The sequence below is a fragment of the Geotrypetes seraphini genome, chromosome 4 (assembly GCF_902459505.1).
Source record: "Geotrypetes seraphini chromosome 4, aGeoSer1.1, whole genome shotgun sequence".
NCBI lineage: Eukaryota > Metazoa > Chordata > Amphibia > Gymnophiona > Dermophiidae > Geotrypetes > Geotrypetes seraphini.
Genome location: NC_047087.1, coordinates 205,436,510 through 205,580,688, shown reverse-complemented (window position 1 = coordinate 205,580,688; position 144,179 = coordinate 205,436,510).

Genomic DNA, 144,179 nt, shown 5'->3' with positions numbered 1-144,179 from the left:
TTTAACAAAAAAACAGCCATCACTGCGTTCATTAGATGTATAAATATTCACTTAGCTTTTAAGTTTGGTTTGAGGGGTCCCAACGTGGCCCCGTTTCGATCTCTGCTTCAGGAGACCCGATTTCAGATGTTCTGAAAGCTTAGCGCTATGAGTTGTAGAAATTTTTTACACTTCGTGATGTTCAGTCACATCGCTGCTGGATCTTAATGTGTATTCTAAAAAGTTCCAACCGCCAGGCCATATTTACACTCTGATAATTGGCATTTTAACAAACATTGGTGTTAATTAGAATCAATTAAGGGTTATGCGCCTAAATTTAGGTGTGGGTTCTGCACTTAAATTTTACATGAGTCAAAAATGGGGTGACGGATATGAGTGAGTCATTGGTAGATTGGGGATGTTCCTTTAAATTCCAAGCATAATTACAGAATTAGGGTCCTCATGCCTAAATTTAGGACAGGCATTTGCATCAAGTTTTTGTTGGTGCAAATGGTCGTGGCTAAATTTAGTCATGGTTGCTGGGCATAAGCGCTGTTCTAAAAACCACACCTAACTTTAAGCCTGGTTTATAGAATTGCACTTTTTCCAGTGGCATTATTTTGGGCACCAAGCATAGAATTTACCCCTAAAGTGACTTACACCCTGATTTTCCTGGTTCTCAGACTACTCTAACCACTAGACTACTTCTCTACTTTGCTGTAAAACTGAACTAGTACACAGACGTTTGTTAAGTGTTTATTAGTTGGTCCATCCTGTTCTGTTGTTCTGTACAAAATAAAGACCATTCTCTAGATGAATAAGGTATAGAACTGTCAAATTATTCTACTTTTCATTCATGTTGCCTTTAGTGGAAAATGTATGATGATGATGTACATTTGGGGCCAAATTATACAAATGGTGCCGTTATTGGGCGGTGATCTGAAATGGCATCAGTCGCATGTCGAGCATGTAATAGCACTGTTTGTAGAATTGTGGCCATATCAAACATAAGCGCTAGAAATGTAGACCAGGGTTCTGAATATCTAGCACTGAAGTTTGACGTGAATTGTGTCTATGGAGGCACCTAAAGGTGCCTAAGGTCATTTCCAGTGTTGACCATGCCTACTTGACCATAGGCGCCTCTATAAATGCGATCAAGGTGACATTTTCGGACATGCTGCAAGCCACCTACTTTTTCATTGGCAGGGCATCTACCGCTGCCTAACTTAAGGCACGGTATTGAGAATCAGACCCTTGGGGACTTTTTTCTTTTTTTAAAGTCAATCATCTTTATTGGAGTAACAGAACAAAAATCAAACAGAACAAACCAACATAAATAGCACAGGCAGCATCATCAACAATAAAGGCAGAGACATCCATACGCATACTGTGACAATATGGTAGTGCACCAAAACTTCAGTAAGTACAGGCGTATAGGCAGAAGTAAATGAAAAGAAAGAGAAACACTATACAGTTAGTTAACCATTACAGTAAGTTATTAACGGAGACCAAATACAATGAAAAGCTGAATAGGACCCCCTGCGTTCAATCAGCCGAAGCTCATATTGATAGGCAGTGAGAACCATGTTCCACCAACGTGATGAAGAAACTGACGAGTGATGTTTCCAGTGGAGTAACACGGTCTTAATGGCCAGTCCAAGTAGAATGTCAAATAGAGCAGAATGTGAACGAGAAAGTGGTGGCTCCAGAATGGCGGAGCGCAGTATCACCATACAGTAAGTCAGAATAACAGGGGAGGGGAGAAAGTGACTCGCAATATCCCCCACTTCTGACCAAAAACCAGAGATGAAGGAGCAGTCAAAAAGCAGTGTTGGAAAGTGCCAGTAGACACCATACATCTCCAGCAGTTGGTAGAGGAAGTCGGTGAGACTCATTGCTGTTTGACAGGAGTCCCTATGGATTTATGAAATACAAAAAATAAAGATTATCTAATGGAGGCCGAATGCAGGAGTTGATTACAATAGCACCACACCTGGGACCATTGATGCGCAGTGATGTTACATTCAAGATCTCGCATCCAGAGCCGCTGGATAGGAGGAAAACGTTGCTGACCTGAAGTCATAAGGGTACCATAAATCATGAACATTACATGAGGTCTGGAGTTCCAATAAACCAACAGTGGAGCATAGTAGGCAGAACCCCTATGGAGACTCTCCAAAATGGGTCCAAAAGTAGCATGTATGCAATGACAAAGTAGGAGATATCAATATATCTGGTGAGGAGGCACCCCATAAACTGATTGCAACTGTGCAAAGGTCATTAGACTATGGTCTACCAATATATCCTGGAGATGCCAAATTCCATAGGCAATCCATGTAGGCCAATACACCGTATCAGACCCAACAGTGATGTGTGGGTTACCCCATATAGGGGAATGTATACTAGTATACATAGGATAAGGTAGGGTCCGCCCAAGGTCAACGAATGCCTTCTGAGTAGCAGAAAGTACCGCCTATTTCTGGAAGCAAGGAACATTGGTGGAAAAACAGGCTTTATCTAAAGGATAAGGATCTACCAGGCCCTTCTCTATCATCCCCCAATAGAGCAAAGCACTGCTGGTCTGGGGCAGAAACCACTTACTAGTGCCCCGTATCAAGGCTGCAGTGGCATACAAGGAGTACTGAGGGAAATTAACCCCCCCTTGATTCCAAGACTTCTTAAGGGTAGATAGGGCTATACGGGAAGGTTTCCCATTCCAAAGATATTTGGCCAATATCCTATCCACTTGTTTGAACAGGGTGGGAGGAAGGGGCAATGGCAACATTTGCAAAACATACAGGATTTGAGGGGTCAGCATCATATGGATGGTCTCCAATCTGCCCCACCAGATTAAACGCAAGGGGGAACATTGAGAACAGAGTGTCTGGATCTTAGTAAGCAACAACTTGGCATTCAAGGCCACCGTATCCTGCCAGGTGTTGCAAAAGCGTATGCCTAGATATTTAATGTCAGTGAAGCACCAGGTGAGACCATATGGAGCTATCATAGCTTGAGTGCAGGAAGGGTTCAAAGGCGGAACCTCAGTCTTATCCCAGTTAATGATATAGCCTGAAAGCCGTCCAAAATCAGAGATAAGAGTGAGGATAGTCGGGAGACTAGCCTCTGGTCTGGAAATGTAGAGGAGCACATCATCTGGAAAGGCAGAGACACGGACCTCATTGGGACCCACCAGTATACCTTGAAAGTCAGGAGAGGAGTCCAATCGACGCAACAGAGGTTCCAGGGCCATATTGAACAGGAGAGGTGACAAGGGGCAATCCTGTCTCGTACCATGAGTCAGGGAGAAGTAAGGAGACAAATAACCATCCACATTCAATCTGGCCCTAGGATTAGCATATAAAAAGACTAACCATATCAATAAAGGCATCACCTAGTTGGAACCACCACAGAGTATAAAATAAATATTTCCATTCCACATAGTCAAAAGCTTTCTCTGCGTCTAAGGACATCACACAAGGGGGAATGGAAATATTTTGGGCTGCTTGCAACACATGACAGAATACCCTGGAGTTGTCAGCAGTCAATCGCCCCTTCACAAAACCACATTGGGTAGGGTGAATGAGCTTTAGCCAATCTGTCAGCAAGAAGTTTCGCAAAAATTTTACAATCGTAATTGAGTAAGGAGATGGGTCTGTAATTTTTGGGCAGAAGGGGATCTTGACCAGGTTTAGGAGGGGACTTTTTTCTAAAACATACTACAACATGGACTTAGCTCATTTTAATGCTAGACTTTCCCATGAACTAAGTCCATATTTAAGTCACCAATATTTTAAGGATTTCCTTTCTTTTCTTTTTTTTTTTTTGCAGGCCTTGCACTAATTCTCCCATTAGCGCACAGGACCTGCAAATAATAAAGGAGGTTTTTAAATATTTAAAAGCTACTAAATATTTAAAAGATATTAATATGCAAACTAATCATTTTTCAGAGCAGGGGAAGCATCATGAGTTGTAGTCGCAGGGTGTGAGACTTAAGAGCAATGACAGGCAATACTTTTTCACAGAAAGTGTAGTAGTTGTTTGGAATTTCCTCCCATAGGAGATTGTTAAAATAAAAACAGTGATAGAATTCAATTTATTTATTTAGGTACTGAAGAATTTTTTCCTGTCTGTCCTGGTGGGCTCACAATCTATCTAATGTACCTGTGGCAATGGGGGGATTAAGTGACTTGCCCAGGGTCACAAGGAACAGCGCAGGTTTGAACCCACAACCCCAGAGTGCTGAGGCTGTAGCTTTTAACCACCACACCACTGTGTACACTATGTAGATAAACGCATGGAATCCAATTCAAACAAAGCTTAAATGACCTCATAACTGGAGTGAGCTTTGAGAGCAGCTTCAGAGGTTGGGAAGTATGACCTTTGCCAAGTAGACTTTTATGGCCTGGGCAAAACAGATCAGGATCAAGGCTGAAGTAAGCTTCAAAGGCAACTCCAGTAGCTGGAAAAATAAGACCCCATAATTGGCAGAGACAGAGATTAAGTAAACCAGTATTAGATCAAGAAGAAGTGGAACCTGTGCAGTGTGCCACATTCAATTCCGGCTATCTTGTTGGGCAGACTGGATGGACTGTGCAGGGATGCAGGTCAGAAGCTGAAAATTACTGACCGGTGATTCTCACATCAATAGTGTGTAAACTTATGGAGACGTTGATTAAAAACAGATTGGATATGATTCTGGATGACAAAAGGCTGAGGGATCCCCACCAGCATGGTTTTACGAAGGGAAGGTCTTGTCAATCCAATCTGATAAGCTTCTTCGACTGGGTAACGAAACAACTGGATAGGGGAGAGTCCCTGGATATAGTGTATTTGGACTTCAGTAAAGCCTTTAATAGTGTCCCACACCGTAGGTTATTGAACAAAATGAATACAATGGGACTAGGAGAAACATTGACTGCATGGGTTAAAGACTGGCTCAATGGTAGACTTCAGAGGGTGGCAGTAAATGGTACTCCCTCAGAAACGTCGGAAGTGACCAGTGGAGTGCCGCAGGGCTCGGTTTTGGATCCGATACTATTTAATATCTTTGTACGAGACCTGCCCCAGGGACTTTGAGGTAAAATTACATTATTTGCCGATGACGCTAAGCTATGCAACATAGTGGACATCACAACCGTGCCCGACAATATGAGGCAGGACCTACTTTTACTGGAAAATGGTCTAATACTTGGCAATTGAGTTTTAATGCCAAAAAGTGTAAAGTTATGCACATTGGTAGCGATAACCCCTGCAGAACATACACCCTGAATGATGAAACCTTAACAAGAACTGTCGCAGAACGGGACCTGGGTCTAATCATTAGTGAAGATATGAAGACTACCAATCAAGTGGAGAAAGCTTCAACCAAAGCTAGACAAATGCTGGGTTGCATCCAGAGAAGTTTCGTCAGCCGAAGCCTGAAGTTATAATGCCATTGTACAGGTACATGGTGAGACCTCATCTGGAGTACTGTGTTCAGTTCAGTTTTGGAGGCCACATTATCAGAAGGATGTGAAGAGGATGGGATCAGTGTGTGGCGCAGTGGTTGAAGCTACAGCCTCAGCACCCTGGGGTTGTGGGTTCAAACCCTGCGCTGCTCCTTGTGATCCTGGGCAAGTCACTTAATCCTCCATAGCCCCAGGTACATTAGATAGATTGTGAGCCCATCGGGACAGATAGGGAAAATACTTGAGTACCTGATTGTAAAACCGCTTAGATAACCTTGATAGGCGGTATATAAAATCCTAATAAAACGAAATTTGATCAGTTCAGCGAATGGCCACTAAGATGGTCTCAGGACTGAAGAACCTCCCATATGAAGAATGTCTAAGCAGGCTGCAGTTATATTCTCTCGAAGAACGCAGAGAGAGGGGAGACATGATAGAGACGTTCAAATATCTTACAGGCCATACTGAGGTGGAGGAAGATATCTTTTTCTTTACAGGTCCCATGGCAACAAGAGGGCATCCGCTCAAACTCAAGGGTGGGAGACTTCATGGTAACATCAGGAAATTCTTCTTCACTGAAAGGGTGGTTGATCGTTGGAATAGTCTTCCACGTCAGGTTGTCGAGGCCAGCAACGTGCTTGACTTCAAGAGATGATGGGATAAACATGTGGGTACACTCCGGGAAAATGCTTAGGGGGAGGGTTCTTTGAGTGGGCAGACTTGTTGGGCTGACAGCCCTTTTCTGTCGTCATACTCTATATTTCTATGTTTCTGTGTCTTATCTGCTGACATTTACTATGTTACTATGAGGTATAAAGTTTTCTTGCATTAAGACTAATTTATCCAGCTAGACTATGCTAATGGGAATGTACTAGTTGGATAATGCTTTCAAACTCATTCCCTACTCATTATAAACCCGTTCCTGAAAAAAAATTTACCAAAAATAACCATATGATTTGATGTATTTTGCAGTTAGCCTTTTTCTCACATTAAGCACACATTAATGCTTAAGGCAGTTTTGTAAAAGAGCCCCTTACTTTCTTAAGGAAGTGATAATCAACAAGATTTTATTTATTTTTTACAAAATGTATCACCCATTTAAAACCTAAGTGAGTTACATAAAATCCATATCATATGAAAGTAAAAACATAAAAATAGCTTTACTGGGTCGGACCAATGGTCCATCAAGCCCAGTAGCCCATTCTCATGGTATCCTTTCTAGGTCACTAGTACCTGGCAAAAACCTAAAGGAACAGCAACATTCCATGCTACCGATCCAGGGCAAGAAGTGGCTTCCCCCATGTCTCTCTCAAAAATAGACTGGACTTTTCCTGAAAAAAAATTTGTCCAAACCCTTCTTAAAACCAGATATGCTATATACTCTTACCACAACCTCTGGCAATGCATTCCAGAGCTTAACTATTCTCTGAGTGAAAAAAAATATTTCCTCCTATTGGTTTTAAAAGCATTTCCCTGTAACTTCATTGAGTATCTCCTAGTCTTTTTAATTTATGATAGAGTGAAAAATTGATCCATTTGTACCCATTCTACTCCACAGAGGATTTTGTAGACTTCAACCATATCATCCTTCAGCCGTCTCTTTTCCTAGCTTAAGAGCCCTAACTTTTTTAGACTTTCCTTAATGGCACCATTTGTATAATTTGGCCCCCAAATGTGCATCACTTAAAGCAACATGAATGAACATCTTTAACATCTTGGTCACTCTTCTTTGAACCTTTTCTAGTTCAAGTTTAATTTATTTAATATACCGCAAATATAAAACCAAGGGTAAATCTAAGCAGTTTACAATAAAAGTTTAAAATAAGTAAATATGAAAATTAAAAAGAGTAGGGAACATAAAATACAATTAAACAATCAAACCAACTAGGAAATAAGAGGAAAGAATGGAGTCGGTAGGTTGCAATAAACAAAAAAGGTTGGGGAAAGGGAAAGAATGAACAATATGGTAAGGGAAAAAACTAAAGTTTGTTCTGCCAGCATTAGTTGAGATAAAGCCAAAGACGGAACTTTAGAGAAAGGTTACCAAGAAGATTAAGAACAGAATGCCAAGGAGAAGTAATATGCCTTTAGCTGTGTCTTGAAATTCACAAATGATTTTTCTGAACAGACCAAAATTGAATGCAATACTACAGGTGAGTTTGCACCATGGAGTGATATAGAGGCATTATAACATTCTTACCCCCTGTTTTACAAAGGTGCGCTATGCTTTTTCGCATGCACTAAAAATACGAACTAAACGCTAACGCATGCATGTTATCCTATGGACACATTAGTGGATAGCACACGCTTTATCGCATGCTAAATCTGCGCTAAATCTCTTAGCGCGCCTTTGTAAAAGAGGGCCTTAGTCTTGTTAACCATCCCTTTTTTAATAATTCCTAGCATCTTGTTTGCTTTATTGGCTGTCGCTGCACATTGGATGGGAGGTTTCATCATAACCTTCTGCCCAATGTGCGGCAGTGGCCATAAAAGCAAAAAAGATGGTAGGAATTTCTTACAAAGGGATGGTTAACAAGACTAAGGGCTCCTTTTATCAAGCCGCAATGTTTATCAAGCCGCAATGTTTATCAAGGCACAATGTTTCATCATGTGTTAACCCCCGCGCTGGCCTAAAAACTAACGCCTGCTCAAGGGAGGCATTAGCGGCTAGCGCGGCTGGCGGTTTAGCGCGCTAAACTGCTAGCGCATCTTTATAAAAGGAACCCTAAGAATCACAGACATCACATTCTAAACAAGAAACAAAATACAACTATTACATCTCATTTCTTCACTTGTTTACTCATATTCATGTATTCCTGCTCTGTATAAAACAAACTAACACATAAATGCCTGCATAAACAAATATGTTTTAAATGTCTTATGAAACTGGTTATAGTTCTTAAGCAGGCAGGGAAGGATCAAATTTCCTAGCTACCCTCTAAGGTATAAGATTGCAGCTTGTATCTTCTGTTCTCCTATCCTGCTAGTCTATTCAAGCTTTCAAGCTTCTTTTTTATCTCCTCAAACTACTTTACTTCATCAAGGTAATTATTCATCTTTCTAAAACCTCTGTGGGGATTGGGGGAGGGGAATCTTTCAATCAACGTTGTCATTATCCTCAACTTTTTGACATCATGGGCCCGATATCCAATGCTATTTAGATGACTAGAAATGGCTCCTGGCCATCTAAACAGCACATTGCGGGCTATCTGCCACTATTCAGCGAAGGATAGCTGCCTATCTCATGCTGCGTATCCAGCTTTGCAGATTGGTCAATGACCAGCTCTGTAACGTAACAGAGCTGATCATCACCAAATTTCAGGTGCTGTGGGCTAAATTTGGCTGCCAAATACTACCGCCTAAAAGGATGGTATATCTTTGGCCACTGAAACTTAGCTGGCTAGCCTCTGAATATTGTCATAACTGGCTATGTCTCAGTCAGCCAAAAATAGACCAGAAATTCAATGCTGGTGGATTTCAATGTTGAATTTCTGGTATTGCTGTAGACCACGAGACATTTCCAGTGATTCTTATGGTCTGAATTTGTGGCCTTGTGGTCAATGGAGATCACTCTGAGGAGAGGGATGTTACTAGTGGTTTGGCTCAAGGTTCAGTTCTTGGGCCTGTTCTATTTAACATTTTCCTAAGTGATATTGCTGAACAGTTGTTGGTTAGATTTGCCTCTTTGTGGGTGATACTAAAATCTACAATAGAGTATACACCTCTGAAGGTGTGAATAACATGAGGAAGGAACTAATAAAGTTTCAAGAATAGTCTGAAATTTGGCAGCTAAGATGTAATGCTAAGAAAAGAAGAGCGGGACCAGGGAGTGATAGTATGTGATGATCTTAAGGTGGCCAAACAGGCCTAAAAGGTGACAGTGAAAGCTAGAAGGTTGATAATAATTTGTATATTTCCTTGTTATCTTTTTTTAATTCATTCTGTACAACACAAAACAAGCACTGTCACTTTAAATTTCCTAAGTAATTTTACCGCACCCCACTGCCACTGAATCAGCAGCCCAAATTCAGCCCAACCTTTCTCTTCATAACAATGACATAAGTGCAGTCCTCACTCTTCATACAGTGTCTCTAATCAAAAAAGCCACCACCAACCAATATCCCATTCACAAGCACAGTCACATACTATTCTAACCACTGCTATAATTCAACCTTCAGCACCGAAACACAAGTGCCACCACCAATGGAAATACCACCAAAGCTACCAGCTTTCTTCATGTTTTGGCACAGTCCACTACTCTTTACCCAAACTCTTCATTTTGGCAAGAAGCCCTCCCCTTACTTTCCCAGTCTTATCTCCTCAACTTGTACACCTACCCTCTCACACCTAAATGAGTAGGCTTGGGCTCATCCATGTTATGCCCCCCCCCCCCCCCTCACCTAGTCTACTTGTCTCTCTGCCCAGGGGCCACTTTATTGGATGTTTACTGAACAACCAGTTTGGTTACAAAGCTCGAACTAACATCAGCTGAGAAATGAGTTGAAATTTTTTTTAGATTTGTTTTCCTGGTATATAAAATATGTATCACTTGTATTTTCTTACTTTGCATTCCATGCTCCCATTATCTCCTTTCTGGCAGTGAAATTCACGACTAATAAACGGATGAGAGTCAATCTACAGTATTTCAGAAGGCTAAAATTAATCTTTTTTTTTTTTTTGCCTTAGACCTATTCCTTTCAACCAAAGGCCATAAGCCACCTTCTCTTCTGTTGCTTAATTTATCCTGTATTTATTTCAATTCATCCTTACCCAAACAAGCAAGAGAGCATTTTGCATGAACAAGTCTATATTACTTACACACTGCTATTTTGAGCCACTGTACAGACTTGAATAATTTCTGCAAATATGTATTTAAAATTCCAAATGCGCTCTGCTCAACTAAAGGTTTTACATTTCCCCTCCTCCCCTCCCCCCTTTCCCACACACACACACGCACACACACACACACTTTGTCCCCAAGCAGCTAACCTTGCAGTTCTAGGCTTGTATTTATGCCTCAAGTAGCTCTAGTGGGATTCTATGCAAAACACACAGCTGTGTGAAAACAGCTCACTGCAGATTAATATTTTACTTCACATCAGGAGAAGTAGAAAGAGGTAGAATCCAGTTAGGGCCATTAATGTTTCATGAAACCTCTCAGATCTTCCCAGAACTGACAAGATAAAAAAGATACAATCATTAAAATTCAGAGAACACTATTCTAGCTTGACGATCTCTGTGTTAGGATATAGAACAAAGTTAATACCACCTGTGAATTACTAGGGAGGCATTCTACTTTATTTTGTTCATAGCTGTACTTCCGGAAAAGAATAAGACTAATATTAGTTATTAAATACTGAAAAATTTAGCAAATCATGAGACCAGAAAACAGGCCTTTGTAAAAGACTGCAGGAATGCGTAATTAATGGTGTTATAAATGATTATTGTTATAAATAAATACACACATAGCAGCCCACATAAAAAAAATACACTTTTAAGAATACATGTAACTTAAATGAGTGGGTATTTTAAGAAGCCAGCGACCTTGCTGAAGGAGTGAGTCTTTATGTCCTTCTCATTCCCTTTCTCCATGCTTAGGCACTGCATCGTTAACTTTCTACGAGTTATCTGCTTCCGTGGGCACTTTCACTATTGCTGCTGGTATTCCTAGTGCAAGTGAGTAGAGAAAGAAGGGCCATATTTAATGCATATTTTTCTGCTATGTAAAAGACAATTTTAAAAACTGTCAATAAATGCTAGGAATGTGCATTTATTAGCATGGATTTAGGGCTTCTTTTACAAAGGTGCGTTAGGGCTTACCTTGAATCACACTAGCTCCCGATACAAGCAAGAATAATATTCAAATTCTACTGTCTACTATTTAAAACCATTAATAGAGACAGCCCAGCCTACTTGAACAACCGCCTAATCCAAACTACCTCAACCAGACATAGGAGAACCCACATACCATTCACGCACCCTCCAATCAGAGATATCAAACAAAAAAAAACCTGTACGATGACCTTCTAGCCACACAAGCAGCAAAACTAGACTACCAACTCTACACTTTACTGATCATGACCCCAGACTACAAAACTTTCAGAAAAGAAATAAAAACCATGCTATTCCAGAAATCCTTAAAGACAAACTAACACTGCAAGAATCATCTCAATTCCCTGTAGCAACCCGCTCCATTCTACAATGCCTCTGGAAATGTCCAGATAACTTCTTATGTAATCCGCCTTGAACCGCATGGTAATGGCAGAATAGAAATCACTATATAATATAAATCATTATATAATGGCAGAATAGAAATCATTATATAATATAATGTAATGCAACATCCAATTAAATGCAATGCACGTCAATTACGGGGTGCTAATTGTCAGTGATCAGTGCCAATTAATTCTATTAAACAATTAAGTTAGATGCTCTCATCAGCTAGGTGTACTATTGTAGGCATCTAACTTTAGGTGGACTATATATACAAGTTGCCAGAATGTGTTGAAACACAAACTTTTAGCACACAGGAAGCCCAGGTTCAACCCCACTTTTATTAAGCTGAGCTGCTACACAGCGCAAGCTACCAAGCCGCCCATTCTATTCCTACGGGAAACTCAGCATTTAGCTTGCACTACTCGGCAGAACAGCTTGATAAAACCAGGGGTTAATGTGGCATTTTTTGGGGAAGTTCCTCCTTTTTTTTTTTTTGTTTTGCAGGTTGTGCATTAATGTATAATGCACAATGAGTCTTCAAGGTAAGGATGCATATTATAACATTTTATTAAAGGACCCAACATGGGCTGTGTTTCTGTGGAACCTAAACCTAAACATTGAAATTAGTAACATTTACAACATGTCATAAAATGAAATTAAGAGACTACACATATTAGATACACATAAGAAATTATGCTGGGTTTTACTATGCTCCTTTTACTAAGCTGCGATAGCGGTTTTAGCGCATGCTTAGCGTGCGCTGAATTGCCGTGCGTGCTAGACGCTAACGCCAGCATTGAGCTGGCGTTAGTCCTAGCCACGAAGCGTGGGTTTAGCGAGTGCGGCAATTCAGCGCGCGCTAAAAACACTATCGCAGCGTAGTAAAAGGAGCCCTAAATTGTGCTAGAGGCTTTTAGCACAGGCCAGCGAGGTAAATACTCCAATGCTTATAGGAATCCTATGAGTGTCGAAGCATTTACCTCACTGGCCCATGCTAAAAATTTCTTCACCGTTTAGTAAAAGGAGCCCTTACCCCCTTTTTACAAAGCCATGCTAGTGGCTGCTGCTGCAGTAACTGCCCTGAAGCCCATAGAGATTTAAAGGGCTTTGGGGCTTTTGCCGCGTGGCAGACACTGGTGCAGCTTTGTAAAAGGATGTGTGTGGGGGCGGAGGGGGGTAATTTGATAAACTGAGATTATAAAACACAATTAAATTTAAAAATATATAACGTTAGAATTAATCATAGAAAATCATAATAACTGGTACAGTCAATTACCATGCCAATTAATAAAAATTAAAGTTGTGCATGGATTCTGATGTTAGGTGTCACTAGGTCCCTCTTTTACAAAGGCACGCTAAGCGTTTTAGCGTGGATTTAGCGTGCGCTAAATCAACATGTGCGCTAACTGCTAATGCGTCTATAGAATAATATGCACGTGTTAGCGTTTAGCGTGTTTTTAGTGCGCGCTAAAAAGCTTAGTCCACCTTTGTAAAAGAGGGGGTAGGTATTCTTGATTAGGGTGCCTAGCGGCACCAAATGTACTGTAGGTGTCCTATATGTAATCTGGCCCAAAATGGCTAAATTAAAATAATAATCATAATAATAATTTAAAAAAAAACAATTCTGGAAACAACACAGGAAACAAATTGTTTCTGGCCACCCGTTTCTACCAGTTAATTTGCATTAATGTCTATTAATTTAAGTGAACAGTTAATAAATAGGCCCCATTGGGAATAATGAGGCTTACATTATTTAAGATTTGTTAATGTACCTTAATGTGTGTTAATCTGTTAACACATATTGGTAAATAGAGTATTTAATCCTTGTTTCCATATTTAATCTTGTTAAATATTGTATCTAGAGAAATTATTTGCAACAAGACAGAAATGCAACCTCTGTTCATATGTCTCTCTGCAGATCAGTATGTGTGGTAATTCTATAACTGCATCTACTGTGTATATAGGTGACAAGAGGGCATCTAATTGATGCATATTCTAGAATACTAGCTTAAGAGCAGTGGGTGCACATATGCACTTAGGCATGATCATTTATACCAGCTATACAACTAAAGTACACACACATAACTTATTCAATTCTGTATGTTATACACATAAATTACACCCCATCCAATTTATGCCCAGAGGCTACACATGTACATCAAGCTGCAAACTTATGTGCTATTGAGGACATGAATGCACTTCAGAATAGTGCTTAGGCACACTTTTGGCACATGCATGTATGAGGGGGTGCTGAAAAGTTCTCAGCCCATCCAAAAAGAGAATGACATGGATATGGTTCAATCAATGATCTGAAACAATGTCAAAAAACATAGAATTTTGTTTCTGCAAATTGGCACTTAACGAAATAAGATAACTCTAAGAATTAAGATAACGCTATGAATTTAGGAAGTTGGCTGAGGACTTTTCAGCACCCCCTCATATATGCATGCACATTCACACATATTCTAAATATGACTTTCCACCCTTCATTTATTTCTAAATCACTCAGAGGTTGATTACCTTCTCAGGTATAGCCTTCAAGATATTATAGCTTAATAGCTAATTCTCAAAGTATTTCACCAGATGGCGGTAAGCGCTCCGACATAGCACTATGTTTCACCTGCAAGGACTGTATCAAGGAATTCCCCCTAAAGTCAATAGTCTCATGTTCACCGTGGGCAAAACATAGTTCTATATTGGAGCATTTACCCCCATCCGCATAGACTAAGATGAGTATCTTTTTACACTGCAATTACTTTTCTATCTGAAACTATTTAAAGTATTTTTAAAATAACTTAAAATATTTAAAGTATTTATGAGACCGATGACAATTCTGGTGCTTGTGTATATACAGTTCGATTCATATAAGCTGCACTTCTGAGGTCTGTGAGGTATAGATATTAAGACTTTTTGTTTTGGTTAGATATTTTTGGTCTTAAGTATAATAACATCGCTGAAAGTATAAAGCCTGTCTTGACTTGTATTGACAGGGAAATAAAGCAGCTGGGGTAGCTGCCTCAATTTGGAATGATTTTTTTTGCACTCAGGCACATTGGAAGCTTGTCAGTTGCTATCTTTCTCTATCTCCTCAGATCAGGTGGAGGGAGGGGGAAATTCTGCTCCTCCCAGCATGTCTAGAGGTAGGCATCACAACAAACTTTAAGCACTGAAAACAGCACAGATGTCTGTACAGGTTAATCACTGAGGAACACAGAAATAACAGGGTCTCAGTTCATTCATATATCAAAACATAAAACAACATTAAACATATATGTATGCAGCAAAGGCTGTCCCAGTGTAATGGGACCAGCACATATTTTATTTATGTTAAACTAAGATTGGCATATTAAATATCCCTCCACTTGCAGGGCTGCATACCAATTCTTCGGTTTAAGGAAAAGTAGAGTTGGGTTCTTAGGGCCTAGTAATTTGTGTCCATTTGTCCTCGTTCAGGGAATTGGTGTCATGTGGGATTTGTTGTAATGAGGTGACATAACATTGCAATTTACAGAATTGGTGTATGGGTCAGTTCCGATGAGGAAACTGATGATGAGGTAAGGACATGGTACCATGATGTATCATGGGGAGGAGGACAAGTGCAGGGTCTTTGTCATTATTTTAACAGTAGTTTGTATATTTATTGTTAGTTTGCTACTGAATAACCATTAAAAAAAGATTAAGTTGCTATATTAATAATTTACGCTGGTTTTACAAAGCTGCATTGGAGGTTTCTACTGCGGGCCAGCAAAATAAATGATCCGATGCTCATAGAATTCCTATGAGTGTTGCAGCATTTAACTCGCCAGCCCATGGTAGAAACCTCTACTATGGCTTTGTAAAAGGAGCCTTAGTAAATTAGAAGGTTGAGATGTTGGAATGAGTTGACTTGTTATTCTTTCTTAATAAAGCTGTGACTGGTTTTGCCACGTACACTTTTGGCTGCTTCATTATTTCATAGATATGAAAATTAATACTACAACAATTTAACTAACTCTTTTAGTGCCAACTCTTGCTATCTCTTTGCCACACTCAATTCTCTACTCAAAGTACTCCCACCTCCTATCCCTTCCACACTTTTACCCCAGAAGGTGGCAGAGTTCTTCCACAACAAGATTCACAAGATCCACCTTGAATTCTCAACCTCCCCTACCACCCCTTCCAGCTATCCACTTTGCCAACCTCCCTTTAACAACCCCTGCCACCTTTTCCTCCTTTTCCAAAGTCATGGAAGAATAAACTGCTCATCTTCTCTCCTCCTCCAAACCCACCACCTGTTCCTGTAATCTGATTTCCACCCGCCTACTCCCACTGTCATCCATTTCATCTGCCACATCCTCAACCTATCAGTCTCTCCTGCAACAGCCCCTGATGTGTTCAAACATGCCATAGATACACCTCTCCTCAAAAACTCTCACTTGACAACACATCTCCCTCCAAATATCACCACATATCCCCCTCCCCTCCCCTTCCTATCCAAACTACTTGAACTTGCTGTTCGCCATTGCCTAGATTTCCTTTCTTCTCATGATATTCTTGACCCGCTTCAATCGGGCTTTTGCCCTCTCCATTCTACAGAAACTGCCCTTGCTAAAGTTTCTAATTACCTGTTCTTGGCCAAATCCAATGGTCTCTACTCCTGCCATTCTCTATTTCTGTAGCTAATGCTCTCCTTATCCCTGTCTCATTGGCTCGCACCCTCGGGGTGACCTTTCTCTCCTTTTCTGCTCATATTCAGCAAACTGCTAAAACCTGTTGCTTCTTCCTCTATAATATTACCAAGGCGGATGACCTCTCCAAGCATACTACCAAAACTCTTATCCACGCCCTCATCACCTCTTGCTTAGACTACTGCAACATACTTCTCTCAGATCTCCGCTCATCCATCTCTCACCCCTTCAATCTGTTCAAAATGTTGCTGCACGACTCATAATCCATGAGAACCATCATGCTCACATTACCATTCTCCTCGAGTCACTTAATTGGCTCCTCATCCATTTAAGAATACAGTTCAAACTCCTATTACTGACTTACAAGTGCATTCACTCTGTAGTCCCTCAATATCTCTCCTCACCTATCTCCCCCTATGCTCCCCCTGGTTAACTCCATTCATCGGTAAGTCCTTCTTATCTTCACCATTCTCCTCTACCACCAACTCCAGACTCCATCCCTTCTTTCTTGTCGCACTGTATGCCTGTAACATGTTTCCAGAGTCAATATGCCATGCTCCATCTCTAGAAGTATTCAATTCCAAGCTAAAAGCCCACTTTTTTGAAGCTGCTCACAACTCTTAACTTCAACTAACTATCAGATACCCATTGTAGCATTCCTTCTACCAGAAACTCCCCAACCTTGAGATGTCCTGTCTGTCTGCCAAATTAGATTATAAACTCTTCTGAGCAGGGACTGTCTATTAAATGTTAAATGTATAGCACTGTGTACATCTTTCAGCGCTATAGAAATGATAAATAGTAGTAGTAGGTGAGTGTGTTGCATTATATTGATGTTTCCCATGTTGTGGCAAATAGCCTATCTTTATGCATGACTGAATAGATCCCTAAGGTAGGGAGGATGTCTATTAGAGATATGAATTCCTTTATGGTGTATTTGAGCATTATAAATATTTTAGCATGTACAATATTGATTTAATATTAATTAATTTACAAATAATGCATGTACTAATGACTTGCATGCATTAAAGAGTTCAAGTGCATGCAAATATATATATATTAAATATGTAAAACAAGCAAAAAAATTTTAAAAAGCTGAAAATCAGGAAAAAGCTTCATTTAAATTCTCAAGATACCAATTTGAAAAAGTTTGCACCGATGTTCAAAGGCAACCATGCATGCACATGAAAATTGCAAAACTGCCAGATATGTTTGTGGGTTAAGTTTGGAAAGGTACATGGATAGACTATAAAGTTGTATGGTTAGTTGCAATATTCAACCACCATCTGAAAAAGTTACAGATATAGTTTAGACCTCCTGAATAGCAGGACTAAGGGGGCAATTCATCAAAGAGTGCAATCACATTAGTCAGATTAGTGCCTGACTAATCTAATCTGTTAGTGCATGCTAACCACTAAAGATGCCCATTATATTGGATGTCTTTAATGGTTAGTGTGCACTAATGTGTTTGCACATGCTAATGCACTTAGCACTAGAGAATGACACGGGGAAAAAAAATTTATCACCGTTCCTGCCCCATCCCCGTGAGCTCGTCCCTGTCCCTGCTCTGTCCCTGTAAGCTCAGTCCCCGTCCCCGCCCTGCAAACTGTCAGATCCCATTCGCATAAGCCTCAAATAGTTATGATTTTATACTGAACTTATTTTATTAAAGTATAAAAAGAGACAATATTCCGTACAATTGTCATTTTATAAATACAAATAATACAGAGCAAGGATCAACAAGACCCCTGTCTCCCCTCCCTTTCACAAATATCCCCTCCACTATTGTGAAAACTGAACAAGCCAAATTAGTACAGAATGCTACATAGAAACATCAAGCTAAAAGAATACCACAGTCACACATGGCAGGAATAGTGTTAGTGGAGAGCAACTAGGGCAACTACCTCCTGGTCAGAGAGAGAGCCCTAAGCCAGCTGGAAGCTAAAGAAGCACAGCCTGGACTTTGCGGTCCCTAGTTATGTATAATACCAACTCTAGCAGGATATATATTTCAAATCTGAACTATTCTAATCACAAAATATAAAATATATATATTTTTTTCCTTTTTATTGTCTGGTAATTTTATTCTTCAAATCACATTGGTCTCAGGTTTTAGGTTCCTTCTGTCTTCATCATGGCATGGCTGGCTCCTGAAGGTAAAATAGACGCAAGAGGAGCTGGGGAGAAGATACCGAGTTTGACACAGGTGAAATTTTTTTTTAACACAGGAGTAAGACTTTTCTCCGCTCCCACGGGGTGGTAAAAGGTCTTGACCCAATTCCTGCAGGGCGGTGAAAGGTCTTGTCCTCATTCCTGCAGTAAACCAGTTGCACATGTCTCCATTCCTGTAGATTTACTGCGGTGACCCATGATTTACCGCGGTAAACGATCCCCGTGTCATTCTCTACTTAGCGCCCTTTGATGAATTTCCCCCCCCCCCCTAAATGGATAGTGCTGACATGGTCTCTGCACTACATGTATGTTCAGCATTGCTATCTATATGGATCACAGAATTGAATGTTCAAATTATGCTAAACCCCAATGCCTATGTTTAACTTAAGCCAGTGAATGTACCAGCTGAAAATTGACCCCACAGCATTCTGTTGGGAGTCAAACAGATTCATTGTACACTGCTCCTTAACTGAAAAAATAACCTGTAATGCTTTTGTGAGAACTCAACCTAAAGTAACTGTTCAGCATTAGAACAATTATTTTTACCTTCTTGCTCAAAATAGCTATTAATTACAAGTTATACAGCCTATCACATCACTAGTCTACCAATCTGAAGTACTATTCAAAACACTCCAGCTATTACAATAGTCTAATTCTGTTTTAGTGGTCTATAGTATGTCTTCATAAACAAATTGGCTGTCTTTCATCTCTCTGTTACACAGCAGGATTTTTGTAAATCTAATGTCTCCTTTAATGGCTTCTGTGCAGAAACCGCAGCAGTAAGGTATTGTTTGCATGAAGATTACAGACCTTTCCGTCATGAAGACCCCTACCTGTCTAAACATCTGAGTTTGCTGGACCCCAACATGAATTCAGGGAGCTTATCACAGCGCCATACAAGGTATATGATCTTGTCTGAATCCGAAGCTCTGCGTGCATTTACTTCAGAGACAAGTAATCAACTCTCTCTGCATCAGCTCAGCGGCCTGAACATGATTAGCTTTGTTTCTCGAGCCCTAATCTGCAGTCTCTGAGGTCTGTGCTTCCCTATGTGCACTAGGACATTTCATTTTCATCAGACGCACGCCTTCTCAGAAAGGTGTCCAGAGGCCAGGCCAAGAAGAAACAAAACAGCGTTGAAGTCACAAACATATTAAATTGGGTCATGTAAATGGAAGCAGAACTCTTGAAAATAGTACAGCCAAAGCTCTTTTTGTGTCACAATCCAGATAAAGAGACCAGGCTAACACAACAGGGGCAATTTGCCAGAATGCCAAGTGAAGATTGTGCATCACTGGTACTTTCTGTTCTGCTGAACGCTTATAGCATTTATTCTTCTTTCATTATCTCTATAAAGGGGGCAATAAAGCCAAATGTGTTCCCCTAATATTCTACGAGTTAGAGATAAACAGGTACAACTGAGCAAACAGACAATAGCTGTCAACTCAGCTCTGCATCACATAAAAAGACTTTATTCAATAATAAATTTCCATAGGCAGAGAAGGAAGAAAAGTCCTTGCTGGAAAAAAGCCAACATTATTCGTACTCTCCTCTTTAAAGTTGTGTTTTATAATGGTAAACTATTTTATTTTGTCTAAAGCCACGTTCAGATTTATTTCTAATGAATGATATTGGATTTTTAGTAACTTGAACAGTTATTTGTATATAGAGCTAGTATAAAATGGGCACAGGGCCTGATTTACAAACAATTTATCTGATTTTTTTTGCCTGTGAGCAGTGGCAGCTGGTGAAATATTTAACTGAGCAGGCAAATGAATTATTTGTAAGTGATTCTTTGAGGGGATGCAGAAGAAATAGTGAGGGGGGCATGGAAAACTTCACTGAGAGAATTTGCTGGAAACAAAAATACTGCAGGGCTATGGTTCAGGTCACGTGCTATAAGAAGTTAGATTTTCTATTCTTCTGAACCTGGTCTCTTCGAGATTAGTCAGGCACAAGCTCTAGTTTAGATTCTGCAATGTTGATTATTGTTTTATTGAGCCAGTGCTGTGTGTTTGTTTTCAGAGAGAAAGGCGCTGGTACTCAGATACAGACAGGGGATAAAAGAAAGCAAAAAGTGGCACCATTGGGCTTTACATTTTTTTAAGGACTCTTACAAGCTGCAGATTCACATATCTGATATGATATATCTGGTGTTAACAGTGGAGTTATTTTTAATATTTACTTCTTTTTATGTGACCCCCTAACGCAAGTGTTTCATGCCAAAACATGGCCCGTGTCAAGTCCAACAATAAAAGTCTGATTGATTGCCCTACATTTGGATGGCCTTTTGTGCTTTTTTTGTCACATGTCTATTTGATGTGCTTTGACCATTTTCTACACGCAGACGCAGGCACACATTTTCCCCGTAACACTGGAATTCGCACCACGCTCAGATTGTTCACAATAAAATACACCAACTCAGATATAGTGGCAAAAATGGGCCACAGCTTTATTGTCATTAAGAACAAACCTTCATAAAATCAACTTATCCACATTTTAAAAAAAACAGTGTAGCTTATTCTCAAAATTCTGGAGCTACTCGGTGTCGAACTAGCTCCTCTTCCAAAATTCTCCCCCATTCCCCAATTCCCTTACAGCAAGACTCGCGGTGCCGCAGAGTCCAGCCGCCACCCATGGCGGTATCGCACATGAGCAGTTACAAAATTTAGTCACCAAATCTGTTGCATTGCCACACTGATCCAAAATTGTTTCCCCAACATATAATTTTTTTCCGCAACAAAACTGCGACCAACCCCACCCCCCACTCTACCCCCTAAACAAAAATCTTCCAAAGAGAGACCCACAAAATAGGGAAGGGAAGGGCGGGATAATTTTCTCACCAACCCTAACCTTCCCTCACTCCCTCCAAACCCCTAATTCTCCCCTGCCCGCCAATTCTCCTCAGAAAAATTCTCCAATCCCAGAGCCCCATTCCCTAGCCAATCCTCACTCACTCTCCTCCCTATCCTTACCCTCTTATTTCCACCCCTCCCCTTACCTAACTTGCCTAACAACCCATTACCCATTCTCCTACCTACCTACTAATATCTAATTAACCCTTCCCCCCCAACCCAATCTTCGTGGCTCATCCAGTGTTATAATCCCGCTGATTAATCTGCAAGCCACTCTATAGCTCCATCCTCTGCAACCTATTACAGAACTCAGTGCAATCCCTCCTTCTGCCAGCAGGATGTAGCCAAGAGCAGCACCTTTACCTGCTAGAGCAGGGGTGTCAAAGTCCTACCTTGAGGGCCGCAATCCAGTTGGGCTTTCAGGATTTCCCCAATGAATATGCATGAGATCTATTTGCATGCACTGCAATCTGTTGGGATTTCAAAATTGAGGGCAAGTATTACTTTGATCGCGTTTTCAGCATTTGGGGACGGGGCACAGCGCTTACTATTTGTACTGTTTCCTGTAGGGTAGCCCAACTGGGAGTTCTCTAGGTATTTGATTGTGTTACAGAAGCTTTAGGGATACCATTAGCAAAAAGACTCCTGTTATTAACTGGGTTGTTGTTTTTATTCTGGTTATTGAGCTAAATTTACTCTGTATGAATGGAGTCAAGGCTCTTGTTGGGAAAGGTTAAGTTGGCGAATGATATAATAGCAGAACAGGGATGAACAAAGCTATCATTGCCTTAGTAGAGGAGGGTTTTGATGGGTTTTAATGGACTCAATTCCCACCATAAATGTAGTGGTTAGAGTGGCTTATGGGCATGGGTCCTCCTCTTTATGGTTCACTAGTCCAGTCACCGGGTTACCTAAGACACCTTTCACATACTAAATGCCAGCATGTGCTAACACGTCCATTATATCCTATGGATGTGTTAGCATGCATTAGCATTTAGCGTGCACTAAATCGGCTACCGCACCTTAGCAAAAGGACACCTTAGTGCTGTTGTTCTAGAGACAGGTATGTACTGTTTCATTCAGATTTTATTTAGGGTGGGAAGGGTTTAGTGAGCATCAAGGGAGTGTGCAGGGTGTCATACCTTAATGTATCCAGTGGTCATATGGTCAGTTTGGGGGCCTTTGTGGAACTTAGATGCGTCTTTAAAAAACAGGTCTAGCTCTGAACATCTAGGTTCCATCCAGGACATCTTAGAAAAGGTTCAATTATTGCCACAAGGTGTCCAAGTTAAGCATGCCCAAAGCCTGCCTGAAACACGCCTATAACACACTATTGATAGAGATAAGTGCTTCCTTTTCTGCTTTTCAGTGCTCTGAGTGGAATCTACGTCTCTCTTTTCCATTTTCCAGCCCTCCAACCTTTTCAGCTTCTCACCACTACCCTCGAATCTGCAGCTCTCCACTTTCCAGCCCTCCGACATGAATTGCGCAGAGATCAGGTCTGCATTGGTCTCAGTATGTGTCGCATCAGGGAAATTAATTACTTCCAGTGTGCATCAAATTTCATTTTTGGAGCTGTTCGGTTTTCAGAATTTCAGATAAAGAATCTTGTACTTAGGTGCCATCAACTCGTGTTTGAATCCTAGTGATGAATTACAGATACAAAAAGGAATCAATTTTTGTGCTAGACTGGTAAGGTCCTCCAGCATCATTCCCACGGTTGTTTATGTTCAGTTCTAATCCCACGCTGTGACTTTGAGCTTTGACTTTTCTCAGTAGATACTATCCCCCTTTTTTACAAAGGTGCATTAGCCATTTTAGTGTGCACTAAATATATGCATGTGCTAAACGCTAAGGCGTCCATAGACTAACATACACGCGTTAGCGTTTAGCGTGCTCTAAAAGGAGCCCTATGTCTTCTTTGCTGCTTGTGATGAGTTTTGTATCATTTGCACAGTGTGGGTTGTTTATATTTTGGCTACCAATTTTGAAACAAACACTCTCTTCTTCCAAATCTGCTTTTCTGAAGATGGCTTTGTGGTAAAAGTTGAACAAGTAAAACAGCCTGCGGACCACATGCAGCCCAAAACGGCTCTCGCTGCGGCCCAGCCCGATACGGCTCACTCCATGCTCCTGCTCTCCCCTCCCCTCCCCCCCCAGTCTCACATTTAAAAGTGCCGTCGCCGCTTATTGAGGACCAACAAACTAATTATGGCAGCCTGCAGAGCGAACCTAGAAGGCTGCCATCAGTCTCCGCATACGTTCCCTGTGCCACGCTCCCGCCCCTCATCTGACGTCAGGGGAGAGAAGGGGGCAAATATTGGACTTGGGGGTGAATAGAGAGAAGAGAGAGAAAGAGACTGCAGAGAGTTAGAAAGATTCTGGACCAAGGAGGAAGGCAGGAGAGAGCGAGAAGCAGAAAAAGGCCTGGAAGAAAAGAGAACAAATGCTGGGGGGGGGGGGGGGGAGGTTGTAAGCAGAAGTAAGACAGAGAGAGAGAGAGAGAGGCCTGGACCAAAGGGAAAAGACAGGAATCAGATGCTGGACTATGGGAGGTGCAGACATAAGAGACAGAGGGTGAGAAACCCTGAGGTAGAACAGAGAGATGTAAGATCATAACAGAGGAGAGAGAGAGAGGGGGGTCGTGGAACAAAGGTAGTAGGTACAAAGGAGAACTGACACTGGATCTGGGGAGGGTAAGCAGAGGGAAAAGAGATAGAGACTTGGACCCAAAGTGGATGGGGATGAATTGTGAAGGAAATGTTGGATGCACAGTCAGAAGGAAGTCCAACCAGACACTAATTAAATCAACAGACAACAAAGGTAGGAAAAATTATTTTATTTTCAATTTAGTGATCGAAATGTGTCAGTTTTGAGAATTTATATCTGCTGTGTGTATTGTGTGTATATGAAAAATGAAAGGAAAAAATTGCATTACAGTTAGTAAAGGGGGCAGAGCTTGGGTGGGTTTAAGGCAGAGCTTGGGAGGTCTGTGGTTGGGGGTACTTAGCTTGAAGTAGTTGAGAAACACTGCTGTAGGCAGTCAGCCGCTGCCATTGCCTCTTCTCTCCTGCCCTCCTCCCTGCTGGAACCCTGTACTGGCGTCTCAGGGCCTGTCTGGAAGGCCTCTGCGCATGCGTGGATGTCAACATGATGATGTTACTCATGCGTGTGATGTCATCGTGACAACGCCCATGCACTTCCAGGTGCCTCGAGCTGTGGCCACTACCTGCGGCCGTCTCTACATTTTCCAACTTCGTTTTGGCCCCAGATCATTTTTGAGTTGTGCAGGCCTGAGGTAAGGTGACAAGATGCATTCTTGCCTGCCATATATTTACCCATATGTATAGTGTGACAGGGAAGCCTCTGTCACTGGCTTAAAACCTGCTTTAAACCCTGCCACTAAAGCAAATGTGCCTATTCCTAAGCCAAGGAAGCTGCCCATTAACTCTATTCCCATTGCTAAGATCAGACAGGCAGGGCAGAACAGAGAAGAACAGAATACCTGTTTCAAGTCACTATAATCCCTTTTATAAACCATCTGTTAATTCTCTAGTTAAACCTCTGGTCAGGTAATCTGACACAGCAAGGGTTAAGGAAAGGGGTGGAGCTGACAGGCAGAACTGACTAGAGCACCAGTTACACAGCAGAATAAATCAAAGCCAGCTGAGAACAGAGGGAGGCAATCAGGAACCTGGAGGGAAGAAGGGTCCTCACAGAACAGGGAACTGAAGGCTAGGAGCTCTGTCTTATGGCCTTCTGCTGTTCCACAGCACTTCCATACTGACAAAACTCTGCTTCTTAAACAGAGGCTAATTGGAAGAGAAAAGCTCCATGAGCAGGGCTGGCCTAATGCTGCTCCAGAGGATAGCTTGTACCCAGCATCAGAGAGTGAGGAGTCCCTTATGGAAGTAGAGGGAGATATCTGAGGGGGATGAAATGAACTGCAGCCCTGAAGCTTTAGACTATATGTCTGAATGCAGCATGAGTCAGTAAGGTACTGTGTGGAGGAAGGGAATGAAAGTTTGTTCTTTAAAGAAACATTTCTGTCCTCATGAGGGACTGTATAATGAATGAGAGTTTGATGTGTGAATGTGAGGATTGGTTAGCAACAGAAATTAAACCAGAATCCCTGTATGCAAGCAAAGCATAGTGAGTGGGGGATGGGTAATGCTAACTAACATTAAAAGGAGAAATAAAGCCTGGAGTGGATCCAGTGACCTGACATTGCACATCCTCGATAGTGGGAACTTTTGGGAGGGGAATCTTAGACCATTAAAACAAGGGTGGATGGTTCCCAGCCCCCTGCCCAGAAATAAGAAGGGTAGTGGGGGTATTTATAATTCAGGTAGTCGGGTGGGGAGAACTTCCTGAAGAAACAGTGGGCTTAATACACTAATTGTACCAAGCCTAAAAAGAGTGGAGCTAAAGCCCAGGGCCAGCTGGTCCACAGGGGCTCTTGTATATAAGTTCTTGAAACCAGGATGCTACCCAGAACTGTGCAAAACATGGCAGCTGAATTGTGAGGAAGAAACCCTGGGTTAAAGGAAAAATGTTTTGGATTTTTTTTTTCTTTCCTGATTGAAACAAGGACTTGCTGTAGAAGGAGAACTTTGATTGTGATAAACCTTTTCCAAGCATTATCAGCCGGGGTGGCTCTATTAGAACCAGTGCAAACTGAACTGGATAATAAAACATGGAACTGGAAATTATTGGTGGAAGTTTTTTTTTTTTTTTTCTTTTTCTCTGCTGTGCTTATTTCAGAGTGGTCCTCCAAAGAGCGCTAATACTTGCGCCTGGGGCGGGAGCCGAGTTGCCAGCGCTAGGCCCCGTCACAATGGATAAATGTAGATTGATAAAATAACCTTGTTGTAATAATTACATGAAATAAATACAAAGGGTTCATACGGAGGAAGCCATTTTTAAATCATACTCCTTATAACTTTATGCTCAAATACAAATATTTCTTTAAAAAAATTTATATACCGTATAAGGCCAAGAAAAATAAAAATATTTTTTAGTGTGTGGTGTGTGCACACACATTGCCTGTTTTACGGTGGGGCACTCTGATGCACTTTACGCAGTATGGGCTCCTTTTACTAAGGTGCGCTCACGCGTTTTAGCATGCGCTAAATATTATCGCACGCTAACCACACACTAAACACTAACATGTGCATGTTAGTCTAAGATGCGTTAGCAGTTAGCGCACGTGTATATTTAGCGCATGCTAAACGTGCGTTAAAATGCATAGCGTACCTTAGTAAAACAGGGGGTAAGTCTTTTTAATGTGCTTTAAGTGTACACCTGTGCTTAGTTTAGTAAATGGACACTCTACAGTGTATCACAAACTTTGCGAGCCACGGCACACTAAACTGGCAGCTGTGGCTTCAGGGCACCCAGAAGTGCATGGATGTCGATGCGATGACATCACGTGCATGTGCGATGTTATCCCATTGATATCTGCACAAGTGCGGAGGGCCCTCCAGATGGGGCCCTGAGCCGCCATTGGGAGGTGCAGAAAAAGAAGAGGCGTGTAGAGGAGGAGAGATGCCAGGGAGGAGAGGCGTTGGTGGTGGCTGACTGCCTGCAGGATGCATGCGCCTCTCATCGTGAGAGGCAAGTCCTGTAGGCTGGCGCTGGTACCTCTCCTCCTCCCCGGCGTCACGCAGCACACCTGAAATCTCGCGAGACACACTAGTGTGCCGTGGCACACAGTTTGCAATACACTGCTCTAGAATCTTATACAATTTTTCAGAGAGCTCTTTGAAACTCATTTGTTTAGGAGAAGTTATAATGCTTTTGTATGATTTATAACTATGGTAATTGTAATTGATTATGGTCCCTTTTTTACTGCGAGCAGGCAATATAAATGCTCCAACGCTCCTAGGAATTGAATGAGCGGCAGAGCATTTACCTCACTGGCCCACGATAGAAACCCCTACTGCAGTTTTGTAAAAGCCAGCATTTATCATATGCAGGATTGGTGTCCTGCCAGTATTTTCTATACTGTGTAGAATTCAGCTTAGATACCATATTGGCTAAGAAGAAACCTTTTACACAGACACTTTACTAACAGAGTATGTTTTTAAAGCAGGTCTGATTCTTTGGTACTTTTTTATTTACTCGTGTAGTATTTATTGTCATTATTATGCATAAATATGCATATTTGGATTAATCTCAGTTTTGTTTTAATCATCTTTTTTACTTGCACTTTTTTCAGACATTTATTTCTACATGTAGTTATCATCACCTTGTATCTACATAGTAGTAATAAATAAATAAATGTTTACCACTGAATCTAAATAGTGATCCAATTGCTATTATCGGGCAATGAATTACAAGTAAACCTTTTTTCTATGCACTCTACTAACTATATTAATGTATTAAAATAATACATTGGTCTTCAATACAAGGCCTGTGAGCCAATGGCAGCTTGTGGAGATGCCCCTCCTTCCAGCATCTCTTTATTAACCTCCCCATGTGATTCCACCCCCTCATGGGATCCAGTGCTTGCTCACCGTTCTCACTCCCAGCAGTACTGCTCTTACTCTTTGGGCCACCGGCAGTGTGAGTGACGTAAACACATTACCTTCAGCAGCCTGGTAGCTTTCTCTCTGCTACTGCATCCTACCTAAGAAGGGACAGGATGCAATAACAGAAATAATGTTTCCAGGCCATCAAAAGCAGAATGTTTACTTCACCCACACTGCCTTTTTGAGCCATTCAGGGCCTTAGGCCTTTCCCACTGCATCCCAAGATGCACTGGGAGGGGGAAGGCCCAACATTTGCAGCACACAACCCTGTAGGCAGGAAGAAATGGGCTTACCTTCTGCAGATCTGTCATTGGCTGGTACGGGACTCCGGGGATGTAGAAGGGGGTCCAACAATGTTGGTGGATGTGGGAGGAAATGTCAGGGAGGGTCTGGGGATATCAGGGAATCCAGCAATATTGGGGTGTGTAGGGAGATGCGTGGAGAATGCCCCACTTCTCTCCTGGCATGTCTGTGTGGCCAGTCCATTAAAAATGCTGGACCCTCCTGCATGCAAATGGTTTAATTTAGACTTTTTTTTGATAATGGCAAAAAACAAAACTCAAAACAACTATGAAAAACTCTACTTCAATTAGGTGATGTTCATATTAATACAAAATAACTTTAATCCAAAAATAATATTTTGAAAAAAAAAAAAAGATAGATGTCTTGCAGGTTCAGAAATGGATATTTTCTCCAAAGTCACACTCAGATGTCCTATTGAAAATACCCTTCCACATTGTAAATAGATAGATAGATATAGAGCTCTTTCTGATAGATAGATAAATCAAATACCCATAGTAGTACTGAGTAAGATGGCAGTCTTGATCACAACCCCATTCACTATTTATCATAACACTTTGGCCCTCTTTTACTAAGGTGCACTAACCGATTAGCGTGCGTTAATCGATTTAGCACACGCTAAACGCTAAAGCGTGCGTGTTAGTCTATGGACACATTAGCGTTTAGCTAGCGCTAATTGGTTAGCGCACCTTAATAAACGAGGGGGTTTGTATACTCCTTGCTAGAAAAAAAATAACTGCTGAAGGACCAACTTCATGTAAGATAGACCACTCATTCTCCTTAAAAGAACAGCATTATGAAGCGTAACAAATGTTGAATGTTTTCTATGATAAATGTGTTTTCAAAAGTTTGTTCATGGGAAGATATTTTTTAAACTAAAAGTCACAGAATATTTTCCTTGAGCTAAGTTAATGTTCATCTTTCCCTTGGAGAAGCATTAATAACACCTCAGGGAACTATATGCCAAAAAAAAAAGAAAGTTATGCAAAATTATGCAAAAGGAACTGTTATAATTTTTTATACGGTATCTTTAAAAACGCCAGTATTTCAACAATCTTATTAATATATACAAACCTTAATACAGTATATTGTATATTCAAAATCTCAGTTCTTGCCATCTAATAAAGCATGCCAATAACAAATTCAATTTGAAAAGTTATCATCTGTTGTGTTAGTCCACTTGAATATGAAAATAAAGGTCAATAACCAAGTTGTAGGTGATACTTTTTGTTGACCTAACATACGCTGGCTTTTACAAAGCCGCAGTAGAAGTTGCTATCACGGGCCATTGAGGTAAATGCTCTGACACTCATAGAATTCCTATGATCATTGGAACATTACCCTTGCTGGCCCATGGTAGAAATCTCTAATGTGGCTTTGTAAAAGGAGCCCATAACACACCTAAAAGCTTTCTCTATAGTTTGGGACTCAAAAGGAAGCACATGGTAGCTCTCTGTTTGCTGAAAAGAAAGTTGCTGTTTTATGTTCAGGGATTTATAGTGTAGGCTAGTGGTTCCCAAACCTGATCCACAATGAATATTCATGAGAGAGATTCACATACACTGCCTCTGCTGCATTCAAACCTCCTTCATTAATATTTGTTGTGGATATCTTGAAAACATGACTGGCTGGGGTGCTTCCAGGACCAGATTTGGGAACCACTGGTGTGGTCCCTAACTGGACATGATGGTCTTGTATTACATAGACTTGCTGATTTATGATATCAGAAAAATGAGGCAAAGATATATATTGAGCATTATTATCACATGTTTTAATGTCCCATTAGGCTGACCTGCCAGACAATGCATATTCTCTATTTTTGGACAATATTATGTTTTCTCTAAAACAAAATATTATCTTGAAGTTGGTGGTGAATTTTGTGTGTACTCTACATGTGTTAAAATATAAACAGCAAGATGCTTTGTTTCATGCAAGGACATTGTCTAAAAAAACTTCATAATGATTTAGACCTTTCACATTGTTTTGCCCCCAGCAGCTTCATACTAGTTTATAACATCATTCTAAGATGTATTTAATGTTATTCTTATTCCTTAGAGCTTTAATACTGCAGTAATTTTCTGCTATGGTGCATAAGCAAGGTCTTATGTGCAAAGTATTCTCATGCATGCTGCAGCCACTCTTATTTACCCATATAAGCTTCATTGTCAGTGGGCTTTTCTCCTGCAACCTTCTCCTTTTTCCCTCAGCTAAGTTTGAGTCTTTTGTCTCACTGTTGTAAAGTTTCAAGTTTATCTTTAATTTGATATACCGCATATCTATATGTCTAAATGGTTTACAAAGTTAGAATAATTATAAAAAAGAAGGGAGAGCTGTACAAAGGCAAGTATGAACAACAAAGAACTTAAACTTGATACAGGGAAGGAGGGTCATTAACTACATTGTGTTTGTTAAAATAAAAAAAAGGAAAACAGAAGGGAAGGGAAAAGAGACAGATACTGGAAAGATGATGGATGAAGTTATTTTATATTTCAAAGGCGTCTTTAAACATGAATGTTTTAAGATTAGATTTAAATTTGGATATTTTGTCTTCTTGTTTAAGGTGATTAGGTAGAGCGTTCCAGAGAGTTGGCACGGTGACTGAGAAGATTGTTTTCTGTGTGGTATCAAATGATATGGTGGATTGAAGGGATCAAGAAGATTTTGTTGAATTGAGCAAAGTGATCTAGAGGTGGTATAGTGGTATCAAACGATATGGCGGATTGAAGTGATCAACAGAATGATTTTGTTGAGTTGAGTAAAGTGATCTAGAGGTGACATAGGGTAGTAACAATCTGTTGATAAATGCCAAGGAATGTACTAATCTTGCTTTGAAAGTGAGAAGTAAGGTTTTGAATGGTATCCGATGAGATATAGGAAACTAGTGAGCATCTCTTAGTAGAGGGGTGACATGATCTCATTTCTTTGCTTTATATATAATTTTGATGGTGGTGTTTTATATAATTTGAAGTCTTCTAATTTATTTGTTTACAATCCCCCTGATAGAAAGAGTTCCAATATTCTAGATGTGAAATTACTAGTGAATGTATAAGAATGTTAAGTAATAGAGATTCTAGAAGAGCGGCAATAGAATGAATCATTTTCAGTTTGTAGAAACATTTTTGTACAACTGAGCTAATTTGATGATGGAAGGTGAGTTTGTCATCGAGTATTACACTGAGCAGTTTTATGGTAGTGCCCAATTTATTTGGTATTGATCTGATGCAAATAGGATTCTGGTCACCTTTACAACCTTTGCTCTGCTAGGTCTACAACAGTATGACCTCTTTATGCTACCTGTTGCTAAGCTATGTCCCTATTGGTCTCTTATCTTCTGTCCCCTAGCCTTCTGGGTACTCCCTGAGAATCCTATAGAGTTCCTATGAGTGTCGGGGGCAGCGCGGCTCTCTGCGCTAAAAACTGCTAGTGCAGTATAACAGAAGAGGGGGGCTGGTCGCTAGTAGTTTGTAAAGTTTGAAAAAAGTAAAAAATCTACCTCTAAAATTGACATGCCCAAAATTATCAAGAACTGATACCCTCATCTAAGAAAAGCAATTGGCAACTAGCATGGGCTTTACCCATTGTTCTTCTTCATTGCTTTGAGCATACCTTAAGGGCTACACTGTCATACAATGCTTGTGCACTGGATATCATCATGTTGCCATGCTATATCCTCGTTTTCTGAAACATTAGAAGACAATTGCATCAATAAAAGCTTCATGGTGCTTTTTATGTAAATATTTTTTGGAATGATCTCTTTAATAAAATTTATTTATGTGGAGGGGCATTTTCGATGTCTAAAACCAACTATTCTATAGACACCTGAAAACTTGGCTATTTTCAAAAATCTAAATTTCTGCTTCCCCTTACCATCAACTCTCAATGTACTTCCCTTTTAACTTTTGTAAACCGTGTCGAGCTCAATATTTATAGAGAAAATGCGGTATATAAGCTTAAAGGATGACTTACATGGTTGCCTAAATACCATCCATAGAACTCACATCTATCAGACTAACTTCTTTCTGAAGCCCAAACCACATATATCTAAAACCCAAACAATGCTCAAACAACTATTCCTTCTAGGACAGTGGTCTCAAACTCAAACCCTTTGCAGGGCCACATTTTGGATTTGTAGGTACTTGGAGGGCCAAAAAAAAAAAAAAAAGTTAATTTCTTATTAAAGAAATTACAATTTTGCATGAGGTAAAACTCTTTATAATTTATAAATCTTTCCTTTTGGCTAAGTCTTAATAATAATAATATTGTAATTTATAGCTAAAAAGACATATGATCAAGAAACTGTTTTATTTTACTTTTGTGATTATGATAAACATACTGAGGGGGCCTCAAAATAGTACCTGGTGGGCCGCATGTGGCCCCCGGGCCGCCAGTTTGAGACCACTGTTCTAGGAGCTAATTTTACAATTGCTATGCAGCTTCCTGTGTAGCACATAGGTTAAACTTCCACCCTTCTATACTGATGCTCCCAATTCAACTCCCAGTCAGTGCATCTCAATAAAACTAAAGATGGCATAGTATATTAGGGTTTTTTAAATTTTTATTATGTTAAAGCTTACAGTCGTGAAATAATGAAGAAAAAATCAGAGAAAAACACATTTTTACATATACGGTAACTAAATACATTGCAGGGACGTCTATCTGGCGTCTAGAACAGAAAAAATTATTATTGGGGATCCCCATATGACTCCTATATGTCGCCTAAATATAAAAGACGCCTAAAGCATGCCTAAAGATAGGTGCACTTTGCAGAATCGAGGTCTACACGTCCTATGCTATTGTGAAACAGTTACAAATACACTTTAATTAGACTGCAGCGCTGACTTCAAAGAAAAGAAACCATTGTGTCTATATAATTTCCATATGTTTTGACTCTGAAAAAACAAACAGCAAGCAGTCTCATATCTTTCCAATGCAAATCAACATATGCTGTTCATCTACCTTAACAAACATCTAGGCCCTCTTTTACAAAGGCACGCTATGGAGCTCATAATCGAAAGAGAAACGTCCAAAAACTGGCCTAAGTTGGCACTTGGATGAACATTTCTTAAAAACGTCCAAGTGCCGATAATAAAAACGGATTTTGGACGTATTTCTAAACGACCTAGGCCATCATAGTGCCGCTGAATGACCAAAGCTATAAGGGGCATTTCGGGAGGCGTGTCGAGGGCGGGAGTTGGGCGGGATGTGGGCCAGCTTAGACTTAGTCGTACAGCATGTATAACCTAAAGTTATACAGCCAATGATCGACGGAACTTGGACGTTGTGACTTAGACCAAGTAAAACATGGTCTAAGTCACAAAAACCCACCTATAGTCACCAGATAAGCACTGCAAACACATAAAACAGACCCCCACACATTACCCTAGTGATCACAGACCCCCCCCCACCACCCCCATAAATATTTTAATCACAACTTTAACATTTAGCCTCCAGACCATCATCACCTGGCTGCCTGGCATAGGAAAGCCTAGTCGTGCTGCACAGAGGCGTCTTAAACCGTCTTGGGGTGGATTAGGGACCCATGGAGAGGAGGACCCATGCCCATAAGCCCCTGTAATCACTGCATTGATATTGAAACATGTGCACTCCCCTATACACCCCCAAAACCCTTTTGTACTGGCATATAAGTGGCTCCTGCAGCCATAAGGGCTATTGGGGTGATAGATAAGTGGGTCTAGGGGATTCTGGATGTGGTTTGTGGGGCTCACCGTAACCTATAAGAGAGCTGTAGTGAGGAGAAGCCATGGCACCCTTTTTGTGAAGTTCACAGCACTGCCCTGTAAGGTACCCCACTGTTTAGGTGGCATGTCTGGGTGTGCAGTCCATCACTTTGCAGACCCCTCCCATGTCCAACAGGGCTTGTTCTAGGCGTTTTGGACTTGGACAGAAAGTAGGACGAAAATGTGGTATAAAGATTTAGTGGCTTGGACGATCAGATTGGCAGGACGTATAATTAGACGATTTTCAAAACGAAAAAAAAGTTGGACGTATCTTTTGAAAATGTGTCTTAAGCTCTTTTTAACTTTGGACAACTTGCGAGATGGACGTAAACGGACTTAGACGTCCCTTTCGATTATGTACTTCTAAGCGTTTTAGCGTGGATTTAGCACGCGTTAAATCAATACAAGCACTAACTGCTAATGTGTCCATAGGATAACATGTACTTGTTAGTGTTTAGCGCGTGATTAGTGCGCGCTAAAAAGCTTAGCGCACCTTTGTAAAAGAGGGGGCTAGTTTTATCTTCTTTTTTAATGCAGTCACTTTATTTTCACTCAAATGTTGTTTCATAAGATTGAATTGTCTGAAACCAACAAACAAAAGCAAAGGTAAATAAACTTAAGTTACTTTAATGTAATGCTTTAAAAAAAAAAGTCAGGTTAGTAAGTTTTACATAACAAAGGTACACATATAAGCCCTTTTAAACTAAGCCACGGTAGAGGTTTTTACCGTGGGCCGGGGTGCTAAATGCTCCGACACTGCTCCATTGCTCATAGGAATTCTATGACTGCCAGAGCAGCATCAGAGCATTTAGCATCCCGGGCGACGGTAGAAAACTCTTAGTTCTTATACCCCCACCCCCTCTTTAACTAATGTATGAGTTTAAATACAGCTATAGTAATTCAACCCTAATTAATCCAAAATGAGCAAACAGTTCAGTAAAGACCTTTCTCAAACCATAGCATGCTTAGGTTATTGCTAGACAAGCTTAACCACACAGACAACACGATCCACAGAAAATCCAAGATTGGTTTCTATGTATTCTACACAGCCTTCACTTTATCTTTACATTTTGCTGCTAGCGTTTCCATGCCTGCAACTTTCCTGACTTCCAGAATCCATTCATAGATAAGGAAGGCCCCTAAACCTCTTTAACTGCCAAGCAGAACTATCTGACCTGCCAGTAGCAATTTTTTTCACTACCTTTGATGACCCTGAGAGACAAATTGGCGGCAAAAGGCTGGACGTATAAGCAGATGATTTTCAGGAGAAAAAAATATTTTGGACGTATTTTTCGAGAATGGATTTTAGGCGCTGCCGACTTTGGGAAACTAGTACCCTAGGCCCAAAATGGATTTAGACATTTTTTAAAATTATTATTATGCCCCTCTTTACACTTAGTCGAGGGCTATATACTTAGTCATGTGCTCAGCTTAGAGGGAACATAGGTGCCTATGTGCCCTTATAGACTAACCTGTTACTAGGTGCCCTGTTATAGAATTGCCCTGTATAAGTCTATTATATTTATTCACATTTATATAAAAAACAAACAAAAATGCTTTTCATGCTGCAAATTTCAGGTTATTATAGTAGCTGATAAAGTATTCAGTTCAGCTCAAATGTTAATGAGCTCTTTTTGAATCTGCTTGGTAGATGTAGGTTTATGCAGTCATTCTAAATGCTTCAGGGCAGCTCATAGTGTATTAAATTTATTTTAAGTTTTTTTGTTTTCATCTTAGATGCTAATGAAATCATTGGTCCCCTGAGTATTACTTTTGCTGTGTCCCATAAAATAAATGGTGAAATAGATGTTGTGTTGTTAAAAATTTAAAACTCAGCCCATATTTCTTTTCAACTATTCTACGAGCTTAGTTCAACAGAACTCTGTTTATATGCCTAACAAAAAGGAGCTTTTCATCTTTCAGAAGAGTAAACTCTAAGCTCATTGATGCATGAAAAGAAATCAAAATAGGGTCCATAGTATCTCATTCTTGTGATACACACCAGAAGTCTATCTTGAAGTAGAAATTATGAACCTTAGAAGACATAAACTCATTTGTTTGGATGTAAATTTTGCCAGGCATCAATTGATCTTAGATCCCAGAGGGAAGTTTGCAATATTTTAGATTCTTGCTTATTACTGATAAATCTTTGAGATCTGTCTGTGGAAATAGGGTATGATTGATGTCTCCTGGTAAATGTATGGGGGTAGATATTCAGCCAGCGGTGGTCAATGTTTGTTGGCCGCATATCCAGGCACTAGCATTAAATATCCAGACATACACAGCTGGCTAACACATATGTGGTTAAAGTCCTTGCCCTGCAGATAATCGCAGTAAACCATTCCATGCCATTCTATAGTGTCTATCTCAATCTCAGTCCTTCTATACCAGTATTCTTCAATACAAGGCTTGAGGGTAAGTGGTTGTGCCAATTCGTAATCCGATTCTTATGCAAGCCAAGTATAGGACAGTCAAGCCATTGTACATAACTGATTAGGTTGGCTCTTAGGCATTGGTGGAATGAGGCACTATGACATCACAATCTCATCTCTGGATACCAGACTGTCATTCTTTAGTGTCTATCTCAACCTCAGTGCTTCTACACCAACATTCTTCAATGCAAGGCTTGAGGGTCAGTGGCTATGCCTATTCAACTCTGATTCTTCCCTCTCTCCTTAAAGAATGAAACTGGAATGGTTTCCATAGTTGACCACAGGAATGGGGACAAATTCTGTCCCTGTGTCATTTTCTTAAGCCCTGAAGGTGGACCACATAAAGATAGGAATGTGTTTTATGCAGTCATATTATGCAGTTACCTTATGTGGTTAAGCACTAAATATCGATACTTAATCAAATGCGAGGGGCCCCGGAAAAGTTCTCAGCCCAATTAAGAAGAGAATGATGCATAGCCATGAAACTTATGCATTATTCCACACTTTTATTGACACTTTTTGGAAAAAAAAAACAAACAAAAAAAACCTGTCCAGAAAAGTATGGAATATCTTGCAAGTTTCATGGATCCGTATCATTCTCATCTTGGTTGGGCTGAGAACTTTTCAGTGGCCCCCTATACATGCCAACTCCACAACCGGACTACTAATAAAACACTTGGTTTCGGCTGAGGTACTAATTAGATATATTCAGCAGTTCCTATTGCTTTTGTTTTAAGAATATTAAAAAATAGCTCAAAGGAATTACATGGGATATATACATTATACTTGTTAAGATTGTTCAATTTAATATTAAGAATTGACCTTTATGATCCTGAACGTGTGTAAATACAGAAAAAGTACAATGTTTTGAAATCAGAAACACTACTTCTCTTTTATGTGCTTTAAAAAATGGACTCGTAAAACCTGGGGAAAATATCAATCTGTCAATTTTGAGTGTTCCTGTGAAGTCAGATGTGATTCTTGTAAACAGGCCACGTCTGCTCTTAATTTCAAATGTACTAAAGCTCCTGTTGAACATAGCTATTAAATCCTCAGACACTCTAGGTTACTAATTTAACCCTAATTTGTTTATTTATTCTAAGTTCTGGATAGTTTAAGATTTTGATTGTACTGGGAACAATCAGTTTTTTTCTGGGACCCAACTGGAATTATTTTTTAAAGATAACCTTACACCTCCTTCAGTATCTTAGTTGAATATCTAGCTTATGAACATAAGATCAGCCCTACTGGGTCAGATCAATGATCCATATAGTCCAGTTTCTTGCTTCCAATAGTGGCCAATCCAGGTCACAATATCTGGCAGAAACCCAAATAGTAGCAAAATTCCATGCTACCAATCCAGAGCAAGCAGTTGCTTTCCCTATATCTCTCTCAATAGCACACTATGGACTTATCCTCTAGGAACCTTCCAAACCTTTCTTAAGCCCATGCTAACTAATAAATCCAAATGGGGACACAAGACTCAATACTTTCAAAAGAATTGAGTGATTAAAGAAAATATATCAAGTCCAATGAAAAAATCACTCTTAGGGCTCCTTTTACTAAGGTGCGCTAGTGTTTTTAGCGCATGCAGGATTCTAGTGCACGCTAAACCTGCGCTACACTTCTAGAACTAACACCAGCTCAATGCTGGCATTAAGGTCTAGCGTACTCGGCAATTCAGCGTGCACTATTCCGCGCGTTAAAGCCCTAACGCACCTTTGTAAAAGGAGCCCTTAGTCAGCTAAAAAAATTGGATGCTTCAAAGGCGTGTCAACTAGTAATGAAACTAATGCTCAGAGGCAATAAACAGGGGAAAAAACCCAACACTACTGCCTCACCACCCAATCATCACATGTTCAAATGATTTAGTTGATATCAAAAAATGTTATATTCTTTTATAACACTATGGGCTCCTTTTACAAAGCCGCATTAGCGGCTTTAGCGCACGCACCGGATTAGTGCACGCTATAGCATGCGCTCGCTGAAAATCTACCGCCTGCTCAAAAGGAGGTGGTAGCGGCTAGTGCGTGCGGCAATTTAGCACACGCTATTCCGCGCGTTAAGGCCCTAGCGCGGCTTTGTAAAAGGAGCCCTATGTGCCTCACAGTTAATTCAATTCACTGTATTCACATATAATTGAGGACTTAGATAGCAAACTTATCTTTAGCTTGCAGGTTCCGACATGACACGTTTCGTTCCTGCTTCAGGGAACCGATAGTGCAATGCATAAAGGTTTATAACTTAGGCGGTGTAGTCTCTGAAATGAAAAATTCAAAAGAGTAATACTTTATTTATATTGAATTAAATTTAAAAAGATTTTATTCCTAAATACTTTAAACTAATCATGGCTGTTAAAGAGGGAACTCACCAAAAAGTTACCGAACTTCGCAAATAGTGACAAGCAAATTTGCTTCCTCCTTTCATTTCAACAGCTACAAGAACGCAGTGAAATTTATTTTAGAAGAATTGACATTACCACGTAAAGAATCACGTGGATGTGTCATGTGCGTGGATGCAATCTCATTGAATTAAAGGAGACCCTTGAAAATGTTGACCACTAATCCAGAGCAACAAAAATGTAAAATGAGAGCATCACCAAAAATGTAGAATGAGAGCATTACTAGTACACAAAACTGAGCAGCAGGTTTACAAAAATGCCCACCACTCAATGTCACTATTCAGACCATTCGGATGTAATGTACCCAACTTAAAAATCCACCTTTGTTCCTAACATGCAGACTACCCTTATTAGGGATAATACTAATATGAGAAGGAAAATAAAAAATTTGGAAAATAATTCCCGTTCTGCTAATTTGAGATTTTTAAATTTTCCAAAACCTCAACTATCTGCGAAAGAAATGCTGAAAAAATATCTCATGGAAATATTGAATATCTTGGAAGATATACTTCCTCCCTTTGTATAAATATTCTATTTACCAATGAAAGAACAAGAGGATATTCCTCAAAAACAGGATTTACAAATGGATGTTACAGCAATCCAGGAAACATCATTGAAGGATATAGTAAAACCTGCTACGCTTATACTAACAGTGGCTCTATTGCCTGATAGAGATTGGTTACTGAAGATGTTTTTCAAAAATAGACATAAAGAATTTATAGGACTAAAGATACAAATGTTCCCAGACGTGACTAAAGATACCCAAAAACGTAGACAACAATTTCTTCTTAAACCAGGGGTAACAATGATGGGTGGTGTTTTCTTATTACGATATCCCTGTAAATGTATTGTTAAATATAAAACTAAATTCTTCGAACCTTCTCAGTTAACAGGCTTCCTATCTATGAAACGCCTTTTAAGGGGTAAAAGGAATAACACCAGTAATTTAAGTTAATAAAAAGATTCCTACTACCGCAGATAGATATTCGCTTTTCTTGCTAAATTGATGTGATTTATTTAAATACACTCATTAGAAGTCTTGGATCCAATATATGGGATTGAAAGTATTGATTAAGAATTGTATTTTCTATCTGGTATTCATATCTTGTTTAAAATATTATTTCTGTTTCTCTTTCAATATTCTGTACAGGAAGTTTTCTTGGAAAAATTTTAAAAGCAATAAATAAATAAATAAAAATAAATAAGTTAAATAGCACAGGTCCAAGTACAGATCCCTGCGACACTCCACCATTTGCCATCCTCCATTGAGGAAAAAAATGGCCATTTAAACCTACTCTCTGTTTTCTGTCCAATAACCAGTTCATAATCCACAACTGAACATTGCTTCCTATCCCATGACTCTTTAATTTTCTCAGGAGCCTCTCATGAGGAACTTTGTCAAAAGCTTTCTAAAAATATAGATATACTACATCAATCGGCTCACCTTTATCCACATGTTTATTCACACCTTCAAAGATATCAAGCAAATCGGTGAAGCAAGACGTCCCTTGGCTGAACCCATGCTGACTCTCTCCCATAAAACCATGTTTGTCTATGTGTTTCATAATTTTATTTTTTTTATATAATAGTTTCCACTCTTTTGCTTGGCACTGAAGTCAGGCTTACTAGTATGAAATTTCCTGGATTGCTCCTAGAACCCTTTTTAAAAATCGGTGTAACATTGGCCACCCTCCAATTTTCAGGTACTTGAGGTTAGTTAGAGTTCATGAAAATAGTATGTGTAACTGTAACTAGTTTATTAATAATTAAAATTATTTAGTATCATTATTATCACTCACCCTTTGCTAATTCTGCTTTCTCTTGGCATTAACTTAATACTTGTCATTTTCCTTAATTCAGTACTTTCTTTTTTTTCTTTTGAATGGCATTCTCTTAGTGTACTTATTGTATACATTTTTGAAAAATCAATTTGAAAAAAAAGATCTTGATTGTACTGCATTAAAGATATTGATAGCTGCAGTGGCTAGTAAGGGGGTGGGGTGGTCCACCCTGGGTGCCATCTTGGTGGGGGCAGCAACATCCATCCTCCTCTCCACCCCCTCACTCCTTCCCCACCCCACCCACTACTGCACACACGCATGCCTTCGTTTCCCTCATACCTCTTTAACATTTGCGGCATGAATAGCAACCCCAACCTGCAGCTCATGCCAGCGTCAGCTCTTCCTCTGACATCACTTCCTGGACCCATGCCTAGGAAGTGACATCAGAGGAAGAGCCGATGCTGTAGCGAGCAGCAGGTTGGGGTTGCTGCTCACATTGCAAATGTTCCACAGATAAGCTGCTTTTATCTGTATCCTTTTCATCCACTGCTAATACATCTGGGAAAACCCAGACATGTCCTGGGTGCCCAGATGGACTTTCCAAAATCCAGCAGTTGTCTGGGTTTTGAAAAGCTCTGGTTGTTTCTGGAGGGCCTCTGAGCACATGCAGATGATATCACACACATCTGCGCATGCTCAGAGGCCCCTGTACACAGCCAAAAGGCTTAGGGCTTAGGGCAGAATGGGATGGGGCTGGAGGTGGAACAGTGTGGGGCTGGGGTCAGGGCCTGGGCTGGAGCCATACGTCTGGGACTTTATCAAACAAAATATGGTAACACTGCCAAGTCCAGACTTTGTTTTATCTCACTGCCCCGTATGCCTGGAATAAAGTAACTGAATTATGCTCTTTCTCTTTCCTTGTTCAAAATTGGGATAAAACCCTACCTTTTTTATTTATTTATTTATTCAATTTTCTACACCGTTCTCTCAAGGGTGCTCAGAATGGTTTACATGAATTTATTCAGGTATTCAAGCATTTCCTTTAACTCATAACCCTACTCCCCACTTCCCTCTGCTCACCATCCTAGCCAGCAGTGTAACCCCTACCCTGGCATCCTGTATGTCTGTCTTGATTATATAGATTGTATACTCATTCGAGCAGGGACCATCTCCTTCATGACTCTGTTAGCACTCTAGAAATAATTAATAGTGGTAGCAGCTGTAGTAGTAGTGGTGTTAGTTTGAGGGCCATTCCTCATAGGACGGTCACATTGGGGGTTGCTATCTGGAACTATTCTACTGGAAATGAGAGGAAGGGTGAGGTTCATTTTAGATATTGTCATGAATCATAAGAATAGCCTTACTGGGTCAGACCAATGGTCCATGTTCTCAGGGTGGCCAATCCAGGTCACTAGTACCTGGCCAAATCCCAAGGAATAGCAATATTCCATGCTACCAATCCAGGGTAAGCAGTGGCTTCCCCCGTGTCTTTCTCAATAATAGACTATGGACTTTTCCTCCAGGAACTTGTCCAAACCTTTCTTAAAACCAGCTATGCTATCCGCTCTTACCACATCCTCTAGCAATGCGTTCCAGAGTTTAACTATTCTCTGAATGAAAAAAATTTCCTCCAATTGGTTTTAAAAGTATTTCCCTTTAACTTCATCGAGTGTCCCTAGTCTTTGTACTTTTTGACGGAGTGAAAAATCGATCCACTTGTACCTGTTCTACTCTACTCAGGATTTTGTAGATTTCAATCATATCTCCCCTCAGCCATCTCTTTTCCAAGCTGAAGAGCCCTAACCGTTTTAGTCTTTCCTCATACGAGAGGAGTTCCATCCCCTTTACCATCCTGGTCGCTCTTCTTTGATCCTGGGGAACCGGCAAGTTTGGCATTATCGCATGCATGCCTTTCCTTGGGAGGGATGAGGAAATTATATCAGATGATGGTTAAGAGTCATGGTTAGTTCAATACCAACTAACCAATGGTTTGTGCTTTGTTATTGGATAATAAACATTAAGTTGAGAATTTTGAAATGGTCGGATAAGAATTATTAAGATATTTGGAGTTGAGATAATTACTAAACCTGTGACCGGTTATTGCCATATGCAATTTTTCTGGGCGTTTCATTTATGTCAATGTGAAGTGAGGGAATGTGAATGCCAAAGTTATAAAAGATCATAGATTTAAATTAGATTATTCTGTAATGAAAAAAAAACCTGTTTCTATAGATTAAATGAAATATTAGAGCTGGTGTTTTATATTATATTACATTTTAATATTGAAAATTTGTCAGCAAAAGTTAACAAGCTAGGCTATATTGATTTATACTCTAGTCTCATACCTACAAAGACCTCTTACAGAAAGACTCACAGTGTGATTGGAGATCTCTACAGGATACACGCAATTCTGGCTTCAGAGTGAATTTTTAATCCTATTTTCTAGGATATGAACAGGAAAGGATCAAACACTGAATATGTAGTTTTAAAAAATTCTATATTGTTTGACTTTGAAGTGAAAGAAAGAGAATATTTTTGAATATATCTGTCACACATTGGTTTGGGTTTCAAAGTGGAGCCATTTGCATTTCTCAATCTGATAAACCCCAAAGGTATGAGCATAAAAGGATGTCCATTCAGCAAAGGATTAGAGATTCATATATTGTATACTTTATTTCTAAAACTCCAGGCTCAAGCCATGCAAAGAAGCCCTTTACAGCTGTCCAGATCATAGAACCACTTGTGGTGCAGTATCAGTATGTCTGTTCCTGCTTGCTCCGTTAATGACTGTCAGAAGAAATAGAAATTTGTAAGAGCTACGAACTAGATGAGAACAATCACAGTGGCTCAACACTTCTGGGGCTTTTTTGCTGTAAAAACATAAAAAAACAAGAACAAAAGCCTACTCAGAGGCCATTTTGTGTGCTGTCATAAAGGTGGTTTGATCCCCCTGTCATTTCTACTCCTCAGAAGGGGCATTTATGGAGCTATGGTAAAATAACACCTCAGTAGTATGCACACTGAATAATGCAACTTGCGTTGAACTTCACAAACTATAGACCATTGCAAGCAGAATGGACAAATCTTTGAACAACTCAGATTTGTTACTACAGTCACCGAACCACTAACAAGAGGAGGTGATCTTAACACAGTTTTATTAAGGGACCCTTTTCCTAAGCTGTGCTAAAATGAGCTTAGCACATACTAATAATACTAATAAAATGATCTTAGCACATACTAATAATCTCATGAAATTTGTCAGCTTTTAATCTATTTATCTGCTTGAGCATGTCCTCGAGGCTTACCTCCATGGATCTTAACTTTTCTGCCTGATCACCTTTAAAGATCCTTTCAGGTTCTGGCACACTATATGTGTCCTCTTTTGTAAAAACTGATGAAAAGAACATGTTTAATCTATCCGCCATTTCTCTTTCCTCCTTCACTACTCCTTTCCTATTTCCGTCATCCAGCGGTCCCACCTCCTCTCTTGCCGGCTGCTTCCCTTTTACATATCTGAAGAACGGTTTGAAATTTCGTGTCTCCTTGGCTAGCCTCTCTTCATATTCTCTTTTTGTTCTTCTAACCTCGCGGTGGCATTCTTTTTGATGCTTCCTGTGCTCTTTCCATTAGTATTAGAGCATAATATTTCTTTTAAATTTCTCTCCCTAGAGAAAGCAATTCTCAGATCTGTTGTGTCAAAGATCTCATTGGTTTTAATTATCTTCCAATTGTCCTTTAGAATAGTAGTGATCTCATTCCCTTGATTAGAATATTTTAACACACAGGTCATCATAGTGTCTTGCTTGGTGGTTGAGGGTTTTTTTCCTTGCATCAGCCATTCTCTGTGGTAATACTTGGCTCTTCTATAGGAGTGTTTTAATATAGCTTTGGGATAACCTCTCTGTTTCAATTTAGAGATCAATAATTTTGATTGTCTATTATAGTCCTTGGTATTAGAACAGTTGCGCTTTAGACGTAACATTTGGGAAAAAGGCAAGTTCTTTTTCAGGTTGTAAGGGTGACAGCTGTTGAAATTTAAAAAAGTATTCCTGTCCGTCAGTTTTATATGGACATCAAACACAAAGTGGCTGTCAACTTGTATTATTTTCAAGTCTAGATATTCTATGTGACTTCTAGAATAACGCATAGTAAATTGTATGTTAGAGTCACAACTATTTAGCCATTTGAAAAAACTAGTCAACTCCTTGTCGGTGCCTGACCACAGTAACAGGACGTCGTCAATGTATCTATACCACCTTTTAATATGAGGACAAAATGGAGAATGTTCTACCTAGATAGCTTCAAATTGAGCCATATAGAGATTGGCAACCGATGGGCAAAAGTTGCCCCCATAGCGACCCCCACTTTCTGTTTGTAAAAATGTTGTTTGTACAGAAAGAAATTTTCTTTCATTGCGTGAATTCTGGCCAATCGAGCCCTCTGTTAAAAGTGCATGCGCCGGCGTTGTGCCGGCTGTCAGCGCCATTTTTTGTCTCCTTAACAGAGTCGAGCTGCACCGTAAGTTCTCTTTACAGAGTTTATTCTACTTATATCATAGGTTTTCCTCCTTTTAATAATAGGAGAAATGTTTCACTAAGATTTTAGTAGTTTGTATTTTATGGTATTGTTTTCTGTTGTAGATTTTAACCCCTGAGGAAGCCACGTATGGTGAAACGGGTCCCCGTAGGGTTTTACACTCTGGCATTCGCAAACAAAAATGAAAAGATAAGTGCGATGCTTTTTAAGGTTATATATTTACTTCAAGTTTGATTTATACACACTTTTTGTCACTTTGATTATTTATAAAGAGCTCAATGAATGATACCTTCTTCTGCACATCTGGATAGAAATCTTTGATGATTCACCAGAGCAGTCATCTGAGAGTTCATTTCTATATGTGAAACACTTATTTTACAAGTTTGTTTACCTGTGGTCTGTACAGACAAGAACTTGTTTCCATTCATTTTGATCAGCTTTCTTATAGGCCACAAAACCAGAACATTTTCTAGCTCTATTATATATAAGGAGATTCCATGGACAAATTTTCCTTATTGCACAAATCTTCTTTATGTATTTTTTAAGGCTGAACATGTTTTTCACTCATTGAAGCAATTTTTGCAATATCATAAATACACAAATGGGAAGGGGAATTTCATTTCATGCTCCTCTCCAGATTGTATACCTACTGCAGAAGAAGGTCACTGTTCTTTGAAGACTATACACAGTGCTATGAATAGCAGTATATAAAGAAAAGCAATACGAATACTAATGTGATCAAAAGTTTAAAAGTTTCAAGTTTCAAGTTTCAAGTTTATTCAAAATTTGTTGAATCGCTTATTTAAATTTACTAAGCGATTTACAGAAACAAGAAAAATAATACAAATACAAGGTTAGTTCAACTTTAATACAATGTTAAAAAAAGAAAAAAAAAATAGAAATAAAAATAAAAATTGGGTTAAAATTAAGTTAAAATTATACAGACTAACAGACACATAAGGAAAGAAGGGTAAAATTACATATCTAAAATAAAATAAAAGGTGAGAGGTAAAAGAACATGAGGTAGGGAAAAGAAGTAAGGAAAAAGATGGAATTAAAAAAGATTAGGGAAATTGTTTTCATACATTATATGCATCCTTAAAAAGAAAACTTTTTAAGCTATTTTTAAACTGCTTTAGATCCTTTTCAGTTCTAAGATACAGGGGCAAATTATTCCATAGTTGCGGGGCTATGACAGAAAATATATCAGTACGACGAGTTCCAATTATTTTTAGTGAAGGAACTGTTAAAAGATTTTGATTGGTTGATCTTAAAGTGCGAGGGGTACAGTAAGGAATAAGTAGTCTGTTAATAAATTGAGGTTCGTTTGTGGTCAAAGTTTTAAAAACTAAAAGTAGTACTTTAAAAGTAAAACGATGAGAGATAGGGAGCCAATGAGATTTAATAAAAAGTGGTGTAACGTGGTCAAATTTTTTACAGTTATGTATTAATTTAATTGCTGAGTTTTGGACTATTTGGAGACGTCTTTTCTCTTTTTGAGAGATGTTAAATAATAATGCATTATTATGCAGCTGCAGACGTTGCTGGAATCGGAAGGTTAGTCGGGACCGTGGGAAGGGAAGGGTCTAAGGGAGCCGGCCAGAATGAGGGAAGGGAAAGGGGGGGGAGGGTAAGGAAACGCTGCTGCTGCACAGGGAAGTGGTGTGGGGGGAGGGAAATGGAGGGGGAGGGAATCCTGCTGTGGCTGCTGCACAGGGAAGTGGTGGAAGAGAAATGCTGCTGCATAGGAGGCAGGGAGAGAGACAGATAGAAAGAAAAGAAGAAAGATACAGGGGCAGGGAGAGACACAGAAAGGGAGGGAGACAGCGGGAGGGAGAGAGAAACAGAAATAAAGACACAAAGACATATAGTCTAGCACCAGTTAATGTAACGGGCTAAAATACTAGTTTTTCTATAATCCTTACTAACTGGCTCCTTTAAAAAAAACTAGATGTTTCTAAGGGCTCTTTTTACAAAGCTGCGCTAATGGTTTTAGTGCATGCTTAGCACGTGCTAAATTGCCGCGCGTGTTAGATGCTAACACCTGCATTGAGCTAGCATTAGTTCTAGCCGTGTAGCGCGGGTTTTGCGTGTGCTAAAATTCTGCACTAAAAATGCTATTGCAGCTTTGTAAAAGGAACCCTAAATCTTTAGCTTTCAAACTAATGTTAAGTGAAGTCAGGTAATTTAATTAATTTCCACTTGTGAAACACAGTCTGTTCCTCTTACAGGTGTGAATTATATGCTTTTGGAAAGTGTAACAGTTCTAAATATATAGATGGCATGTGAGAATCAGTTAGACTGTAATACGCCTTGAATGTTACCTCTGTTTAACATCAAGTATGTTATTCCCTAGTTTGCCTTTTGTAAGTTTTAACTATATTTGTGTTGATGTTTCAAAAAATAAACAAAACAGAAAAAAAAAGAATTTATTTAAATAGAAGACCATTAGACTTACAAGCTGTTTTACCTGGAAAATCATTTTCCCTGTAAATACATTTATTGGTGAATAGAGAAATATTTTATTATTTTTCACTTTAAAGCATATTTTAACTTTTTTTTTGCTATAAAGTTGAAAGTTAGGCATCTAACTTAGGGCTCCTTTTACAAAGCTGCGTTAGCGGTTTATCGCGCGTAATAGTGCATATTAAACCACCAGACGTGCTAGCTGCTACCGCCTTCTCTTGAGCAGACGGTAGTTTTTTGGCTAGCATGGGGGTAGTACGTGATTAAAAGTCGCGCGTGTGCGTTAAATCCGCTAACGCGGCTTCAAAAAAGGAGCCCTTAATTGGTTTAATCAGGTTTAAATGGCATGGTAATTGGTCTTGCCATTAAAACCCAATTAAAGCCTCATTACAAACAAACTAAATAGCTGCCTCTACATGGCCTCCAGGACTCGCGCCTAGGCTCCTGGCACATAGTGATGCTAAAGCCCAAAAATAGGCATGTTTAGGGGTGGTGCCAGACTTCAGTGTCACTATACACCACTGACTGTAATTCTGGAAAGACCCTGGGTGCCGGAAATGTAGGCCTGTAAAACCTCAGCCTACATTTCCAATGCCTAGGGTCCTTGGGAGCTGCATCTATAGGTGACTGACACATGGTAGGCGCTCATTTTATAAGCACCTGCCAAGGCAGGCGTCACATACAAAATCAGGACCTGAGTGTATTCTGTAACAGTGCGCATCAATTTTAAGAATGTCTACAATCTGCCCATACTCTTCCCCTGGCCGTGTCCCCTTTTACATTACATTAGTGATTTATATTCCGCCAATACCTTGCGGTTCAAGGCGGATTACATAAAAGTTTTCAGAGATTACATAAAAGTTTACAGGAATAGCATAAGAGATGTCCTAAGAGTTACATAAGAATTACTTAAGAGTTGTCGAGATCTTAAGGTGATAAATGTTGGGTTTGAGCAAGGGTCATTGACGCCATTTGTGAAAGCTTCAGGTTTGAAAATAATTATACATGCAAAATGACACCAGCGCAAGGTTTTAAAAATTATAACCAAGATTTATTGAATTATTGTTTCTATTTTTCCATTATTAGATCAAAAGAACAGCATCATTGCTTACCGATTGCGCTAATGGGAGATCGTTAATAGTGGCCAAAATGCTGGCCTTCTCCTAACGGTCTCGTTTTTCTATCTCATTACATTCTATTATATAACTTTTAGCTCAGTGATATCATCAGTATACTAACGAATGACAATTCACCAAAGAGGTGGTCTTAAAAGTTTTGACAAAGGAAAATAAATCCCTCCATGTTTCCATGTTTAAAAGTTTAGAACAGTACATTTGATTTTTGAATTAATATTATAACATATTCAAAAGAATTCTACAATTATTAACAGGGTGCTGAGAAATGCTCAGCCCTAAAGGAAAACTCTCTTCCTAAATTGACAGTAACTTTAGTCTGGAAGAGGAAAGCTGACAGCTTCATGTTACACACAGTGATAAGCATGGGCTTCCAATGCCCCCCCCTTCCTATGCTGGAGACTGACTCTAATTACTCCCAGATGTTGCCTCAGGATTTTCCTTAGTGTTTCTTCAGGTTTAAAATATATAAAATATTAGAATTTAAGTACACACCATTCTTTCATATATCTCTCATATCAATCATTCCTTCGTTCATTCGGGGCCCCTTGCACACATTTATACTTAATGCATTTTATCTCTTAGTTTAGGACACGTGATCTTCCTAGCCAGTCTACAGTACATGTGGTATTACTTAACACCATGCTGCTGGGAGCGGGAAAACTCAGAGAGGACAAAGAAGGCAGAAAACTAATCACTGGCACAAGATGGTGTCCAAACAGAGAACCCAAACTGGATTCCATATAATCATGTAATCATGATTTCCACCATGATTTGGCTCAACAGCAAAGTACACAAGAAAACACCATTCTTTCCCTTATATTAATCTTTAGTGTGTTTTTTCTTCTGGCCTTAGCTACATTATATTTAAATGTTTTATTCACCTGTTTTTCGTACGCTTCTATTTGGGCGCGGTCCTTAACTAACACAGATGTTTGTCTAACTAGAATTACCCAGAATCATACGAAAAACTGGCCTTTTGTAGAAAACATCACAAAAATACTGCACTATCATGCCCTAACATCCATTCCCATTTCCGTCCCATAACCAGCCTGCTGGCCACAAGCCACTACTCAGGTAATAAGAATTACCAAAGAGTTGTTGAGATCTTAAGGTGGTAAGTCTTGGGTAAATAGAGGCATTTTAGCATTAGTTGGGTAGTTAGAAGCATATTAGAATATATTAAGGGTGTAGAGTGGGTAGGTGGGGTTTAGGTAGGAACTGGTCGTATTAGTTAGGTTTTATGTATTTTTTGAAGAGTAGGGTTTTAGTATCTTTTTTGAAGATTCATACATTAAAACTAAGGTGCAGCTCTTCATAGAATGCACCTGCCAAGTTGTGTGTGTAACTTCTAATTAGTGCCAATTATCATCAATTATGAGGTGTTAATTGCCAATTATAGGCATTGAATAGGCTTGTTAAAAAATTAACCCCCTCTTTTACTAAGGTGTGTAAAACGCTAACGCGTCCATAGACTAACATACTCGCGTTAGCGCTTCACACGCGCCAAATTGGTTAGTGCGCGCTAATCGATTATTGCACCTTAGTTAAAGAGAACCTAAGTTGTGTGTACAAATTGGCTATGCGCACTGATTTGCACGCACAATGTAAGATGCCATATACAGGATTGGGGGGTATGTACCCATAAGCTGGATATATTAGGACAGGGGTCTCAAAGTTCCTCCTTGAGGGCCACAATCCAGTCGGGTTTTAAGGATTTCTCCAATGAATATGCATTGAAAGCAATGCATGCACATAGATCTCATGCATATTTATTGGGAAAATCCTGAAAACCTGACTGGATTGTGGCCCTCAAGGAGGGACTTTGAGATCCCTGTATTAGGAGGAGCTGTTGCTACCCATTCTCTTGCTCCTTCTTTAAACACTGCTTGTTATTAGGAATGCACATTCACTTGAAATGACATCTCCCATGTTTCATGTCATGCTATTGCACAGAATACCTTAATAGTGTGCATAATGTGACAAGAGTGCACATTGTTGGAGAAAAGTACAAATAACGAACACTCTTTCTGAAGAGTAGTAGTAGTTAATGAAATCATCCAAGAGACAACAACAAAAAAAGCAAAATAGTTCCTAAAAATGAGACTTTAAAAAAAAGAAAAATATTTTGGTTGCACGCCCTTATTGTTGATCACCGCCAAACGGCACAAGAAGTCTGTCATCTGCTCCTATCCAGGACAGACAAATGACGGCCCTTTAAATGCTGATCATTTCCCAGACTAACTCTGACATCAGACACAGTATGAACACTTTGGTATTATATGCTCATGCATAATGCTGAAAAAGGAGTGATAGCTAGAAATTCAGCCATCTCCAAATACCACCTGCCAGCCTAACTTCAGTTGCTTCTCCAGGAAAGATACAGAATAAGATAAATTATCCCTGTCTTATCCTCCTGACAAATTAGGTAAATCTAGGATATCATCTCATCTCTCTGCCTCTATGAGCAGGGTATGTTCTGCAAACCTAACTGATGAATCCAATATGAGCTGCTTGAGGTTTTATTTTATTTTTTTCCTCTAGACCAGTGGTTCTATATAGAGAATGACATGGTGGCTGTTACCCGTGACTAGAAGAGGGTAACCCGGCGAAACGGTGAGATGAAAAAGTGGTCACTGCAGCTACGGGGAGAAGACCATTCACTGCTCCATGGAGTGGTGAATGGCTTTGTCTCAGCAGTTAATTGAGGGAACACCTCATGGTCCAGCAGCCACCTCCCTCCTTCCTTTTGATCGCCGCCATCCCGGCATCTTCCTCCCTCCCTTCCCCTCACCTTCGTGGCAATTTTTATTTTTTTTGTCTCCCAGCTGCCCGAGCTGGCTTTCAACAAGTCACGCACAGGTACTTGAAACTTCTCCTCTGATGCAACTGGAAACAGGAAGTTGCATCAGAGGAGAATTTCAGGCAGCCGTAAGCGACTTGATGAATGCCGGCTTGGGCAGCTGGGAGTAAAATAAAATGAAAATCACCACGAAGGTGAGGGGAAGGGAAGAAGGAGATGCCTGGACTGCAGCGATTCGGAGGGACGGGGCTGCTGGACCACACGAAGGGTACTGAAGGGAAGTTAAGAGAGAGGGGGAGGGGATAGAGGAACATACTGCAAGGAAATGGGTAGGGGAGAAAGAGGGGAACATGCTGGAAGTGGAGAGAGAGGGGGAGGGGAGGGAGGAACAGTTGCTGCATGTTAGTGGGTAGGAGAGAGAGGGGAGAAGACTCTGAAGGAAAGGGACAAGAGGTAGAAAACAAATTGTGAAGGAAGAGCAGAAAAGAATAGGAAGGGAGAGGGAGAGGAGGGAAAGATACCAAAGCAATAGGGGTGGGGGAGGAGACAGATACCAGATCTGAAGGGAGGAAAGGAGAAGAGAAGCATAAAACAACCTGAGGGAATGAGATATGGAAGGGAAGAAGACAGAGATGCCAGACCATGGGGGAGCGGAGGGAAGAAGATGGGTGCCAGACCACTGGGGGTGGGGGTGGAGAGGTGGAAAGGAGAGACAGAGGCAGAGAGAAGGCAGACAGTGGATGGAAGGATGAGAATGATGAGAAGATGAGGAAGGCAAAAACCATACAACAAAGGTAGAAAAAAAAAATTCTATTTCTATTTCTTTTCTTTTCTTTTTTTTTTTTTTTCCTTTAGGATAAAGTAATATTGTAGCTGTGTTCAGTATAAAATTATTCAAAGCTTGTGTGGATGGGATCAGATGGTTTGCAGGGACAGGGCAGGGATGGGGATCAAGCTCGCGGGACAGGACGAGGACAGGGACCGAGCTCGTGTAGATGGGGTGGAGACGGGGACCAAGCTCACAGGGATGGGATGGGGACCATGTTTGCAGGGATGGGGACAAATTTTTTCCACTAGAAATAAATACTCAAGGATTAGGGCCCGAATATATCCCTTATTCACTCAAAAACAAGCTCCACACGGACAAACGATACACACACCCAGCAACACTACAAGGCCTTACTTACAACCCACAACATTCACACTCCCCAAAGAGAAAGGGAAGAAGGAAAAAGAAAAGAAGTGGAGAAAAAGGCCTCAGTTCAGCTTCATCTGGCCAAAAAAACTCCACTCCTACAAAAGCTGTTTATGTGTAAATACTGAAAAATAGTCCAAGAAAACAAGGCAACTAAAGTAGCCTGCCAGGTGGTATCAAACAGCACGCCTAATACAGATGAAAGTCAGTGGGTGAATGTAACAAAAAGCAGTAGAGTCCAGCTCATAACATCCATAGCAAAAGCATGAAAAAATAACGTAGCTGCTAATGGCCTCCAAATCCAGGCCAGGCAGTCCTTACACCCAACAGGGAACCCTCCGTTTCGCATCAAATCGCTGCGTCAGGGGTGTTCATATCATTGCTTCACATCCAGATATTCCAGACCCACCATACTCCTCAAACATCCTCACCACTTCATCGATCAAAACTGGATGCACATTTATATTATGTAGGTATTTAAATGTCTCCATCATATCTCCCCTCTCCCACCTTTCCTCCAAAGTATACAGATTGAGAACTTTAAGTCTGTCCCCATACGCCTTATCACGAAGACCACACACCATTTTTGTAGCCTTCCTCTGGACTGACTCCATCCTTTTTATATCTTTATGAAGGTGCGGCCTCCAGAATTGTACACAATATTCCAAATGAAGTCTCACCAGAATCTCATACAGAGGCATCAATACCTCCTTTTTCCTACTGGCCAAACCTCTCCCTATGAAACCTAGCATCCTTCTAGCTTTCGCCATCACCTTTTCAACCTGTTTGGCTACCTTAAGATAATGTACCATGGATGCCATGTGACCAAGAAGGCATAACATATGATGTATGGAAGAGCACTGAAGGAAGGAGACTGGCACAGATGAATGAGATTGTCCATTCTGTGCTTCGGTAAGAAAGCTCAACCCTGAGTAGTGTTCAAAATAGCCCCATGAAGAGTATGGGAAACAGAGTTCTAGACCTAGAGACTGTGAAGAAAGAAGCTGGTTGGATTTAGTAGTGATATGTGGTTTACAGAGAACCATGTCTGGGATATAGTAATACCAGGTTATAATCTGTTCAGCAAAGACAGGGTAGGGAGAAAATGAGGGTGAGTGGCATTATATGTTTAAGATATATTAAAAATAAATATATTGAGGGAGCATAACATAAAATCAACATAACCGTAAGGATCTAAATAGTTTACAAAAGATTAACCTTTATTACAAATAGAACTCTAAAGAAATTTAATAAGTTATGCAATCAAACACAAATCACAGTCCAAATAATATATATAAATATTTATGTAGTGCTCAGACCCACAACCTATAAAAGTTCATGTGAAGTGAACCAAACATAGGCTGCCCAATCAGACCATCATGGCACATACATTGTCTAACTGCCACTATACTGTAGATATCATATAAATAAAGCCAGATACTCAAAATTACTTTTCTGCGTGTTTGTGGCTGGATTAGTGCAGATCATGAAGCATGGGTAGATGCATGCTTGTAAGTGCTGCTGCAAAAACTTTAAAACTGAAGCCATAAAACACAAGTCTTTCCCCCCCCTCCCCCGACTCGAGTTTTGCAATGGAAAACTTCCTCAGGAGGGGAAATTTTTACAGCTTCAACTTCATGGAGAGAAACCAAATCAGCAGGCATACACCTGACTAACCAATTGCAGGATCTACAGGATAAGAAGCACTGTGGGTCAGTCAGGAAAGAGTGAATGGAAAATGTATTTATATTAGTGTAATATATATGCCTCATTCATAGACAAAAGAAGTGGATAGAAATGTAATAGCAGACAGAATATAGTTGTAAAATGGCAGATGTTGACTGGGGTATCCATACTGCAGGGTCTTTTAGAAGTAGGGAGATCCTGGATTCTTTACAAAGAGAACTGTTCCATCAGTTGGTAATGGAACCCACACGGGATGGGGTCATATTGGACTTAGTACTTACAAACGGGGAAGTGTTTCTGATGTTACAGTGGGTGATCATCTGACATCCAGTGATCACCGTATGGTGTGGTTTAATATTGAGATGGGTGTAGAGAGGGCTCATTCAAAAGTAAAGGTTCTAGACTTTAGAAACCCCCCACAAAAAAACAGCTAACTTTGTTCAAGGAATTGTCTCAATCCTGTAATTTTCCTGAATCCTGATTGTGAAGGGTAGAGGATATTGAAGTGTTGAGGTTTCCCCCTCGATTGTACATTTTCTGATCCGACCATGCAAATTAGCTATTTAATATTAAAACACCATGCAAACTAGCTGAGCAACTAATGCATTAACATCACATGGTGATGCACAAAAAAAGCAATGGGTTTTAGCAATCCAAAAAAGTGACCAGTTATTTACCTGTCTTACCGATAGTTCAGCCCTTTTTTAAAAATGGGCACACACACAATATCTGTCTCATTTTTTTAAAAAAAGAAAAAAGTTCCACCCTCGCCAAAGATGGCCCTCCTCAACGTCCCCCCAATGAACGGCAGAAGGACCGACCCCTACCGCCCATGCTAATAAAAATTTGCAGGAGGGCTATCCACTCCCCCCCCAGCACCACCTTGTGAGAGAAAATTGGCAGAAGGGATACCCACTCCCTCCTGCCACTGGATGCTCCCCAGAAACAACCCCCCCCATACTTTTGTCAGAAGTCGAAAGCATAAGGAAGCTAGGTCCCTCCTACCATGAGGCCCACCAGTCCAAAATGTGATGCACGGGGAGGGACCTAATGCCCTGATTGGCTCAAACACCTAAGGGACACATAGGGAGGAGTCTAAGGCCCTGATTGGTTCAGATGCCTCCCCTTTGGAAGAGCCTTAGGTGTTTGAGCCATTCAGGGCCTTAGGCCCCTCCCTGTACATTACATGATGCACCAGGGAGGGGAAGGCCAACCATTTTGAACTGGTGGGCCTCAAAGCAGGAGTGACTGAGTTTCCCTTCTGCTCCTGACTTCGGAGAAAGGTACAGGGGGGTGGTTAAGGGGAGTATCCAATAGCAAGAGGGAGTGAATATCCCTCCTACCTTTTTTTCAGGGAGGACAGGAGGGAATGATTCGGGGGAGGGGTCTGGCATGGGAGGGGCTCCTTTGGCAGGAGGGAGTGGGCATCTTAAGTACTTCTGTGTTATCAAGTTTAGTACTTATTGTTGTTTAAAATGAAAGAAAAAAATTGTTTCCATTTTTCTGATTTCCAATTTTCCTCCATGTGTAGAAGTGTGAAAAATGTTCTAAAATGGTTAAGCAAGTAAAATAAGACAAAACTATTTTCATATTATTCAAAGTAATTTCAGCAACTGAAATTTAAAAAATGGAAATATGGCTAGCAAATTACTGCACAAGAAAGTGTGTCTCTCTGAAATTTTTGATATAAATATTTCCTTTATATAAATGTTTCCCATACCTTGTTTTTGCTGAAAGTAACTCGACCATTAAACAAGGCCATCTTTAAGTGCATCTATTAGGGTCATGTCATCTGTAGAGCTAAATTAAGCAGCTTGCCCTGTCATGTAAAACAGAAGCACTCTCCCCTGAAACATCAATATTACAAATCGCAACATTAATTAGTGTAAAAAAAAAAATGTAAACCTAATTAATTGTCCACACTGGGAAGAGATGTTTCTGTGAACCAAAATGAAAGGGTAAAATAATCTGGGAGGATATTATGATTGCAGGCTTTCAGCTAATTACACACACAAATATCCATAAAACAGAGTTACTATTAGAAACATAACATAAATATTTATTTATATACTGCATTAGCCTTTCAGTTCAAAGCAGTTTGCAGGGTGAGAAAAAAAAAAAAAAAAAGCAGATATCAACTTTTGAGGAATAATACAAGTTTTGCAATCACAAATAACATTTAACAATTAGCATGAATACAGCAATAGTACATGAGGGAAGAAATAATGAGTTGGAAAGGTTTGGACTTAGATCAGCATGAGAATGGTTGTTGATTTAAACTTGGTCATCTTGTTTGGGGGAAAAGGAGTGTTTTTAGGAGTTTCCTAAAATGAATGTAAGATGTAGACGATCAGGCTAGTTGACTCCATTTCAGATCTTTGGAAGCTGCTTGGTTAGGGTAAAGGTTTATTGATGAATCTCTTGGGGATGAAACCTTTGATTGAAAGGAAGGTGAAGAGTGACTAAGGTCAGGTGGGTGGTCCTAGTTTGGAGGATGAGAATTGGTTGGTAAGATAATTGGGTAGTAAATCATTTAGAGATTTGTAGAAGAGGCAGCCATATTTAAAAAGTCTGCATTGAGCTTTTTCAATCATCTTGAGTAGCATGTGAGACATGTTTTCAGTCCTCACCTGAAATGCTTGTTTGATGAAGACCCTAGAATGGGGAGTAGTTCCCGACTGAGATTATCTGCTTGATGGGATAGTAGTTTTGTCACATAAGCTTTTTTAGGTTTTCCTTGCAGGGAGGGACAGGCGAAAATGGAGTTGGAGCGCAAGATGTGGGTTGGGGGAGTGCCGTCATTTACTATGTTACGTTTTTTTATCCAGAAATGAAGCCTAAAAAGTTCAAGAGCCAGAAATCAGCACAAAAAGTCACGGTGACTGTTTTTTGGGATGAAAAGGGTATCATTCTCCTTGATTTTCTGGAACATAGCTGTACTGTGATCAGCGAGTGGTACACTAAGACACTCAAAAAGCTTAGAGAAGCCATTAGGAGGAAGTGACCAAAGAAAATTTGGAAATGATCCACATTCACCATACAATGCATGACCACACACATCTTTGGCAACACATCAGGCATTTGAAAAATTGGGCTGGTCAGTGGTCATCCATCTACTATACAGCCTGGATCTGGTACCCTCCAACTTCCACCTGTTCAGTTCAATGAAGGACAATCTTCAGGGAAAACAATTTGATGACACAGATGAGGTGAAAGTGGCTGTTAAGAAGTGGGTACCACTGTGCACACCTGAATTTTTTTTAAAAGAAGATTTGAGAGTTGGGTTCAATGATGGTGCAAATGCCACACTTGTGTAATTCTTTATTTGTTTTAAACGCCAACACAAAGTGCAACAGATTAACAAAACAATTGGTACAATAAACAGCACTCACTACAATCAAATGATAGAATAAGTACATATCAACCCCCCCCCCTCCCCACCCACCCTTCCTGGATACAGAAATCAAAGGATAATACTAATAATCGAGTCAAACAAAATTTTTTGTTAATGGATCCCAAATTTCTTTGAATTTATTATAATGTCCCAATTGTAACAAATTAATACGTTCAAACTTATAAAACTGGCATAAGGTTTCCCACCAAATATAATTTATACTATCCCAATTTTTCCAGTTTTTTGTGATTAGCTGCATAGCGACTCCTGTCATGATGAGCAGTAATCTATTCTTATTTGCATTGATTGGACTCTTGGGCATTAATAATGTTCCAAACAACACTACATCATATGATAATGACAGTGAAACTTCCAATATATTAATTTGACCCCCTAAGGATCTCCAAAATCTAAGTATCAAGGGACAATAAAATAATAAATGATCTAGTGTCCCTATGTCAAGGTGACAATGCCAGCATCTATTAGACTTAGAACTATTAAACTTTTGCAAACGAACAGGAATCCAGAAAATTCTATATAACAGAAAAAAACAAGTCTGTCGCATAGATGCTGATGCTGTACATATCATCCTCCAAGTCCAAATCCATGGTCATTGAGTAGCAGAAATTTGATGCTTTATCTCAATGTTCCAAATGTCTTTTAGACTAGTTTTAGGTATCTTGTTCAAATATTCAGATATTAATTTATACCACCTTGCTGCCTGATGCCCTAGCAAATCTGTCTGAAAACATAAGCCCAGCAAGCTATACTGATTTTTTAAATTTTGCCAATCAGGGAACCCCTTCTGAATGGCCTGCTTCAACTGCAACCATTTATATGCTTGAGACCTTGTAATGCCAAATGATTACTTCAGTCATGAAAAATCAAGATAACACATCATCTAATGCAGTGTTTTTCAACCGCTGTTCCGCGGCACACTAGTGTGCCGCGAGATGTTGCCTGGTGTGCCGTACGGTCAGGGCCGCCATCAGGGCAGTACCACCAGTCCTGCATTCAGGGGCCCGGAGCTGACAGGGGGCCCGGGCTCCCCCAGGGTCCTAGGCCACAGTCTAGGGAGAGGGGCGGTCCGCCCCACGTGGACAGGAGAGAGCTGGACGGGGGACCCGCGGAGTTCAATACATCTCGAGCCGCAAGGCTCGTCTTCTGTTCCTGCCTGCCCTGCAGCTAACATATAGCCGATCGCAAGCGTTCCCCGATGTCAGCGCTGACGTCGGAGGGAGGGCTTAAGCAAAGCCTGCCCTCCGACGTCAGCGCTGACGTCGGAGAATACTTCCGTTCGGCTATTTGTGTGTGGCAGGGCAGGCAGGAAGCAGAAGACAAGCCTCGCGGCTTGAGCTTCGTTTTGCTGAGAAAGTTGCAAAGATGGGCTGGGAGGCAAACACGGAACACAAAAGGGGGGATGGAGTGCATTTTGGACACAAGGCATGAACTTGGGAGAGAGGAAGGGAGGGAAAGAGATGCTGAGGTGGGGGAGGGAATGGGTTTTTGGACACAGAAGGCATGGACTTGGGAGAGAGGAAGGGAGGGAAAGAGATGCTGAGGTGGGGGAGGGAATGCGTTTTTGGACACAGAAGAAATGGACTTGGGAGAGAGGAAGGGAGGGAAAGAGATGCTGAGGTGGGGGAGGGAATGAGTGTTTGGACACAGAAGGCATGGACTTTGGAGAGAGGAAGGGAGGGAAAGAGATGGTTGTGTACACGGGGAATAGAAGAAAGGAAAACTTTTGGTCATAGGGAGGGAGTGAGGTACAGATAGTGGCATACCAGGGTGGTGGGGGCGGTCTGCCCCACCCCGGGTTTACGTCCCAAGGGGGTGCACAGCTGGCCACCCTCCAGTGTTGTCCCTAGGCCGGCAAACTGCGGCTCTTTAGCCACTTGAGTGCCACCGCCGCCATCGGGAACAGGCCGGCGCCAAGTTCTCCCTGCTTTTCCCTGTGGGGCCGGCCAACTCTTGCCACTCGCGTCAATTCTGACGTCGGAGAGGACGTTCTGGGCCAGCCAATCGCTGCCTGGCTGGCCTAGAATGTCCTCTCCGACGTTAGAATTGACGACGGGTGGCGAGAGTTGGTCGGCCCCGCGGGGAAGAGAAGCAAGGAGAACTTGGCACCGGCCTGTTCCCGATGGCGGCGGTGGCACTCAAGTGAATTACTTTACATATAGTCAATATAGGCACAGAGTTCAATTTTTTAACATTTTCTAATGGTGGTGTGCCTCGTGATTTTTTTCATGAAACAAGTGTGCCTTTGCCCAGAAAAGGTTGAAAAACACTGATCTAATGTATATATAAATGCCTGCAGCCAATGCTTCCAGAAGATCTTAGACTCACCAATTTGAATCTTGGAGTTCAACCATAAGGACTGACATGTGGATTGATGAATCGGAATAGGTATTAGGTTATTAATAAATTTCAATATATGCCATATGGAGAATAAAATTCTATTGTCCTTATAAATCTGAGGTAACTTGATACTTAAAACATGACACAATCACAATGGTGACAGGAGTTGCCATTCTAAACTAAGCCAGTCCGGAAGATGCTCCAAGTATGCAACACTTGTGATGGAGACTATGTTGAGTAGTACCTTTGTATAGAGGAAGAGTTACTCTACCAACATGTGCAATTTGAATGACCTATGCCAGTTAATAAAAATGTTATGCCCACTTTTGCATTGCTCTCGCTACAGCTCTCGTAGTTGGTTTTCACTTGATTATAGCATGATGAGTTGAGTTTTCTTGCATTTAAGTAATATTGCAACCAAATGTTGCGGATCTTAGATTAAAAGCACCTGTCAACAGAGTTTTTTGGATACTAAGAAAATAAGATTTTATGTTCATAGTTAGATTATGATGTAGTTATCTAGTCAACTGGATGATCTGGTTTTATGTATACTATATTGTATGGTTAGAAGGGTGAGCCAATTTATTTTCACAGAGAGGGTGGTGGATGCCTTGAATTTCCTCTCAAGAGAGATGGTGGAGATGAAAACGGTGACAGAATTTTTAAAAAAGTATGGGATGAACACAGAGGATCTCTAATTAGAAAATGAATGCTATAAAACAAAGGCCAGTATTGGGCAATCCTGCACGGTCTGTGTCCCATATATGGTGATTTGGTTTAGGATGAGCTGGGGAGGTCTTTCATGGAAGCTCCAGTGACAGGATGGTTAGGATAGGCTGGATTGGGCTACAGTGGCAACTCCAGCAGTAGGAACCTAAAGACAGTACTGGGCAGATTTCTATGGTCTATTGCCCAGAAATATTAAAGAAAAGACAATTTAAACATTAATGTATAAAGAGTGTGACTGTTGGGCAGACTGGATGGACCATTCAGGTCTTTTATTTGCTATCATTTACTATGTTATTATGTTTGTACAATGAGTTTTGACATTTTGGTAATGAAGTAAATTACAAAAAAAAAAGTTGTGGTCCTTTTATGTTCACTACGCTTTGTATTTTTGAATGTGTTTTTGTGGAAGGGAGAATGACTGTGAATACGGCAAGTTTGTATTATTCAAATTATAGTAGCTCCATTTGATCTTGTGTCCCAGGTGCATTAGCCTAATGGTTCCCAACCCTGTCCTGGAGGACCACCAGGCCAATCGGGTTTTCAGGATAGCCCTAATGCAGTGGTTCCCAACCCTGTCCTGGAGGAACACCAGGCCAATTGGGTTTTCAGGCTTGCCCTAATGAATATGCATGAAGCAAATTTGCATGCCTATCACTTCCATCATATGCAAATCTCTCTCATGCATATTCATTAGGGCTAGCCTGAAAACCCGATTGGCCTGGTGTTCCTCCAGGACAGGGTTGGGAATCACTGCCCTAATGAATATGCATGGAGCAGGTTTGCATGCCTATCACTTCCATCATATGCAAATCTCTCTCATGTATATTTATTAGGGCTATCCTGAAAACCCGATTGGCCTGGTGATCCTCCAGAACAGGGTTGGAAACCACTGCATTAGCCTATATTACTCATATGGTATCATATCAGAAATTTTAACACAGAAAAAAAGTCAACAAATAAAATATAATTTAACATGACTAGTGTTTGGAGTTTCACTCCATTAAGTCAGAAAAAATGAACAAAGCCCCGCCAGATACCCTTTGAAAATTCAGGCCAGCAGATACAGTAAGAACTTAACAAGTGCATGCGAAGATTTTAATATGAAATTGCCATGTGTATCTTTTCTGTTCCTGCCTCAGCATAAGATGTTGCAATAGAATGTACTTGTTGGATTAAGGAGGAAAGTCATCTTTTTGACCCTATGCTTTTTCTTGGTTTTTGTGGTTACACGTAGGGTTATTGCTCTGTTCCCCCCCCTTTTTTTTTTTACATTTATCCTGCTTCAGCCACACCTACCCCCTCTTTTACAAAGGTGCGCTAAGCTTTTTAACGTGTGCTAAATATTATAACGTACTAAATACGCATTAAATGCTAACGTGTACATGTTATCCTATGGATGCGTTAGTGGTTAGCGCACATGTTGATTCAGCACGCACTAAATCCGTGCTAAAACGCTTAGCGCAACTTTGTAAAAGAGGGGGCTAGTCACCGCACTGTGTTTGCCATGTCCACAGAAGTCAATCTTCAATTACTGTACTTTTTTTAACTTGGATAAATATGAGTTTGCCCACATAAAACTTATTTTTATTTATTTATTTGAAATAATGTATAATCTACTCATTACTACCTAATGTACATTACTACCTAATGTAATGTAATGTATGTAATGTAATTATAGTCTGAGTGGAATACAAAAAAAGAAAATAGAAAGAAAACTGTGCATTTAGAGAAAACTACAATAAGACCTTATTAGTAAATCATCAAGTCATCTAAAACCGTCTTTGCAAATACTCGCGCAAAAGGGAAAATTTTGACCTTTTTTCAGAAAGTTAAAAGATCAATTTCCAGTCAAAATGAACCTGGCAAGGCATTCCTTATTAGAAGATCAGCAAAGGCACTAGGTAAAACGGAATAACAGTTTTATTGGCAGGTAGAGCTGAAAGTCTTGACCTTGCTGATAAAAGGAAATTGGTACTTGCTAATAAAATGGCACAATGGAATGTTGAGCCTTAAAGATAATCCCTAACATTTTAAACTGCACATGGTACCTAATTGGTAACCAATGCAAAGATGAAAGATGGGGATTAATATGTTCTCTTTTTTGTATACACAGTAGCATTTTGAGTCTATTGTAGTGCCTTTAATAAGGTGACTGGAAGACTGAAAAAAGTGAACTACAATTATTCAGAGTTGGAGCAATCAATGCCTTTAGCACAGAGTGAAAGTCTGACACCTCAATAAGATTTGAATCTGGGCAGTTGTCAAAAAATATAGAAACAAACTGTGGTAATAGTGCTCACTTGGGGGCCTAAAATTAAATCTCTCATTCAGGATAACAGTTAAATAACATGCTTGCTTTAAGATTTGAACACTCACTACAGGTCTTTGATAACAGAGATTTAAAACAATGAGGCAGAGATTCTATAAAGGGCATATTAACCGCCATTTTACAGAACCGTAGCGTGATTTTTAGCACCGGCTGCAGCAGCTCTGATGCTCATAGAATTCCTATGGTTGTCGGCACTGTTACCGCCACGGCCGGCGCTAAAAAACATGCTACGGTTTTGTAAAAGGGGGTAAGTTAGATGGCAGCAGGCGCCTTATCACCGCCTAACTTAATTGACTTAATTGATTTTAATTGACGTGGTAATTGACCACATCATTTAAAATATTATAAGTACAGTATGTAGATACCAGAACCTCTATGTTATCAATAGCTGGGGTGAAATTATGGAATGTCTTGCCAGGTAAATTACACCTATGTGCAGAATGTGTTAGCTATAAAAAGCTATTGAAAACACAATTATTTACACAGAAATATGATGGCAGATAAAGGCCAAATGGCCAATCCAGACTGCTCATCTGCATTAGCCATGTATTTCTTCCTCTCTTTACGAGATCCCACATGCCTATCCCACATGCCTATTCCTATTCCTTAAATTCAGACACAATCTCCATCTCTACCACCTCTTCCAGGAGATTGTTCCATGCATCTACCACACAAAAGTATTTCCTTAGATTACTCCTGAGCCTATCACCTCTTAACTTCATCCTATGCCCTCTCATTCTAGATCTTCCTTTCAAAGGGCTGTTAGTTGGACATAAGTGCAGATATTAAAACATCATGATGTTTATTGTAAGATGTATTATTTTTATATTTTGTATATCTTTTGGAAACTGCCTAGGTTTAGGTAGTGTATACATTTTTAAATATAAAAGTATAATAAATTACTTTCTCATTAAAAAATGGAAGCGCCTCCAGCAATAGCGCTGTTCTTCTGTCTACGGAGGTGCCTAAGCATGCCAAAGATCACAGAAGGCATGATTATTGCCAGAAGTGACCTTAGGCGGCACCTGTAGATGCTTCCATAGTCATGATTCACATCAAAACTAGGCACCGGAAATATAGGCCTTTAAAACCCTGGTCTACATTTCTGATGCCTATCTTTGCTGTGGTCACAATTCTCGAAATGGTACCATTGCGTAATTGACATGAGATCGGTGCTGCTTTTATAGGTGGCCACCATGAATAGTGACATTTCGAGAATCTGGCCCTTGGAGCCTCCATTTTCCATATTCTAATGGCAGTTTGTTAAAATCTAGCCATCAATGAGTCACTATCAATTGACATAGAACACCATAGAATGGCCTTGGCAGGCACCCATATGATTAAACAAAGGACAGAGCAGATCCATAAAGAACCCCAGTACATAGAACCTAATGGTTTGAAACTGTGTTGCCCAACCTGTTGTATTCTGCTCACAGGATAAAATTATAACCATTCTGATACTTTTGAGGCCAAGCCCAATTTCATGGACTTCAATTTATGTGGTAAAATCAGTGTGGGGATAACTAAATTGCAATTAAAAGTCTTGGAACATAAATCATGTTTTTAGAATAAAGGGCTGGAGTCTTCAATGGCTTTACACTGTATTCATGAAGGAAAAACATCTGACCAGGATGAACGGACAGATGCTGAAATGTTATCAGAAATTAGGGAGGCTAACAAACTGGGTAACAAAATAATAATGGTTGATTTAAACTACCATGATATTGTCTGGGTAAATGTAACATCAGGGCATGCTAGGGAGACAAAATTTCTTGATGAAATCAAGGACTGCTTTATGGAGCAGCTGGTTCAGGAACCAAAAAGAGCTGAAGCAATTCTAGATCCAGTTCTTAGTGGAGTACATGAATTGGTGCGGGAGGCAATGGTGCTTAGGCCACTTGATAACAGTGATCATAACATGATCAGATTTGACATAATCCCTGGAATAAGTTTGCACAGGAAATCCAATACAACTGTACTTAACTTTAAAAAAGGAGACTATGATAATATGAGGAGAATGGTAAAAAATAAACTTAGAGGAGCAGCTGCATAGGTCCAAAATATAAAAAAGGTATGTATGTTATTCAAAAATACCATCCTGGAAGCCCAGACTAAATATATTCCATGCTTTAAAAAAGGAGGACCAAATGGCAGCCAGTGTGGTTAATGAGTGAGGTGAAAGAAGCTGTTAGAGCTAAAAGAGAATCCTTCAGAAAGTGGAAGAAGGGATCAATGGGGAGTGGTCAAAATAGTGGCAGGCTTGTGGCAGTGTTCTTGAGTTCTTACCTGCTGCTTACTTTGTTTTTTCTTCTTTCTTCATGATGCCACATATAAAGCATAAGGATTAGTCATGACTGTTCCCTCTTCACTTGAGATGCCCTTTGACCAACAGCAGATGTTATTGAGATATCTCGCCGCCACTAAACCCTTCTCAGTATCTGGACAGGTTCCCGCTGTTTCTGTGGGTGGAAGCGAACCTGAATACTTGGGATTGGATGTCACTCTTTCTCCTCCAGATTTCAACCCTCCACTACATTCCACGGATTCTGCATCCTTGCTGGGGCTTTCGGGTGACATTGGAGTCGATTTGGAAACCCCGTATTGAGAGGCAAGGGCTGTGTTTCCAGTGGAAGGAGTGAAAGAGCATGGAGTCTTAGCCGAGAGAGTTTCTCAGCTTGTGAAGCCACCGATAGCTTTCCAGAAGCTGGGATTCATCCATTTCAAATCCTTCATTAGAGTTGGCTATACTTGTTGATAATTTGAGTAAAAAGGTTGAACGTTCTAAACAAGAATTCACTTCTGAACTGACTGTGATTAAGCAGGACATTAAGACATTGCAAAATTTAACATCAGGAATTGTGAAGGATAAAATCTTATTAAATAGAAGGGTAGAACAGATAGAAAATTACAACCGCAGATTGAATCTTTGTTTACTGAATTTCCCTAAAACTCCGGGTATTTCTCCCAAAGATGCCTTTAAGCATTATTTAATAGAGATTTTGAAATTTTCTTCAGAACGTATTCTCCAGTCAACTATGTTTATTATATTCCAAAGAAGATAATGGGAGAAAATCCTGAGATGGAAGGTGTGAGTACTGCAAGACAAGAGATTCTAGATGTTTCTGATATTTTAGAGACCTCTCTTTCTGAGAACCTAAAAGAGCTACTGTACTTGTTTCTTTGGTATTTCAACAAGATGTAAATGCAATCATGAGACTTTACTTTTGAAATACTCAAGCTTTATTTTGCAGAAAAAATATGGATATTCCCAGATGTTACTAGACAAATGCAAGAAAAATGAAAACTTTTCTTAGCTATGCGATGTAGCACTTAGTAATTCAATTGTTACTTGCATAACCTTGTAAATGTATAATTAAGTATTTGGGGGGTGAAATATGTTTTTTTTTAAATGCCAGAACAACTTAGAGCTTTTTTGAATTTGATATCTGTGACCAGTTAAATTTAGGTTAGAAATATGATATTATGAAGGGGATTCCTTCTATGCCTTTTCCTCTACAGGCAGTCCTCGGTTTAAAAATGCCCAACCTACGTCAAATTCGTACTTATGAACTGGAGTCCTGCCTCTCCCTTCCTGTGTCAACGTGCCCCTTCTTCCTATATTTCTGTTCAAACACGATCCTCCTCCATTCCGTGTCCCAACATGCCCCTCATTGTCTTTCCCTCCATTCTGCATCCTAAAATCCATGCTGCCTCCTGCAGGTGTTTACCTCCTCTGGCCATCTCTCTCCTCCCAGTGGCACATCTGTTCATGAAGCCGCGGCTGCTGGTTATTGCATGAGACTCGTGGCTGACCAGGAGCCTTCCCTCATAATGAAGGGAAAGATGATGAGGGGCATGTTGGGACATGGAAGGGAGGAGGAGGGTCACATTTGGACAGGAAGGGAGGAAGAAGGGGTATGTTGGCATAGGAAAGGAGAAGCAGGGACGCATTGGGACACAGAAGGAAGTCAAAGAGCACAAACATCGGACAAAGGATGGAAGGAAGAAAGGGAGGGAGGGAGCATGAACTTGGGAGAAAGGATGGAACAATGGAGGAAGTGAGGGAAAGAGATGCTGAGGTGGGGGAGGGAATAGAAAGGGAGAATTGTTGGGCATGGGTGTCTGAGTGAGAGGGAAAGAGACAATGCACATGGGGAAATGAAGAAAGAGGTGAATTGTTGGGCAGAAGGAGAATGAAATATTGAACATGGTGGGAGAGGTGTGAGGTACAGATGTATGGGGAAGAAAAGAGATGTGAGGGAGAAATGTTGGATGTGGTGGGGAGGGAACAGAGGGACAGATGCTTACTTTGATTTTTCTTCTTTCTTTGTGATGCCACATACAAAGTGTATAGGATTAGTCATGAATGTTCCTTCTTCACTTGAGATGCCCTTTGACCAACAGCAGATGATATTGAAATATGCCGCCACCACTAAACACTTCTCAGTAAACATAGAGGATCTCCACTAACATGGAACATGAGGATGCTACTGGCCAAACTTTATGGTAGATATCCTGCAAACAGGATGGTTGGATGGGCTGGAGTGAGCTTGTATGGCAACTTCAGCATTTGGAATCTAGGATAATACCAGGTAGACTTTATTGTCTATGATCCAGAAATATCAAAGAAGAGACAAGTTAATTTAATCATGTATTTTTAATGGGTATAACTAATGGGCAGACTGGATGGACTGTTCAGGTCTTTATCTGCCATCATTTACTATGTAAGAACAAAAGTGAGTGTAAACCTCCTATCTTTTCTTTCTATTTAAACTACAGTACTTTGTTTTGAGGACTGTTTCTTTAATGTTTAATATTTGTATAGACTGTGTACTGTACAGGATCCAAGTTACATACAAATTCAACTTAAGAACGGTTTAAAAAACAGAATTCGTTCTTAACCCAGGGAATGCCTATATTTCCCCCCCCCCCTTCTTTGGATATCTTCATCCTTCAGTATCACTCCCCATCAAATTGTGGTCTAAGGAATATATAAGTGATTTCCTGATTTATTTTCCTTGTATAATTTCTCTCTGTTTACCAAAACAAGAGTCTTCTTGTAAAGATTATGTACAGTTATCAATAATAAAAAAATGAAAGTGGAAGAAGGATCCGACTGAAAATAATTGTAAACAGCAAAGGAATGTTAAGTCAAATGCAAGGCGCTAATAAGGAAAGCAAAGAGCGACCTTGAAAAGAAGATTGCGCTGGAAGCAAAAACACATAGTAAAAACTTTTTTTAGGTATATTAAAAACAAGAAGATGGGAAGAGAATCAGTTGGACTTCTAAACAACCAAGGGATAAAAGGAGCTACCAGGGAAGACAAGGCCATAGTGGAAAGATTTTCTTTTGTTCCTCCTCTGTTCTAGGCTCTGCCCTCTACCTTCCTCCCATATGGTTTCTCCAAACTCTGGATTGAGGGACGTTTTTGCCTCAGAAATGGATACACTATGCCTTATTCTTGCCCAGCATCTTCTTTAGGGACCTCATTGCCCTAGGTTGGGTGGTCCGTTTACTCCAACTGACTAGCTCTGAAGGTGTTCTTCTCTGTACCAGACCAGCCACTGGATTTTTTATCTTTTCTCTAATAACTTGCATTGTTGCTAATTATGACCAGCTGGGATTACTACTGATTGCTCTGCCCTTCTACACAAGGCTTCTTTAATTCATCTACTCCCTGAGTCAAAGGACCTAGTGACTTCTGGGACATGTAGTTGCCCAGAAGGAAATTCCTATCCCTTCTTTTAAAAGATTCAAGGGAGGTAATAAGGTATTTCTCTGTGCTTAATCTTTCTTTGAAACAGTGATAAGTATACTCACTTGCTTTCACAGTATTCAAAATGGACCAAAATGGATGAGTAACTGGAATGTATAGGTTTATATATAAACAGAAAAAAACTACTAAAATTAACTTAGTACTCATCATACTGTTCATCTGATAGTTGTAGTTTTACAGGGTTTTGATAGCAATTTAGTGATAATAGATCTATTATAATAGCATCTGTTTTTAGTTATCTAGGAAATATTTGCATATGTGTTGAATATATTTGTTTCAGATAATACATAATTGCTATAATTTTGATAATAAGTAATGAGTAATTGTAATGAAGAAAAATGCATTGTTTCATTCTTTTAATAGTTACACTAGAAATTCTGATTCAAGAAAACTAATTATGGAATAAATATTGTAAAAGATTTAAATTCAGGTTCAATATTTTAGTAGTAAATTACTGTCTGAAGCCCCCCAACCTCTACTGGATGAATATTCAATGCCAATTTGTTTCGCTGTCACTTTGATTTTAGGTAGGTTTACCATACATCTGGATTTACCCAGACATGTCCTCTTTTTAGAGGACATGTCCGGGCGTCCAGATAGCTTTTAAAAACCCGGCACTTTGTCTGGATTTTGAAAAGCTTCCAGCTCGGGACCGCGTCCTAAGGTCATAGAAATATAGAAACATAGAAAGATGACGGCAGAAAAGGGCTATAGCCCATCAAGTCTGCCCACTCTACTATCCCACCCCATTAAGTCAGAGTGCTGCTCGACCCACGTAGAGATCCCATGTGGATGTCCCATTTATTCTTAAAGTCGTGCGGATGCCTGCACATACGCAGATGCCCTCCCGAAGTGGCTTTGAGCTAGAGAGCTGCACGGGAACGGGGACGACGGGAATCCCACGGGACACGTGGGCATCCCGTGGGTTCCCCCTTCGGGTCACGGGGATCCCGTGGGGACGCCCCCTAGGGTCGCGGGAATCCAATGGGGACACCCCCTAGGGTCACGGGGATCCCGTGGGGACGCCTCCGAGGGTCGCGGGGTTCCTGAGGGACTGGATGTACTAAGTCGCGCGGCTTTTCTCCCTACCTGCTCTTCTTGCAGCACAGAGCCGAACGGAAGTCTTCCCGACGTCAGCGCTGACGTCGAGAAGACTTCCGTTCGGCTCTGTCCTGCAGGCAGGGTAGGTAACTAGCCTCGTGGCTCGAGTGGCTACCAAGGGAGGGGGGCGGTCCGCCCCGGGTGCAGCACAGCCGACCAGGTCCCCTTACTTTTGTGGCGCTTCCCCGATCGACCGACCGACAACAGCCCCGGTCTGACAAACCTCCCTGCCCTTAACCGCGAATCTAAATTACCTTCTTACAGCAGCTGTAAGAAGGAAATTTAGATTCGCGGTTAAGGGCAGGGAGGTTTGTCAGACCGGGGCTGTTGTCGGTCGGTCGATCGGGGAAGCGCCACAAAAGTAAGGGGACCTGGTCGGCTGTGCTGCAACCGGGGCGGGAGAGAAGGAGGGGGGAGAAGGACGCTGAAAGCACTGGGGAAGACAAAGGGGTGGAGAAGGACGCTGAAAGGCCATGGGGAAGACGGGGGGGAAGGACACTGAAAGCATTTGTGGAAGACAGAAGGGGGAGAAGGACGCTGACAGGACATGGGGAAGACGGGGGGGAGAAGGACGCTGAAAGCACATGGGGAAGACAAAGGGGTGGAGAAGGACGCTGAAAGGACATGGGGAAGACAAACAGAGGGGGGAGAAGGACACTGAAAGGACATGGGGAAGACAGAGGGGGGAGAAGGACGCTGACAGGTCATGGGGAAGATGGGGGAGGGGGAGAAGGACGCTGAAAGGAAACGGGGAAGAGAGAGTGGGGAGAAGACGCTGGCAGGGAAGAAGACAGAGATGCCAGACTATGGGGTGAGCCGAGGGAAGAAGATGGGTGCCAGACCAATTTGGAAGGGGGGAGAAAGGGAGAGACACAGTAACAGAGCAAATGGAAGATGCAGAAGGAAGAGAGACAGTGGATGGAAGGAACTGAATGAGAACATGAGGAAAGCAGAAACCAGGCAACAAAGGTAGGAAAATAATTCTATTTCTTTTTTTTTTTTTTTTTTTGCTTCAGGATAAAGTAGTATATTAGTTGTGTTGATAAAAATTTATAAACAAAAGAGGCTCTGGTAGAAACCCGTTTACAAAGTATGTATTCTTCCCAATTAATATTTCCAAATTAATAAAGTATTTTTGCTTATTTGTAAATGGGTTTCTACCAGAGCCTTTAATTCAGTAGCATAATTAAATGAAATAACTATTTCTGAAGTTTATAGGGACGGACGGGGACAGAGGGGATTCCTCACGGGGACGGGTGGGGACGGAGGGGATTCCTCGCGGGGACGGGTGGGGACGGGTGGATTCCTCACGGGGACGGGTGGGGATGGGTGGGATTCCTCACGGGGACGGGTGGGGACAGGTGAGACTTTGGCGGGGACGGGTGAGGACGGGTGGGATTTCTGTCCCCACGCAACTCTCTACTCTGAGCCCAAGAACAGATTGAGGGGTCGGCTTGTTAATGTCAATTGATTGCTATCACCTAAATGACCAATTAATTTATGCATGGATCTGTGATCTATGCCCAATTAATTTATGCATGGATCTGTGATCTATGCCCAAACTTGTGCACCCAACTCTGGGTGGCCTCTACTGAATTTTCCCCATATCGTGTACTCTTTTGAAAAAGCATATAGTCAACATCTTTGCTCCTATGACAATAAGATGACCACATTGAAATGAGTAAAGTGAACATTCCCAGAAACTGCATGAGAAACAAAAACCTTCTGGCTGCCCTTCCCTAATAGACAGCCACCTGCCTGATTTAGGTGTTCTTCTACAAAGGATAGGCCTGGTATTGATATAGTTAGTAGGATGAGCACTGTGTCATGTTGAAGGCCTGCACTCAAATTCTCATTGCCTTTTGAAAATCCAGATACACAGTATTGACTGACTCACCTTTATCCACATGTTATCCACCCCTTTGAACAGATGTAGTAGATTGATGAGGCAAGATTTCCCTTGACTATATGTTTCTTTTCAAATTTTGTAAGCGAATCCCGTGAGAACTGACGGCAGCCATTCAGGAAGCAGCGCGGGCCCAGGCAGCAATGCAGAAAGCTGGCTCCTGCCCATACCAATACACACTGGACCACCAGGCTATAAGGGTGTTTTTAAAAGGTAGGACGGGGCGGGGGTGTTTTTAAAAGGAACGGGGCATTTAAAAAGGTACTAGGGGACAGGGTGCAGAGCCTGGCAGGGATGGGGGAGAGGGTGCAGAGCCTGGCAAGGAGTGTGGAGTTGGGTGTAGAGCCTGGCAGGGAGGGGGGACAGGGTGCAGAGCCTGGCAAGGAGTGTGGGGTTGGGTTCAGAGCCTAGCAGGGAGTGAGGGGGGCTAGGTGCAGAGCCTGGGTTCAGAATGCTTTTTTTTCTTGTTTTCCTCCTCTAAATCTAGGGTGCATCTTATGGTCAGGTGTGTCTTATGGAGCGAAAAATACATTACTAACAATAGCTTTGCAAGGGATATTAGGCTGCCTTTTATTAGTCAAAAAAAATAGCTTATATTTTATAAGCTCATAGTATATGGTACCACCATTTCACATTGCAGCTTCTTCAGGAGCAATAACTTACAGTGCTTGCATTCATACTGTGCATATATTTATGCTGTTGAATGTGCTATGGCTATGGCGACTCCCAATATTCCATGCTAGCAGTCTCTGAAGCATTTGCTTGGACATTGGGAACTACCATAGCCATGGTAGGTTCAAAAGCATAAATGTTTATGTTTATATTTGTTATACCATCTTTTCTGGGAAACAGGTCATGGCGGTGTACATAAAACTAAACACTAAAACAATATTAAAAAGTCAGAAATAACTCCAATAAAAATAGAAAAGGGACCACACATAGCAAGGTCTATAATCCTTAATTTTTTTAAAAAAAATCTAGATAGATACTATAGATATCCCATCCTCTTTTACTAAGGTGCACTAACCGATTAGCATGTGCTAATAAAATTAGTGTGCGCTAAACGCTAACACATCCATAGACTAACATGTTAGCGCACCTTAGTAAAAGAGGGGGATAGTATATGACCAAATTATCTGTTTGATAATGATATTTAAAAAAACAAACAAAAACCTTATCTGGCAAGTCCCCGTTTCTGACCACATATGTGCTTCTGAATATTAATTCCACTGTCCTTGCCCATGTTATATCTTCTGAGTACAATTCAATACAAAAGTATTAAGATAGATGAAATATACAGTACATTTTTAACTAATCCCCTCTTTTACAAAGGTGTGCTAAGCTTTTTAGTGTGCGCTAAATACATACTAAATGTTAATGCGTGCAGGTTATCCTATGGACGCGTTAGCGGTTAGCACACACATTGATTTAGTGTGCTCTAAATCCACGCTAAAACGGTTAACGCACCTCTGTAAAAGAGGGCCTAATTATATTTTTGCATATGGTACTTGAGTTTACTGTTCCTTCTAAGCTGAGAGGGAATTTGCCACCTACAGCCCTGCCAGTGTGTGTGTGTGTTTGGGGGGGGGGGTGTTGCTGTTTCACTATCATATGTTCAATGGTAAAGAACAGGCAAGCTCTGCAGGACTCCAGGGAACCTGCCTGTCCCTTGTGATGAAAAACACAATAGTGAAGCACCACCCTTTACTGTCAACAAGGCAGTTAGAAGACTCCTGCTCAGCTTAGAGGGAACAGTACTTGGGTTTCTTGCTGTTGTAAACCATGATTGACTTGTGCAGGAGAGATGAATTATTTCCCATTCAACCTTTTATTCTGTTCAACTAAACTCTTCACTGCAGTCAGTTTTAGCATATTTTGCAGGATTTCAAGCCAAAAAGCTAGTGAAAGACAAAGTGGGGGGGAAAAAATCAGACGTTGCCTCATCTTTCTGGTATATTTTCTTCATGGGTTTATGAAGCATAACATTTCCTCTTTCCCTTTCTATGTTGTTTTCCCTACCGAACTTCAAAGAATTATGAGTATGTGATAAAGTGAATTCTACTGCTTTGTTGGGTACCTTATCATCTTTCAACAGTCATCTTCTGAAGGACTGGAGCTTTTTGCTTCATACTCCTGAAGATAGCGTTCCATAATTCAGTTTCCACATGATTACACACATTCCACTTTCTTTGAGTTCAAAAACAGTTTCCATTAGTTGGCTGCTGGGATGTTGCACCTTCTTAAAAATTATTAATTGAATAATCAAATGTATTGTATATAGATTATATAATAAACTGTTTTATTTTGACCATAGAAATAAAATTACCTTGCAATGCATATGATCAGAAATAAATTTAGAAGAAGTTGGAATACGCTTGAGAAAATATTTTGGTACTTCTTGTGTTCAGTTCATGCAAGTACTGTGGTTCATATTTTACATGCTGATCACCATATGTTATACCTGGATCATAGGCGTCAGATCTAGGGTGCTATGAGTGCCTAAGAACCCCAATATTTTTCCTGCTGTCTATACATCTGAGGCCGCAAGCTCCATACTGCACAGGTACAGGAAATACAGAAAGGAAGTACTTCTGTATCTTAATCACTGTTCCCGCCTTCCCTGCAGCCTATGCAGAGAAGAAGGGAGTTGCTGTAGCCTAGCAGCTGCCAATGAGGAAGACAAGTACAGCAGACTGACACAAGCAAAAGGAACAGAGATATTCAGAAAACATTATTGGTATGACAATTTGACCTATGTTGCTAAAGTAATAACTATAGTGGTTAAGGTAAAAAAAAAAAGACAGAGAGAAAAGGAGCAAGGAAGAGCTGAAGAGAATGTAACGAGGTCACTTGTTAGGAGAAACAATTACCATATTTGTGAAGAGAAAAAAAGAGAACACATGGGCCAGACATGCCCCATCCCTGCTCCACTTCCTGCTCAACCTCTTTCCTGGCCTCCCGCACAAACTGAGTCATATGCACACGCCAGTAGGTGACCGCAGTGATATCCCTAGTATATTTGACACCCAGAGCCTATCATTTTATAATACCCTCTTTTCTATGTGAAAAAAATTATTTTTAGTAATAATCCATGAATCACACAACAAGGGTGTACCTAGAAAAGGCAGCATCTTAAACACTGCAATGAGCACTAGAGCATCAATACACCCACTATAAACTAAACAAGCCAGTTTAGTACAGATGGATCCTGCATAGTCAATGTGAACAGATCTGTCTTTCATACACATGAAACACAGAAACACCTCGCCCAGTATAGAATACACACAAACTAAAATGAAGAAATATGTAGACAAAAGTCTTGTTTTAATAACAGCCACAATTCTATAAACGGCACATAATTGGTGGCTGTTTTTAGGCGGCCGCCGATATAAGCACTATTTCTAGAAACTGGGCCTAAGCGCCTGATTTGGTAGGTGCCTACTGTCTCACGATAGGCGTCTATACCAAGGCATCAACCAGCAAGTAGGCAAGGATAGGGGTGGATTAAGGGCAGATTATGGGCATGGTTTGACTTAGGCGCTGGTAGGCATCTACCTTAGGCCTTTAAGCCATGTAAACCCTGGCCTAAATGGCGGTACGTCTAAGGATTTAAGAATGCTTAAGAGCCGCTATGCATCATTCTATAAATGGCACCTAGCGGATGATTGACAACATCAAACAGTACCTAGGAGTTAGATGCCATTTATACTGTAGAATAAAGCCTGTAAGGCATAGATAGCAGAAAGAAGGCATGGCAAAAGGAAAGAAAGGAAGAGAAATGAAATGTCAGGTAGGAGGAAAACGAGTAAATAAAAGAGACCAAAAATTTATTTTTGAAGTAAAAAAGAATATTTAAAAATGAAATATTTGTCCATTATATCAAAAAATATGCAAACCTAGAGGAGAATTACTACAGAATGTGCTATAAAATGTCCGGCCTCTTCCCACAGACTCTATACTTAGGGGTCCTTTTATTAAGGCAAGCTAACCAATTTAGCCCACGCTAAATGCTAAGGTGCCAATAGAATATAATGGGCACCTTAGCATTTAGAGCACACGCTAAATCGGTTAGCATGCCTTAATAAAGGACCCCTTATTATTTTATTTATTTATTAAAAAATGTATATACTGCTTTAAACCAAAGCATAAGAACATAAGAATTGCCGCTGCTGGGTCCTCTGGTCAAAGACCAGTGCCATAACTGAGACTAGCCCTAACTACGTACGTTCTGGTTCAGCAGGAACTTGTCTAACTTTGTCTTGAAACCCTGGAGGGTGTTTTCCCTATGACAGACTCCAGAAGAGCATTCCAGTTTTCTACCACTCTCTGGGTGAAGAAGAACTTCCTTATGTTTGTACGGAATCTATCCCCTTTCAATTTTAGAGAGTGCCCTCTCGTTCTCCCTACCTTGGAGAGGGTGAACAACCTGTCCTTATCTACTAAGTCTATTCCTTTCAGTACCTTGAATGTTTCGATCATGTCCCCTCTCAATCTCCTCTGTTTGAGGGAGAAAAGGCCCAGTTTCTCGAATTTTTCACTGTATGGCAACTCCTCCAGCCCCTTAACCATCTTAGTCGCTCTTCTCTGGACCCTTTCGAGTAGTACCGTGTCCTTCTTCATGTACAGCGACCAGTGCTGGACGCAGTACTCCAGGTGAGGGCGCACCATGGCCCGATACAGCTGCATGATAACCTTCTCCGATCTGTTCATGATCCCCTTCTTTATCATTTCTAGCATTCTGTTCGCCCTTTTCATCACCGCCGCACATTGCATGGACGGCTTTATCGACTTGTCGATCATAACTCCCAAGTCTTTTTTCTGGGAAGTCTCTCCAAGTACTGCCTCGGACATCCTGGATTCGTGCATGAGATTTTTGTTACCTACATGTATCACTTAACACTTATCCACATTGAACCTCATCTGCCATGTTGATGCCCATTCCTCGAGCCTGATTATGTCACGTTGCAGATCTTCGCAATCCCCCTGTGTCTTTACTACTCTGAATAACTTCATATCGTCCGCAAATTTAATCACCTCACTCGTCGTACCATTACACAAGCAATATACAAAATAAGAAACATCTAACGCATCACTTGTTACAACCAGATTCTATAAATAAAGCAACTTTATGATTCACATAAATGTTGACACAAAGAAATATGTTTTCAGTAATTTCTTTAAAGCATCCCTTGGCTTACATAAATGTAATTGCCCATTCAAGGCATTCCAGAATTTCACACTAGCAACAAGGAACATCTTGAGTGATGGTGCATGCCCTATCCAGGGATAGTCTCATAGCATGTTCTGATCGTGTGTTCGATGTCCCCCCCCCCTCCCTCTCTTGTTGGAGAGTATAACTTTAGCATGTCCAAAAAACATCTTAAACAGCTGCAGGAAGCCAGAGGCTTTTTATTATGCTGAATTCTGAAAGCAATCACAGTGTATGAATCTTGTTTGGATGAACAGCATAACTAGATAAAGGAATACAGAGTAAAGGGACAGAAGCCAATCTACACAAATGAAGGCCTATGCCACTTCAGCTTTAAATCCACCTTGATAAATATGCAAAAAAGAGGTTTGATTGGACAAGAAGTCCAAAAGTCAAATAAGGCAAGCCTGGTTACATAAAATAATTTGGTGTACAGCACGCACAAACTTATTTCATCTTACTGTTAATAAAATAGCTTTTCCTTAAAATCAAAGTTCCCATGGTAACTCCTTGCTTTTTTCCACTGTGTTTTTGCAATGATATTCATCATTATTAAATTTCCAAATTAAGAAAAAAAAAAACCCCATAAACGTATTTCTTGGGTAAATAAACAATCAAGATGAGTGGAAAATAAATTAAGATTTTAATTCCCCATTTGAATCATGGTACTGAGTTGTCATTATCATTTTGTTCCATGGTTTTCTTGTACATGAACTCTAAAATGCATCTTCTCAGATTTTTTTTTTCTATGAATCTCTGAGGAGGCTGTAAATATTGTAACAGTAAGCCATCGGTTGTCTATGGACTTTCAATCATTTCCTGTATGTTTACTGAAAGTGTGTTACATGTGGAAAACGATAGATTCTTAAATGATATCCGGAAAAATATCTAACAGTGACACTAGACAGCACGCTTTTAACCCCTCTGTTCCTTTTCCTTATTTAACTCGTTACATCGAACACATACAACAATATATGAATGTGAAATGTGATTTTGTGATAGGAACAGATGTTATAACGGAGACAGTGGTGATTTACACTGCAGTAACCCACTAACAAACATTAACCTTGCTTATATACCTACCTGAAAATCTCGGGAGAGCAGTTTAGGAAGCGACACATTTCTGTAAGAAAGCATCTATCATATCCTTACAGCAGTAATTTATTAAGCTCTAAAAATGAAGAAAACATGTTTTTAATGGTTGTTGGCAAATCTGTAGCCCTTGATAATTATTTGTCCTTGAAAGATACAGTGGTATGATGGTAATTAGGCCAACACTTGTGAAATTGCATTCAAATTTCTCGCTATAAGATGTTTAAATGGATTGAAATGAAGCAAAGTGTATTAAGATGTTCTCCATGAAGCTCTCTCTATGGCCCTCTTTTACTAAGGTGCACTAACTGATTAGCGTAAACTAATTGAATTAGTGTGCGCTAAACACTAACGTGTTCATAGACTAACATGCACATGTTAGCGTTTAGCACATGCTAAATCGATTAGCATGCGCTGTGATCAGTCAGGCTCCGTGCCTGCCTTGGTCCCTGCTGTTTCCCTAATGTCCACCGGGGGAGCCATAGGGAAGCCCTGGTGAGAGCAGGCTCAGTCAGAGCAGGGCGTGGCTCACTGGAGAAAAGCCGATGGATTTCAGTAAGCTGTGAGGGAAGCTATGGAGAAAGCACAGGTCTCTCCCTAAGGAAGAGGTTGCTGGCTCCAGCGAGGGTAATGCCTGTGACCCGTTGGAAGTGGAGGAATCTGGATCCACTCCAGAGTTTGTAGCAACGGACCAAGAGGTGCCAATGGAACTTCAGGGTGAGCTGACTCCTGAAGATTTGTGTGCAGCACCTGAGCAGATGGAAGTAGGCTTAGCTGCCATGTTCAAAGACCGAGTGGAGAAGTGTGAGTGTTTGTTTTGCTTTTTGGCTGAGAATGTGTTTTTCTTTTATCAGCCTGTTTCATTGACTGCCAGAACTGTGTGGGGTTTGGCTTTACTGTTTTGTTCCAGCTCGTTTTGGTAGGAAGCTGAGAGTGCCTTTTTGTGGGAGAAGTTTGAAAGTTGTTTGTTTGGGGTTTTTTGTTTTGTTTTGTTTTTGCTTTAATAAATGCAAACTTGTGGCACTTCTGGCTATTAGCTGGAGGCTTGCATGTTTGAGCTGAATGAATATTTGGGACTGCAACAGCTAAGGAGCTGAATATTCCTGGGACCTGCAGTGTGCAGGCTAAGGGAAATAACTTTGCAGGAAAGAAACTATTGCAATAAAATAGTTTGATGTAAAAAGAACTGTTTGAAGAAATCCTGAATTCCATGACATAGAGGCATTCACTGACATTTTTGAAGAATCTACTCTATCCGCAAACAGTCTGGCTGACTTTTTCAATTCCAAATACAAAAATTAAGATCTTCTTTAATTGTCCATGCTAAGCCTCACTGGTGCTACCCTATCCTATAGGATTTGGCTCATAGACAGTGGAGTGCAAGACGTCAGCACGCTGACAATCCAGCGTTGACAATTCGGCGCAAGACAGAAGCACGTGGGGGAAAAAGTAATTTTTAAAGAGCTCTGATGGGGGGTTTGGGGTGGCAACCCCCCTACTTTATTGGTTAGTGTTTGCGCTGCTGTTGGAGGGAGGTTCGGGGGGTTGGAAACCTCCATTATAGCGAAAACGGAACTTTTTCTGATTTTTGGGGGGAAAAGTTCCATTTTCTCTATAATGTGGGGGGTGAAACCCCCCACATCCCCCTGCAATGGCAGCGCAAACACTAACCAATAAAGTGGGGGGGTTGCCACCCCAAACCCCCAGTCGGAGCTCTTTAAAAATTATTTATTTCCCCCGCACGCTTCTGTCTTCCGCCAAATTGTCGGCGCTGGATTGTCGGCGTGCTGGTGTTTGGCGCGCGATTATCCCGTCACCATAGGATTTTGATGTTCCCAGAGCTGATCTGAGTTGGAACAAGTTCACAGCTATTGCCTGTCAAACATTTAGTAAATTATACAATATGTATGCTAAATCTTACTGTAGACTGGACACCTGCCCCCCCCCCAAATATTATGAAAACCGCCCTGGTTAATTTTAAAGCTAAATTGCTGACTTGGGTTGATTCTTTATTATCCTTAGGAAAATTTCCAGTGGAACAAAGTCATATTATGATTACACCAATTTAAAAAAATGCTAAAGAACCATCTAATATTGCATCTAATTTCAGACCTATTGCTAGCATTCCTTTGACCACCAAATTATTGGAGGGAGTGGTAAATGTTGAACTAACTACATACTTGGAAAAATATAACATTCTACACGCCAACCAGTCAGGTTTTTGAGCAGGTTACAGTACCAAAACAGTCATAGCTTCACTATTTGATTATCTGCACTCACTTTTCAGCAAAGGATCAAGGGCTATGATTTTGCAACTTGATCTCAGTAGTGCATTTGATTTGGTAGATCATATCATTCTTCTAGATTCCTTGGAAGCCATTGGAATATCGGGCAAAGTTCTGAATTGGTTCTGTGGGTTTCTGGGAAAAAGATCCTATCAGGTGTTCAAGGATGGTACTCTCTCCTACAGTTGGGAGAATTCCCCAGGGTTCCCCTTTATCCCCCACCTTGTTCAACATCTATCTCGTCTCTTTGGGAAATTTTCTGCAGAGCTTAAAGCTCAAATTTTACATTTATGCGGATGACATTACAATAGTCATTCTGCTAATTTGTTTTTCATCTGAGTTCATAAATTCTTTATCATTCATTTTAAATCAGGTTGAACATTGGATGACTGCTTTCAAATTAAAATTAAATACGGATAAAACTAAATTTTTCCTAGCAGCCCCTAATGATAAAATCAAGGAAACTATGATACATGTGAATGGGATGGATTATAATATTGAACAATCCTTAAAAATATTGGGAGTAACATTGGACAAACATCTTACACTGGAAAAACATTCTGACTTAGTATTTAAGAAAAGTATCTCGGTGCTTTGGAAATCCACACTATTAAGAAGTACTTCAACGAAGCCTCTTTTCATCTGTTAGTTCAATCATCCATTCTGAGTATCCTTGATTATTGTAACATCATTTATTTGGGTGCTTTTAAAAAAATTCACAGGAAATTGAGGGTGGTTCAGAACACAGCTGTCCACCTTATTTTTGGCTTAAAGAAATGGGAACATGTTACCCCCTTATATCAAAAGCTCCACTGGCTGCCATTGGAATCTAGAGTTTTGTTTAAGTTTTCATGCATTTGCTATAAAACAGTATTTGGCATGTTACCGGGTTATCTTACTCCTCATTTTACTTTGAGTTACACTAACAAGAGTTATCGAAGAATACACTTGTTTGCATATCCCTCAATAAAATTATGTCATTATAAAAGGTTCCGTAAGAGAACCTTTTCTTTCCAGGCGGCCAAATTGAATTTATGGCTGGCTAAAACTGTGTTAGAAGCTTCTTCTTATCTCAGTTTTAGAAAACAGTTAAAAACTCAATTATTTAACAGGCTGGGTTTTTAATGTATCTTATTCTTTTAACTTTTTACTTTATTTTAACATTGTTGTAGTCTTCTTATATCGTATGTATTTCTTTTATTTTGTATGCACTTAATTTGTCGAATTTCAAACGATTTGCATTGTTTGTGCTAGGTGTAACTGTTGTGAACCGCCTAGAACTCACGGTATGGCGGAATATAAAATAAATTATTATTTAAATTATTATTATTGTTTTGGAAATTACATTTTTGTATTGCTTGGCCATTTTGTTTTTGCTTGATAATATTCTGACATTAAATTTACTTTGAGAACTGGTATCTCTGGAAGTTTGGTAATTTGGTCTTTGTATTGCAGTACCTGCAGGGTCGACTCCATTCAGAGTCACATGCCCGGGTTATTTTTGGCTGTAGCCACTAGGGGCACTATTGAAACTGCTTTGAGGCTCTAGTGGTGGCTACAGCACTAATCGGTTAGCGCTTAGTAAAAGAGGGAGTATATAATTTGGATGTGTCCTCATCATGGATATATTGGTTGATGCTGATGATAGTACGATCATTGACAAGCAAGGTTTTACTAAAGGCTAGCAACAATGACATGCCAGTCGATGATTGAAAATATAATCAAAGAAGCTGTAAATTTCTACTAACCACAGTATCCGTATGCAGCATGCATTGCCATGAATATATACAGTAGGCGCACATTAACTATTTATTTAGATATACCGGTATATCCTGTCCTCCCCAAAGAGCTCAGAATGTGTTACGGTACAGTGTACATTAACAGCGTTACAATATAATACAGTCACTAACAGTTATTGTGCATGCTAACCTTGTTTAATTTGCATGATACATAGAGAGGCATTTTCAATACGATGTCTAAGTCTGACTTTGGATGTCTTGTGAAGCATGGCCAAAAACTGGGATAGGAAAAATGTCCATTTTTGAAACCTCAAAAAAAAATCTATCTTTTTTTGAAAATGGACATTTCTTGTGTTCATCCTTAGTACGTCTATTTTTTGGGGGGCCATTTTCAAAAAAACAAAGCATCCAAAAGAAAAACACACAAAACAAGCCATTGGGATGTAGGAGCAGTGAGTAGTTTTAGTAGACTAGCCACTGAGAAACCTTAGCTAATATATAACAGAGAATATCATCGTGTCCATGTGTCTGGAGTGTGTGCGATGGGTGGGGGTGGGGAGATGGAATCATGGCAGACCCCAGATACATGTTTAAGAAAAATATTAATGAAATGCTTCACATGTCTTCCGAGTTAAAAAAAAAATAATAATTGATGCCATAGTCCAGTGTAATAGTACCTAAGCTTGGCACAAAAGAGGATGTAGTAAAGTTGGACCCCATATCACTAGGGTACAGGTACAAAAGGGGTTATGCCCCAAATAGAGCAGGCATGCCAGTATATGAGTACACTTAATTTAGCTATACTGTGTTTTGCCAAAAATAAGACAGTGTCTTATATTAATTTTGGGTCCAAAAACAGACTAGGTCTTATTTTCAGGGTATGTACATGATCCTCTCTCCCTTCCTCTCCCTCACCCCAAATTTTTCTCTTTCCTTTCTCTCTCCCACATGTGCAGAATCTTTCTTCCTCTCTCACCCATCCCCTTGTGCCTTCCCTCTGCAGAATTTTCTATCCATCCCTCCCACCCCTCGTGTAGCAGAACCCTTGCCAAGCTTCCATCCATCCTTCCCTCCCTCCCATCCCTTGTGCAGCAGAATGCTGCCACCACGTAACCATCCTTCCCTCCTATCTGAACTGCCGACAGCAAGCAAGCCCTACATACTGTTACCTCCCTCCAAATCAGTATTAGGCCGGCAGCACTCTAAGCAGGCTTGCTTCGGCCTTGTCCGCCAGAGAATTCTCTCTGCTGCATTAGTGATGACATCATCAATGACGTGGCAGAGGGAAATCACTGGTATACAAGACTGAAGCAGCCTGTTTAGAGTGTGCCGGCTCGACGCTGATTTGGAGGGAGGTACCAGTATGTAGGGCTCACTCGCGGTGGGCAGTTCGGATGGGACGGAAAGATGGATGCACTGTGGCGGCGGCAAGGGGCAGGGGATGCGCTGATGGCAAATCCTGACTAGGGCTTATTTTCAGGGAAACACTGTAGTACTCACTTACAATAGTTTAAAATGGTTTTCTGCGGGATGCACTCATAAAAAGCAGCTACCAATTGCGTGTCAATCACTTGATGGCACCATATACAGAATTGTGTCTCCGGGAAAGATAGGCATGAGAAATGTAGGCCAGGGGTTTCCATGCCTACATTCCCGTCACCTATCTTTGTAGTGAATTATGCCTACATAGCCACGCCCACAGTGGTGTTAGGCATCCTAAAGTTTCTATAGAGGCACAATTCCAGTGCTAATTTTATAGGCACCAGTAGCCACTTTAATATTCATGTTTTGTCATTTTAAACAGTGTTTCTTAATCAACTTCAGCACATAGACTTAGCACTAACTAGTTCCAGAAATCTTATCATATCAGTTCTACTATAGAACTATATGATGTCCGCTCAAACTTTGCGGCATCACATATAAAGATAAGAGGATACTTCTTTGGATATACCGTATTTTTCGCTCCATAAGACGCACTTTTTCCACCCAAAAATGTGGGTGGAAAAAAGGGTGCGTCCTATGGAGCGAATACCCCAATCTCCCCCCCCCCCCCCTTTACCTTATTTAGGCTGCCGCCACTGCTCGCCCCTCACCTGCCGCCACTGCTGCTGGTTGCTCACTGAAGCTGAAAGTAGAGGAAGGGAAAGGCCAGGCTTTGCAGCGATTGCATGCCGCCGACCCAGAAGCCTTACTCCCAATGTCAATTCTGACGTCGGCGAGAAGGTCTGGGCTAGCCAATGGCCCAATGGCTGGCCCGGACCTTCTCGCCGACATCAGAATTGACGTTGGGAAGGCTTCTGGGCCTGTGGTATGCAATCGCTGCACCCACCTGGCCCGTCCTAGCAACTCCTTCCTTTCCGGGTGCCGTACTGAGCCAGGAGTCCCACCCCACCCACTGGTTCTGCTGCTTCTTTGTCGATGTCAAGGTTAAGGCTTCTGGGCCAGCGGCGTGCAATCGCTGTACCTGCCTGGCCCTTCACAGCAATTTTTCTTACCCCCGCTCTCGATGCTTTAGACATGAGTCCCCTCCCTCCCCCGCTGCTGCTGCTGCTTCATAGATGTGTTCTCACAGCAGCAGCAGCAGCATGAGGCAATTAAAACCAGCGCACAGGCAGGCAGGCAGGCTTGGGGGGCATGGAAGAGGACAGGCTGGAAGGCAGTGAGGGGAACATAGGAGGGAAGGAGGAAGGAACAATTGTGGGCCTGAATTGGTGGGGGGGGGGGAAGATGACAAAGACAATGAGGGGAACATAGGAGGGAGGATGGGAAAATTGGGCCTGAGTTGGGGGGGGAGAAGATGACAAAGACAATGAGGAGAACATAGGAGGGAGGGAGGGACAATTGTTGGGCCTGAATTGGGGGGGGGGAGATGACCAAGGCAGTGAGGGGAACATAGGAGGGAGGATGGGACAATTGGGCCTGAGTTGGGGGGAGATGACAAAGACAGTGAGGAGAGCATAGGAGGGAGGGAGGGAGGGACAATTGTTGGGCCTGAGTTGGGGGGGGGGAAGATGACCAAGGCAGTGAGGGGAACATAGGAGGGAGGGAAGAAGGGACAATTGTTGGGCCTAAGGAAATAAAGGAAGAAATCACCAAACAAAGGTAGAAAAAAATGATTTTATTTTCAATTTAGTGATCAAAATGTGTCAGTTTGGAGAATTTATTTATGCTGTCTATATTTTGCATTATATTTGTCTATTTTTCTATAGTTGTTACTGAGGTGACATTGCATATTTTAAAAAGTCATCTCCCTTGACATCTGTGCCCTGTCCCAGCCTACCACTAGACCATCAGAGAGGGAGGACAGGGTACAGAGCCTGGCAAGGAGGGGAGACAGGATGCAGAGCCTGGCAATGAGTGTGGGGTTGGGTGCAGAGCCTGGCAGGGAGAATTTGGTTCAGAATGTTTTTTTATTGTTTTCCTCCTCTAAATTTAGGGTGCGTCTAATGGAGCGAAAAATACGATATATACAAATTTTTGTAAAATTATTGTATGGACATTCAGAATGTAGCTAGAACATATGTTATAACCAGCTACCACACGTCTTCATCAGTCCACTTTATTGTTTATTTCTAACAAATCTTTAAAATCAGCTCTTAGCTTCAAGGATTCATTGTAAATTTCACTCAAACTTCATTAATCAACTTAGGTATCCGTAGGGTGCCTATTGGCATCGTTTATAGAATTAAGTGCTGTTTGTAGAATTTCCCCCTAAGTGTTTCTGCACTAATCAGTTAGCATAGCTACATGGATTAGCACAAGATTAGCATTTAACCCTTAACCATTTAACACTTAGAAAATAGTTGTTAGTCAGTTTCTGACTAATTATTTTTTAATGGCCACACACTAATGGCAAAATTAGCACATGGCCATTAATTAAAAAACAAATAAACAGAAAAACTGGTTATTTTCCAGCTGTGGTAAAAATGGCCCTAGCATACGGAAAAGACTGCTATAGAGGCACACTAAAGGCACTTTTTACCACAGCTAATTAAAAAGCCCTTCACTTTTATTTAAATATTCCTCCACAAGAGCTCCTCTTTACAGCTTGTTGGCCTTACCCCCCCCCACCCCACCCCCACACACACACACTTTATACAAACCAGACCAACGCGCTGAATGCTCTGCACTGCTCCTCACACTCATAGACTTCCTATGCGCCTCACATTCATAGAGTTTGGGAACAACGCAGAACTTTTAGCGTGCCAGCCTACGCTAAAAAATGCTTTTGTGGTTTTATAAAAAAGGGGGGGGGTAGTTTTCTGTCATTAAAGTGCTCTGGAGAGCCTCATGGGCAGTGTAATATGCTCAGTGCATTTGTAGAATTAAGTGCCACACTGTATGTGGAATTCTTATCCAGGCTCCTCCACTGCGATGAAAGATGAAAAGGCCTCGTCAAGAATATCAGAAGTTAAAGCTGGATGCCAAATGAGCTCCATTGAAAATTGGTGAGCTGCTCAGATTTAGATTTGGGTTCATGTTTTCAATGTTCTTTAAATGTGTAAATATATTCCACAGTGTCAGAGTATATTAATTGAAATTTGAAACCCCATTAGAGAAGAGCCCTAGCTGCTCTGAAAAGATAAAGTTAAATGCAGATTTTACTCTCCCTGGAAATGTGAAATCAACTTGGATTGCATTATTTACTCAACTAAAACACAAGCACAAAGACCACGTATATTACAACTAAGAGAAAATTGGGAGGGGGAGGGTTGTCAATTATATTTCAAATAAGTTTTTCTTTACTATCATAATAGAAGAGATTATTAAAAGAAAACATAATTTTTACAGAATGAAATGTTTTACATTGAAACATATTATGATTTCATTGCCTAATATATGGGTGAATATTTAACATGATCTTTTACTTTTTTTCTTTTTTTTTCATTATCTGTGAAAAAGAATTCTGTAAAATCCTTGTTGCAGCTGCTTAAAATACTATTATCCTTTCTCAAATGGAACAACATGAATGTGTGAATACATGCCTCACAAGAGATTTCCTTTTTAAAGTTAATCTGGCATCTGCACTAGGGATGTGCTGGGAAAAAAAAGTTTAGTTTCCATTGTCTTTTGCAGGTGTGTTTTATTAAAATAAATTTTCATGTTGTTTCTTTTATTTTTTAGAGAACAGCTAGTCTAGCACAACACTAAAGCAATAGGAAACAAATACAGAGAGCACCGAAGCCAACGCGAGCAGTAAGTTGGTAGCTACTCACATTGAGGTTGGGGAAGGGGCAGGAGGGAAGTAAGAGGGAAGAGAAGGTGCCCCATCGCCCCGGGCGCTGTTCAACCTCGCTACGCCACTGTCTCTGGTCATACAAATGCAGAGAATGCGCTAATGAGGATCCTATATAATAAAACCCTAGAGCGCATGCGCTCTTAAAAAATCGTGATCCCTGGCGCCGTGTTTTCTGATCTGTGGCCGTGTTCCATTTTAGAACGCGGCCAGGGATCACTCTGGCCACTCCCCTCCTCACTCACCAATCCGAAGTAAGCTCCTCACCAACCGGAAGCAAGCACCTCACCTCCCGTTCTCGCTCACCGCTGCTGCTGCTGCTGCCGCTGATCCTTCTCTTCAGGGCAGCCTGCGATCGTGGCCGGATTTGGCGGGCCTCGCAGCCGGCTATCCGGCCTTGGTGGCATGTTCTCTCTGACGCACGGGATCGCGTCGGGAGGGAGCGTGCTTCCGGGTTGGGGAGCGGCCTGTGAGGTTCGCTGGGGTTGGCCACCACGATCGTGGCCTGGAGCAGGCCAGAAGATGCTGGGATGCAGGGAGGGTAAACAGGGGAATCAATACAGGGGGCCAGAGGGAGAGGGAAAGGGGGCTGCTTTAGGGGAGGGGTGTGCTGGGGGGAGACAGAAAGGGCCATAGAGAGATAGGGAGAGGGAAAGGGGGCTGCTTTGGGGGGTAGGTGTGCTGGAGACAGACAGATTTGCTCTGGGTGGAACACAGAAGGGACCATGGAGAGACAGGGAGAGGGAAAGGGGGCTGCTTTGGGGGAGGGGTGTGCTGGGGGGAGACAGAAGGGGCCATGGAGAGATAGGGAAAGGGGGCTGCTTTAGGGGGGAGGTGTGCTGGGGACAGACAGTTTTGCACTGGGGGGAAGACAGAAGAGGCCATGGAGAGACAGTTAGGGAGAGGGAAAGGGGGCTGGTTTTGGGGGTAGGGGTGTGCTTAGGACAAACAGCTTTGCTCTGGGGGAAGACAGAAGAGGGCCATGGAGAGACAGTTAGGGAGAGGGAAAGGGGGCTGCTTTGGGGGGAGGGGTGTGCTGGAGGCAGACAGCTTTGCTCAGGGGGGGGGAGACAGAAGGACACAGACAGCGGCCAAGGAGAGAGAGATAAAGAAACACAGACAGACAGACAGACACACATATATTCTAGCACCCATTAATGTAACGGGCTTAACGACTAGTTCAATAATAAAACAATAACAGCATAGTGTGTACATGTAAGCTCTCTGAAAGGGTTGTGTGTGGGGCAAAGAATATGAGAATATGAATGATGAGTTCAATAAACAATAAGAGCCCAATTCTAAAAATGACATTCGAAGTTAGGTGGCGGTAGGTGTCCAAAACTCTAGTGCAGTTTTTAGCACTGACTGTGGCGGGAACAGCTCTGACGCTCGTAGGAATTCTATTAGCTATGATTTTGTAAAAGGGGACGGGGTTAATTGGGTTTACTTGGCACACTAATTGGCTGTGCCAAGTAAAAATCTCGATAAAAAAGAAATGGAGGCACCTAAGGGAGCCTCCAAAAAGGCTTCCGTTATCCCGCTTACACCGCCTAATACCACAGTAGGAATGCTTAACATTCTGCATTGGGCGCACAAGCAGACCTGTCAAAGTGAGGCTCAATGAGCACAAGTCTAGGGTCCATACGTTGAAAGATAATATCCCACTAGTCAGACACTGGCAGTTGTTTCAACACAATTTACAAGACCTCCATTGGAGGATTATTGATGTCATCAATATAGGGTGGGAGGGAGGTGATATTGACAGGCTTCTTACTCTCAGGAAATTATGATGGATTTTTGAAGCAAATACAACTGCCCCTGACGGTCTGAATGAAGACACGGAATGGCTAGCAGTAGCTGACTAATTGTATTTGTTCATCCTTGCAGTTCGGGTCATTTTTCACATTGCTTTATCTTTTTTTTTCTAAAAATAATTTATTTCTTTTTTAATAGTTAATTTTTCTTTGGAGAGATGTGCTGTCTCCCGATCTGTTGGGGGAAGCCCTAGTTCATTCTAAACAAGGGATTTTCTTTTCTGTCACTATTCAGCTGTTAGTTTGAATAGATTTGACTATAGTAGGAAAGACGCAGTGGCCATCTTCAAATGTTTGAGATCATGTTTACAGCAACGGATCAATTGGTTAGCGTTAAGCCAGTGAGTGGGTCATTATTAAGGGTGACTATATGTTTTTTCTTCGCTATTTTATGATTGCTAGAGTACAGTTCAGTAACAGACATTTTTTTGCTTTGCCTTGCAGCATTCTTTTTCACAAGCTCACCTCCTCCCTGATGAAAGTTTTGAAACGGATATTGCGTCGGAGAAGTGTTGCTACAAAGCAATCTAAGTACATTTTTGATAAGCTGGATTGTATTTAGCAGTTCGAGAGAAAAGTAATTGACAAATCACATTAAAAATCTAAAAGACAAATAACTAAGAAAAATGAAAATAAGATAAAATTAGTTTGCATTACAAATAAATACCAATGGGACTAATGAGCCCAGCCAGCGTGAGTCTTGCGACCTTGCTGGCATTCTGAAGACTTTTAGAAAAACTGTTTTGATAACACTGGAAGTGGCATTAGGCGTTGTAAGGTGCCTCTGTAGGCATGATTCTCATGAAAGGTAGGTGCTGGAAATGTAGAACTTAAAAACCCTGGCCTACATTTCTGGCACCTACCTTTCACATAGTCGTGATTTTGTAAATGGTGCTATTGCATGATTGATACTCAAACAGCGGCCGTTGTAAAAGTGGCCGCCAATGACAATGCTGTTTACAGAATCCGGGCCTAAGTGCTTGGATGGTGCTAACATAAGTAATGCAGGCCATGTGCATACCTAATATAAGTAGTGACTAACTAAAAAAGAAGACACCTCTTTTGACCTGGAGCATTAGTCGGTGAATTGAACTGCTGGTTGGTGCTCTCAAGATGTGGTCAGGCCTCACTCATCCTTTAACAGCCTTGCATAATCCACATTGGAGCACAATTCATGTTTGAAGCCCAGCAGATATGGAGGCTCCAGAGAGTATGATCAATACTCAGAGCTCAGCAGTAGGAATTGGATAAGCCAGACTGATGCAATCCTCCACTGGATGTCCAGCAGTCACTGGTCTAGAGTGCTCCAGCTGGAGGGTGAGACCTGGAGGGCCTGGTAGGAATGGACAAAGGGAAAACTCACAGAAGGAGTAAAGAGGACATAGATAATACTGCCATTCCAAGTAAAGTTAAGGCCCAAGTAAAGTAAAGGACCCAAGAGATGTATTTAACGTTGCCACATTATCAAGAAGATTAACTGGGTTCAAGAATACTGTTTGATTATTGAACACTAGTCACTCAGAAGACTTAAGTTGTCTATCACAAATACTTCTCATTTGCAACTGTCTTAATGCTTTTATATAGTATAACTTAAGTGGTTCAATAAATTGTTTAAATTTCAGCCAGCCTTTTTCACACAGGTATTTTTGAATTTCCAAGGGGGGGGGGAGAAATTCCACCTGCTAACATATTTTTTCTTCAGGTGGAGACACCAGATGTCAATCTTGAGAGCCTGCTCAAGGGAGACTTCAGCCATGTCAGCCTCAGACCCAGGAATGCTCAGAAGGGGGTGTTACAAAAGGCAGAAGCTTTTATTATATGATGGCGAATAAAAAATTAAAGGCAATTGTTAATTTAAGCAATAGCCGGAAAAGAGCTAGCGAAATGCAACATATGTACTCATACATTGCCTGTTGGATAGTTCATCTATGCACAGTGCAGCACTGTCGTATGGCAGCTATGAGGTCAGAAACATGGACGTTCCATTGCAAGATTACACCATTGAAGAACAATGTGCAGTACAATACAATACAATTTTTATTTGTATACCGCCAATACCTCCATGAAGTTCACAGTGGTTTTGGGCAGAGGAACTGAAACCTTTGGAAATTCACTATCAGACATTGACTCAGAATGGACATAGCATCATGACTCAATGAAAGGTTTATGAGTGGGTAAAAAGGTTTAAAAGCAGGAAGAACAAGTGTAACTGACAAAGGTCATTCTGGCTGCTCATCAACATCCTGCACACAAGAGTACATTGACAGGGCAGTTGCCTTGATTAGAGAAAACCAACAGATAACGGTGCACACAAGAGTACATTGACAGGGCAGTTGCCTTGATTAGAGAAAACCAACAGATAACGGTGTCGCAATTGGCTGCAAATTTGGATATCAGCTATGGATCTGCATTTGTCTTAATGAATAATAACTTGGACTATAGTAAAGTCTGTGCACAATGGGTTCCCAAACAGCTTACTGATCTGAACAAGCAACAGCGTGCAGAGATTGCAACCCAGTTCCTGAAACTGTATGAAGAAGATTTGAGTATTCTGGAGAGAATTGTCACCGGCGACGAGACACGGGTGCATCACTATAACCCAGAGAGCAAAAGGCAAAGAATGATGAAGTAAAGGAAATGGTGCTCACCTGGCTTTGGGAGCAGCTGAAAAACTTCTTTTCTGCAGGAATGCAAAAGCTAGTTTTTCAAGGGTCCCACGACAACAAGAGGGCATCCGTTGAAAATCAGGGGCGGGAAACTACGAGGTGACACCAGGAAATTCTTTTTCACTGAAAGAGTGGTTGATCGCTGGAATAGTCTTCCACTACAGGTGATTGAGGCCAGCAGCGTGCCTGATTTTAAGGCCAAATGGGATCGGCACATGGGATCTATTCACAGGGCAAAGGTAGGGGAGGGACATTAAGGTGGGCAGACTAGATGGGCCGTGGGCCCTTATCTGCCATCTATTTCTATGTTTCTATGTTTCTATGGTACAACAAATGCATTGTTTTGTGTTGGGCCTATGTGGAAAAGTGATATGTTTAATTGCTCACAGATTTTTTTTATTAAATCTGTTAAAATTTATTTTGCATTTACTTTTTGATTTACCTTCATATTTTTGAAAATTTAATCCATTGTTAGTTTTTATTCAGGAATCACATCTATCAGATATGGAGTCTAAGAAATTAAAATGACACTGGGCACAAGATTTCTTCTTCTCCTCAGCTCAAGGTAAGAAGAACAGTTATTTTGCTTGCTAAATCATTATGATATTCTGTGATTTCTGTTACAGACTCTGAAGGTCCATTGGATTTTATTGAACTTACAAATAAACCATCTAACATATGCCTGACTAAATACTACGTATGAACTTTAACACAAATAATCCAGAATTTTTTCATAAGCTATCAAATCAAATAACATTATTGGGGGCTGAATATATAATTAAGGGAGGAGATATGAACATACCTCTAGATATTATTCTGGATTGCAAATCCTCTGATAAACCTAAACCTCCCAAAGCAAATGAAATTTTGGGATCCTTTTACAGAAGATTAGCACGTGCTAACCCCCGCGCTATATGGAAAATACTAATGCCAGCTCTATGGAGGCGTTAGCGTGTAGCGTACGCTAAGCACACGCTAAAACCATTAGCGCAGCTTAGTAAAGGAGCCCATTACTTACTAAACTCTTAGAAGCTAATAAGACTCCTGGATGCTGATACTTCCTTATAAGTCGGGTCATATCTTTCACTCCACTTCACATAAATTTTTGTCATGTATAGACAATTTTTTTTTCCTATTTCTAAATCACTTATATCTTCTATTAAGAAAGCTACCATAGAACCTATTCATATTTCAGACCATGCTTGTATAACACTATGTCTCAACATTTGTTTACCTTCTCAAATCTCGATTACAAGATGAAAAATTTTGTCATTATCTTACTAAAAAGTCTGATGAATACTTTTCACTTAATGACACAGACAAAATGGGCTTTTCTTGAAGTGCCTGCAAAGCCTATATCAGGAGTGAAATTATTAAATTTAATGCATTCAAAAACAAAATCCATAAAGAGGAAATTACTACTTTAGAAATTGAAATTAAGAACCTTGAACAGAAGAATCTTCTTATGTCTGACATTAATGATTTAGTATCCTTACAAAAGTTGAAATTTAAATTTAACCAATTACTAGGTGAAATGCTGCTATTATAGTATTATCTCAGCAAGCTACTTATTATTCTGGCTCAAATACAGTTGGTAAAGTTTTAGCCAGTTACTGAAAAGCTAAAAGTAAAGCTACTCAAATAATTGCTATTAGAAAAAATGGTATTCTTCTTTCGAGGGGCCGCTGAAAAGTTCTCAGCCCAACCAAGAAGAGAATGATATGGAGCCATGAAAATTACAAGTTATTCCACACTTTTCTTGAAACTTTTCGTTTCATTGATACGAAAGAAAAGTAGCAACAAAAATGTGGAATAACTATTCTTCATGGTTCCACATCATTCTCTTCTTGGTTGGGCTGAGAACTTTATAGCGGCCCTTCGTACTAAAAATGAGGAATGTATTAACCACTTCATAGAATTTTATTCTGAAACCTACTCTCTCAAAAAGCCCCTTCTGATCAACAAACTACAGGTTTTCTAGACAAACTTACGATCTCTAGTTTGTCTAGCTCTGAAATTAATAAGCTTAATATTCTTATCTCATTATCACAAAATCAATTCAGCTATCTCATCTCTAAAATATGGTTAGGGGCCAGGTGGGAACAGCTTAACTGTAGAATTCTACAAACAAACTATGGGGTTCTTTTCCTAAGCCGTGGCAAAAGTGGCCTTAATGCACCCCTTAGGTGAGTCTTTTCCACACACTAACCCCCCTCTTTTACGAAGGTGCACAAACTGATTAGCACGTGCTAATCGAATTAGCACGCACTAAACGCTAACGCGTCCATAGACTAACGCACGCGTTAGCGTTTAGCACGTGCTAATCGGTTAGCGCACCTTAGTAAAAGAGGGCCTAAGGCCACTTGTGCCATTGCTGAAAATGAATGACTTTTCCATCTTCCCATTAATAGCTACACACGAAGGCTCTGATTCTGTATAGGACACCCGGTATGAGCAGCCGCCTAAGCAACTTTTGAAAATCACACATGGGCATACTATATAGAATCCTGTCTGTCCTAACAGACAGATGCCTAACCCCCCCTAAACACCCTGATTCTCTAACTGGTGTCCATGTCACAGATGCTGTTTAGAGAATTGCTTTGCCGCTGAGCTGATTATGGAATGGGAATCTCCATGCCGCGATCAGCTGAGTAGCAGTAGCAGAGAACCCCCCCAATCCCCCCCCAAATGCTGTCCACGGCAGGAGGGATGCCCACTCCCTCCTGCTGCAAACTGTGAAACAATCCCCAGCAAAAGGGATGCCTACTCCCTCCTGCCAGCACCCCCCCATACCCATGATCCCCCAAACACCCAGCTCCTGAAGCTCTCTCAGACTCCCACCCCCATACTTTTAAAAGGAAGGCCAGCTAAAGGAATGCCTATTCCCTCTGGCTGGCAGGCCAGCCTCTTTAGAATGTACCGGGAAGGGGTCTAAGGCCCTGATTGGCCCAGGAACCTAAGGCCCCTCCCATAGAATGGGCTTTAGGCACCTGTGCCAATCAGAGTCTTAGGCTTCCTTCCCAGTGTATTCTAGGATGCACTGGGAATGTCCTAAGACTCTGATTGGCCAGATACTTAAAGCCACTCCCTATGGGAGGGACCTTAGGTGCCTGGGCCAATCAGGGTCTTAGGCCCTTCCTTGGTGCATCCTGGAGGGGAAGGCCTGCCATTCTGAAGAGGTGGGCATTCTGGACAGAGGGAATAGGCATCCCTGTGGCCGGCTGTGCTTTTAAAGGTAAGAGGGGTCTGGGTAGGCTTTGGGAGGGTGCCAGCCAGAGGGAGTGGTCATTTCTCCTGTCTGGGATTGTTTTGCAGTTTGCAGCAAGAGGGAGTGGGTATCCCTCTTGCTGTGGACATTGTGGGGGGTTTGGTGTGGCAGCGGGGGGGGGGGGAGTGGGCATTCCTCCTGCTGGCCGACTTGCAGTGGGGTTTAGGGGTTCCCTGCTGTGGCCACTCAACTGATCGAGACAGGGAGATTTTCTTGCCATGATCAATTTTGCAGCCATGTCTATTTGAAATGTAGGCCAACATTTTGCTGGCCTAAATTTCAGGCTCCTATCGTAGGCGGAGGGAGATGCCTAGGGCAGCTTAAGCTCACCTAAGGCCACTTCCAGGTGAAACCATGCCCACACCCAGCCTTGGGAGAGCTTAAGCATCCCTAAGTGCCTCCCTGTACCCACGACAGATGCCTAAAGTGTAGGCAGCCTGCCTTGAGTTGGTTTTATTTTTTTAGAAAATGTGTGTCCTGATTGGCTGGTTAGACAGCTGTAGGATGCCTACCACCACCTACAATTGGGACACCATTTATATAATATGGTCCTAATTTCACAATAGGCACATGACCATTAAAAAAAAGTTACTGTGCAAGCCTTCACCAGCACCTATTTTCTAGCAAGTAAGAACCCATGCATTAACTGTTTAGTGCTGTCATGCCTACTCTCCATCCCCAAACATGCCCTTTTGGAGAAAATTATGGAAACTATTTTTAGTGTATAGTGTACAGTATGTGTGCAGACAGACAAATTGACCATGGGATGGCAGCACTTGTCCCATAATAAGCCTTTTAACACACAAGTGCTTACCGCAGTTTAGTAAAAGAACCTTTAAATCTTTCATCTCCCCCAAATTGCTGAAAATTTATAATAATTTTATTTTAAACAAAAAGAATAAAGATTACATTACATTAGAGATTTCTATTCCGCCAATGCCTTGCGGTTCAAGGTGGATTACAAAAGAATTACAAAAAAGGTATTACATGAAAGGGGTGCGGGGACAAAGGGTCAAAAATTGGATGGGAAGATAGGACTTCGATAAGAAACCAAGGGGTGATTCAGACAGGTCATGACCTGTTGGGCCGCCACGGGAGCGGACTGCTGGGCGTGATGGACCTGTGGTCTGACCCAGCAGAGGCACTACTTATGTTCTTATGTTCTTATGTTCTTATGAAGAAGATATCTGGTAATTTCTAGAGGAGATGAAGAGTAGATGAGGTTACTTTGGGGAATCGAGAAGGTATTGGGGAGTGGTATTGGGAATTGGTAAGGAGCTAGCGGTATTAAGTCGTTTGCAGGAATTTCTTGAAGAGTAGAGTCTTTATTTATTTTCTGAATGTTTTGTAGTTTGGGGTTATAATTAGTAGATTGGAGATTTGGTTGTCGAGTTTTGCTGCTTGTGTGGCTAGGAGGCCATCATATAGTTTTTTTCCATTACAGAGGCAATTATCAGTATTAGAAAAATCTGGTTGCAATATTTTATTGGTGAAAAACTACAGACATGCACTGAAGCTCATTCAATTCCTATGGGCTTTGTTGCATTTACCGTGGCAGCATCATTACTCCCAACTTTGTAAAAATGGCTCTAATATACTTAATATCATTTTTACACCAATATATATAGGGACTTAAGCAATACCGCAACAAACAATTAAGGATAATATTTCAGTTTAGTACAATTTATAGTGTATCCAGAAATTGCAGCAAAACCTTCAATTATATGAAAAATTTCTGGTAGAGAGATGTCAGGAGAGGAGATGTACAGCAAAAACTTGATCTGCATACGCTGATAATTTAACAGGGATATCTGTTGTTTAAATCCCGTGAATAGATATAGAGGAGCATATAGCAAATAGTAGAGGTTCTAATACCAAAATTAAAAGCAGAGGAGGAAGTGGGCAGCCCTTTCTGGATCCCCTTGTTAACTGGAATTAGTAAGTTAAATTGAAGTTAATTAAAAAATGAGGAGTTGGATTTCAGTACAAGATTGTGACCATGTTAATAAAAACTTCATCATGCATGCTGAGCTCTCCATATGCCGCGAAGCATATAAAACATTTAAAATATTCTAGTATTATCCATACCGAGATTACATTTTACAAAACCAATCTGAGAAGGGTGAATCGATTTAGCAATAACATTAGATAACTGCACCGCCAGAATTCTAGCAAATTTTTACAACTGTAATTTAAGATGACCATAGGCCCTCTTATATTAAGGTGCGCTAACCGATTAGCGCACACTAATCAAATTAGTGCGCGTTAGCATTTAGTGCGCGCTAATTTGATTAGCGCATCTTAATAAAAGAGGGGGATCATTTCTTATAGGAAAAAAATCTACTCAAATTTTGCCAAGATCCTCATAGAACCCTTTTGGCCACACCAGGTTTGGTTCCCACTCTTCCTAGAGATATCGATCAGGAAAACATGGAAACTGCAACCGTTCCCAATATTGCTAGTTCAGAATGAAGGGTCCTTACTCCATGCCAACCCCCCCATTCATTAACACAAACAGTGTGGTTTCTTTTACCAAACAAGTAAATGCTTTTTGCCTCTCGGCTGTGGTATCTATTGTCATTGAAGCATCTAGAAAATCTTCCACTCAGCGCTGTTACATTTCAAGTGGACACGGTTTTCTTCCTGGTGTGCATTGCATTCTCTGGAGCCCATCTCATGCCCATTTCTGTCCATCCTCGACTACCTTTTCTACCTCTCTAACTCTGATTAAAAAACAATTCAGTTAGAGTTCATCTTAGTGCTATCAGTGCATTTTTATCCCTGTCTGAACAACAAACCTCTTTCTGTACATCCTTTAGTAGCCCGTTTCACAAAGGCCTATTCCACACAAAACCACCTATCAAGCCTCCTCCTTTGACTTGGGATCTTAAATGTGGTTCTCTCTGCTCTTTTGAAATCTCCCTTTCAACCACTTACATCTTGCTTTCCCAAACTATTTACTTGGAAAGTTGTTTTCCTCATAGCCCTCACATACGCATACCGTGCAGTGGCGTGCAGTGAGGGCTTTCAAGGGATTAAATGAGTCCTCAGATCTACAGCTCTGTGTTTTTATTGTTTGTTTACTTTTTGCTTGATGTTGAGTAGGCAGTCTGCTCAACTAGTTAAACTGCATAAAACACTACCCCCGCAACCACCCCCTCAAAAAAAAAACAACAAAAGACCCAGAGCTCTTGGACTAGGGAATCTCCAAACCTCCTGCAGGCCCCAGCAGTATTGATTTGATTTGATTGGCTGAGCAGCATTGGTTGCTTAACCAATCAAATTCAGAGCAGTGCCCTCAGGGCTTTTAGGAGGTGGGGTGAATCTCCTGAAGGCCCTGACCGCATACCACTGATGTCATGTGAGTGAACTTCAAGCCCTTGTAATCAGATCCTTCCTATACAAAGTTCTATCACAACTGGGTAGTCCTTTGAACACATCCAAAATCCCTTCCTAAAGTAGTCTCAGAATTCTACTTCAAACAATTCATCATTTTGCCTGTTTTCTTTCCAAAGCTACTTTCCTATCCTGGAGAAGCAGCCTTTCACATCTTGAAGCAACATCAGAGCATTTATTGTCCCAGGCTATGGTAGAAACCTCTACTGCGACTTAGTAAGAGAGTGCCTTAGATCCATGTGGAACTAAATATTTTTTAATTGGTTTAAATGGTATGACAATTGACAATGCCATTAAAACCAATTTTAAAAAATCATTATTTTAATTATCAATTTAGGTTGCATATGGATATCTATGTGACACTTAACAACGCCTAAGTCAAGGTACCCTCCAATGCTTAACAACACCTACCTGAAAAGTAGGGGTGGTTAGGGATAGAGAATAAGCTTGGTTGACTTAGGCATTGCTAGGCATCTGAGGCAGGCACTAGGAAATTATGCCAGGTAAAACCTGGCCTAATATATTGGTGTAAAAGTGTTAAATAAAAAAAATCTCACCACAATCAACATAAAATATATATGTAACAGAAAGTGCTCAGTCAAAAGATTATCACCATCCCTACCGGTAATGAAGTAATCACAAACATCACTGCACCACCTGCCTACCAGACCAATTAATAAGTCTTTTGTATGAAACAATAAAAAACAGTTCTTAAATGTTCCACTTATCTTAAACAGACTCCCTGTTGTCCATGGTGGTTCAGTCATGGTGTAGACATGGAAGGTGGTAACCATTGCCTGGTTCAACAATTCCGCACTCATTTGTGACTCTCCAGTGAAAAAAAATAGTTCAACACCATCACAAAACCATACTAAAAATATTCATAATGTCCAAACTAAAACAGTCCAAAAATCAGATAATTCATATCTTTTCCCCCAATATATTGGCTAATATATTGGTGCCTACCTGTAGGACACCAAACTATACCTAATTCCCTCCTAGGCACCACTAGGTGGATTTTATAAAGGTCGTGTAGCGGTTAATTGACAACCACAAGAAACAGTGTGTACAAGCTAGGTGCCGCTAGGCACCATTTATAGAATCATCCCCTAAGGGCCCCTATGCTAACCCTTAATCAATCAATTAGCACATGGCAATGCCCCATGTGTTAACTGATTAGTGTTGTTGCACCTACTCTTCATCCCCATTCATGCTCCCTTGGAGAAAAATAAAAAAATATTTTTTCCCATACACCGTCAGGCTCATAATCAAAAACCAAAGACATCCAAAAAGCATCCTAAATCGGCACTTGGACATCCTAAACACCAGGACGTCCAAGTGCCAATAATCAAAACCATCTTTTTGTACATCTAGCGAGGTTTTCGGGTCTCTGTGCATCCAGAGCACGAGGTGGGCGTGGTGGGGGCATGTTATGGGCGGTCTCAAGTGTGGGTTAGACATGATGATCAAACATTTTACAAGACAGCGATGATCAAACATTTTACAAGACATCCTGGATGGAACTTAAATGTTTGAAACTAGACCTGTTTTTGAAGGGTCTAAGTGCCACAAAGGTGCCCAAATTACCAGATGACCAATGCACCCTCACACTCCTCCAGTGCTCACTGACCCCCTTCTACCACACAAAAATGAGTACAAAAAAATGACATACCTTTCTCTAAAACAGCAGCATCTGGTATGGAGAAGCCTAGTAGAGCTATACGCAGGTGTCTTAAGTAGCCTGGTAAGTGGTCTAGTAAACCATTTGAGAGGAGGACCCAGGCCCATAAGCCACTCTAACCACTATATTTATGGTAGAATGTATGACCCCACCCAAACCCTACTATAGTGCCATATAGGTGCCACCTGCAGCCATAAGTGCTATTTGGGTGGTACACAGCAGGGTATAGTAGGGGTTTATTTTTTTTGGGGGGAGGGGTTCACCATAAATTATAATGGGGTTGTGGTGAGATATACAGCTGGCACCCTTTTGTGTGAAGTTCACAGCAGTGCCCTTTAAGGTGTCCCATACCTCTATTGGGATGTCTGTGGCCAGTCCATTACTATGCTGGCCCCACCCACTTCCAAGTGGTCAGGATTAGGACATTTCCAACCTGGATGTTTTTCTGATCGAAAATGGAATATAAAGTTAGACATCCCGGTGGTCAAGACGTCTAAGTAGATGATTTTTAAAAAAACACATATTTGGACATCCAGCAGTTTGCTATTCAAAACTGGCCATTTTTGTTCCTCCAACTTTAGATGTTTAGCTGGAAATGTCGAAGTTGGACTTAGACGTTTTTGTTTTTGTATGCCCTTCTGTATGGTTTTTGTTTGTGCTAATATATTTTATTTTCTCCTTTAGGACCACACCCTGATGCACCAAGTATTTACAATGCTACACATTTCATTTCCTTTATCTCCAATATATTTGTTAGCTATATGGCCGAAGGAATTTTGTGAATTTGTGCAATAACCATAAAACCATATTTATTATTCATATTTTACTAGGCAATTTATATATCTATCCCTATCTATTGCTTGATCAAGCAATAGATAGAAAGAAAGCAAGTTTTTCAGCATGCCAAAAGCTTTTCAATGAATTCATAGCTTAAATAGTTTTCCTGTAATGAGGTATTTATTCATAATCCCTTTCTAACTGGTACAAATTTGAGAAGCAATTTTTGCTAATAATGTTTCAGCTTAAGGGAGTTTAAAAAGCAACAAATAAATGAATGAGAGTGAAAATTTGATTAGTTTCAGAATATATAACCACTGCCAAGATATCTTATTGTTAGAGCAGTGAGCTGAGAACAGAAAAATCATGTTCAAAATCACTTCTGCTCCTTGAGAACTTGGACAAGTCACTAACTCCCCCCCCCCCCTTCCCCACCACCACCCTTTTTACAAAACCGTGCTAGCGACTGCCGTGCGGCAAAGACTATAAAGCCCTTTAAATCCCTATGGGCTTTGGGGCAGTAACTGCAGCGGCCTGTACTAAACAGCTTCGTAAAAGAGGCCCTCAGTCCATCATCACATCAGGGACAAAGACATTGTAAGCCCTCTAGGGATAGGGAAATATTTACTGTAACTGAATGTAACTCACTTTAAGCAAGAACTAAAAAAGGTGTGCGATTCCCTTATTAAGATATATTAGGAGCAGTCCATGTATAATAACTTTCAAATGCTATTGCTGATAAATGGTTTACTGTCAAAATAGATCACCTTATCACCCCTCACCTCCATCAATGGTAGAAGTAACAGAAGCAATTAAATTGCTCAGCAAACACTTTTTTAAAACGCCATTGTGTGGCTGCATTCTCAGACAGAATTACAGTAAGAAAAGTCACAATTTGAATAGTTTTATATTTTCCAAAGTATACACACTATTTTGAATGCTGAAAGCAGTGGCGTAGTATTGAGGGGGGGGGGGGAGGACTGCCCTGGGTGCTGTCTAGGTAGGGTCACAGGCACCTCTCCTCCTCCCCCACCGTGCATGCACCTTCCACCCCATTGTACCTCTAGCTCTTCGCTGACACGAGCGGCGCCTCCAACCTGCTGCTCGCGCCGACCTTGGCTCTCCCCTCTGATATCACTTCCAGGTCCCACAACTAGAAAGTGACATCAGAGGGAGAGCCGACGCTGGTGTGGGCAGCAAGTTGGAGATGCTGCAAATGCCGGGGAAGCTAAGCAGGTACGGGGGAAAGGAATGAGGGGCATGCACGGCGGGGGAACAGGGAAGGGGTGGGGGAGGCAGAGAAGAGGGCAAGGGGGCGCCACTGCCCCGGTTACCTCCCACCCTCAATCTCTGTACATACTTTTTTCCTTGCTAATTTTCAATTATTTGTTAGGATGCTACTGAAACATAAACCCTTGGGTTCTATATACGGTGCCTAGCATTGGGCACCGTTATTTGAGGCAACAATCCAAGATGTACACCCAAACCAATTTGTGCCGGTAATTGGGTGCTAATTAGCATCAATGTGAATTTGTGCACACAATTTGCTACGTGCTATTTTATAACAATATGTAATCAAATCCTATAGCATGCAGCCTAAAAGGTGTTGTGGCCATGGGAGGTGCATGGGTGGTCAGGGGCATTCCTAAAATTTGCACGCAGCGTTATAGAATACCAGGGAATGTGTGCCCAAATCGGGCATCAGGAATTAAAACTGGTTTCAGCAAGCTGAAGTCCTGGTTTCTAAATCTGGACACCCAAATCAGTGCTGAAGACCAGATTCTCCAAAAGGGGCCATAATCGGCAGCTGCCTCCAAAAGTGGCGCCAATCATAGGTCAATCACGCATCGGTGCTGTTTGGGGAATCACGGTGACGTGAAAGGTGTGTGCAGGAAATGTAGGCCAGGGTTTTAAAAGCCTACGTTTCCGGCGCCTACATTTTATGAGACTCGCATCTTCAGAGACGCCTAACGGTGCCTTAGGCAACTTATGGCATTAACCACGCCTACAGTGGCTGCAAATGCCACAAGGCGCCTCCTTAGTTGGGGCAGTGGTGCCATTTTCGTTGGTGCCTATAGATGCCTCAAATTTTTTTAATGGTGTTTTTAACTGGTTTTTAATTGGCTAAGTCAATTACTGTGCCGATTGAACCCATCGAAACAATTAAGTTGGGTGGCGGTCATCATCATCAGAATATTTAAGTGGTATACGCACAGGCAGACTACAGGATCCTTTGATAGCATATTGGCTGGAGAAAGGACACTCGGAGGCGGAGATTTGATACACTATGTTGGCCCAAGTGAAGCTGCCGTACAGCAGGGATGTTTCTTATGCTTTGTTAGTGAGGGAACAGTAGTTTATTTACTCATGGCAAACATTAATCCCTAAGAGTTTGAACGCTGAAATAGAATGGTTTCACATATAATTAGTACTCTTTGATTAGGGAAAATTTTTTTGAATGGATCCACATGGGGAGATTCGATCCAATGGTCACTCACACAATATACATCACACATGTAACCCTGAGGATTTTAAGAATGGGTTATTGAGTAAAGTGAGGAAGGAGTTCATACGAAATGGCATTGGCTTTGATCTCCAATCGATTTAATAGCTATGTGAAAATATGAGATTTACCCCCTCTTTTACAAAGGTGCGCTATGCTTTTTAGCGCGCTCTAAATGCTAATGCGTGCATGTTATCCTATGGACTTGTTAGCGGTTAGCACATGCATTGATTTAGCGTGTGCTATAATGCTTAGCGCACCTTTGTAAAAGAGAGCCTTAGTGATATTTTTTTATATTCATTTAAGTTTGAGAAGAATTTATTGGTAGCACTTTAATTTGTATGTGTTTTATATTTTCTGTTTTTTTCAGTTGTTTGTAATCACATAAGGGGCCGAAATCTGAAAAAAAAAGGCTAAGTCACGGGTCAAATTTTAATTAAGATACTTAGGGGTCCTTTTATTAAGGTATGCTAACTGATTTTGCGTACGCTAAATGTGCAACTTAATAAAAGGACCCCTAAGTGACTAAGGATTAGTCTTAGCAGACATATAAGGTTATAACATCTCCAACCCCACATAGGCTCTGGTTATCTTCTGATAACTCACTTGCCAGGGTCTCCTGCCCATTTGTCATTTTCTTCTTTCTCTGTTCTAACCATCCATCTTCCTTTTTTTTTGTGTCCATACCCGCAGCTTCGGCAATGGACCCCACCATCCCCAGATCCACCATCTATCCTTTTCTCAACTACCCTTTCATCCAGCATCTTTCCCTCCTTCCCTACCACCCCAGGGTCCATCATCTCTCCGTTTCTCTTCCCAGCTACCCTGTACTTTGCCACTTCCAGAAACTGTATGCCTCCCCCTTCCATCTTTCCCTTCACCCCCATTGGTCTGGCATCCATCTTCTTCCATTTCCTCCTCCAATGATTTGGCATCTCTTTCCTCTCCTCTTCTTCCCTTCCCTCTCCCACACCCACACCCACACCCCCATGGTCTGGCATTTCACTCTCTTCTCTCTCTTCCCCCCACTTCCATCAGCATCTGCCACCTTTCTTTCCCTCCAGCCTAAATCCATCCAGTATCCTTCCCCCTTGTTTTCCCCTTTCTCTGCACACCAATTCCATCAACATTAGCCCCCTTTCTTTCCCTCCAACCTAAATCTATCCAGTATCCGCACCCTTGTTTTCCCCCTTTCCCTGCACACCAATTCCATCAACATTAGCCCCCTTTCTCTCCCTCCACAAACCTTTCCACACAGCAACAGCAATGTGCCCCCCCCTACAGCAATGGGCCCCCACCCGGCATCGACGATGACAACACCGCCCCCCCCCCCCCGGCATCCACGGAAACCAATGCAGCCAACCGCCGGCATCAACAGCAACGCAGCCAATTTTTTTTTCAGACGACAAATATAGGAGAGGTTTATCTGGCTGCTTCTTGCACCACAGCTGCCTGACTTACTTCTGCTGGAGAACTGGTCTAGGTCCTGGCAACTCAGCTTCAATGCCAAAAAATGCAAAGTCATGCACCTGGGAAGCCAAAATCTGGAGCAAAATCTGGGAGCAAGATTTACACCCTAAATGGCGAGATTCTGACAAGAACTAAAGCAGGCAGCAATAACCTCTGTTTTTCAGAGCACAGCGAGTATAGCAATCCCTGTCTCTAGAAACCTGGGAATTAAAAGACAAAAGTTTTTCTCTGGTATCCCAGACAGAAACAGGAAGACAAAGCAGCCTGGGAGCAGGAGGACATTTTTTTTTCATCAAAAGAGTGCTGGATGCTTGGAATGCCCTTCCAGAATGAATGATGAGTGGTGGAAGCTATACTGGTAGTTGAGCTCAAAATGATATGGTATAAAGAAAGAGGATCCTTACTTGCAAACATGAATGAATAACAAAAGCTTTGCCCTCCATAGCTTTGTTACAACTAGGTTATCGACAGGGCCGAATTACCCAATAGACCTAGGGCCTGAAATAGGGGCCTGCTGAAGGACGACATACCAGACAGCAACGGGCCCCCCCCCCCCTTCCATCCCTGCACAGCAACAAGCCCCCACCCGACGACAACAACAATGCCAGCCCCCCCCAGCAACGGACTCCCACCGGACGACAACAATGCCGTCCCTTCCCCCGGCATCGACGGGCCGCAATGCAGCCAATGAAGCTTGAAGAAGATCCCGCGATGACTGCGTCTGCTGGTCCATACCCATCCGATGTCACTTCTTCTGGCAGACGCAGTCATCGCGGGACCTTCTTCAATCTTCATTGGCTGCATTGCCGTCCGTCGATGCCAGAGGGAGGCTGACGTTGTTGTCGTTGGGTGGGGGCCCATTGCTATGGGTGGGGGGGAAGGTGACGTTATTGTCATCAGGTGGGGGCCTGTTGCCATGCAGGGAGGGAAGAGGGGGGACCCATTGCCATCTGGTATGTCGTCCTTCAGCGGGTCCCCCTGACTATTTCGGGCCCTAGGCACGTGCCTAGTTGGCCTATTGGGTAATCCGGCCCTGAAGGTACCACTGTATTTTGAACTGAGTTTAAATGAGAGGACAAAGGATTACTATGAGGGAGGTTCTGATGATCCAGCCACCGTTTTAGCAGATAAGTTGATTGAAACAGAAGTTAAATTGAAATTGAAATTTACATCAGTGATAGAAGTTGATTTAAAAAATCATTTTGGGTGGCTTTGGGACAATAGAGGTGCTATGATGGTCCCCTGAGCAACCTTTGCCAACTCTTTAGTGTTATAGGTTGTGGGTCTGAGAATGTCACAATATTAATTATTTAAATTAGTATAATAATATGTATGAACCTGTGGTTATTTATTGAAAGAGTGTCTATTTGTGGACACATGAATTGTTTTGATGTACTCATAAGAATTGCATAACTAGTTTCTGAGTGCCATTTACTGACTCTAACCCAATATGCACAGATCCAGTGCAACGATGTTATATATCATAGGCAATTCTTAAGCCTTGCCTTCTCTTACTTAATTTTCAGACTTCCCCTTCCCTGGGAGGGAGGCAGAGGGGGGAGAGGTGCTAGACTTGAGGGGCAGAGAAAAGAGAGAGGGTTCTCTCTCTCCCTTTCTGTCTCTCTCAGCCTGAGTTTGTGTGGCAAGTCACTTAATCCTCCATAGCCCCAGGTACGTTAGATACCGTATTTTCGCGGATATAACGCGCACCTGTGTAAAACGCGCACAGGGGTATAGCGCGCAGAAATCACGATGATATGTACCAAAACTTTTCTATACCGCGCTCAGGCATATAACGCGCATGATGCCCGACGCTCCTTTCGCCCGCCCTGACTTTCCGTGCGCTGTCACGACTCTCCGTTCACCCCCCCTGACTTCCGTGCGCTGTCCTGACTCTCCGTTCACCCCCCCTGACTTTCCGTGCACTGTCCCCCCTTGAAGTCCTGTCCCCCCTTGAAGGTCTGTCCCCATCCTGAAAGCCTGATGCCCCCCCCCCCCGACGTCCGATACATCCCCCCCCCCGGCAGGACCACTCGCACCCTCACCCCGAAGGACCGCCGACTCCCCAACAATATCGGGCCAGGAGGGAGCCCAAACCCTCCTGGCCACGGCGACCCCCTAACCCCACCCCGCACTACATTACGGGCAGGAGGGATCCCAGGCCCTCCTGCCCTCGACGCAAACCCCCTCCCCCCAACGACCGCCCCCCCCCCCAAGAACCTCCGCCCGTCCCCCAGCCGACCCGCGACCCCCCTGGCCGACCCCCACGACACCCCCACCCGCCTTCCCCGTACCTTTGTGTAGTTGGGCCAGAAGGGAGCCCAAACCCTCCTGGCCACGGCGACCCCCTAACCCCACCCCGCACTACATTACGGGCAGGAGGGATCCCAGGCCCTCCTGCCCTCCACGCAAACCCCCCCCCCCCAACGACCGCCCCCCCCAAGAACCTCCGCCCGTCCCCCAGCCGACCCGCGACCCCCCTGGCCGACCCCCACGACCCCCCCACCCCCCTTCCCCGTACCTTTGGAAGTTGGCCGGACAGACGGGAGCCAAACCCGCCTGTCCGGCAGGCAGCCAACGAAGGAATGAGGCCGGATTGGCCCATCCGTCCTAAAGCTCCGCCTACTGGTGGGGCCTAAGGCGCGTGGGCCAATCAGAATAGGTCCTGGAGCCTTAGGTCCCACCTGGGGGCGCGGCCTGAGGCACATGGGCCAAACCCGACCATGTGTCTCAGGCCGCGCCCCCAGGTGGGTCCTAAGGCTCCAGGGCCTATTCTGATTGGCCCACGCGCCTTAGGCCCCACCAGTAGGCGGAGCTTTAGGACGGATGGGCCAATCCGGCCTCATTCCTTCGTTGGCTGCCTGCCGGACAGGCGGGTTTGGCTCCCGTCTGTCCGGCCAACTTCCAAAGGTACGGGGAAGGGGGGTGGGGGGTCGTGGGGGTCGGCCAGGGGGGTCGCGGGTCGGCTGGGGGGGTGGTCGGAGGTTCTTGGGGGGGGCGGTCGTTGGGGGGAGGGGGGTTTGCATCGAGGGCAGGAGGGCCTGGGATCCCTCCTGCCCGTAATGTAGTGCGGGGTGGGGTTAGGGGGTCGCCGTGGCCAGGAGGGTTTGGGCTCCCTTCTGGCCCAACTACACAAAGGTACGGGGAAGGCGGGTGGGGGTGTCGTGGGGGTCGGCCAGGGGGGTCGCGGGTCGGCTGGGGGACGGGCGGAGGTTCTTGGGGGGGGCGGTCGTTGGGGGGAGGGGGTTTGCGTCGAGGGCAGGAGGGCCTGGGATCCCTCCTGCCCGTAATGTAGTGCGGGGTGGGGTTAGGGGGTCGCCGTGGCCAGGAGGGTTTGGGCTCCCTCCTGGCCCGATATTGTCGGGAAGTCGGCGGTCCTTCGGGGGGGGGGGGATGTATCGGACGTCGGGGAGTCGGCCGGGCAAGAGGGCTTGGGCTCCCTCTTGCTCCGATCGTGGATGCGGGTGCGGGTGGGAGCGCGTGCGAGCGGTCGTTCGGGGTGGGGGTGCGAGCGGTCCTGTTGGGGGGGGTGAATCGGGCGTCGGGCGGGGTGGGAACTATGTTTAAAAACTTTTCTATACCGCGCTCAGGCATATAACGCGCGAGGGGTATGCGCGGTAGGTAAAATCGCGTATAACGCGCGCGTTATATCCGCGAAAATACGGTAGATTGTGAGCCTACCGGGACAGATCGGGAAAATGCTTGAGTACCCGATAGATAACCTTGATAGGCGGTATATAAAATCCTAATAAGCTTGAAACTTGGCTGTCAGGATCTGCTTTGCTTTGACTTCAGCTGTAGTTTGGATCCTCCAAAAAGGTGCCACCCTAGGTGACCGCCTAGCTTGCCTTAAGAAACACCAGCTCTGGACATGCTTGCATAACCAGTTTTATATACCAACGAAGCAGGTATATAAATGTTTTAATACTATGAAAGGAAATAATTTTTTTTTTAAAGTCTAATCGAGGCTGCAGAAATTTTTTTTAAACAAGCCTTCTTCACACGTGCTGTCAGTTTTGATGATGGGTACTTGGCCTACAGAAATTATCATCTTTAAATCAATGTAGCATTACTGAGACATATTTTGCTAATCATGAAATAATAACAGCAGTGCTTCTTGTGCATCATCTTCTTGTTGAATGCAGGAGGGCTAGCATTATTCCATTCATGCTAAAAATATATGTTCCTTTGATAATGTTGACATCAAAGCTGTGTGTATATCCCTTGAATGTTAGTGTATTCCTCATGACTGAATTTTTGCAAATTAAGTCTAGTGGTTATCTTTGATAAGGATCTAAAAGCTTCATGTTCAGGTCTGCCTTCAACAGCAGGCAAGCCAAACAGCTTGTTCAATCTGCAGCTCAAAGTAAATTGACATAATTAATTAATTTACATGCACTTGATATTCCAGCTTCCATAGATTAAACATCAAACTTTATGACTAAGAAATTAGAACATATTTTCAAAGCAGAGTGTCAGTTTGTCAAGTGAATCTAAATGGGAAGACAGCACTCTAATAATGTCATATACAGTATAAGCATAATGTGAGATTTTTACAAATCCTGCACTATCTTTTCTGAAAGCAAATTGGGGAAATTAGAGGCAATTGTTAAATTATGGGATAACCAGAACAGAGCTAGCAAAATGCAACATATGTTCTCGTACATTGCCTGTTGGATAGTTCATCCATGTACATTGCAGCACTCGGCCTTTAGTCATGTGGCAACCACTGGATAGTGACTCAGTGCAGACATAGCACTATGAATCAACTAAAGGTTTATGATTGGGTAAAAAGGTTTAAAGCAGGAAGAACAGGTGTAACTGATGAAAGTCGTTCTGGTCGCCCGTCAACATCGCACTCATAAGAGCACATTGACAGGGTATATGCCTTGATTAGAGAAGACCGACGGATAATGCCTCAGTGGGCTGCAACTCTGGATATCAGCTATGGATCTGCATTTGCCATAATGCATGATAACTTGGGATACAGGAAAGTCTGTTCATGATGGTTCCCAAACAGCTTACTGATCTGCACAAGCAACAGTGTGTGGAGGTTGCGACCCAGTTCCTGAGATGGTATGAAAATCCAACTATTCTGGAGAGAATTGTCACCGGCGATGAGACATGACCCGGAGACACTATGACCTGGATAGCAAAATACAAAGCACGGTGAAGTAAAGGAAGTGTTGCTCACCTGGCTTCGGGAGCAGCCAAAATTCTTCTCTGAAAGAATGCAGAAGCTTGTTGAACAATCCAACATATGCGTCATCTTGTATGGAGATTATGTGGTAAAGTGATATGTTCAATTGCTCACAGCTACTTCTATTAAAACCATTAAATGTATTTTACCTTTACTTTTTGATTTACCCTCATATATAATTGGGCATCTAGTAGCCTATTCTATAAAGGAAATATGGGCCTACTTTCCTTTGTAAATACTAACCTAACAGAAAAAAAATACATGTACATAAGATAGGCATGAGCTCATATGCTAACTATATGGTTGGTATACCATACCATCTGAAGTTAACCAACCCGAGTGGTAAAAATAATCAATATAGTGCAATATGTTATACTCCACTCAATCGGAAAAGTGCATCTAACAGTCATCCACCCTTCTACAATCTCTTTAGTATCTCTTTAGTATTCAGGAAAAAGGCCTCCGAATTGGAGCCTACGCACAGTTGTGTAATAGACTGAGGTAATCAGCGTATTTTTTTGCTCCATGCTCCAGTCATTGGCCGAAAAACCTGATAACTTTACTACTTTTTTATTGTTTTTCTTTTTCTTGTTTGGAATTTAGTTTAATTTTTGTATTTTTCTTCTATTTTACTACTAAATCCCAGCTGTCAGACCGGAGCTTGAGCTATTAAACGGGCGGCGGCAACAGATATTTTGATATCTTAACACTGGCCCTGAAGCAGATGATAAGAATAAACTTCGCGAAACGCTGGCCACTCTGGCATTTTTAAGAACAAGCATTGCTTAATCTAAGTAATGTAGATGTCAATCTTTTTCAATATAATGGATAGGTGCATATTTTATAAAATGGTTAAAAAAAATGGTGAATGTTGTTGAAGATAACTTGTAATAGGGATTTAGTAGTAAAATAAAAGGAAAATACAAAAATTAGACTAAATTCCAAACAAGAAAAAGAAAACCAATAAAAAAGTAGTAAAGTTATCAGGTTTTTCGGCCAATGACTGGAGCATGGAGCAAAAAAACTACGCTGATTACCTCAGTCTATGACGCGATTGTGCATAAGCTCCAATTCTGAGGCCTTTTTCCTGAATACTAAAGAGATACTAAAGAGATTGTAGAAGGGTGGATGATCGTTAGATGCACTTTTCTGATTGAGTGGTATACCTTACCATACATTTTCTTCTGTTTTGCAAGTTTTGACAAAGATTCAATGCAGTTTACAAGATTTCTAATCAGTAGTCATGAACAATGAATTACATGTTTGAAGAAATAGAAATGCTTTTGCATTTTAAATTATAGTTTGAAGAGAAGAGAATTTTGGCATTTTTGAATGTATGTGGACATATATACATGTATACTGTATGTTGTATGTGATAATCTGCAAATACCTGTTAGGTCATGCTTAATAGAATTACCCTCATTGTATTTCAATATATTTCAATTGCTTACATTTATCTGGCATTCACAAAAAATTCACTACTCCCACTAAAATGTATGAACCTGCCTTTTGGAGCTATACATCTGTATTATTTTACATAGTCACTGCAATAAAAAATGACAAAAAACAAGAAAAAAAAAAACTGGGAAGAACTCTTGCTTGAAAAACTCAAAAGTTGCTGAAGAAAAAATATGAATACAAGAACATGAGAACATAAGATTTGCCACTGCTGGGTCAAACCAGTGGTCCATTGTGCCCAGCAGTCCACTCATGTGGTGGCCCTTAGGTCTGCTCACGCAGTGGCCCTACTAGAGTCTAGCCTTACCTGCATATGTTCTGGTTCCGCAGGAACTTATCTAACCCTTTCTTCAATCCCTGGAGGGTGCTTTCCCCTATAACAGCCTCTGGAAGAGCATTCCAGATTTCTACCACTCTCTGGGTGAAGAAGAACTTCCTTATGTAAGGAAGTTCTTCTTCACCTAGACCTTATCAAAGCAGTCTCCTTTAAACTTAACCCGATTGTATGGGTGAACATTTCATGAAATTTTTAATAGAACATTTTATTGGGTGAATAAATTGGGAAGACTCTGTGTTTGTGATATTTATGTGTAGTTGATGTGATTTATATAAATTAGTATTTAATAAAATAATTTAATGAATATTATAATAAATGATGAAATATTTGAATTGATGATGTAATTAGCTTTTTTTGAGTTCATATTTTAAGATGGAGATTTTTGCTCTGTATCCTTTTTCTCTGTGAAGCAATATGAAAAGAATGATAGTAAAGGAGTCTCCAATAGAGGATATTTGAATCTTGACTGTGGCTAAAGAAGACCTAAGGGAAGAGCTGGAGATCCTTTTTCCCAGAAGGGAGGGGGGAGGTTATAAAAGAGAGAGCCAGTGTAAACTAGGCTTTTTGGATGTTCCTCTCTCCCATCAAAGCCCAAGACTGAGGGAGACTCCCAGAGATATTTGGGAGGGATCTAACAAAAAATTGTAAATAGTTAAACCAAGAGTGAACTGGAAGTGACAGGGGGAAATCTGTTGATGGAACCAAAGTGTCTGCTGAGTAAATAGTTTAGAGGCTGCTTTGTGATTAACTTCAATAAACTTCCAGTTTGGATTACTTACAGTACAGCGCAGACAAAGCTGTCATTTCATCTGAAGGGAGAGTGAAGAATTCAAGTGGAGTAAGTGATGCTCTGGAAGTGCCTGTCCTCCGACCTGTTGGAGTTGTCTGGCCTCGGTCTGTGCCCAAGCTCGAGTGTGATCTATGAGTTTGTGAGTGACTGGAACCACCATCTGTGTGAATTCATCTGTGATTTCATCTTTTTGTGAGCCCTAGTATTAGGCAGGTGACCCCCCCCCAACCCGAAGAGCTGGCCAGAGCCCACCACTATGTGGGAGGAGCGGATGAGCCAAAACCAAGGCTGCAGTTGTTTAAAATATAATTGCATATCGGTTACTGCTGTTTGCTATTTTGAATTTCCTTGTTACTGCATCAGCTTGTATTGTTGGCTGGTTATCCCGCCCATATTGCATTTCACAATAAATATATATTAAAAAATATAATTGCATTGACATTTTCTTTGGCACTGTCTCTTATAAAGTAGCAACCTATATTATATATATTTAGATTTGTAAAATTACATCCATAAAATTTTTCCTAATGTAAGCTAGTCCTAGTTTTCTCTCTTCTTACTTACTCTTGTTCCAGCCACCCTTTAAGCTCTATATTTCTCTGTACTTGTTAATTTTACAATTAAATATACTATCTACATGCATTTTTGACAACCTCAATATTCTGTATTTTATCATCTTCAAGAAGCACAGAGCAAGCTAGTAACTCAATCTCATCTTCCATAAATCTTGCTGTCTCTGACCTCTGCTTTCCATCATTCTGTCTGATTATTCTGTTATTTTCCTTACAGGTGATTTTCAAGGGAAAGAGATTGGGACTTCTTTACCGCCTTTTTGTAGTTATACAATCACGCTCAAAGTGGTTTACATACAGGAACTTCAATCACTTTCCCTATCTGTCCCGGCAGGCTCACAATCTATTTTCAAATGGATCTAGTTGCACTTAATTAAAGCAGTCGGATAGGGTCATTTCAAAAATGTTGCATTCAGTGATGGCTAAAATGTGATACTTCACAACACATACCTTTGCTTGTACCAGAAAAAAATGGCTCTGGCAAATGTTAGGGCAGGAAACGGAATGTATGCACTGAGATTTCACTTTGAAATCCTCTCACACCAGTTATTATCAGTACTTTGAAGGTGTAATTCTAAGGATACTTTTGTATTCCAGCTCATATTTTCAAAAGGAAATTTAAAAAAAAAAAAAAATCTCTTTGAAAATGTTCTTGCAGGTTTGGACTGCAGTCTTATTGCAAAATCCCTCCCTTAATTTTCCATTTATAACTCTGCTTTGTCTTCTATAACTTATCACTCAACAGATTTGCATTATTAGAAAAGTTTAAAAGTCTTTTGAAAAGTTTTCTGTATAAAGATGCATTTGAGACATAGATAAGATAACTTACTTGCACTTATATCCAGTCTTAATCAGTCCTTATTCACAGGACTCAAATCCTCCTCCCTTCTTTCGCCTTCTTTCTCGTTTCCTTTTTTTCTTCTTTATCTTCATTTGCCGCCCCCTCCTGATGTGTTACCCATAAATGTTTCTCCTGTTTCTTTAATGATTGTAGTTCATCCCCCTTTCCTTTTGTATCGGTAATAAATTTGTATGTATATATTTTATTTTATAATAAACTGTCTTATTGTTTGTCCTCTTTTTAAATTTGTAATACGCATTGAAATATTTGATATTGCGTGTACATAAAATTTTAATAAAACTTGAAATTTAATTTCACTTTTCAGCTTTTGTTATTTCCTGACTTCTACCTCTTTCATCCTCTTAACCCATTCTTGCATGTATGCTGCTGCCAATTGGCTCTAATCATTAAAGATCTCTTGCTGCCCAGATTCAATCGCTCCCTCCATTTTCACAATCATCCCATCAGTTGACCAAGGCATTTTGGAGTTGGTTGGGTTAAATAAATCAGAATCTCCCGTCTATAGTTTTCTTCATTTTTCTTTCATTTTGACTATTGCTCTACTATCAGTTTCTCTCCTTCTTTTGTGTGGTTCTACTTTTATATCTATCTTTCCATTCAATTCTCTCCTCAGCTCATTTAGTCTATTCCCTTTTTCTGGCCACATTCTCTATTGCTCTTAATTCTTCTATCTCTTGTTTACCTAAACCTACTAATCTAATCTAATCTAGTCTAATCTAATCTTTGGTTGATATACCGGGTCATCTCCCAGTGGAGCTCGACTCAGTTCACATATAATTAAGACTAGAATACATAGCAGAAAACATAGGAGAAGGAAGAACTAATTAAAAACTAAAGTACATAGCACTAAATAGGCATACACAGCGCTGTACATCAAAATACAGAAGAAACAGTCCTTGTTGACAGACAAACTGAACAAGAAAGTGAATCAATATACTGTGCTCAGGTGGGGTAATTACAGAGGAAATCATAAGAAGGATCTTGGTGCTTAGCAGGTGGGTTGGAGTTTGGAACTGAAAGCATCTTCAAAGAAGTGGGCTTTGAGTCTAGAGTTGAATACTGCCATAGACGGGGGCCTTATGCATTGAGTCAGACAGTTTGTTTCAGGCATTCGGTGCAGCAAGGTAGGAGGGACAGAGTCTGGAGTTGGCTGTAGAGGAGAAGGGTACAGATGAGAATGTGGAGAGAGATGAGAGAGAAGAGATACAGAGGAAATGTGGAGTGAATACACTTGTTTGACAAATGGTAATCATTAGTGTGCACTAATGCCCTTTGATGAATTCCTCCCTAAGTGGAGCAGACTCCTGATACAGATAATATTGCCAAAACATGACCCATGTTGAGTCATTCTTCTGTTCCTTCATGTTTCGAATAAATTGACTGAATTGAAAGGTTTTGTCTCCTTGGATGTTTTTAATATCTCACTTGCTTGTTAATGTGTTCATACATGTGAGGTTTTTTTTTCCCCCTCCTTCTCTATGAATATAATTTAAAGAAAGAAGGCAGTTGGATTGTTTTAATAGAAACATAGTTCTCATAAGAAGCCCAGTTAATGTGAAGGGGAAAAATCTTACCCTCAGCGTAAAGGATCTCTGAAAAAGGGACCATTGCTCTATGGTATGTTTTCTGAAGGCTAGTAGCTCCTATAAATGATTCAGTTCCCCTTAACCCTGAAGAAAGTTTCCAGTGAAACATGCATGTCGGGAGACTTGGTTAGTGAAAGATAATGAAGAAACAGTTTAAAAGCTAAGTGATGGCTATTGAATTTTATTAAATTATGAATTAATGAATAAGAAAAAAAAAAAAAAAACTAAAAAATACAATGAATGGTCGAAATATTCAATAAAAGGTGGACCGATGGAGATAGAAACAATCAGAAGAAATCTGTGCCTGATTGTATTCTGAAGGTCTATACAATAAAATAGATTAATTAGACTAAAAGATTTACCCCACAGTCTTGGATGAGTGGGTTCAGCAATACAATTTTATACTAGTACTCATAGTATGTGACTTTGTCTGACCACAACATGTTCAGTTCCTACCCTGTAACATAGCATGTAGTTAGCCCAAGACTTAGGGCATGTTGCCTTTCTTGGGTGGTAGCAGTTACTCTAACAACTGATACATGATAACTCCTGTACTTTAATAAAAAGGTCTCTAACTGACATTTCTATTCAATTTTGAATCTTCTATTTCATGTTCATACTGCCAGCATTTTCTTCTCAGTATGAGATCTTTATGCTGCAAAATAATGCCATTCCAAAAAATTTACTTATATGTGGTTTTATTTCCTACAGAGCCCTGAAATGTATGGCACTATTGATTGACCGAACGATTGATGTATTTATTTATAACTTTTTTGAAGAAAACCACCCAAGGAGATGTAGTTTGACCAAGGCCCCTGGCATTTTCCAAGCCTTTCGCAACACAGTAACATGTTCACCTTCAACCTCTCCACAATGGCAGGAGCTCACCTCATGATCCACGTTGATCCTGTTCCCTACCGCACTGCTTTTTTCTCTTTCCAACTGCCTCCAGCAGCAGTGGTTCTGCAACTCATCTTACTTCCAGGTTCACATATCCTTCTGGTTGTTTATCTCAAAAACCTATTTCAGCAGAAAAAGACAACAAAAATGCTCATAGATACCACTAACACTATGGCTCGGATTCTATAAATGACGCCATGATCGGCAGCCCCCCACAAAACTGGTGCCAACTGTGTGTCAGTCACGCGAAGGTGCTGTTTATAGAATTTTGGCTACACCACAGGTAGGTGCTGGAAATGTAGGCCAGGGTTTTCTAGGCCTACATTTCCGGCGCCTATGATGAGAATCATGACTACTGAGGCGCCTATGGACTCCTAAATATACTTCCGGCATTAACCACGCCTATTTTACCCTTAGGCGCTGGTAGGTGCCTCCATAGTCATGGTCCCGGTGCCATTTGTGGAGGTGTTGTGTTTTTTAAATGACATTTTAAATGCTTTTAAACGAAGTAATCAGTTATTGTGTTGATTAAAGGCAATTAAACCAATTAAAACTGATGCTGTTTATACAATTTGGGCCTCTATATCTGTGGGAAAGACTCACATAAGAGCATACTAAGGCCAGTTTTTACTGCTGTTGGTAAAAGGGCCCCTTACATAATTAAACCAGGTAGCTAACATAGAAGATAATTTCTTAACATTCACTAAGGTCCAGATTTTATCAGATGTATCCTTTTATTGACTGTTTTTATTTTGTATTTAGATACTGACTGTTTATTCTGTATTTTAGATATTGACTGTATGTATTTTTTGTTGTGAACCGCTTCAAACTTCTGGTATAGCGGTATACAAGAAATAAATTATTATTATTATTATAAACGGTGTCAATATATGTGGCTGCTTAAAAGGTGGCCGCTGATCGCATGTCAATGATGGCACTTTTTAGAGAATCGCTCCTCCAGGAAAGATAGGCACCTGAAATGTAGACCAGGATTTTCAAGACCTACATTTCCGGTGCCTATCTTTGCTGTGAATCGCGCCTACTTAGACGCTTTACGGTTAGGATTACCAGATGTTTGGATTTACCCGGACATGTCCTCTTTCTAGAGGACATATCCAGGCGTCCGGATGACTCCTCAAAATCTGGCAGTTGGCCCAGGTTTTGAAAAGTTTCCAGTTTGGGATGTCGTCAGGAGAGCATCTGTGCATATGCGGATGCAATGCGATGATGTCACGCGCAAGCGTGAATGCGTGCGATCATCATCAAGTAACATCACGTAACACCTATGCATGCGTAGATGCCCTCCTGATGCGGCTCCGAGCACTTGAAGGGGGCAGGACTGGGGGGTGAGGCTGGGGCAGAATGAGGCGTGATGTGGACAGAATGGGAAGGGGCTAGGTGGAACTGGGTGAGCCTGTGGGCGGGTCCATGGATCCAGATTTTACAAATATAAAATCTGGTAACCCTATTTACAGTGCCCAATGCCATTTCCAGCATTAGCCGCACCTCTAGAGGCATTAGGCGCCAGGAGGCACCACTGAAGGCGTGATTCTAGTGCATTATGTTTAGGCACTGGAAGGTGCTTTAAATTTAACATCCCTTGCTGTTTAAAATGGCATGTCCCAATTAACTTAGGGCATAGTGGAGAGGGAAAAGTCCCATTTCTAGTCTAAGGGCTAGATTCACTAACCCGGGGGTAGGGAACTCCGGTCCTCGAGAGCTGTATTCCAGTCGGGTTTTCAGGATTTCTCCAATGAATATGCATGAGATCTATTTGCATGCACTGATTTCAATGCATATTCATTGGGGAAATCCTGAAAACCCGACTGGAATACGGCTCTTGAAGACCGGAGTTCCCTACCCCTGCACTAACCTGACCGATTGTGACCGATCCGTGTCCAATCCGGGCAGGTCCGATGGATTCTGCAACCAATAATATTCTAATGGGGGCGATCGGAGGAACGCCTCCATCTGCCGACACGGATCGTTAGTGCGATCCTGACGCTTGCGCAGACCATCTGCTTTCCCTGTAGATGGTCTGCACATGCGTTTGGTGTTCATTTTAGCTGGGTTTTTGTTTTGTTTTTTAACTGGCCCCGACTCTCTTGCTCTGGAAGAGCGATCCCCATTTGTTGTTTTTTTTACTTTTTACTCCAGAGCCCGTGGTTTTAACCCACAGATTTAGAGCGGGTTAAAACCATGGGCTCGAGTCAGGGCAGGAGAGTTGGGGCAGAGATCGGGGCAGGAGGTTCACAGGAGAGTTTGGTCAGACATCAGGGCAGGAGATTCGCAGGAGAGTTGGCGTAGAGATCGGGCCAGGAGAGTCCCCTTCGTCGATACAAGACTTTTAAAAGCAGGCAATTATTGACTCTTCTGTTCTCTGACGCCCTTCCCCACAGTGCAGCCCCACTTTAAAACCACTGGCTCACACTGCAGGGAAGGGCGGCAGAGAGTAGGAAAGTCGGGGCAGCAAGAGCAGGGCTCAGCTGGAAGGGACAGAGAGCAGGGCGGCAGAGATGGGCTGCAGGGCTGCGATTTCAGGCCCGAAGACAGTCAGAAAGGATGTTTGCAACTGATCCCCAGCAATCGCTTCCTGTGTTGATCGGCCAGCCCAGTTGGTTTCAAAAATGTCTTTAGTGAATCGCGTCCCTACCTACTTTGCATGCCATTCCCCTCATTTGCATGCACGGATTGGAATCGGATCGGCACAGAGGTAAGTGAATCAGGCCGGAGTAAAATTGGGTTGCAAAGGGGTCAAAAAAACAATCGGTACATGATCGGTTTGTTTAGTGAATCTAGCCCTTAGCTTGTGGAGTTTACTGACAGTCTTCATTTCTAAGCTTGGGTTGGGTGTGAAGGAGATTTTTTTTTTTTTAATGCCGGTGATAATACTGAAAGAAGTTTGAATTAACAGTTTGCTGTATGCTGCTACATGAGTATGAGGCTTTCTTCTCCCTCTTAAAATTTTGCAACCGGGTTTGAAATGTAATGCCGGTCAGTGACCACAATTAAATTATTATGCAAAATAAATAGCACGACTTGTGTTTAGCTTTACAAACTGCATTATTTATACAAAGATAATGCCTTACTGATCCCTGACCGTTCCCCCCATCACATACTTGATCCAAGGTCCAAACACATCTACCCCTAAACCCTCTTATCAAAACACCTCACCTTTAAATACCCTTCTTTAACTCGCTTATTTGGCAATATGACCCTAGTGGTTGTACCACAAGACTACTATGATGGATTTTTGGCTGCTTTTTTTGACATTGGTACCAATGTCATGAGATTTCAGGAAATGCAGGATTTTGATAAGCGGTTTTTGATGGATGGGGCATCTTGGTTCATGAGTAGGAAATATGGATCATGGATTAAAGGGGATTAGCATGAAGCTCCAGTCTGCAGCAGTGCAAAATGAAATTTAGATCAAGTCATTAGCCAGTGGTCACGATATACTGCAGGTTAGTGACCTGTGTAGTTAATTTTACTGCAGTAAAATTGCTAATTTTGTCAAAGCTTAGTAACTAGTGTATCTCTGTTAGAGAGGATCTGATTGCCCTCTGCATAGGGGGCCTTAATGACCAGATTAGTCATTTGCAGCTTGACACACTATGACACTTTTTTTCCATTCGTAGGTGGTCTTAGTTACATCAGAAGCTAATTAAATAGATTCTAAGGAGGGAGGAACCCACAGAATGATTCTTGCAAAAATTATTTTACAGATTTCTAAGAGGAGTCCTAAATGTGAAATCTTGAGTTTTATTTAATCTTTAGTAGGAAGGAAATGTTCACGACAAGACCCATTTTTGTCAAGATCGGTGTATAGCTGCTTCTTGTATTGTTTTGGTTGCCCTCTAGATAATAAAGTGATTAACAACTGATCTTTGGTGCCTACACTTATTAAAACACAGCTTTTTGAGTTCTTTTGTTGGCGTTATCTGTAGGGTGAATAAAACATAAGGACAGAGCACCGTGATACTACCAACTCAATTGCAATTAGTTTAGATAAAGAATTCTAAAGCTGTGACATATGCATCACTTGGATGCCCTGCAAAAATTTCCCAGGAGGCGCAGAATGCAACTACTCACAGACATCATTTCAGATTACAAAGCCCAAGTCTATAATTTAAGTCATTAAGAGACAGTTTCATTATACTATAATTATTTATTGATTTTTTAAACCATAGTCATTATACACACCATTTACTATACCAACAAAATAGTCTGCAAATTTAAAAATACTGTGATCTGACCTATTTTTAACAGTGGAAGCCAATTACATGTACAATAACAATGGCACTCTAAATTGTTATAAATGAAGATAAATGATAGGAGAGAAAACTAAAGAGAAATGATCGTCAAAATGTTCTTTATGCTCCTCTCTGTCCCTGGAAGAGTCAGGCTCATGCTTAATTCTGCTTAAGGGTACATTTCAATTGCAGCTTTGGGGCATTGTTAAGTATGACTATTCAAATAGAAAGAAAGAGAAATTGATTGTAAATCAAGACCATAAGGAGGTACAGCAGGATACACACTGTGGGGGTACTTCCATAAAAAGGGGATCAACATTTAGATGCCAAGAATGTGCATCAATGACCAGATTGACACCGTGTGTGCTTATGTGGGTATATATAAATACCAATATTCTAGCTATGCCCTATTCTATAAAATGACACCTAAATAAAATGGTGTGTAGTTTGAAGCAGGGCATATAAATGGGTGGAGTTAGGGAGGATTGTGGGTGGGGTGCACAGTTAGACCCATACATTATAGAATACTATAATTTCCCATTATTTTTTAGCAATCTTGGTGTGAGTTTTTAGACCATATCCATGGCTGGTGTAAATTGCTCATGCCTAAAACATAGATACAATTTTGTCCTGTTAGGCTAGTATTCTATAAAGAAAAATAGTAACTTGCTTGTCTTTATAGAATAGACTCTCAATAGGCACCTTCTAACCCCCAAATTCTACATAGAGGGCCATTTTCAACATCTAAGTCTGAGTTTGGATGTTTTGTGAAGTGCGTCCAAAAATTGGGTAGAGAAAATGGCCATTTTCGAAACCACAAAGAGCCACATTCTCTAAAAGGTGCCTAACTTAAACATAGAAACATGGCCCATCTAGTCTACCCATCCGCAGTATCCATTATCTCTTTCTCTCTCCGAGAGATCCCAAGTGCCTATCCCAGGCACTTTTGAATTCAGACACAGTCTCTGTCTCCACCACCTCTTCAGAGAGACTGTTCCATGCATCTACCACTCTTTCTGTAAAAAAGTATCTCCTTAGATTACTCTGGAGCCTATCACCTCTTAACTTCATCCTATGCCCTCTCGCTCCAGCGCTTCCTGTCAATTGAAAGAGACTCGACTCATGCGCATTTACATTATGTAGGTATTTAAACGTCTCTATATCTCCCCTCTCCCGCCTTTCCTCCAAAGTATACAGATTGATATCTTTAAGTCTATACCCATATGCCTTATGATGAAGACCACATACCATTTTAATAGGTTCAGTAATTGAAAAAAAAAATTAGTTGGGTGATAGGTGCCTACCCATTTCTGTAAAAGGTAGGCACCTATCACATGGCACTTAGCAACGCTTAATGCCTAAGTGGGTGTTTTTTATGGGTGGAGCATGACTTAGGCACTGCTAAATGTGATTCTCCAAAACTTAGGTGTCTGAAATGAAGACCTTTAAAACCCTTGCCTACATTTTCAGGACCTACCATATTTTTTTTATACTATAAGATGCACCTGACCATAAGACGCACCTAGGTTTAGAGGAGGAAAACAAGAAAAAAAATATTCTGAACCAAATGGTGTACTAATATATTTAATAAAATATGGCAGAATAATATTTCAACCATTTAAAGTCAACAGCGGTATTAAGAACCATCATCATTGTCATTAACAAATGAGGAAAGACTTTAAGGTTCAAGCATTCTTCTAGTTTTCTATAACCTGTTTCCCCTCTGGTGGTCTAGTGGTAGGCCGGGACACGAGGGATCTGTCCCAGCTGACTAACAATTTTTTACCACCAAACACCCCCCCCCCCCCGTACCTGGTGGTCTAGCAGTATATCGGCAAGAGCAAGATTTCCATGCTCCTGCCCCGTGCTGAGCCCCTCCCTCGCTGGATATCAGCCTCAGATCTCACAGCCAGCAGTGCACAAGGCAGGAGCGAGCTTTTTGTGCTCCAGCCTGGGCCCACACCGCTCCCTGAATGGCTACCATCAGTTCTCATGAGATCTGAGGCAGCCATCCAGCAAGGGAGGGGCTCTGTGCAGGGCAGGAGCATGGAAAGCTTGCTCCTGCCGATATACTGCTGGGCCACCAGGATTTAAAAAGGCAACAAAAAGGTATGTTTCTCTGATAGACAGCCAGAAGCTCACCTAAATTAGCCAGGCGGAGTGCCCGGCTAAAAGACCCTAGGGAGAACACTGCACATCACGATCTGTGATGCAATATTCACTCTATAAGATGGGAGCCACTAGGTGGGATTCTGTAAATGGTGCCTAAGCATGATTGACACACGGCTGGAACCAATTTTTAGGTGCCAGCCAATTTAGACACTATTTACAGTTCATGAGGGGGACTGCACTATCTATGCGGGGTGGGAGGTTTCTGACAGGAGGGATTGGGCACCCTCTTGCCGGCGATCTACAGGGGATGTGGGGGGTTCTGGCAGGAGGAATTGGATACCTTCCTGCTGGAGATCTACAGGGGGTGGTTCTGGCAGGAGGGATTGGGCATCCCTCCTGCCACTTTTGTTCATGGGGGAGGGGTAGTGGTTGTTCTGGGCAGGAGCAACTGGGCATCCCTCCTGCTGCATTCGTTCAGGGGGGGGGAACTGGCGGTCGCAGCCATTGCCTCTAAACTTACCACGACAGGGAGATCCCTTGCCGCGATAAGCTTAGCAGCCGTGTCTACTACAAACTGATTCTCTAACCGGTGTCTGTAACATGGATGTTAGTTAGAAAATTGGGTTCTCTATAGGCGGGCTTAGGCCCGATTCTATTTAGGACACCCGTCAGCATCTGAGACTGGGTGTCCTATAAAGAATCTGGGCCTTAGTGCTATTCACCTACCAAGTTGTGTGCCTAACTTTCAATTAACTCCAGTTAATATCAATTATGCATTAATTGCCAAGTATCTGTGCTGATAAAGTCTATTAATCAGCTAAGTTGCACATTGGCTACACTCATCAATGTGCGTGCAATTTTAGGCACTTTATATAGCATTTGAGGGTAAATGGCATGTGCATGTTATTTGTCCTTTATGCATGCTTCAGCAGCACAATGCAAATAATGAGATACAAAGCACCTCTTTAATATGCAAATCAAATAATGCAGCTTGCATTCAGCCGTGCATGCTGTGTTATTTATGGAAAGATAATATCAGCTTTGAGCCCATATTATTCTTAGTTGCAGTAAAATGCATTATTTTACCATAGCTTAATAACTATCTATCATAATATTTTATGTGTGAATGCCTGTTGCAAACCTCGGGATATTACAGAATTTCAACACACACACACACACACATATATATATATATATATATATATATTTGAGAGAGAGAGAGAGCGAGGAGAGAGAGCGCTTAAGGGTAGACATATTAAATGCAACATTAATTAAATCAAATGCTGTATACTACAGGACAAATTGCATCCATATCACTAAAAGTTGAAATACAGAATGTGTTTCTGTAGACATTTGATTCATATTTACAATCCAGCTGCAGAGAAGTCAATGATCTATTTAGCACTTTAATTAGTGCAGCTGTAGCTGATACGCTCAAAGATTAAACCTCTCAGTTGCTTACAACTTCACAATTGACATTGACACATTTTGCAATTATATCTATTTATCATCTAAGTAAAAGTTGTATTTAACTTTCCTACATAATGAATTTGATATGCATAATCTTTACCTTGAACATCAATTTATTCAAGTTGTTTCTCCACTAGATTTAATTTAGAATCCAGTTCTTAAAATTTTTGAGGAACATCGTCAGAAAATTTTGTAAAACTCTGCAAATTACTTTGTAAATTACCATCCATTTTAACAATTGCTGACATAATATCTTTCAAAGTAACATCACTTCCCTCTGATATTGAAGCACTTATCATTTGATATTTAAGAGAGATAGGAGTTACAGTAGATTTTGTACTAGACTTAACTCCTGTAGTATTAGAGTCCTGTGATATATCAGTAACATCCTAATCTTTTTTAGACTCATGTCCTACAACCAACCTGGATGGTCCAGCCTTTGATGAGGACTCGAGTCTCCCTCCTGTCGGTTGTAGGGAGAGGGAGGGCCCCCAGTTGATAGGGAGAAATCTAAAAGGGAGGGTGGACCAGCAGTAATCATTGGAGTCACTGAGATTAGATGTTTATCCATAGGGCCTTGAGTCTCTGTAGAGACAATATGCCCCTTCACACCTCCCTTCCTTTTCCCCATCTCTATGGACAGAAACCTGTCTAAAGCTCCAAATTAGCTCTGAAGGTGCTCCAAAGGTGCGTGGTCCTTTGGACACGCTCCTTTGGAGCACGTGCCCTATGAGCATGCGCCTGCAGCCATGTTCCGCAGAGCGGACGCTGCTGATGTACCATCTTGCGGGAGGACCCCACAGTCACAGGAGTAGGGCAACCAGCCAAATGCCTGAATCACACTGGCTCCATGCTCCCCTCTAGAGAGTTCTTTTATTTCCCCCCACCCCACCCCTTTTTCCAGTCAGGGTAGACTCAAACCAAACTTCCTATTAGCAGCTTCAAAACACATTAAACACAAGAAAGTCAATGAGAAAGTGTGACTTGATAGTAGTATGGAGCTTCCACCATCACTGTGCCTTCCTTGGACTGATAAAAAGTCAAGTCTAAAGACCTCTAGCTTCATACAAGGGGGGTGCTGAAAAGTTCTCATTACAACCGAGAATGATGTGGATATGATTCAATCAATGATTGAAACAATGTCAAAACACAGAATTTTGTTTCTGCAAATTGGCACTTAATGAAATAAGATAATACTCTTTTCAACTACAGTGGCAAAATAACGCTCAGAATTTAGGAAGTTGTTTGGTGGGGCTGATAACTTTTTAGCACCCACTTCGTGTGCATAATAGTAGCCACATCCTCCTGCATAGCTTACTGCAAACACAGTCATCTTCATATTCCCTACTTCTTTCAGTTACTACTGGCAAATACTTCTTTTGTAATTCACAGGGAATTCTCAGCTTATTTCTAAGGGAGTCTTCCCTCAGTGATATTAAATCAAATAGTCCTTCAGTGTATAAAAAGGACCTGCTGGCAAGCTGAATACAGCCCAGTCTTTAAGAGACCCACCCCTAGGATTTTAAAAAGCAACAAAAAAAACACACATACACACAGCAAACTAGCACTACCACCATCCACCCCTATAGCTATGTTACACTAAAAAACAATGCATTCACCCAGTGGCGTACCTAGGGTATGTGGCACCCGGGGCCCATCATTTTTTGACACCCCCCCCCCCCCCTCATGTAAAATTTTTTTTTTTTTTTTTTTTTTTTTTGCAATAACCATGAAATGGAATAAATGGTCAGAATAGAAACAGGCAGTGAAAATTTTCTTTTTTTTTTTTTTTTTTTTCCCAAAGTATTTTTATTGAGAATGGCAAAAGGTCCAGACAAGCAACCATGGTCTGTACAGAAACTTATACATTATCAAAAAGAACACAGAATGAGAGTAACAGCAACAACAAGCATGAACAAGCCTCTCCCAAGAGAAAATTGCCAATGAGAGGCATAGCAATACACAACAAAAGGCCAAAACTTGGGGCAAGCAAACAAATCCCACCCCAGAACCCACAAGAATAATAAGCCGGACTAGACCCTCAGCCATATTTTATAATGAAAAAAACCCCCACAAGCAACAACACCCAGACCGCTCACCAGACACACCAATCCGCACAACAAGCACCCAAGAAACACCCAGCCACCACCCAGACAAAACTACCAGACACACCTACCCCACCAAGCCCAGACCCAACCCCCCCTCCCCAGAGAGTGCAAGCGCAAAGTGGACCGTGAAAAGGGCAGCTGCAGAAGTGGAAAGCCCCAGATAAGTAGGTTAGCTAAAGAAAGCCCACAGATAGAAGAAATCAGGATAACAGAAGTTCCAACAAATGCTCCCACAGAAAATTTTCTTTTATTGAACCTCATTTATGTAACCATTATTCCAAACATAACATAACATAAATTATGTCTGAATTGTCATGACATCAGAAGTACATATGGAGTAGTTGCAGGTGATGCTTGGGACAGTTCTGATTATGTTAGTTTGGTTTTATGTGTTTTTTTAATAGAAGGGTTTTTATTTCTTTTTTTAAGGTTTTGTAGTTTGTGGTCGAGGTCAATAGGTTGTAGAGTTGGGGGTCAAGTGTTGCAGCTCGAATGGCTAGGAGGTTGTCGAACAGTTTTTTTCTTTTGACGTTTTTGGTTGGAGGGTGTGTGAATGGTGCGTGAGTTCTCCTATGTCTGTTTGAAGTGGATTGAATTATTTAGCTGAAGAAATTAGTTACCCCCCCCCATTCCACACACATTAATTCTCTTCCATTTTTGTTCCCATTATAAAAAAACACTGATAAGTTCCCAGGAAAAAAATACATTAAAATAAGAAGTGAAAACAAAGGCCCCTACAGATGAAAACATAACATAAGAATAGCCTAACTGGGTCACACCAATGGTCCATCATGCCCAGTAGCCCATTCTCATGGTAGCCAATAGTGCTGCCCGATTCAGAGAAAAATATTTCATTCGATCCGATTCACCCTGTTGAATCGATTTTTCGATTAGATTCACTGTTAATGACACCGCTTTTTAAGTTTAAACAAAGTATAACAATAAATTTCACAACAACAATAAATTTCACAAAGTACTTAAAAAAAAAAAATCACATTTTTCCATTAAAGCAGTTCTGGAGACATTTGCTTGAACAGTCTTTTTTCCCAGTCCATAAGCAAGCAATATGAAAAAGATTTCCTTAATTATCTACTCAAACATTTTTGCTATTTACTTTCATTGTACCTATACTATTATTCAGTAGAAAAAATGGACTTAACTGTGCAGGAAATGAATCTCCTCATACACCCACCATATAGTGCAAAAATGTGCAAAGGTCTGTTTTTTTCTTTCGATCACTACATAGCCTAATGCCACACAAGCAGCGCTGTTACAAACATATTCTGAAGGTCAATGCTAAGGTTGACAAAGTTTCCTTCCTTGGACCAGAAGGAGATACTGACAAACCACTGGAAGAGATTCTAAAACAACTACCCAGAAATAACACCCAAAGACCCACTCAGTGTGTGAACCAGTTGAGTGGAGTGGACTAACTGGGGGTGGAAATGGGCCCAGAGTTTGCTCAGCAGAATTTCCCAGACTACCTCTTCCTCTCAACACACTGACATGCTACCACCACCACCAACACTAGGAACACCTCACCGAGTATGCCAGCAATGCTTATAAACTTTATAAAACACATTATTATATTTTCTTATAAAGCATATATTTTAACTGAACTCAGCCTTGCCATTCACAAAAATAGAAAAGTTCCCATTTCAAGCTGTCTCATGTACACTTTTCAAATCTAACATATTGTAATCACAAAACAGAAAATAAAATTATTTTTTCTACCTTTTGTTCTCTGATCAATATTCAAATCTTGTTGGTCCCAGGCTCTTGTTGTCTTGCTTGCCAGGGTCTCCTTTCTCCGTGCTAACCATCCGTCTGCCATCTCTGTTCTCCCCTTCCGTTTCCCTTCCCTCTCCCGGAGATCTGGCATCTTTCCTTTTTTTTGTCTCCATCCACAGATTCACCTTTTCTCAACTCCCCACCACCCCAGGATCCACCATCTCTCCCTTTCTGTTCCCAACTATCCTCCTATCCAGTATCTCTATCCCCCCTCCACACCATCCCCTGTTTCCAAGTTCTCTCCCTTTCTGTTCCTTCCCTCCCTAAATCCCATTATGCACCATCTCTCTCCCACTCCTCTGTTTTTAGACCCATTATTTCTAACCCCCAAAGTCTGGCATATGCATGTATCTTTGAACCCCCCCTTCCCTCTCTCCCTCTGTGTACTTTTACACCAGGACCCCCCTCCCCCGAAGGTCTGTCCCCCCTCCGAAGGGCTACACCCCACCCCTGAAGACCTGCACCCCCCGAAGGACTTTACCTCCCACCCGAAGGTCTGTCCCCCTCTGAAGGCCTAAACCCCACCCCTGAAGGACTGCACCCCCCCCCCCCGAAGGCCTGCACTCCCTTGAAGGTCTGCACCCCCCCGAAGGCCTGTCCCCCCCTTGAAGGCCTGTCCCACCCCCTTGTAGGCCTGTCCCCCCTTTAAGGCCTGCCTGCCTACCTTTCCCCCCCTTGAAGGCCTGTCTCCCCCTTGAAGACCTGCACCCCCCGAAGGACTTTACCTCCCACCCGAAGGTCTGTCCCCCTCTGAAGGCCTAAACCCCACCCCTGAAGGACTGCACCCCCCCCCGAAGGCCTGCACTCCCTTGAAGGTCTGCACCCCCCCGAAGGCCTGTCCCCCCCTTGAAGGCCTGTCCCACCCCCTTGTAGGCCTGTCCCCCCTTTAAGGCCTGCCTGCCTGCCTTTCCCCCCCTTGAAGGCCTGTCTCCCCATTGAAGGCCTGCACCCCCCTTGAAGGCCTGCACCCCCCCTTGAAGGCCTGCACCCCCCCTTGAAGGCCTGTCCCCCCCCCTTGTAGGCCTGTCCCCCCCCTTGTAGGCCTGCCCCCCCCCCCTTGTAGGCCTGTCCCCCCCTTGAAGGCCTGCCTGCCTTTCCCCCCTTGAAGGCCTGCACCCCCCTTGAAGGCCTGCACCCACCCTTGAAGGCCTGCACCCCCCCTTGAAGGCCTGTCCCCCCCCTTGTAGGCCTGTCCCCCCCCCTTGTAGGCCTGTCCCCCCCCCTTGTAGGCCTGTCCCCCCCTTGAAGGCCTGCCTGCCTTTCCCCCCTTGAAGGCCTGCACCCCCTTGAAGGTCTGCACCCCCCCAAAGGCCTACACCCCCCCCCCCGAAGGTCTGCACCCCCCTGAAGGCCTGCCTGCCCCCCTTGAAGGCCTGCACCCCTTGAATGTCTGCACCCCCCCCCGAAGGCCTGTCCCCCCTTGAAGGCCTGCCTGCCTGCCTGTCACCCCCTCCCCCTTGAAAGCCTGCTTGCCTGCCCGCCCGCCCCACCCTGAAGGCCTGATGCCCCGACCCACCCCGAAGGACCGCTCGCCCCCCTGGCCTCCCCGCCCCACCTATGAACAGCCGCAGCAGGATCGCGAAGTCAGCGTCGGGTACCAGCCCTAAGGGGGTGTTCCCGGCCTTGCCGTTCAGTCCCCCGCCACCCCCGAAGGACCGCTCGCCCCCCTGGCCTCCCCGCACCACCTATGAACAGCCGCAGCAGGATCGCGAAGTCAGCGTCAGCATCCCTGCGCTGCTTCCTACGACGCGATCCCGCCCCTCCTCTGACGTCAGAGGAGGGGCGGGATCGCGTCGTAGGAAGCAGCGCAGGGATGCTGACGCTGACTTCGCGATCCTGCTGCGGCTGTTCATAGGTGGTGCGGGGAGGCCAGGGGGGCGAGCGGTCCTTCGGGGGTGGCGGGGGACTGAACGGCAAGGCCGGGAACACCCCCTTAGGGCTGGTACCCGGGGCGGCCCGCCCCCCCCGCCCCTCCCTAGGTACGCCACTGCATTCACCTTATTTTACTTCCCAGGGCAGAGTCTATACTCATCAGAAGTTTCTTATAATTCTAGTACACCCAAATTACTATCTATAAATATTTTAAGTTCAATTTTTTTTTTACTGTAGTAAGATAATTAACATGAATACAAAATAAGTATAAATGTAAACTGCTTTGAATGTATAACTGTATAAATGTAAACTGCTTTGAATGGATAACCACAAAAAAAGCAATATACAAGTCCCATTCCCTTTTTTCTCTGGCTGTTTTAGACTTTTTTTTTTCTTTCTAACAGTCACCAGCATTAGTAATGAATTACATAATGTGTTAGCAATCTGCCTTTGGTGTTTCCCCTCTGATACCTACCACCCTCGTGAAACAGAATGTTGTATCAGTGAGGATAGAATGTAGAAGAGGAGAGGTGAAAAAGGCAGATTGCCAGCAGGGTATGTCAATCACTACTACTGTCAATGACCGCTCAAATAAGTCTAAGACAGCCTATGGGGAGGGAGAAGGGGGGGAGAGAATGAGAGGGCAAGAAGCTTGATCAGAGGATAAAAGAAAGGATGAGATGCTGATCAAGAGTGGGTGGAAGGGGGAGGTCAAGAAAGATGTTACAGATGGTGCTGGACTGGAAGGGGAATGAAGGAAGCAAGAGAGAGGAAGAGATGCTTGATCACAGAGGGGGAAGGGCAGAAGAGAGAAAATAGATAAGACAAGAAGATGCTAGGGCTGGAGGAGAAGTGACAGGCAGATCTCAGTGAAGAAGGGGAGAAGAAGCTGGATGGAATTTGTGGATGGGAGAAGGGGAACAGAAGCTGGATTAAACTCAAGGGAAAAGGGACTGAAAGCTGGATAGGACTCAGGGGGAAGGGAAACAGAAGCTGAATAGAATTCAGGAGAAGGAGAGCAGAAGTTCGATAGAACTTGTGAGGAAGGGAAGCAGAAACTGATGGAACTTGGGGGCAAGGGAGACAGAAGCTGGATGGGACTTGGGGGAAAGGGGAGCAGAACATAGATGGAACTTGGTGAATGAGTCTGGATGTCACTGTAGACAATACAAGGAAACATTCTGCTCAATGTGCAGTGGCAGCCAAAAAAGCAAACAAGATTCTAGGAATTATTTAAAAAAGGGTGGTTAAGAAGACTAAGACTGTTATAATGCCTCTGTATCACTCCAATTCTGGTCTCCTTATCCCAAGAAAGATATAGCAGCACTAGAAAAGGTTCAAAGAAGAGTAACCAAGATGATAAAGGGAATGGAACTCCTCTCCTTTGAGGAAAGACTATAAAGGTTAGGGCTCTTCAGCTTGGAAAAGAGACAGCTGAGGGGAGATATGATTGAAGTCTACAAAATCCTGAGTGGAATAGAACGGATACAAGTGGATCAATTTTTCACTTCATCAAAAATTACAAAGACTAGGAAACACTTGACGAAGTTACAGGGAAATACTTTAAAAACCAATAGGAGGAAATATTTTTCAGTCGGAGAATAGGTAAGCTCTGGAACGCAATGCCAGAAGTTATGGTAAGAGCGGATAACGTAGATGATTTTAAGAAAGGTTTGGACAATTTCCTGGAGGAAAAATCCATAGTCTATTATTGAGAAAGACATGGGGGAAGTCACTGCATAAACAAGAAGACCCAAATTTCCATAGGATAAGAACAGATCCAAACAAACGAGACTGTGGAAACTCAATGTCCTTGAACCTTCAGTTGTAATTTATTCAATATATTCATGATAAAAACAATGGCAATGAAAACACTGTCCACAGTTATCATAAGAGGACCCAACACTGCATGCCCTGGATCGGTTATATGGACTGTTGCTACTCTTTGGAGTTTTGCCAGGTACTAGTGATCTGGATTGGCTACCATGAGGATGGGCTACTGGGCTTGATGGACCATTGGTCTGACCTAGTAAGAGTAGTCTTACATTCTTATGTTTTGCAACTCATTATATTAAAGGATTACATTGAATTTCATATCATTCATTTTTTCTAATTAGAGATTCTCTGTGTTCTCTGTCACTGTTTTCATCTCCACTACCTGATGCCCTCTAGTTTTACTATTTTCCCTCCTCTGGAAAAGATTTGTTTCTATATTAATGCCTTTCAAGTGTTTAAATATCTGTGTCATCTCTCTCCTGTCCTTCCTCTCCTCCAGAGTATACATATTCATATTTTCCAGTTTGTTCTCGCATATCTTTTGGCACAAGCCACATGCCATTTATGTTATCTTCCTCTGGACTACAAGTCTTTTTACATTCTTAAGCAAAGAGAAGGTGATTTTGGGTGCTCAATTTTTTTGTTATATATTAAGACTCAACCCGATTGTGTTTTGGTCAAAAGAGCCTGCTTCAGGAGTCTGAAAATTAGTTGAAGAGATTTCAAGAAGTATCACCTGAAATCAATGGCTATAGAAATCATGTAACATTATTTCTGTGCAGTGGTTAGACGGAAATGAGTCACATACTACTTTGAAAATACTGTTTTATAACTGATATGCTCAACAGTGTAAAACACGAGTACCTTGTCATGATGTATATGTAGGTTTGTAGTCTGCACAAAAGCGAGAAACAGCCTCCAAAACTGAACACAATGTTCTGATAAATTGAACTCCGTGAGGCCTCAGGGAGATAGGCCTAGTAGTCAGTGACAGGAATGACATGTGGCTCCCTGGGATTTTCTATAGGAGTCTTTTATTTGGCAGTGGAACAGAGATTAATGGGGTGGTAGAAGCAATGGGCAATGTCTACAGCATCCAGTGGCCATTGACCATTTCTTTAATGCTGGACTTTATACTGCATATAGTGCACATGGCTTCAATGGAAAGGATTAAACAACTGTAGATGTCTGTTATCTCCCGCAATGCATAATAATATGTATTAATATACACTAATAAGTGTTATTTATTGCTGCTTCCATTATGTTTTATGGGTGCTATTCATTAATAATGTACATTCAGTGTTACGTTTTAACTGTGAGTACCATCTGCCTTAAATTTCATGAATTCTGGATTTAATTGCTGCCTCGATATAATAGAGTCCCTAATCATAAGCTTTATTTCCCATGTCTGCTGAATATTGTCATAATAATCCATCACTGGTACAGGTTATAAATCTTTACAAAAGTTATTTAATTTGTTTTTGACAGCTACAATGCATAGATTTTCTGTCACCGTAGTAGTTTTGAAGTGACTAGGTCTTATACAGCTAATACCTGTATGAATGCCCTCTTCATTTATTTATTTATTTTAATTTCATAAGAAACTCACCGATAAGTAAATTTAAAAAATGCAGTAGATCAAGCACCTTGTGTAATCATTGGATAATACTAAACCATTTCATTTATTTTCATTCTTTGGATCTTCATGTTTAAAGAATATTATTTAGCTTTTCTTATAGCGTCCACACCACTTTATAGACAATGCAAAGAGTTATTAGATGTTAGTTGACAATTATCACCACTGATTAGCTTGTTAAACAATTAAGTTGTGCATGCAACATGCACATGCAACCTTAGCTACTCTATACAGGATCAGGCCCTTAATGCAACAAAAATAGCCTAATGTGGTTCACGCTAAAAAGTTCCACATTAGTTTTGACACTTGCGCACACCAAGCATATGGTAATCATTTTTCTCTTAACTTTATTCCAGGGGGAGTGTCAGGCGTGGAGGGTGAGCATTCCTTCACTAACTACTGTAGATAGTGCTTCTATATAAATACACTTCTCCCTCTGTATTCGCGGTTTCAGCACTGGCGGTTTCGCTTATTCGTGATTTTTCGCATGCTGACTCCGTCCCCCCAAATTATGTCATGATTAAAGTTCTTTTTCTTTTACTGTACCGATAAATAAAAGTTTAGCTTACCAACATTCACTCTGAAAATCGCTGCTTCCATGCTTTCTCCCACAAAATCAATGATTCAAATTTTTCACCCTGAAAATCGCTGCTTTCCAGCTTCCCAGTGTGCACAGAGAAAAACGCTGCTTCCCAGCATCCATAGAGAGAAACACTGCTTCCCAGCATGCATGCAGAAAATTGCTAGGGATCTTTGGGAATCACCTGCTTAAAGCCCTAACAGCTTTGTGAATCGCGGTTTCAATATTAAAAACGGTGGCTGTTTCCCAAAACTGCAAATAACATATAAAAAGGTATTTGCAGTTTTTCTATATTTGCGGCTATGTTCCGCCTGCATCCACTGTGAATACAGAGGGAGAAGTGTAGTCTAAATAACACAGATTTAGTGAAAATCCACTAATCCTCTCTAATAAAATTCTAAGCGCGCATGCGCACTTAGGACGACGTGTTACCTGACAGCATGCTGTGTCCCTCCGTGTCGAATTCTATTTTTGAACACGGAGGCAGGGAACACGCCGGTGACTCCCCCCTGCCGCCCTCAGTCACTGTAAGGCCCGCTGGAAGAGCGCGCGGGCTGCCCTGCTCTCTAGCTCCTCCAGGCATTGTTTTCCACCGAAGCAGCAGACCTCTCCACAGCAACCAGGGAGCACTGTAAGGCTCGCTGCCGCCGCTGCTGCTCTTCTGTCTGTCCTCCTCTTCAAACAGCCTGCTGAGGATCGCGGCCGGCTGTAGTGAACCTCGCAAGCCGCTCTGCACCTCAGTAGCATGTTCCTTCTGATGCACGGGATCGCGTCAGAAGGAAAGTGCTACTGATGTGGAGAGCGGGCTGCGAGGTTCGCTACAAATGGCCGCGATCCTCAGCAGGCTGCTTTGAAAGAGAGGGCAGACACAAATGACCAGGAAGCCGGATGCTGGACAGGGGGAGCAGGGAAGAGGTGCTGCTGGACAGGGGGGAGGTAAAATAAAGGGAGAAGGGCTGCTGCTGCACAGGGGGAGCAGGGAAGGGGTGCTGCTGGACACGGAGGAGCAGGCAAGGGGTGGTGGTGCACAGCTGAGGAAAGAGAAAGACAGAAAGAAAGACAGACAGACAGACAGACAGAAAGCGGCCAAGGTGAGAAAAAGAGAAAGAAAGACAGAAAGACACACACACATCTATTCTAACACCCATTAATGTAACGGATTTAAAGACTAGTGATAATATACAACACTTTCACATGGACAGTGCATGGTAAAGGCAGTGAAAAAAATAACACAAGCACAGGCCAGAGGTACTAAACTCAAGGGAGGAAAAGCCTCAGAAACAAACCCTCCCATCCCACTATGGTGGTTTAAGGTGGTCGAGCAAAAACCTCCTTGGCATAAAAAAAACCTCCCCTGAAATATCTACAGGCTCTGTGTGGTGCAATGTTTTAAGGTAGATAAAGAAATTGATAACTTATCTCCACGATCAGAGGTTTTTTATGCCAAGGACCACCTTAAACCACCATTGTGGGGTGAGAGGGTTTGTTTCTGAGTCTTTTTCCTCCCTTGAGTTTAGTACCTCTGGCCTGTGCTTTTGTTGTTAGTGCTTCTATATTACTGTGTGCTAACAGAGTGTGCAGTTAACACTGAAGTCCTTGCCACTTCCTAAACAGGTGGTGGTAAGTGCTCCTGTAGTATTTTGTTTGGTTTTTAATGGCCATATTAGCTAACATTAGCTCATGGCCACATATTGAAAAAAATATTTTCCCTTTTCATGACTGCAGGAAAAAATGTCCTAAGCACATGGGAAAGACCTATGCAAGGGCATGACAAAATCATTTCTTGGCACAGCTTAGTAAAAGGACCCTTTGGGGTTTTTAAGACAGGTAGCAAGTGTAGAAAGAGATGCTGACCAGAGGATAAGACTCTACAAGCAAAAAGGTCTTCCTAAAGGAAACATTAAAGAAGATTACATCAGTATTAGCATATGTCTAGCCAGATATCAGACAAAAGCCAGTCTGGCATGGAGCAATCTTGGAATTCTGAGAAAAACTGAACACTAGCCAGCTGATATTCAGCCAGCAGAGGACAGTCACTAGCACTAAAATTGGAAATTCAGTGCCAGATCCTGTGTGGGCTTCAGCACTGAATTTCCAGTGGTTTTTTTTTTTTAAGTTGGCTAACCTGGCTAGTTAAGTTAATATTCAGATTTACCTAGCCATGGTTAGCACATAAAGATAGAGCAGCTATTTTGCAGACCAATTTATGTGCTAAGCCTGGCTGATTAGCTCTGAATATCGGGACTTAACCAGACCTCTGCCCCAGGAACTCCTCCAGAATGCCCCTGACATAGCTGGTTTTAAGTTCAGTACTATCCTGTCATTTTCAACAAGGATGATTGGTCAAGTGCTGCTGTAAGCCAGTTAACTCAGTTTGAATATTGGCCAGTAATCATAGGTTTACTTAAGAATTATCTTGGGTGCCATATATTTAACAAAGAATTATCCTAGGTGTCATATATTTAACTAAGAAGAAGCCAGTCAATATTCAGCTGGCGGTCGTCAGTGATTTTCTAAGTATTGACCATCAATGGCTAAATTAGACCAGGATATACAAATCTGGGCCATGTCCTAGCCCTGATATTGAATAACATGGACTCTACAGACATCTCCTGGCCACTAACTCAAGCGGGTCCCAGCCAATATTCAGTAGGCAGGATCTACATAAAATACTACCTACCCTCTTTCTGGTACATATTTTTCCATTGTGATCCCCTCTGCCCATGGGTCCCTGCTGACCCACTACAAATACATTGTTACCTCCCAATAAGAATCTCCTTCACTCTCACCTCTCCAAAGCATGGACGCCCTAAAAGAGGCCGCTGCCGCTACTCCTGACAACCCCCCCCCCCTAGGGTAGATCCAATACCTCCACTCTACAGCTCCCATCTCACCTTTAGGCCCCTTTTTTGTTGTGCTAAGAGCACATTAGTGCATCATACAATTCAGTAAAAGGGTCCTTTAAACATATAAGTCAGAGCTGGGTTGTTAAGAATTCTGAATATCAGGAAACACAATTTATTATGTATTTAGATTTATATCCCGTTCTCCCCAAAGAGCTCAAAACAGGTTACAGCTTACATTCACAGTGTTACATACAGTGTGTTGTAATATATCTTCAATTAGGATTACTTACTGATACTGGTAAAGGGTTAAGGGAGTGACCAGGCAAAAAGGTAGGTTTTTTTATAGTTTTTCTAAAGTTAAGAAGTCCTTTAATGGCGCTGATATGAGGAGGTAGGCTGTTCCAGAGGTTTGATAAGAAATGGGAATAGGATCATTTCCAGGCTGTCTGGAGTTGGAAGGAGTGTCCTGATGGTGTATTAGGCGTATTTCATCTTGGGAGCATAGCATTCTCTTTTCAAAGTAGTATGTACCCCCATTGGTAACCAATGTAATTTTTGAAAATGGGGTTTTTCCAACCAAACTTCTGGACATTACTTAGTAGACTACAGGGTCTGTAAATATTTTACCAGTTTATCAGAACAACCTGCATATATAATATTGCAGTAGTCTAATTACAATAGAATATAAACATGGGGGATAATTTGAAAGCAGACAGTATACTCTGCAATGGCTTATATTCAGAAACACATTCCATGTCTTGTAGAGCTCCTCAGGGGTCTCTTTTAGCTCTGATTCTATTCAGTATATTCATGGGTCCAGTCTTAGAGAGCATTCAATCATTGGAATTGATACCATTTGCATGTGCTAATGATTTTCAGATTCTTACTATTGTTATTCTTCAAAACAAACATGAAGTTGAATCTCTGAACTCAAAACTGGATTTTTGCAGGTTATAAGAAATGAATTAACATACTATAGGGTTGCTACTTGGCTAGCTATTTATAAAATGAAGCTTAATCCTGAGAAGACTATAGGTAGGGTCTTCAATAGACAGGATACTGCTAGCTCACCTTCTCTGAGGAAGATGTCAGCTATGAAAGAGGAAGAGGTTAGCTTACTGGTATTTATGTGTGAGCTACTCCAGTTGGATTTACTGTTCTCAAAGGTGGAATCAGCATTTAGAGTTTTGGGAGTTCATTGAATCCATCTTTCCCCTCCTTTTATTGAGTTGTGCTAGGGGGTTTTAGCATGCAGAAACAAAATTCTATGTTTTGACATTGTTTCAGATCATTGATTGAACCATATCCATATCTTCTTGGTTGGGCTGAGAACTTTTCAGCACCCCCTTGTATCAAATCATCACCCTTGCAATTGCTTATAGCAGTCTTATTGTGAAATAAACTGAGTCAAAAAAATGTCAAAATACAGGTAGTTTTGTCCAGAAGACTCAACTGTTACCACTGTTCTAATTGTATTGCTTCTTTTACACAAGAAATCTGTAATTATATGGCTCTATTTTAGAGTTGCATTATAATAGACTCATTAGCTTTTCAAAAACCATGCAGCAGTCAATTTCTTAATAGACAATTAACTAACCACTTCCAAATGTGTATAACCTGGGATAATTGAAATTGAAATTATTGTTTGTTTGTGTAATTCTTTAACTTTCCGTTTTTACCATGCAAACATCTGGAAGACATTTTAATCTTTACTATGTAATTAGAGGAGCAAAGAAGACTCGAAAAGCAAGTGCTCAAATTATAATTCCTACTTGTACTATAATAAAAACAAAATAAATCCTAGTATTTCAGTTCAGTGACATAGTTTGATAAACTGCTGTCATGCAGAAAATTGTAGGAATCATACTGTGCTTCTTAATCCTTTCTTGAAGGCACACCTAGTCATGGGATGTCTTGCTAAAGCTTAGCATGTGCTACATGTTTAGAAGCCCATTTTATACCTAATTTTTCATAGAGCGCTAAGTGTGTTAGGACATGCAATTGTGTTAGTGCACACTAATCACTACAGATGCCCATAGGAATATAATGTGTATCATTAACAGTTAGTGCACCTTAATATGTTTATGCTTGCTAATGCACTTAGCGACCTTTGATGAGAAATTTGCATTCATTACTTCGCTTATGTGGAAATTTATCTCAACCAACAGAAAAGTACCCAATATATCCACAGTAAGACAACGAACCAAAGCAAAAGAAACTGTGGAGACTGATGTTCCTGGTGCAGGCTTTATTCAGTCTATAAAAAATAGTAGGACAAAGTACATGTGTATAAGATGAAGGGGACCCAACACGGTCTGTGTTTCGACTAACACATCTTCTTCAGGGGTCCTATGGATATGAATGTAAGTATACTTTTGGCATTGTGATGCATTCTCCATATATACATATTTATATATATATTTTTTAATTTATATATTTGGATTCCTTTTTTAAATTCACCCGTTTTAATATGTTTTGGCCTGGCTAACTTTTTAAGTAGAGGTCACTTGGGTTTTAAATTTCTATCAGACTTGTACTTCTACATGCTTTTATATGGCTCCTGGAATACCTTTCGGCATCCTCCACTGCAAGTGTTTTTATTAATTATTTTTATTCATGATTTCAATTTTTTATCTTTACTTTTAATTAAACTATTTATATTGTTTTTATTTTTCTTTATTTCTCCTAAGGGCTTATGTTACAACATCCACAAATGCTTTTTTAATATATTTGCTTATATTGGGTATGTACAGTTTCTTTTTCTAACTATAAGACACATGTAATCAGTTTTGCTCCATTCTTATTAAAGTCGGCCTGAATCACCTTCTTCTGATCCCTCTCACTCTGTTTTGGTATTTTTACACATCATCTATGCACCATCTGTCACATTCGTTTTAGTCAATTCATATTCACATGACACCATTTATCCACTACTTAATCAAGTCACATTTAACAATAAACAATACAAATCAACACACATTTTTAATAAAAATCTTTCACACCTTCTTTATTCACATTTCATCAGATTACATATCAATTTCAGCTATTTACATTTATACTTTCATTCATATCCATAGGACCACTGAAGAAGACGTGTTAGTCGAAACACAGACTGTGTTGGGTCCCCTTCATCTTATACACCTGTAAATTGTCCTACTATTTTTTATAGACTGAATAAAGCCTGCACCAGGAACATCGGTCTCCACAATTTCTTTTGCTTTGGAAGTTTATCTCATGCATATTCAAGGACTCTTTTATTAAAACTTAGTATGCATTAAAAGCCAAGAAGCCTATTTTATATCTAAGGGCTTCTTAGCTCTTAGAGTGCACTAAGCTTGCATAAAAGGATCTGAAAACCTGACTGGCTAGATTTGCCTCCTGGAAAAGGTTGAGAAGCACTACTATGGCAAATGAAGACAGGGCTTCTTTAACCTGCCCTAGACTTCCTTGACACTACGAAACTCAACTGTTCATATGCAAGAAGAATACAATAATGCATGGGAAAGTATTACTGCATCATATCAGAATCTAGCAGTAAGAAACTTCCGAGATGAAAATGGGAAACTCAACAGTGAAGACTTTTTAGTGTGAACTTAAAAAAACATAGAACTTGTCTCAAAGAAAGAAGACTTATACTGTTTGCTATAAAAACCTTCTTCCAAGGCTATGCAATCACCTCTCCAAGACACGTTGAACACCCAAGAAAAATAATAGTGAAATCATTAGTAGAATAAAATTACTATTTCAAACTGTTATATTTTTTTTAAAAAACACCTTTTCCCTTCTGTCTATAGCTGAAGTCTTCAAACCATGCATAATACCACATTGAATTGAACTACTATGAGCAATCAAAGCAGATTGCAAAGAAAGGAATCATCTACATTCATCAGGAACTTCCTTCAATAGTCAAGTACCTGTTCTCTAGGATTGAAATCAGTGAATACTTTTCAAAGGGATATTTAATAGAATGAGTTATTGTAATCCTAACTGGAAGAAATGTATACAAATGCATAAAGGAGTAAAGTAGAACAGCTTTTCTGGTATGTAAAAAAGACAGCTGCATCTTTAATCCACATATCACAGAATGGATGTTCTCTCATCCATATTTATTATACCTACTGGTACATATAAAGTGGCAATTTAGAAAGGGCATTCAAATTGGAATTGAGACATCCAGGTAGGGATGTTTCAAGCTCTGTTATTATTTTAGAATCTCCTGACAAAGAGCTTGTTCTAAAAATGCATAGCTATGTGTAGCAAGATCATCCATTATGGAAAAAATATTTAAAGGAAGGAGTGGTGTATCGGTTAGAGCGACAGCCTCAGCCTCAAATCTCATGCTGCTCCTTGTGACCCTGGGCAAGTCATTCAGTCCTCCATTGCCCCAGGTTCGCTAGGTAGATTGTGAGCCCACTAGGACAGATAGGGACAAATGATTGAGTACCTGAATGTAAATCGCTTAGATAGCTTCCACACCCCTCCCCCCTTTTACTAAACCGTGATAGTGGTTTTTAGCGCAGGGAGCCGAGCTGAATGCTACGTGTGTGTTTTAGCGCAGGGAGCTGCACAGAATACTGCATGCTATTCCTGAAGCTCATAGGAACTCTATGTTTTTATATTATATATTCTGAGCAGAAGATTACAATAAATCATATTCTTTTGGAGATAGTTAACATAGGAGCCCTATGAGCAGCTCCTTGAGCTAAAAAAACGCTATCACGGTTTAGTAAAAGGGGAGTGGGTTGATGGGTAGTATATAAATACCTAAAACAAATAAAATATCAATGGGTCAAAGCAGGCCAATAAGAATTTACGCGGTTGATATTCAAAGTGACTTAACTAAGGAGAAATGGCTCCTGATTTTCAAAAGGAATTATCTAGATCACTGGTTCCCAACCTTGTCCTGGAGGACCACCAGGCCAATCGGGTTTTCAGGCTAGCCCTAATGAATATGCATGAGAGAGATTTGCATATAATGGAAGTGAGAGGCATGCAAATCTGCTCCATGCATATTCATTAGGGTTATCCTGAAAACCTGATTGGCCTGGTGGTCCTCCAGGACAGGATTGGGAACCACTGATCTAGATAATAGCATCTGTTATTCAGGTAATTCTCTTAGCCAGCACAATCTAATTTTCAGTAGCACTATATAGATAATCAAGTTGAAAATCCTTATGGTTTGCCTTGGCACTATCCTTTGGATTCTATATATGTCACCTAAATTTTGGCATGCATCCAAGATGTATGTGCAGCTTAATTAGCTAGCTTCATTAATTGGATGCTAAAAACCAATTGATTGTTTATTAGAAGCAATTAAGATTTTCACACACATCTGGCTGCAATTTATTCTATAATTCTGGGCATCTATATCTCATAGTGTGCAACCCAATAGGGGATTTAGCTATGGACATTTAAAAAAATTGCATGCAGCATTAAAGAATATTGAGTGCCTCCATTATGTTTAATGTGTGTTTCTTCTATCCAGAAACAGGTTGTTTTGTTTTTGTTTGTTTTTTTGCATGCCAGGATCCTACACCTTGAAATTTGACTCTATTAGATCTCAGATTAGAATCCTCTGACCAACCTTAAAACCAAGCATAAACCATATCTGTTTTTTCATATGACATATGGGCCATAGGGCCCGTTTGCTGCTTGCATGGGGTTGGACGTGTGATCTCTGCTGCATTGGGTTTGATTTGAATGTTTAATTTAACTTATTTGTTTTTCCATTTTCAATTACCGTATTTTCACGCATATAACGCGCACACGTGTACAACGCGCACATGGGTATAGCGCGCAGGAACAAGGAATTTATGTAAGAAAATTTTGGTATAGCACGCCCACGTGTATACCGCGCATGCTGCTTGCCGCCCTGACTCTCCTCTCGCCGCCTTGCCCTTGAAGTCCTGTCTCCCCCCTTGAAGGCCCGCCCCACCCTGAAAGCCTGATGCCCCACCCTGAAGGACCACTCGCACCCCCCGACGTCTGATTCATCCCCCAGCCCCCCCCGCACTGATGTCAGAGAAGGGGCGGGACCGCGGCAGAGGAAGCAGCGCAGGGCTCAGAGAAGGGGTGGGACCGCCGGCAGAGGAAGCAGCAGGGCTCACTGGCATCACGAACCCACGGTAGGCTGCTTCTCCACTGCAAACGGTACGGGGGGGGCTGGGGGATGAATCAGACGTCGGGGGGGTGCGAGCGGTCCTTCAGGGTGGGGCATCAGGCTTTCAGGGCTGGGGGATGAATCGGACGTCAGGGGGGGGAAACCAGCAATGTAAAAAAAAATTGTAAAACTCGCTCACGCATATAACACGCATGGTTATGCTCGGTTTGTAAAATCATGTATAATGCGCGCGTTATTTGTGTGAAAATACGGTACTTTTTCTTGGGCTACTTCTCTCCCATATATCATCCTATGTATCCTTTTCAACTTTGTTAATATTATTTGTTATAAACGGCTTTAATAGTTGTCTTCCAAAGAGGTATATTAGGTTCTAAATAAATTTAAACCCAGAGCTGGGTGTGAGAACCAGCGATAAGTGCTCTTCTGTAAAGGGTTTGTACCCTTTATAAAATGGCATTAGCATCAATTTATTTTGGTGCCCATTTCTGAGTGTGATTTATAGAATCCCTCATATATGGATAGTATGGTATTTGGGCAGAACATCCGGTTATCCAGAAAGCAATGATTTTTTGGTCTGCTATCTGGATAGCAAAACAGCTGTCCTAATTTTATTTGACAAAGAAACATTATAACTGGATTTTTCACACAATTGCTTTCCAATATGTGTATTCTTATATAATGAAATTGAGCTCTCAGATACCTGCACTGATCGTTCATAGATCTTTAGATCAGTTTCAGCAGGTGATAGATATCATTCATCGAGCTCGGTGCGTATTCTTTCTTAACTTTTCTTTATGCGTGCTTACAATAACTAAAAACATAAAAAACTACCCGGTTAT